Below are 135,572 nucleotides of genomic sequence, written 5' to 3' on the forward strand. Positions count from 1 at the left end.
TTCCTTGAGCCTTCCTCTGTCTCAAAGCACTGCAGTGGCAGTCAAACAACACTACTGTCCTCAAAGGTCAGAAGCACAAACAGTTTGCTACTTCTCATTGCACAAATATATTTCCTAAGGGAATTTTTAGAGGAGGAAAAAGGCAAATGAAGACACCCATGTACTCACAAAAATTTACAAAATTACAAAAATTTGTCCCATTGTTGTATTCAATGGAGGTTGACAAGACAGAAATTTGGGGAGCACCAAAAGAACCATAGCATTGAAGCTGTGAACAAAGGTAGCTCATACGTGTAGAGCATCAGACAGAAGTCAAGCCCTAGGATGAAAGCCTTCTGCCTGTAGCTAGTTCCATAAATAGGAAATTATACATTTATAATGCTGGTCTTAATACTGGGTAAAGAAGTATTACTAGAAGTAGTAATAGTAGTAATACATTTCTAGTAATGTAGAAGTATTCTACATTACTAGAAATGTAGAAAGTTAATTTCAAAAAGCAGACTTGTTTACAGAGTTATTTATGCTGAGGGAGAAGAGCAGCCTAAAGTCAAACCAAAGGAAGGAAAAAACTACACTCAAATATGAGGGAAGAATAAGCACCAGGATTTACTTTTAAGACTCTGAAATCTATGGGAAGAACTGCATTACATTAAGATATGCAGATCCACTTTCATGAAATTCAGTTTCTACAGAAACATCAGTGTGAAGAGATTTTCATCTATTTTAAAAACAGATTAAAAAAAAGGGGTGTGTGTAACCTTTTGTTAGATAAATCATACCATCACTAAACCAGCTTTGCAGAATGGTTGCTTCTGCTGAACACAGTAGGAGTCTGCTATGGACTGAGAGACAACAGCCTGTTCCTCAGTGCAAGCTAGAGAAAAGAATGTACATGTGCTGGAGCAGTGGTTGTAAAACATGGTGCTGATTTTAGTGATGGCTTTTTCCATGCACCAAGCATGAGATCATGTACAGGGCTGTATTTACATGGTGATGTAATTTTGCAGCAGAAGCTGGAAAAACAAGGAAGGTATATCTTGTCCAGGGTGATATATGTCAAGCTTTCCACAACTAGGTAGCCATGTCATATATATGTTGGCAGGATGAAAATAAGATGTGGGACAACCTGCCCCAAACTTCTAGACAAGCTTATGTTTTGGCTGCAAAATCAACTCATAACTCAAAAGGGAACTGTCATCAGGCAAAACAATTTTTGAGTCAAACAGCATATGTACTTAATTGAATGCTTACAAAATCACCTTTTATTTTATACAGATGTTCTGCCAACAAAAGGAAAAACAGAGATGCCTAATGGATTTAACAACATTGCTCTATTTAGGTTGTGATCACATAAGATCAGTTGCTCAAATACAATTATTTTCCAAGTAATATTGTATGACAATGTGGTTTACAAACTGTTACACCCATTCATCTTCTGTGGTAGAATCTCACATTTTTTTCCTTAAAAAGAATGCCATGGTGTGTCACTGAGATATAAAAACTTGAAAAATAAATTTGTTGACCTTATTTACATACGGAATAGTAATAAATAAATAAAACAGGATTGTTTGATTAACCAGCTAAATTATATACACACATTTTGGAAAATCTGATCAAGTTTAGTCTATGGCTGTTTTCTAACTATGCAGGCACAGATCTCTGTATGAATAACATTTAATATAAGATCATAATTGTTCTTTCAGTTCATCCACATCCATTTGGGAGCTGACCAAAATAAAACTGGTGCAGCTCTGAATCTCAGCTGCTTTCATCAGAATTGTTTTAGGTTGGGAAACCGGGTGAGTCACTAACTAGAAGCAAGAGCAAATCCAACTATAAACCATGTGTGCCTTTTATCTACAAATAATGTGAACTGACAATATAGCATTAACAGTATTTTCAGTGACGGTAAACTTGGATGTAACAATCAAAATAGTGGCTGAGGATGCTTTAAAGGAACAACATACAGCTGTGACCATTAGAAGAGTGTCCCAGGACACCTCTTTTTCCTTCTTCTTGCATGTCAGCTGTTAACTCATTGAATTCTTACATGAATGCATACAAATGCAGAACATGTCAAAGCCTGGGAATGGGCACAGGATGAAGCAGTGCCTCAGAGTGCTGCAGTACCTGTGTGCATCTTGCATGGAGAAGCCTTATGGATCTCCTCTGTGTGTCAGCAGTTAACGCCCCTACAGACAGCACTACATGAAACAGTGCGTGTTAGCTGGCATTTTCTCAGAGAAAAAGTAGGAACTTCACTTCACTTTGAGAGACTGCTAAACATTAGTATAAACAATTGGGAAAAAAAGAGGAATATTCGCTGTTCATAGCTTTTATTATAAACATATAGATTAAATATTAACATAGCAAAAAAACAAACAAACAAAAAAGAGACTAGTTAGGCCTTTAGAAGGGTAAGTGTCCTAAAACAGCCCCAGAAATCCATTTTATATAGCATCCACTGAGTTGGCAAACTCTCTAGAACCACTGCTGTGGTAATTGAAGTCTACAAAACACTGGGATATTCCCTGTCCTCTTTTAAACAGAACAACCTTCTGCATCAGGAAACAGTTAGTTTGCACTTTTGTTTATTGCCACAATGAATAAAATGTTCAGCCACAATGAATAAAAAAGATCCATGTATTCAAATAAAGATACTCCAAAAATATCAGTTCACCCCACTTCCTTTTTTCATTTTACCCAGCAGGCCAGGCTCCTCCCGACTCTTTTAACTGCCTGAAAATTATCAGTGTCAGTCAAGATCTTCTGGGCCTACTGGGAGCTTTGCAAAGAGTAAGAGCTAGAACCAATGTTTGCTCACCAAGTAACATGCAAAATCTTTTTTCAGTTTTTTTTATAATGACTGGTCAAAAATGACTGGACAGAAAATGTATGAGTCTGAAAATCTTTCTGTTTTCAAAATATTAAATTCCAGCAACAACAATCTGAATGGTTGAAGTTTTGAAAATTTCAGTTATCAACTGATGAAAAGAAACAATTCTCAGCGATTCCATTTTTTCCTGATACTCAAAGATAAAAAACTCGAAATAAAGGTGCTCCGAGCTGTACGCTTGAAGAGGATGTGCTTTCCTCTTTCACCGTTTTCTTTGCTCCCCATGTTCCTTTGCCTTCCAGCAGTGAGTGCTCTCAGTCCCACTCTAGTTCCTTCAAGTTATGAAGAAAGGTAGATTTATTCAGCATCTATACAAGCATACATATTTCTACAGTCCAGACAGCCAACAGTATTTATGTGGAGCTAATGAAATATGTATTTTTTAATCAGGTAGTTGAAGTAGTGCAAAGAGGTCTGTTCTTTTAGATTTATACATTATCAATTATATACTTGGTATTTTCCCCCCTTAAAAATAACTGTGAATGAACACCTGAAAATATGGGAACTAACAGAAAATACAGTCTTAGGATTTTGTTGGAAAAATACAATTTGCAATAAAAAATATGGTAATTTCTTCTTACTAGAAACAAGTAATAAAAATATACTTCCACACATAATTTTTTAGCATCCTAGACATGTAACAAATACTTCTGCAGTAGCAGCCCATCCTTTAAACAAAGTCCGAATCCCTTATAGTGCTGCACTTTAATTAATATCAAAAAGCACGTAAGTCAGTAAATCTTTGCATACTCCTTTATACATATTAGCCTGTGTTTTGGCAATGTAAGCGAATGCTAGGGCATGTTGACTATTTAGGAAGTAGTTTACATATAAGTATTCTCTACAAGAAAGCAATCTTAAAAATACTGGCTCTGATCCTAGGCAGGGTCATTGCCTCTTTGTACTATTCCATTGATTCCAGCCAGAATTTACCCAAACAGAGCAAGTCTGTAGGGCCCCCCTTGTAAAGATCACAAAGTCAGAGGAACCTTTATCTTTCCATCTCTCTGTTTTAAGGACAGGGTAGGGACAAGCTCAAACTACAACCTTCTGAACAACCCTTCATCCAGAATGGAGATTTGAAAATCCTGTGGGTACTGCCTTATTCTGTACTTCCCTTTATGCCTTCTCCTGTGATGCCACAGCTTCCCCACTTGCTCAGGCACATGTTATTCTGATCAAATGGTGTCAACAACCCCAAAGGCTCACAGGTACCCAGAATCAAGCCTCTGACACTACCCATACCCTGGACTTTGGAGTTGGCCAAAGACAGCACTGCAGATGAGCCTGATGTAGTGGCTAATGAAACAGAATTGATTCAAGCTGCTTCTCTCCAAAATTTAATTTCTATGCTTTTATGAAGTCCAAAAGGGACAAACATCTTTTTTTCAAGATGAATTTTGTGAAATCAAATGAGCAGTTTTTCCAGTTCCTAAGTCTTCTTTCTGATAGTATTTAGCCAGTATTTCTCTTGGTGAAACTGAATTTTCTGTTTCCACAGAGGCATGATGCAGTGGAGAACTTCTGAAGAACTTGCATAGACAATATCTTTCCTTTTATTTATACTATTTTAGACAGCATATGAATTTGTGTAGAAAAATCAGTTCTGAATTTCATCTCCAGTCTTCAAGATGGACCAATGCTGTACCATTTAACAACAACTTTTTCAGGGTTTGCAATGGTATCTTTCCACTGCTCTACTGCTTCACTGTTGCTGCTATCAGAACTTAACCAGATCTGCATTTGGGGGAAAAAAAAAAAAAAAAAGTTTACATGATATAACGAAACCCAGCATTTACTAGTTCCAAATAAATACCATGGAAGTGTAGAAGAAGATACAATGTCTAGATGTGACCAAAGCACAAATAAGAGTTCTGCTAGTCCTAACATTTTGGCTTTCAGTTGGGAACACAGAGAGTCTGTGTTTAAATTTAGCTTCTAAAATAGTTTAGAGAACCCACTGCATAATAATGTTTCAGTACTTAATAAGTTGTTTTAAGCGAAGCATTCCTTGCTGTATTCAAATGCACATGCTGGGGTCAGGGGCTCTGCAGGCCAGTGGCCGCTCTGTGTGTTCGGACGCGGTTGGCTCCGAGCCGTGCAGCATCCGGCACGAGCTGTCCAGCATTTTCATGAGCATTTAAAATTGCACACTCCCACAGCCAGGGCCAAACCTGCATTCCACAGAGGTTACTAGCATGCCCATACCACACATAGTCACGTAGTAAGAGTCCGTTTCTTCTCAGTATTCAGTTAGTGGATAGTGGCCATTAAATGAGGAAATGAAGTACAAGTAGGAAATTTTCCCCCTTAACATTATCACCAGCCTCCATTGCCAAAGGAATTCTGCTTATGTAAGTAGGTAGCGTTATTTACAGGACTCTATTTCCTCAAGTCTTCCAAGAATGAGTCCTTTTAAGACTTCTCAGAAACCTTGACCATGAAGTACATTTAGCCTATACTGCTGGGGCATGAGTCCTCACGAAGTGAGAATAATGTCTTCCAGAATACCACAGACAGCTGATGTTTCATTCACAGAGATTCAATGTACATCTTGCTCATGATTAAAGACATGCCTGTAAAAGCAGCCTAATCTAAGTATTGTCTGCTTAGAACAGCATCCAATTAAACACCATTCTCTGAAGAACAAAGTTAATAGATCCAGCTATATTCATTTTTTTCCAGATACCCAGCCAATTGCTCAAAGTACATTTTTTCCTGAGCTATATTTTATGTCTTCATGTGTTATGTGGCAATGTCTGCCTTCATGAGCTGAAACAACCTTTTCCAAACAACCTCTGAGGAGCACAAGTTTTCTTCCTCCTAAAAATAACATCCACAATCAAATGCAACTCATCAGATTGAGATTTCCTCATATATTGCTAGATGACTGCAAAATCATACTCAGTTGTTTCTCCCACCAAGGCAGTACAGCTAAGAAGAACTTTTTTTTTTTTGCTTTTCCTATTTCAAATCTAATTTCACCAACATGAAAATTGGAAGATGGGACATGTGCAGCATGAGGCTACAAAAAATGGAGGAATTTCACATAACTCTTGCTGGCACATTGTTTCTGTATCTTATACATGAGCATCTCCTGTAGCTGCATGTCTTCAGCAGGTACAAAAAGCATCACCAGAATAGGACAGTATAATCCTTTTGTACCTAAGGATAGCACAGTCCTCCATCTGACATGGGACATTACATTTGGGATCTCAAAATCAAATCTACATTATTAATTTATGCATTTATTAAAATTCTGTTACTGCATCTAACTGGGTCAGGAAAAGCACAGAGCATTAAGAGGAGCTATGGCTCACTATACCAAGAAGAAGAGAGACAGGACAGGATGATGGTGAATTAGAACAAGCAGGGGAAGAAGATGGAGAGAATAATGAGACCACACTACTAAGTTTTATGGTGGTTAAATAAATATGATCACACATGCACTTTCAAGGAGGTACTACTGAAGTTGTGTCTGTTAATTAAAAAACAAGCTAAAAATCTTTTGTGTTTGGACACTTACACTATTACTTGATCATACACAGACTATTGTACTGATTTCAGCATTGTTTTACCCAGGAAAGGAGTCTCATTGTAGCTGTTGATATGTCCTTTTACACAGCCCTGTTGTGAGTGCATTGTTATGGTAAGCCAACACCCCCTTGCTGAACAGGACATTGTAGGTTATGGAGCTCCTGTGGGTGCAATGTTTTTGTTTAGAAAGCTAAAGGCAACCAGGAGATCCTGTATCTCTTGGAAGCAATCTGTCACACAGTAATACTCCACACAAAACTGACCTTAGGATTTCTTTTTGAAAGAAAAATCAAGTGTCAACTCCCATTCTCATGCTGGTACACATTTAAGAGCCTAGTACCATTTTTGCTTGGATTACATACAGAAGAGTTTAGTAGAATTTACTATTTTGTGATGTGTCACCTCATTTAAAGTATTTTAAAGTTCATACCAAGAAATTGGATTTGAAGTAAAGGGTATCAGGCTATTTAGCAGAAACCAACCTGTCCTAGGAAGTGCTTTCTTCTCACTGAGCTTTTGCTGTAGAGCTTGATGAGAAAGCTAATTCCTTGTTCTGCTTGGCTGACTGGAAAAAACATCATTTCTCCCCACTTCACTTGGCCATTAGTGGACTTCAGAAGGCGTGTCTTCTTTTTATAAATGATCCCTTCTGTACTAAACATTCCAACTTTGACAAAGAAATCTAGCACAAAAGGGAAGGAAAAAGGCATTGCACATAAAGGGTTACTCACAACACACCCAAAAAGGAGACAACAAGATCCATATGTATGCTTTGAATTGCATCAATTTCTCAAAAGTCTGGCCAAAAGAACTCTACAATAGCTTTCCTGACTAGAATATTGAACAAAATATTTCAGTAATATCGGACTGATTAACACAGTATCCAAACAGCAAGTGCAAACTAATACTTTTGTATGTCAGGATTAATACTGGGATAAAAATCTTCCAAAATACATAAATACATATCTTCAAACCAAACAAAAAGTAATCAAATAGGATATCTGGGGAAACAAGACTTGGCAATGGAAATCTACCCCACAATATGTTAGTCTGAGGTTTGTAAAGAATGTTATGAATTGCCAACCCATTTGAGCAGCAATTTACCTGTTACAAATGCTTTCAGAGAGGAGGCATGAAACAGCTGATGTAACTTACTTGAAGACAATGGCATAGATGAAACAGGAAGGTTTTGTGCTTCAAGAATCTGTAACTGTATCCTCCTGTTTATTGCTTGAAAACAAGTTCCTATTTGAAGTTCTGCACGGCACACCTACAAGCAGAAGAATGTTGCCATAATATTTGGATTAAGTTGCTTATAAACTCAGGAACCACAGGAATTTTGTCATATGTTGGGCTCCCACATTTCTATCTGGGATTTCCTGGACAGAAATATAAGCATGTGTTGTATTCAGAACCTGCAGATGCACAGTAAGTGCATCTTGCACTTGTCATAGCTGCAGTAAATGCGCTCCACTGATGAGCTGCTTATGTGTGGTGTACATATGGCCCTTGTGGGCTGCAGACAGGGATACTGGCCAAATCACCTAGGCCTATCAGTTTTTACCTGGTAAAATTCTGCAGTGGTAAGAACATACAGGAGAAACCAGACTTGCCATTGTAACTTTACCAAATCTGGGTGTGGGAGTGAGAGAACACATAAGGGCACTCACACAAAAACCTTCAGAGTTCCCCTCCCACGCTTCTGCATTTTGCAATATGGAGATATAAGCAGTGTTTTCCATAGATGCAAGGCACTGTCACTTGATGTTATGAGTGCTTAGGGTGACTGCATACTGTGTAGTTTCCTGTGTTATGAAAGTACTTGTGTTTTACATGCCTACACACATACACCTCTGCCGCACACACCAGCTTATGTATCAAGATCTCCAGTCTGATTCTTGGGAGTTTTTTAGAATTTTTGCCAGTGGAAAAGTTGGACTGAGTCATTCTCTTTGCTCTCCTGTCACACTCTAACGTCCTCAGAACACTGTAAAAGCAGCAGGACAAGTGGAGACCCACCTTTCCTGATGGCCTTCATTTAAATGGACTCTGCTAGTCTTTTTTGCCTTCAAGTTCTAATGCACTTCAATGAACCAAAATGCACTAAGCAAGAGAGCATCAGGTTAGATAAAGAAAAGCCAGGCCCCAGTTCATCAAAGAGACCCAAATTATCTTTGTAGCTCAGGCACAAAATTTCTGTGTAACCCTGAGAGGAAACCACTTGACTCTGAGCTTTGGCTTTCTGCTGGCAGACAGGGCAGGGTTTGCTGCCTCACAGGGTACTATCTCAGAGTGTCTGGAGGGCTCTTGGATATAACGCTGACAAAAGCAAACACAGATTGAGAAACGATGAGATGATTCAGAAATTTACACTGAGATGAAAGCTTTCTAAACCAGCTTCCTCTGTGACTTTATCTTACTGCTTTTGAAGCAATATGATTATTCACATTAGAACTAAAAAATGTCAAGTGTAATTTATGTTAGAAATCAAGAGTATCATTCATATTATTCAGAAACACTTAAATAAAATTTGCTTTTGAATTGCTAATTCAAGTTTAATTTGTTGAAAATACAAATGTCTAGACAATCTATAAAAGAAACAAATAAAGTGCGGGTAGGGGGGAAAGGAAAGCCCACTGCAAAAACCACCTGCTTCTTATTACACTAATGGAAATGAACTGTCTGAATTATTACTTCACAGCATGCAATCTGAACATTAAATATATGTCTGTCTCTGCAGTTTCAGGCCACTGAAGATCTTAGCACTTTTCTTCCATAACAAAAGCAGATTCCATTTGCTCTGAGCTCTTGCTGTGAGTCCTAAGGATCTTCTGATGCTTTTTTGGTCAGAAAAGACAATTACCCGATGTCCTTTGCTGAACATTTCCCCAGAACGTCCCTCCCTCAAGCTGTGAGCCATGGTGTGGAAGAGCTTGCTCTAGCTCTTTTCCTGGAAACATCTGCAGTTTATGACCAGAACAGCTATGTGCAGAGTTCAAAAGTCTGCATTTTTTCCCCATCAAAACGCCTTACTCCAAGGAAGTAGGGTAAAAGGAAAAAGAAAAAAACAAACCCCTCTAGTTTTTACTACTGAATTATTTTACTTTCACTTCCAGCAACCCTTTCTAGGTGAGTTAAGAACATACTTTCATGGTATTGGCACTTACAGGTGCTTTGGAAGGAGGAGATATATCCAGCCAATGATTCGACTCCTGTGAGCTCAGCTCCCGCAGTGCCAAGGAACATTCTCCGATAGTTTTTTTCCTGGGAGTCTGTGTCTGGATTTTAAATACCAATCTGACAGCCTGCAGGCTTTGCAGTTTAATAGCAAAAACAAAAGTTTCCATAAATTCAATGTCCTAGAAAGAAAAACAGATGAGTATCATCATCATTTTAAGAGAACTCCACTGAGTCCAAAACCTAGAAACAAAGGCATCCTGGTTCTATAGCCACTGCTCCTGACTGTCCCTTTAGGTTGCCATGGAAAATGTGCTTTTATAGTGCAAAGTCCACACACACTCATCCCTGCATTGTCACACACACTGGCAGGGCCAAAGTTCTGGATTATTTTTCACTACCATAACAAGTTGTGGCCATCTCTTCTGGAGCTTTACAACAGTGCACACACACATCGTCACAACACATTCTCTAACCTTTTGCTACAGTCTCTCCAACTAATTTTATTTTCTTTCACCTTTGGTTCACATTATGGGAGATTTATGTTGCTTTACCTTCCATCCCCTTAATATTCCTTTACTGCCACTATCAGGAATCTTGTCCCATGTGACCAATTTTTACTATTTTCTGTAGAGACAAAGTGTGAATATTGTCTCCTGCCAGATGAGAGGCACTACCTCAGCTACCTTCCCTGGATGAGTGTGCACCTACAGGTATGCCCAGTGTTCCTCTGACCCCCCCGAGGTGCCATGGCCAGCAGCTCATGGTTCAGTCCCCTGTGAGCAAAACTGCCCTGCCAGCTTGAGAGAAAAAGGGCAAGAATACAATTCAAGACAGGATATAGGGGGAGGAAGTGGAATAAAGCTTTTAATAGGATTTTGAGAAGTTGGGGGAAGTAAAATACACCTGGTCACTTACCATAGCAAATATGGCATAGGAGTGGATGTTTGATCGATTTTAAAAATCTATTTACCCGTCACAATTATTTTTTGTGGAGAAAACTATTTCTCAGTATTTTGCATGCCTCTACTTACATTGCAGCCCTCCTTGGCAGAAGATTTGAAATGCACTGGCTTGGGCAGTGTGATAATTCCCTTGACACAGATACGAGGATTTTCCCCACAGCTAGAAGGCCAGCTCAGGTCTTTGCACTGCAACATTGAAAACAGTCATTTTAGACAATGCAAGATGTGCCATTTGATGTAGTTACAAGGTTTCTGTCTACTCAAAGTTCCATTGCCTGAAAATTACTCACAGTTACTGGAAGAATAGAAAACAACCAGCATAACTGTATCACATTTGCTGACAAAAAAGCCTCAAGAAACTACGTGTCCTCAGAGTTCTATTAGGGTTCTGCCCTGAAGGAACTATTTGATTTAAAGTCATAGAATCACAGAAATCACTTAAATGGTGCCTCCACAGCTGCTCCCATTTACCACCTTCAAATTTCCACAGGAAAATGTCCATAGCAGGACCAGCCTATGACCAGCTCAGCTTTCTAATCTGTGCTTAATAGTTCCTCATGTCTCAAGCAGAACATGTGTTAACATATGTTAACATATGTATAGTAACATATGGAGATATATATTATTTCTTCTTATTGACTGCAGCAGAACAGAGATTGCAACAGAAATAAAATTAAAGGAGAGGAAGGTGCTTTGAAGCCTAGTATTACATTTGACTGAACTTTGTTTATATTAACATTTAAAAATATTTTTTTCCTAAAAGTATTCATTGAAGTAACATATGTTACTTCATATGAACATAGTATTCACATGAAGTGAATAGTCATTATTTGAATAAATAATGAATATGAGTGAGTAAATAATGAATAACTTATTTATATTTGCTTACATGTAAAATTGTGATCCAAATCTGTTCTACTGAAGAAAGATAACACAACTTCACATTCAGTCTTCCAAAGTCTCGTTCATCACCTGATAATGTAATAGTATCTATGGAAGAAAGCCAGTTAATATTTTTAGTAGTAATGCAGTATCTTAAAAGTTCACTCCAGAAATAAGGAAATTCATCAGTAGGTGGACTGCTTATCTTCACAAACATCTCTCACAATAAGTGAAATATTTGCAGCTACATTTTAAGGACAAAATATCCACCCAGTCCAATAACCTGGCCTTCTGCATGGCTAAAAGCCTTCACATTTAATGGACTAGAATCATGTAATCATAGAATATCCTGAGTTGGAATGGACCTTTAAGGATCATAGAAGTCCAACTCCTGGCCCTGCACAGGAGACCACACCAAGAATCACATTATGTGCCTGGGTTATCTCTACTGAATTTAATAACTTGTGTTATACTCAAACAACTTTTATAAAGAAAAAATCATGTTTCTGAGAAACCCAGAACACATTTATATCCTATCACTTCCCTTAATCTCTTGCACTGTTAAGTTTATAAATTGGCCCCTTCTTTATCTTTCTCAAATTTCAATTCCAGTCTAGTAAACATAATTTATTATTTAACATTTACTATTATGCACTCTCCAAGTCAGAAAAGCCATGTAATATCCTTTTGAATATCCATATTATATTTTAGTATTTTTAATATCCATTTAATATAATTTAATATATAATTAGCATTTCTCTGTCATGACTGGAACCAGGTCACTGCCTCGGTCTTCTTTTAGAAGGAGACTGGGTCAAACTTTGACTTACAGCAGAGTGACTTTTGTGGGGACTTGATTAGTTTTTGAGGGTTTATTTTGCCGTATCTCCACTTCTTCAGCATTCTTTCATTAAGAAGGCTACTGGGTTTGCATACAATATTTTTGTCTAATGACTAGTGTAATATGGTATTGGATTTCATGCACTTCACATGAAAAATACTGATAGATGAAAAATGACCAGACCTGGGACCTAGTGCTGCATTCTGTCCTAACATGGTGTCTGCAATTTCTTAGTTCAGTTGGGTAGTAAATCCAAGTATGGATTTGTCAAATGCATGAGAACTTCTCAAGGTCTCATTTGCTCAATCTCCAGACAACAGGACAGTGCACATCCAAAACTTTTAATTTTAAATTGCCAAGTCATCTCTAGCTGACCTGCTAGTCAGATTCATCCCAAAAAAAACCCAAACCAAACAAAAACATCAACAGCAGAGTTGAAACAGTTTAATGTTTCATGTGCAAAGAGAATTATTTCATTACAAGGTAAACAAACAAAACATTACCCAGACTCCTGTTACTGCCTTGTGAATCCTTCCTGGAGGAGGTGCTGCTAGGTACACTGGAGACTGAATCATATCTCTGGGGACAGGAAGAAAGGAATCACGTAATTCAGAGCAACAGATGCAAAACCCAGAGATTATAGCATCAGACAAGATACGATGAAAACTAAATACCCATTTTCAAATAATTTACTCATTCCTTACTAGTTGCTTGATCCAGCAGCATACAATTACTATTGTGATGCAACGAGCTAACAGAGGACCTATTTGACCAGCAGAGATTTTTTTTTTGCTCATGAATATATACACAACTTCATTGCTGTGTAAGACATGATTATTATAGAAGAAATAAACAAACAGTGTTTTGTGTCAATGGAAACTTCCAGTGCTCCACTTTTTTACTGATGGGAGAAACCACAAGATGATGAGCCATAACATGCTGTCTATCCTGCCCAATAGCTTGCTCGGGTTTCTCAACAGCCCTGCTGGGCCAGAACAGTGAATGTCAGAGGAGACACCAGGAAAAAACCTCTTTAAGTTGGCTAAGATATTGAAATTTTCCCTCTAGGCCTCCCTGTGTACAGTGCAATGTCCTCCAGTGTTTACTTTGGAAACATAATGTAATGGGAACAGATACACTGAGTCAGCTGAGTTTTCAGTATAACCTTGGTTGCAAGGGGAACTCACCTTCATGAATCGGTGAGGTGGGCTCCTGAGATCAAACATCGAACGACTTACATCAAGGGATCCAGGCAAAGCACTGGGTCTTAAATCACTAACTAAGAAGGCAAAGAGAACAATAAAAATCACATTAGCATCATTTCTAGAAAAAAACCCAACTAAGAATAATTTCACAAACTGCTGGAAATTATCTCCCCAGTCCTATAGATTACAAATGACCAAAATGTTTTACAGACAGTATGATCTGCTGTTTCTAGTAACATTTTCCAGGAACATGGGGATGGGGCAGGGGTAAAGAAATGGTGCCTTTTAAAAAAAATTACATTTTTAATTAAAAAAATGTCTATTTTTATACAGAAAGCTCTCTGTAAAATATAAGAAAAGCAGAAAGATATTAATCATAAAAATATATTGTTTACTGATAATAATTAGAATTTCAGAAAAACATTAATGAATTTACTTTTCAGTTTGTTTGTGTGGAGGTTTTTTTTCTTAGATGAAGAAAGGGGTCTTCACATTAAAGTTCAAGAATTTAATTTTGTACCTTGCAAATAAACACACTCTCTAGTTCTAAACCCACACATATGAAAAATATCAAGCACTCGCTGTGACAAACTAGGCTTTGAGTTTTGTTTTAACAGTCTATAAATGCTCATGAAGTTCTAAGTTATTAAACAGCTGTCAAAAAACTCTGAAGGAAAAAGGCATTTTAGAACTGTACTCTAGACACACTAGAATAACCTTTCTTGTGTTTCAACTTGCTCAGACAAAACTAGTAGAGTGTTCACTTTGCATGAAGAAAAATGGAAAATGACATGGTGAACTGAAGGGAAGATGTTCAAGACAGTTTAATAAAACCCATTTGGCTCCCACCACAGGTGCTTACAAAGCTTGGTAAACCCACACATGTTAAAGGCTGCTAAAATTCTATGTGCACTTTTTCTCTTAAAAAGTACATGGAGCAGTGTTTTTATGTAGTCTCTAAGGTGACTCAGAATTATTTTAGAAGAGGACACAGACTGAGACATTTTCCCCCAGCTGAAAATAAAAATGCTATATCATTATAAATAAAACATCTTTAAAAACATGAACGGTTGCCAGCTTCCAATTTCATGGAGAGCGTGTACCTTTCCTTGAGTGTTTGAGTTTTCTGAATGCATTTGCCTTAGCAATCACAAGAAACAACTAGTCATTTACTCCAGTCTGAACAGCATTCATTATAGGATACATACACCAATGAACAGTGCAGAAGACAATTTTTACCTAGGTAGCCAAACACTTTCATTCTAAACTTTTTACTATCTTGCAGCCCTCCCTCATTCTTACACACACTGAGAAGTGGGGACATTCCTGTATCTTCAAAAGCAAACTACAAAATAAGTCTGCATATAGCATCATGCCCCATTTTGCACCTGTTCTTATCATCAGCTCCTGAATGGTTCTGTTCCTGTCCCCATATATGTACTCCTCAGGCATTCCTCCTACTCAATATACTGCCTGGCTTCCTTTTTCCATCTCCCTCACTCCTCTTACTGGTAGCTGAAATCTCCAGTACTGCATCCTTGTATGGATCAGAGGCAGCTAAGGTATCTCGCTTTGCCAATTTGTCTACCTTTGTGTGATCCATGAAAGCCTTGTTAAGCCCCTAAAAGACAAAAAGTAACAGTGCAGCTGAAAATTAAGCAGAGCTGGCTCTGCAGATTGATTCACCGACCAAAGAGTATCCTTAGCACACCGGCCGGCTTGAGAACTGCTCTAACCAAACAAGTCTTCTGTAGACTAATGACTTTTATTCCTCTTACCTATAAACCCTGAACAAGACAGAGAAGCAAGGGTGTGGTCCTTCTCACCTGATCCATATAATTTCCTACTATCTGATTTTGCTTGGAAGCGCCTGATGAGATCTGGTGAAACCCGATGCTCCAGATAGAAGGGGTTGTACACGTCGTAGCAGGGCCACTGGTACACGCTGTGCAGTTCTGCCTTCCGGCCACCAAACGAGGCTCTGGCTGACTCTGGAGCACAAGTAAACATCAAATGCAAGAGTTCCAGACATAACACATGCTGCCTGGCTTCATAAGGCAGGCAGAGTGCCTTCAGGGCAAAGGACAAAATATTTCAATATTATCTACTTTGGGTAAAGGGAAAAAAAAAAGAAAAAGAAAACACACATTCACATTATGTCAGATTTCCACAGTGTGTGAGCAAACACTGGAATTAAATTGGCCATAAAAAACTATGCATAGTCTCTCTTGGGGTTTTGCAGTAAATGCCTAAGTAGTTAAATACAGAAGGCCCAAAAGACACACAGCAAGACAGAAGTTAACAGCAAAAGTAGTACTCTGTGTACAGAAAACCTCCAAATTATTTAGTTACCTACCCCCAGAATATTCTTACTGACCTAATGGATGCCCAGACCTTCAGAAAGATCTTAAATGAAAAGATAATACAGCTTGTGACCGAAGTCTCCTTATCTACTTTTCATGACAAGTCTGTCCATGGTAAAAATCACTGATCCAAAATTACTTGAATTGTTGGCTGAGGTGTAAGTAGACATATCTGAGACTGCTTGAATCCCAGCCCTTTACTCAGCCCATAATAATTTCAGAAAAAAACATGTATGCCTTGGTCAGCAAAACAGTGAAAAACACTGCTGTAGTGTTCTTTACTGTCTGGACTGATAAGAAGCCATATGTAACAGCATATTAGGGAATGTGACCTGGCTTCTGCCAAACTCTGATATTTGCTACCTTCACTTCACCTCTCTGGACTTCAACCTATCTCTTAAATTTTACCTCACAATAAAGTGCCTTCAGTTCTGCAAGTGTCTTGTACCGTAAGAGGCAGACTACCACTGCCCAAGAGTCCTTTCCTGCATGTGTTGGTACAGTGAAAATCTAAAACACTGAGGTGGAACATGAGTGCTGATTAAGCAAGAGCTCAAGTGCAATGAGCTTGAGCATGACGTAAATCAGGATGAACACTGAAAGTGAGGCCACAAAGAATTGCTACACAGCAGATGATAGAAAATCCAGTGTTCCAGACCAGGAGCACACTTCTTCCTGCTAGCTTACTTCTGAGAGAGCATGAGACACACTGCAGTGAGCACTGAAGAGAAAGGCTGCCAGAACTTAATTGCTTTCAGAAGGTTTGCCAAGAGCTAATACTGAACATGTCCTGTTCTACTAAAGGAAATGGCCAGACATGCACAGAAAATGGTGAGGAACTGAGAGCAGGACTTGGACTTCTACAGATATTTAACAACTGTCTAAGAAAAAAGTACTCTGAATACATTTTTGACTATGCTGGTGCTTTGGCTAATGTGAAAAAAGAATGACAGCACACTTCACTCTATTTAGTAAATCTCCCTAAAACGTAAACACTGCATTTTCAAATACAACTTTTTGTGGCTTAAAGCTGTACTTTAAAAAATTAGCATTTATATTTGGAAAGAGAAATGAAAGCTGCCTACTTGACATAAGAGTCACTTTTCAAATATTTGTTAAAAAAATTAAAATATTTGCTCAAGACACTCAGTTATGAAGAGTCAGGTCATCCTGCCAGAAGATCTAACAGCTTGTTGCCTAAAGGGCCACTCTGTACACCAGGTCCCTCAGAAATTATCAGGAAGCAAAATGCTCAATGTAGACAAGTCACTGACTGTTAAGATTGTGTAAGAACAGCATGAACAAGGAAAACGTTCATCTAAAGGCTGTTAGACACATCTACCTTCTCTCTGGAGAACATCCATGCCTCAGAGTCCTTGATAAATTTCTCTGTACAGTATCTTGAAGATGAGATAAGAGTAAGGAAGGCAGAGCCTAAACCTCGACCCAGTAAGAAAAGAGATTATGAGGAGCATGACCTGCTTTTCCATAGCATTTCCAACTACAGACTTGCAAGAACTAGCCACTGAAATAGCAGGCAACTGGGGAAATCAGGCTCAGAGATGAGGGGGCTCACATGTTCTATCTGCAGCTCCTCAGTTGGCTGTTAATGGCTGCTGACATGCCAAATAAAGCCCACAAGAAGATGGGGCACAGAATGGCCAGTCTGTACTGAACAGCTCTGCTAGGCTGCTTAGCTTGGCTATGGTGCCAGTGGTACATGCAGCAGTGGGTGGGGAAGTCTGGTAATAGCCCTGCAGGAGCAGGAAAGAAACAACAGCAGGGGCCTAGAGAGAAGAAGAGAGAAAGGTGGGAATAAAACCCCACAAACACAAAAAAGTTAGGTAGTACTGCATTAGTTATTATACAACATTATGGTTGACTACTATCAGTTATTAGGCTTTTCACCTTCAGAAAGGAAATAAAGTCATGTGGGACTAAGAACGTACTACCAGCTTATCACCTCCTTGAGGCAAATAAATCCTAGAGAAAACAACTGTTCAGGTATGCCTCTGTGCCAGATTTTTCCCTTACCTAATCTATGCATCTCCTGGAAGGACTAAGAGCCTAACAGTAGCATATGCTCTGTAACTCATGTTAGTGGGACAGGATCCTATTCTAAGGATTATGTCTACTCAAAAAGAATGGGATCATATTATCTTAAAATGACACTATGTCTAAACTGCATGTACCTCATTTTGGCAGTTTGAGTATGGGAGTAACAGAGGATGAAGCACAAGACTGTTGTGAAGCAGAAAAAAAATAGTATCATATGAAACCTCGTACCAGGGGATCTGTGCCCCCTGGCCTCCCAAAAAACAGCAAAAAAAGCAGGAAATAATAGGGACAAAAAGTTCTGCCATATAGTAGCACATGACATCTCATCTACTGGCAAAATTTGAAAAGGAAGATGTGTTAGTATGTTAAAACATACTAGAATATTAACCATGGGAGCCGGAACACCCTCCTCCTTTTACTTGAGTGACATGGATACTGGGGATATATTAGGTCTTTCCTTGTCTCCAATAAATTCAAGAAATTATTTCTAAAGATTCCATTTCCTGTAAGTGTCTTCCATTACTTTTGAGTACGAGCACTGGCATACAATTATCCCATTTAATTTTATTCATACAGTGTCACAGAGATTCATAGTGGGATGACATACTTCCCAAAACCTCTCTGGGTGTCCAGAGAGAACAGAAACAAGCTTCCCAGGCTCCGCAGGGCACTGGTCACAGCAGCAGCCTGACAGAGTTCTAGTGTTTGGACAACACTCTCAGGCACATGCTGTGACTCTTGGGGTGTCCAGTGCAGGGCCAGGACTTGGATTCAATGATCCTTGAGCTTCCCTTCCAACTCAGCATAATCTATGATTCTTTGAAACAAGACCAGGCTCCTAGAAAAGTTCTGCAAACATATGTTTTCAGTAGGAATACTTGACAACGTTCAAGGCGCAGCAGAATTAAAGACAGCTATTTCAGCAATACTGTCTATATCTTACCTTTAGTCCCTCCAGCGTGTGAGATGCTGGGAAGGTTCTTTGGCTGTACATAAGCCAGTTTGAATGGAGGGACCACAAATGGTACCTCCTGACCATCCAGGGGCAGTTTAGAAAGCAAATAATCCTCAGAACAGCCAACTTGACGCTTCACCGACACAGAAGACAATGGAGGCTGCTCTACAATAGTTGGCTTGCTTGCAGCTACCGCTTCAGATTCCTGCACCATGGAAACTGCTAAAAATAAAGAGCAAGACAGACAGTACACATCTGCGTTAATTTTTGAACAATACTATGAACAGATCTCTTTTACTTAATAGTATCTCTGCTTGATACATTACTTAACAGCTGCTAGTATTCAATTTTTCAGCATTCAGGACTAGCACCAGGAAAAGATATTCATCCTCCTGACACCTGTACTGACCCAAACTCTTTGCTTCCCAAGCAATATATTTATACCTTCTTCTTAAGTGAATTTTCACAGGAGCTACACTTGTATCATAAAAGAGTTCTTCAAACAAATAAGACACCAAAGAAAATCCTAACAGAGTTAAAAATATCCACGAAGTTCAAAAAATTAATAAAAAAAGCATTCAGATTCTGAGAGTTTGAAAGATATAAGACCTTTACACAACCTTGGGTAAAAAAGCTGTCTTTTTTGGACAGTATTCTAGACTGCAAGGAGCAGATTTCAGACAAGTGTTATTTCTCAGTTCCAATTCATAATACTAACAAGCATGTGTTCAATCTCCAAGTGGAGGTATGGAAAGAATTTTGGATGTTGTAAGAGAAATCAAGTTTATCAGGGGTAACACAGTCATTTTATTAATGGGAAATCTCATCACTAACAAAACAGCAAAACTTTTATTAAACCTTCATTATATCAGATACTCACGATCAGCTTTTTCCTTGTCCATGCAGAAACACAGTTTACAGCAGGTTTTTATACATTCTGTTGCCATTGTTTTCAGTGTTATAATTTAGAAGGGGACCTCAGTCAGTGATCCAGTGCAGCTATCAAACCTGAAAAACACAATAAAACAAACCATAGTAGATGAGAGTAAGTGAAATCAGAATCCCATATCAGCTATTTAATATGTAATTGCTTTTTCTACACAGTCGCAGGATCAATCAGAAAGTTACTTCAGCCATAAAAGGATCAGAGTCATCAGATTTCTCTCACTGAGAAGAATCCCTTTTATATAAAAGCACAAGGAAGGAGAGAATTTTAACATATGGCATTCAAATACTTTCAGTGATCTACTCAGAGAGGTCCCTGTCTTTTGGGAACACTAGAATTCTCCTCGTATTTGTGTGTGCCACCGTGCTTTGGAGTTTACTCAGCTTTACAGCTGTTTTGACATGGTATTGTCAAATAATTTTCAAGATGTGTTTTTAATTGTTCCCCTTGTTCATGTTTCTCCTATCCTCTTTCACTTCCCTACTATTTTCACATACATCTATACATGTTTACATTTTTTACTTGACATATTCCATACTTTTAACTTGAAAACATGCTTTATAAATGATGCCAAAATTGCCTTCTTTGAGAAACTACTGCTTTCTCATAATTGTATACACATGAAACTGAAGACCTGGTTTATTATATAATTGTTTGCTGTGCACACAGAAATAAAACATACTGACTTACAGCAAAATAAGAGATATGTAATCTATGAAAGAATGAGAACAAGTCTCTAACAGCTGGTTAACATTATAAGAACTTTATGACAATGCTAACTGGCCTCATTTAAATGTCTTTATTCATATCCTTATGTTCTCTTTTCAGAGAGACATAGACAGCTGCACTGCCTCCTGTCCAAAACTTCAGCTGTCTAAGTCTAGTCCTTTTACATCCACCTAAAGTGCACATGGTTCTTAGGAGAACATACCCAAGAAACAATTCTAACATAAGGAAGATTAGAAGACACCAAATAGGACATGGACATAGGCTGAAGGGATGGGGAAGACAACAAGTAAGATAGAGGGGGAAAGCACAGAGAAAACATGCAGTTTTACCAAAAAATGCAAAATGGACATGTTTGCTTAGTTATTTCAATTGCAAGAAATTTCTGAAAGCATCTGTTTACCAACACGGAAACCATTCCCTCTGCAGCTTGAATGATACCCTAATTTTCTTTGTATAGTCAAAGACAGCTAGAGAATCACACAAAGTCTATGGAAATAACTGTAATAGTCCCCAGATTTTTTCTTGCATTAAACGCCCCTCAAATTCTGTAGATGTCAAGTAGAGATACTAAGCTAGGGACGCTTCCTCTAACTCAAACACCATTACTTTGCACAGAATTCCTCTCTCAGTACCTGCCTTCATCCTAAAATTGTCCATGATGTAAGTACAGCATAAGATCTGCATCAGAAATCTTCAGAGGCAATGCCACCAGCTCCAGAACCCGCTCTGCATCTTTACAGAAGCACAAAAGGAGGCATGAGATTTTCTCATTAAATTCTCCATGGTTCTAATGACCAGATTTTCACTGCTGCTCCTCCCTTGGAGGCATACTCATGATAGCTAAGGCTGCTAATTTACTTTGGGTGCCCTTGCAGTGATTTTCCTTCCCAGCTGTTATCAGTACACAGCTGGAGTTAATATGCTTCACTCTTGTTCACCATGTTTAAAATGGACTGAAACAGCTGCTCTGTTTGCTCTAAGCTTTGCAACAATGGTATCTAAGCCTCAGTGGCAGTTTGCACAGGCAAAACACACTTTTATCTCAAAATGTCCAGATTGAATTTATTTGCTACTGCTGGTGAAGAAACCAAAATGTTAGCACAGGCCTGCGTTCTAGCTACATAAAGTAGAATTTTATATTTTGCATGAGAGAATATTTGGTTCCTGGTAGGGAATTGTTTACTTGGAACAATTAATGTGAGCAAATAAACAAATGGAAATCATCTGTCACAAGCAGCTGCCTTTCCTTCACAGGGGTGAGTGCCTTACCTAGAAAGAAAGGGCTTCATATGGGTATTGAGAATTTAACAGTCATAAAGGAGTTCTACACCTCCTGTTCTTCTATCATTAAAAAAGACCATGTCTTTCACAGTAATGCCAAGTCAGCTGTGATAGTCTTTAATCATTATATTTTTTCCCCATTTATCAATATGCAAATGTTCAAACATTTTTCTTCTATCTAAAGACAAATATAAAGCAATTCATTACTGCCTACTGTAAAGAAGAGTTAGGATTAGAGATTGCTCTTTAGCAATAGGCAAGGCAAAATACCAACAATGGATGCCAAAGTATATAGACACACGTTAGAGCCTCCATTTCAGTTTTAGCTTAATTATAGGAGTTTGAGAAGAAAGTTCCATGACTAAGAGACTACACTTCTTTAAGCTTGAAAATGTAATGGTTTCAGTGACAAACCTTGCACTTGGATCCCTAGACTTACACCACAGCCACATTACAAAAAAAAGACTGCATTTGCTGAGGGACAGGGCATTTAGACACAGTGCTCCCTCATTCTACTTAGAGCACTTTGCCTTGTTCCTGGAATCACAACATGATGGTCTCAATTACTTTTAAAAGTTTTAATTCACTTAATTAAGCTACCGTGATAAATATTGTTGTTTTTTTGGTTTGAGCAATCCTGGCAGTAAATTAGATGGCTTGGCTCTCAGTTAATGTATTTTCTTGTATCTGTATTTTCCAAGCTGCCTACAGTTATTTATACAACTTTCACTGCATGCAAAAGTTTTCTCTTAACCATGTGGGAGAGAAAGAAATATAGCAGGTTCTGTTGTATATTTTATTAACTGAAAATAAACAAAAACATTGTAGAAGACTAAGCAAGTATTTTATGATCTTGACAGAAGTTGACATTTCTATCAAAGGTTAAACTTATCCCACATGCCAGATCCTTTTGCTGGTATTGGCTACCCAAAAATCCTCAGTATACAATTTAACAGTTGTTAAAAGGTTGTACTAAAATGAATTTATTTTGGAATGTATTTATGAAATAAACTAGAACCGTAGAGACATTCTTTAGGTGCACCACCAAATCCCAAAGAAGTACTGACTTCCCAGCAATGTTATCCATTTCAACAAGAAGTTAAGATGCCTTGGTGCTATCTCTACTTTTTGGGGTCAGTTTTTGTTAGGCAATGCACATAACAAGGACATCCTCCATTTCTGAGATTCTAGACTGACAAAACGATGGGGAAAAAGAGAATTTCCCCTCATTTTTATATAAATAAACAGAAAAATCAGGTTGCAGAAGAGGGTACTGAACCCAGGTCTTGTCACTCTTGTGTAAAATTCTCTCTTTCTTGGTATTTTTCACTAAATTCAGTAAGCCATTTCATTTCTCTCTTCCCAGTATCAAGCCAAAGTAAGATAAGCAAATGTAACTCAGCAAGAGTACTTCCACACCAAGGCAAAAAGAGAGCCAAACTTATTAGAACATCCTGGAAACAGCAGTTTAAAACCTAACCACACACATACACTGAGCCTAGAGGATTATAAGAACTATTATTTTAAATGAGTTTAGATGGAAAACATAAATTATCTTAATGATTTCCAGATTCCTCTGATAGAAATTTTGACTGAGCTAAAAACAGATAACCAGAGTATCAAAGACTTTAGTTCCAAATGCCTCCAGAACGATTACAAGACAGAGATGTTTGAAGAAGAAAGTAAATATTTCCAACAACTCATTAAATAAAAAGAACATGATAGAAAACGGATGATCGCAATATTAAATATTAAAAGCTGAAAGCAGTCTGAGAAGAAATGTCAGGTCTTTACTGCCTTACAAGGAAAGGGTGTTTTGCAACAAGCCTGCAGGTTGCCAATGAATTTTACTGCATATAGTCACAACTGTGCTCCATAGGAGTTGAACAGGTAACACATTCACAACCACACAATAGAAACAAAGGTGAAATAGCTGTCCTCAAACAGGGAAAGCTGGCTAAACCAGTGGTTTCAAACATTTTGAGATTTATGGCCAGTCATAAATGTATACAAGACATTCTCGGATCTGCATTTTAGAAACATACCACAGCAAAATTCTAGCAGCAATAAGTTCTCACACAGCAAGATGTGTAAAACAAAATATCCAGAAATAGGGATCATCAGTTTTTATAAAACATTTGGGACAGATCTTCGAATGACATAAGCGTCTACAACTCCACGAGCCCCAGTGGAGCCAGGACACTTTGCAATGTATGAGGATCTGGCCCCTGGAGAAAATGAGCTCAATCTTGCTAATTCACACCTCAGCCAAACACCCAGTTTATGATACCTCTTATGCTACCTGTTTATGCTACCCTGTGACTTTCTGCCTTTCGGATCCAGAAGATGCACTCAGTCCCAGTCATAGAAATTCTTCAGAGAGCGTAACGGCACCAGCTCAGGTCTCCAGATGTTTAACAGGAGCACAGCACAGCAAAAGCTGCTTCTGATGGAGGTCAGATGGATTATCTTTCAATGGTGCAGATGCTGCTTAAGGCTTAACTTCCACAGCCAGTTGTTTTGTGGTTTTGCTTCTGGGGGAGTGTCTGGGAGCTGTACACCCCTCTCAGCACAGCTCTTCATCTGAAGAGAGGTGACTGATGGCCACCACATCTCAAAACTGGCCAATACTAGTAAAACAGCCTCAGTGGTTTTGAGACATTTGCCTCCAGGTGCTTTGCTATTGCAGCAGCAAGAACAGCACATGTACCCACATACACTTACCAAAGACATAAAGCCCACAGTTTAAAAACAAAAAACAACAGTTTTTCTGGGGACTGTAGGCAGACCTGAATTGTACTGCCCACACAGAAGAGACCTGTCTTCATGTGCATCTGAGCATGGGGAAAGAGAGGACACAGCTTTCATTCCTATTCATTATAAACTTCCGCAGTAGCAGGATATCTGAGAGATTGAAAAAAAAAAAGGAAACAAAAATGTCATGCCAACACACACCTATCAGGTGCATGATAAGAAGCTCCTTTCTATACCTGTTTCCGGAAGAACTCCACAACAGTGATCTCTGCAATAACTATGGGGGGTGTGTATGCAAACATACACCCTCCTTCTCTGCTTGTAGCCACAACTCTTGGAAGAGCACGAAAGCCCTGGAAATTTGCATGCAGAGATTATTCTTCTTCTTCTGCCTTCCAAGGAAATTAAGATAACGTGACGCTTTCTCTTTTTTTGTGCGTGGAAAAAAAAGGGGATTTCACCCTGAAAGCAGTGGATCGCAAAGAAGATGATGAAATAACACAACAGAAAAAGAAGTTATGAGAAGGCTTTTGAAGGACACAACCAGAAAGACATTCTTGTGAGACATATCTTACAAACAATTCAACAGAAACATAATGAAGAGAGGCAAAACTCTCCCAGTCCAGCAAATGAAAAAAAGAGTGCAATTACATATTTAAAACTGAAGAGAAGACCATGTATCATTAACCTAGTTTAGCTGATGGAGATTTTATGACAGACCATTGCACAGCCTGCCTTGGGCAAAGCGCCTCCCAGAGTTGTTTAAGCAGTTGAATTAGGTAACAGAAATAGATGGTAAAGTCACACTCCATGATGCAAACAAACCACCAACTGCCTGGGCTCAGGAAGCACCATCCCATGCTGGTAAATGATGACACAGCAGCCCATCAGGGGAAGTTTTACACGTTCCTCTCACGGAACACAAAAACAGGAAACAGAATGGAACAGTTCATGGGTCTGACCTGTCACAGCCCTGTGCTGCAACCTCCTCTCATTCACTTAGAGTTTGCTAAAGCAGAATTTTTCTTTTGAAGATCAGAAAGCCCATTATGAGCCCTTGTCCCACTCCCATCATGCTGTAATGCAGTTAGGAAAAACGGTATGACCCAAAGAATGTACCCCCGAAAATGTAGACTTGTAAGTTCTTTCCCTTATCTTGTTCTCCCCAGTTCCACTTATTGGTTGTGTAAATTCCCCCCACCCATTTCCCCTGCCTTGAAAAAGGGGTGCTTATCAATACCTCTTCCTCTTTCCCCCCTGCAACTTCACCCTGAAAGATCCCAAGAAATAAAGCTGCAACTGCCATCTCAGCAAAGGGAAAGAGCCTCGTTTTTAGGGTCTCCTCTGGCAAGCTAAACTACCTCCCCAGCCTCCCTGGCTGCTGCGGGGTGGACAGTGGTAACAGAGAGGCTGGGGACAAAGTAATAATAGCACCCTCAGCCTCTGACACCACTGGTTTTCAACAAGTTACAGCTGCACTACACTCAGCAACTTCAGCAGAAACACGTTTTTATTTCAGAAAATATTGCAATAACTAATTTCCTTCACTACTAATATTTTAACTCTATCTCCAGGAACTATCCTTCTCAGACTCAACAATATCACAAGATAATCTAAAGTGAAAAAATATTTCATTTAATAACACTTGTAAGTACAAGATTGCTCTCACTCTCACAGTGCTGTATTGACATTCCAAACTGTTACCAGTCCACAATTGGCTCTGCATCCTTCTGACTGTATTTTGAGCAAGTGAAGAAGATGAGGAAGTTGGGAGCCTGCAGACAGCATCTCCACACTCCCTTGGGTGACTGCCATAGCAGCCAGGTAAGATACTGTTTGCTGGGCTCTCCTACAGGTAACAGTTGCAGGCAAAGTTTAAAACTCTTGTAATCAGCAGCAGTGCTTAATATGTTACTGCTATCAGTCAGGATGTGACAACTGTACAAAAATATTCTTTAACTACAGCAAGCTTCTTTTGAGAGAAAGAAAAGCACCTCAGAGATCAGTTCTTAGCTTAGGTGCTGTCATAGCAGTAAAAGCAGAGCTCACTGTGAGCCCAAGAGCTGCTTTGCATTTCTCCTGCCAATGAGGTCTAGCTCTAATTGTGCCAGGGCAGAAACAACTCCTGGAGCAGCCACATCTTCCCACATGCACTTTTGAGAGAACATGCTGTGTCCCACTCCAGCTTTTCCTTCTCCTTCCAGCTTCTCTGCCCAGACAAAGATGATCTAATGTATGTCTCTCTTTGTGCAGGCCCTGAGCTGAACCCTAAAGATCACTTGTGCAATCTAGCTGTGGTCTCATTCAGCTCAGCAGCTGCTTCTTCCCAGGGCTCCAGCCTGGAGGAGGCCAAGTGGCTTTCAGCACATCTGCACACAGAGCCCAGGCACAGAGCAGCAGAGTACATCACAGAGAAGAACTAATTGCTCCTGCCTACTTCCCCAAAGAAAAATAAAGCTGAGCAGGTGTGTGTGCTTGAGCTATTGTGCTACAGGAACAACTGCTTCTGCTTTTCAGGCACCCCTCGGAGAAGGGGAACAAACCCTGGCACAAGTACAGGATCCAAAGTTGTCCTTCTGACAGGAGCCCCAGGGACACAATGCCTCTGGTTTAGCACTGCAGCCTTGCACCTGCAGCCCTTAAATGCAGACTTAATCCAGTCCTACCCCAGCATGCAAAACATTAATAATATAATTTACAATGGCCAAAAGAAAAAAAATCCATAAATCTGAACCAGCTTTTCTTGTGTGAGATTTATATTTGAATTAAGAAGGAAACATTATAAATCTATCCCACGACAAAGCTTTAAACTTAGGATTTTAATATGCTGAATCCCCTATGTTCTGGGCTGTAAAAGTTGATATAGTGTTTCTTCCTAATGTTGCATTAGGCAAGTAACCAATTCCTCCAATTACTGATCTGACAACACTGTTCCTGTGAACTGAAGATAAATTCACTGACTTGGACAAGAATGTATAATATTGTATGTACTGGGGCAGTAAACACAAAAGAATAAATCCATTATGTTGAACTGCAGACCTTTCTGGATTCAGATGGAAAACGGCAAAGCAAGAGTTGAAGTCAGGACACCAGAAAAGAAAGCTGAAGAGGCTAAAATATCTGTAAAAAGAACTTGGCTTTTGATGAGAACATGGAAAGAATTCAACATAAGATAAGTCCTTTGCTCTAAGCAGATTAGGAACAAATCACAACAATCACCAACTGTTACTTTATAATCTAACTTAAGGCTTTATGTATTCTGTGTCAGGTTTTAATCCATATTTTTTCTCTTTTTGCCATTAATGCCAAGAAGCCACAAAAATAGAACTGTCAGCAGTCCTTCTATAGCTCTGATACCAAAGAAAACTGGAAACATCTGGATTCATTTTTCAACAGAACAGCCAAGGAGAAGGTATTTTAGGCAAGAGCATCTGCCTGTGGAGTTCCCTAACATGGCTAAACGTGTCTAGTTTTGAAAAGATGGCTCTTGGAAACCAACTCAATTCAACACTGAAAAAGAGCATTAAATGGCATTAGGACTCCTCAGCCTCTGCCATGACCACAGAGCCATACAGAAAACACATGTATACACATATAACATCCAGACAGCTAATGCAAATAGCTCTTCTGTATATTTGGGGAAAAAATAAAATAAAAAAAAAAAAAAAAAAGAAACTCGAGCAGTTTTGCATGGAAAAATAGTTTTATTACCATTAAAACAAGAGTGAAGATGGACAATTTCTTCACATACACACAGACACACATCTATTGTTTTGTTTTACGTGAAGCAGATTTTAAATAGCTATGTTACACATAATTATTATCCTGTTTCATGATGAAAACAAAAAGCCCATCAATTATGGAGTTTCCAATGGCTGAGGATTCCCTGTTCAGCAGTTCTGCTCCAAGGTGTCACTGTAGAACCAGTTACACGGTGGTGAGAGGAAGCAAACATGTAGGTTGTGTAGATGAAAGCTAAAAGACTATGTCTGAGATTAAGAAAGGAAAGGTGAGTTAAGTACATTTCATATATGCAAACAGGTTAAATGAATGAATCAAGAACAGGAAATGGAAACTGATTTTAAATAATTCAAATCCAAACCAGATTGGGAGTATGGCTCTGCAGGGCATGTGTACTGAGCTCAGGAAGCTGCCTAAACACACACTGAAATAAAAGTCCAGAAGGATACTGTCCTTATAAAGTACAACTATTTATTACTTTTTGCATTAAATCCACCCAGACCAGGAACCCAGAACCACTTTAACAGCCCCAGCAGTGCCTCTCAGAGAGCTTTACTGGCTGGAGTTGTTGGCAGCTGCCCAGCCAGATGAGTGGTAACCAGGCATTGTGTAACAGAGGCATTTTTCAAGGAGTTTGCATAGACACGGGGAGAAACAGCAGAAATCAAAACTGTTTCAATTTAATGGCAGTATCTAAACCCCAATCATTATTGGCCAAATGCTGCTACAGCTCTGGGACATGGTGGTGGGGCTTTGCTCCCTTCTGAGAAGACAGAGGTCCTGAGAGCAGAAGTTGGCAGCATGAAGCTACCATTCCCTGTTTTCCCTTAGGACAGAATTGTTTAACAGCACAGTGAACAACAGCTACACCATAAATGTATGGTTTTTTTCTTAAAATCTTATTGAGTTGAGAATCAACACTCTTCCTAAGAGATTTTGGACCCATGATTTCACACGCTGGTGAAACTAGATCTGGAAGTGCATATACCACTTACTAGAATGAAAGTCAGAGTAATTCAGGCAGATTATGTCATTTTATTAAGGCTTTATGGAAGAAACTTTTTTGCAGCTCTAATCACTGCTGAGAAGAGAACTTGTATGGGAAAGTCAAATAGAGTTCCCAGTCTAGATGCCGACAACTCCCTTTTGCAAAAGTAAATCATAGAGAAAAAAGACCCCAACAAAACCAACACAGAATTAAAATTTTAAGAATTTCCCCCTATTGAAAAATTAAACTGGTCTTGAGAATGTTTTGTGTCTCTTAGAAGTACTAAACAACAGAATTTCTTTCAGAAACAGGAGACAAAACTTGCTTTTGTATCAGTTCACCACTAACCACAAAGGCACTGCCCAAGTGACTTTTAAACCTTATCCTGACTAACCCCCCTCTCTGCATGGCAGGTGCTTTCCTTACTGGAAGACATACAAACACAGTAGACTGACTGCAAGCCTGAACTTTATAAAGGGAATTCTGCCACAGCCTCGCATTTCCCTGCCCTCTCCAGCCCCTGTCAAGTCCTGGTCAAGGGCTGGGCCATCTCTGGCCACATGAGCCACCTGACCCAGCTTCGACAAGCAGGGTGGGCAAGGCCACATCCAGCCCCCTCCGCCCAGAGAGCTCAGTGGAGAGGGGTTGCATTCCTGCAGGGAGAAGGGCCCCCCAGCTCTGATGATGAGGCTGTCCCACAGAAGCCAGGCAGCCTCGTGTGCATTGAGCAGCCCCCGCGCTCTGCAGACGGGGCCCAGCGCAGTGCCCGGAGCACGCGGCCCCTGCCCAGGCCGCAGCACCCGGCACCAGCTAAAGCCAGGTTCCAGGCTCCAAAGCATAGGTGCTAAATTAATGGAGTGTCAGGGAGGTTTCAAAGTCACTGGGACACACGGTCCTAATAGACTGTGTTTTTTGGATTTCAAAGCTGGTTTAATTGCCAAAAGAGCATCTCCAGAACTCACTCTTCAGGCCATTGCAGTGACCACAAGGACCCCCCAAAACATCAACACCCTTCATTTGGGACCTGATTATCTGTTCTCTCCAGTTTAAGTCTTGCTATTAGATCACTGGAAAACAAAGATTCAAAGCAAAATCACCAGGGTACAATTTACAGGAAAGATAAGCACCAGATTGACGACATGATTTTTTTTTTTTTGGCACTGAATTAGTGCAAACTTCAGCTGCAATGACAGGCAAACAAATACTCATACTAAACTTAAGACAAATATTCTCGACAATTCTGTGAGGTTTCATGTGTTAAGATCATTAAAAAATACAATGGAACACAGAGAAGCTCGAGCCACCCCAGGGCTTGAACCTCTTCCCACATGAGGCTTCTCTGTTTAGATGTGAAGATCCATCCTGGCTGCAAAAGGCTATCAGTCTAACTTCTCCCTGCATAATCAATCATTCTGATGGAGCTTGAGCAGCATTACTAACTAGAATGACAACATGGCTTAACTCAGAGGCTGTTTTACTTCAAGTCAGAGCTTGCTCTGCCTTTCACTTTAAAGAGTGAGCTTAAGTTCTCTGCTGACAGAGATTGGGTGTTGTCCTACTTAGATTAGAGAGAATATTTACCAGATTTAAGGTATCTGGGGAGATAGCAATTCAGAGTAAACAAAGCCATTATTTTATAAAATTAAACAAGAGTCCAAAGAGGGGAGCAATAAGTCAGGATATGCATCACATAAAATTCACTAAATGAAGTAAATAGCATCTTCATCAAGCAAAAAAAGTTCAATAAATGTTTCACCAGAGTTAATGTGTACTTCTGGTATAAGCCACGGCAGAGAGGAGAGACACGAAGACAGAAGGCCTAAGCTAGCCAAAGCTTGGCTTCCTAGTTGAGGCTGCTCTGCTAAGACGGGTCCTCTGGCTCTGCCCACCACACATGGGGGCTGCATCTGCCTGTCCCGATCTTGCTTAAAGGGCTGGCTGCTACTGGGGGGGCTGTTCATCCCTGCCTTGACAACAGCCATTCCTGCAGGACCCAGTAAACACACAGCTGCATGGTGAGTTGGCCCAGCTCACTGATTAGATACAAAATTAAATGACCAAAATAAACAAACTTTTTTTTTTTTTCCCCTTAAAAAAAGTAGTTTTCCAGCTCTTCCTGTGGTGGACTGCACAAGGTGGGGTCAGAATGCAGTGGGGAAAACAGGGGGCCAGAGCAGGACTGCCCATTTCACAGCCAAGCCACAGCCCTGGGGAGTGCATTTTGAGTCACTTAGACCTGAAACTAAACCACCCACGAGAGGATGAACAGAGGCTGAGAGAAAAGCAAACCAGCCGATACTAAACAAGTGACAGAACAAACGAGGCAAACAACTAAGCCTGAGGTTTAGGACAAAGAAAAAGAGACCAGTGCCTAAACTTTTCTTCCAACATTGTAAATTAATAGCCTACACACACATGACTGACTGAGCAATCCTGCCCACATTCATTCCTTCTACAGCATAAGAAAAAAGAGGAATTAATCACCTGATGATCCATCATCTAAATTAAATGCAGGGGAGGGCAGTGGAATTAATTTGACATCTGTGAAGTCCAATATACCCTCCGGGTGCAACGTTTTTAGTAGATGTCATTTTTATGAGTATTGGCAAGAATCAAGGGACACTTTAGTAATAAATGTATTCTCTTGAAATTAAGTATTGCTTAACCACATGTATTCTGCAAATATGTATTTTAATATTTAGCATACAGTTGGTAAAAGGACAAAAAAATTAAACTTCCCCACTCCTGAATTCATGCCCTAGCCACCGAGTTGTAAGATCACAGCTCATCTAATGAATATTTCTATACTGAAAGCAAGGTGAAACAGTTTCATAAGCAAGAAGCCAGAGAACCAGCCCAGAACAGCACAAAGGTTTCTGTGTCTAGTGCTCTCTTGAGAAATGAAAGATACAAAATCAGAACTTGATTCTTCACATGTGTCTAACAGCTATAGACAAAACCCAGAAATAACAGGAAGAGGGGAAAAAAAGGCAATGTATTCCCTTGCATGGTTTTTAAGTAGTCCTGATCTCCTGATATCTAAAGACACTTGGACTCTCCAAGAACTTATCAAGGTATACCTCATTTCTGGATGCCTGGACAGCTTGGACACTCAACTGTAAAAACTAAAGGCACATAAAGCAGCAAACCTCAGTGCATTCAGCAAGTATCACTGGGAAAAGCCTGAGCCTGCACAGATCAGAGACTGAGGGTTAGGACGGCAAGGGTCCAGCTCCAAGGGGCGGGTGCTCACAGGATCTTTTAGATGGGAAGGCACTTGTCAGCTGTGGCCCCATGGACATCCTGAGATCTTGTTATTTTCCTGCACAATTACAGCGGAGTGACTGGATGTGTGCATTGTAGGAGCAGTCACGATATCAACCTTTTCGTTCTTATCTAGAGAAATGCATCACATGAGACACCAGGCATGTTTCCACATCAAAGGAGAGTTACAAGACCAGCTTAATTAAAGATGGTATTTATTTCAGATTGCTGTTTAACAACCAGAGTGATCCAAAATACCCAGGAATCCAGCTTCATGGTACGCATTCAACAACTGTAAATAGGACAAGCTTGAAACAGCTTACAATTATACCTGCTGCTTTAGCAGTGCTCTTGGATACAGCAGGGCATAGTTCAGTAAATATGTGTTTTCTGACGCTAATTTCATCCCACGTGGAGGGAAACTGTCTAGCTATAGTCACAACTTCCATTGGAGTTTCGGCTAAACCACATCTAATTACTCGAAGTGTTCCTAGGGAAGATGACCTAATTAGCTATCGCCGGCCTGTGACAACACTTAGCTGTTAATTCATACGGAATATTTGAACTTCAGAAGGCATTTTCATACAGCAATACCACTTTGAAACTGTTCTAAGTACAATTGAACCTCGGACCTAATACTTACGGAGATTCAATTCCCCAGTACTTCAAAATAGTTACCGCTTTCCTACCTGCCTACATCTCCCAAAGTCTGCCACTCGATAGGAAGCACAGACACACGGCTGCCTCCGCCGGGGCAGCTCCTGCACTTCGCGGCCGCAGCCCGCACCTTCCTGCCCGCACGTCCCTGCCCTGGCCCCCGCTGCCCGGCCCGGTACCTGCTGGGAGGGCTCCGTGTGTCCTCCGGTTCGGAGCCGCCGGGGTTCGGATCCGTCGCCGCTCTCCCCTGGCCGCTGCCCCGGCCCGGCCAGGTGCGCTCCCAGCGCTTACTCACCGAGCGCTATCGCGGAAGGGGAGTTCCCCCGCAGCCTCGGGACTCTCCCGCCTCACCACAGCTACTCGCTGCGGCAAACTCACCTCCAAATGGCTGCCAGTAACTCTTCTTTGGCGCTTGCTGGACCGTGACACCTGCAAAGTCGGTGCCAGAGCTGCCCTTCGCTTTGCTAGAAGCACGACCAGGCTTCTGTTTTAGAGACAGCGATTTTTTCGTGTTTTACAATGTTCATAAAAACGGCGTGTCCAGTTGGAATATGGATCAAGTTAGGCTTCACACGGACACGAGAGAAAGCCCCTGCCACTAGAGTGCATAGTTGGTAGGGTAATTTAGCGATCACACACAGTTGACTGGTTCAGAATTTTCAGCAGGAAATTCTGGTTTGGAAATGTCCTTGCAGGAAGGAGAAGTTCTATAAGTCTCAAGGTGGTTTCTTCTTGATTCTAGTTTTTGGTAATGGAAGTGCTAAAGCACCTCGAAAGGCAAACATGAAGAAAAGGTGGGGCTGGATTAGTAGGAAAAAGTGTGTATTTCCCCAAAGAAATGCTGTTTACACTTTGAAAGCATTAAAATTTTCAGTCATTGAAGTTTTGCACAGTTGCCCTAATAGCTTTTGATTTGCAGTTTTTAGTGGATTCCCCATACACCAAGACTGTATTTTTTTCTGTTACAATATTTTTAATTTTAAATTTAATAGCACCATAGATCTGTTGCTAACGAAGAATTTCATGCCTGTCATCATGCAGTGTAACACAGCTGCTTCAAGCTCCAGAGCCACTGTAAGATGAGAGAGACCCTCTGCCAAAAGCACAGACTTATAAATTTTGAGCTAACAAAGCATCTCTGTTCATCTCTGTGCAGAGCCAGTTGCAAGTACTGGGTATCACATAGCAGAGGGGCTCTGATTCCTGTTAATGGAACTCGAGAGATTATGCATGGTCACTGTTTTAAAGAAATACCAGTAACCTGGTATGCTTCCAGAATTATCTGAGTCCTTCTGAGGTGCACATCAATCACACATTTCAAGGCATCTCACTGAATTAATTTACATGACAGAACAGCTTTATTTTCACTCTTCACACAAGTGTGTTGTTTAACTACTGATAAGGCCCCTGTATGCAGCTTGCTGCTATCAAGTTACCCCAGCATTGTCATGCTCAAGGGGTTTTTGGGTACTCAACGACCTCCAGTCCTGCCTGAAGGGCTCGCCAGCTGCTGGAGTTGCAGTGCAGTAGCAGCCATCCATTGGGACTGCAGGCTGCATCTCTGATGAAGGAAAAAAACATTAAAACCAGTATTTTTGACAAGGCAGTTAAAGGAAAAAAAACAGTTTGCAATATGACCTTCCTTCTTCATCGAGTCAAGACTGCACCCTGTAATTTGAGGGGGCCTATTAACACATCTCTATGGCTCTTCTGATGGTTTGGGACACATTTCAGTCTTCTTTTCAGCTGTTTGAAAATTGGGGAGTTTGTTTCAATAAGCACAAAATTCAGCTGGGCATGGTAAGGGATGTGGACTACCGGATCTTGTGTGGATGTTAAGAGCATGTTACTGTTCTGTGATGTTTTTAGCTGGGATGAGAGACAAACCTCCCCCCTTCCTTAAAAGATTTTTGTTCCAAACAAATCTAGTCTGAAGATCAGCAGTGAAACCAATTTACCTCTTTTCTTGTCAGCTGCAAATATGATCTTCCTTCCCTGCCAGCCTCCTGGCAGCACCCAGAGTGCTCCATGCTCTGCTGCATCTTTCTAAAAAAAAACCTCTCTTGAGAAAGATGGTGATGGTTCCCCTGCCTCACTGACTCCTGCTGTCAGCTCCCTCTCCTCTGGTGAACATTCCAGACTTTCATTGCAACCACTCATCCTCACTGATTCCTGGTTCTCTGCGGCTGCTCTTGCTCCTTATGCTGCTTCCCATCCCAGGCATCCCCAGTACTAAGACTGAGCTAATAAACTGGGCTGCTTTTGGCTGGTTCTGCCAAACCACAGCACTCTCAGCTCCAGAAATGCAGGGCTGAAATACTTGAGCAGACTCATGCAGGGCCAATAGAAGAGAATTTATTAGTCTGGGCTATGCTTCACCTCTCATATTCCCCAGTGAGGCCTGTCTCATCTGTTTTGAACCTCTGCACTGCAGGCTTTTTCACTTGTTGCTGAGCCTGTTTATGCTATTGGATTACAACTTCCCAGTGTTTTTCTTGTTGAAAGAGAAGTAGCCAGAAGACTATAGAAAGTAGCTGCAAGCAGGAGTCTATATTATCATCTCTATGCCTCAAACATTTAGGAACTGGACCTGAAATAATAAAAAGCCCATGTATAAATACTGACACAAATCATGAGTAATTATTTACATCTGCAAACACTTTCAAACAGATTAAGACCCTTTTTCTTCACTCTGTGCCAATGCACCAGTGAACATAGTTTTCAGCAGGAATGCTGATGGAGGCTGCAGCTTTTTGTAAATCCAGACAGAACTCTCCCTCATGATCCTTTGCATCAGAAAACTGATCCCACCACCCGTGCACACTTACTGACATGCCAACTTCCATGTTAAAAATCAAGAGGTTCAGAGGTTGAATCAATGTTTGCACAGAGCACACTGAAATCTTTTAAGCAGGAAAGTGGAAAATATAATTGCTTAGAAGTTCTTGCCTAGTTTATGAAGAATTACATGAAATTAAGCAATTGATGATTCCAAATAGCCTTCCCAGCTCTCTCCCAGCTGAGAATCCTTAAGAGCAAGCAAGCATTTAACACTACTACTTATGAAATATTCTAATTTCAGAAACTAACATCAAGTGATGTACTTCTGATCAGAGTTAAATTCCAGTATATATTGCAATAGCCAAGTGATGAGCTCAGCCATCAGGACCTAAAAGCAGGGCGTTATCAGGACAAGTCCAGCACACAGCCTACATCATCTCATAGCCAAACTCTGTGTGTAACCACTAAATTAAGTTCTCTGAGGCAGAGACATTTTAAGAGAAAAAAAGGATTTCGCAATTTAGATTTCAGTGAAATAGCAGAGTACTTTTCAGCTGAAGTCTCTAAGCAGTTAATACACCTTAGTTACAAACAACTTCTGCAGCCAGAGGATTTTACTACCATTAAAGTTTTTGCAGCAGTAATCTTTGTCCCCTGAGGTTTTTTTGGGAGAAACATGAAACTGTTTCCTCATCCTCCCTGTCCTGTGCTCTCAGCTGGAGCCTGTTTTTTTTTCCATTCCCTTCATAACCTTCAGGTTTAGCTGACACCTTCCCCCCTCTGCCACAGATGCTGGGTGGGGTCCACACACTTCATTATAGAAAGCTGCTATAATTCAGTCCATAACTATTATTTTTTATTTTCTCCTTTTATCAAATGCATGTTTAACATCACACTTTCTTGACATTACCTGTTGTAATTCAGTCCACCATCTGAGACTGCAGCCAGTTGCCTCCTCCCACAGAGCTGCAGAAGGACATCTTTACTGCACAATGTCCAGTACCATTTGAAAATGCTGCTACAATGCCTAGACAAGCAATTACATGGGGATACTCTGCTGTTCAAATTAGACTCTCTTTATCTCATTCAGATTTGATGTACTGTGAATTTGAAAACAGATTTTCTGGCTTGTTATGTTTTGCCTTATGCTGTAAAGCAGATTTTCTTTGCTCGCACACATCATTAATACATTATGATAATAAATCCAAGGAGGGCTCATCCTTCATTCACCAGAACACTTTGGTCCTGTCTTTCCACAGCCAGTCCCACATCTGTGTGAGCTGCAGCGGTTGCTTCTGCACTACACAGTGGCCTTTAACATTGTCAGTGGCTGCCAGCCCCAAACTGTCCAAAGGCAAGGAAAGGTTCCAAATTATCCAGTGGATAATCACTGAGGCACAAAGGTGCTGCTCTGGACAGGCCATCAGCTTCAGCCCAGAGTGATGAACAGGAGTAACTGCAGGTGCAGGAGCAAACGGTTCTATTTCCTCCTCAGGAGACATTTGTTGCTGCTGCTAGTGTCTAGGAATCCAAGATGATGAATCCAATAAACTCAGGAGGCTTTATAAACCTTTATGTGTAGTTGAGAAAAGGACATAACAGAGCCAAGGCATACCCCTTGCAGTGTTTTCTAATTGTATCCTTTTCTTGCCTGACTTCATTAAGAGCCAGATACTCTTAATCTGGCACAAGCTTGGGAGGACATTGTCATATCTACTGAAAAACATTAAGACTAAATGTTATCAACATATTGACACCTTCAGATATTTTCTAGGGGTCTTATACCTGTAAGATTGTGGGTAGGTGGTTCTAGCCCAGCTTTAAAATGAGCTTGCTACATCAAAAATCAGTTGGCATATCAAATATATCTTTAGATCCAAACAATTCCAGTAGTTTCCTCTTTGATTTGATGCTGTAAGACAAATTATTTATACAGCCTGCAGTTTAAAAATTGCATTGTTCAGGATAAATGAGAAATTTAGAACCTTCTCTGCTGCTGATTTCAGGAAAGATATGAAAGATGAGTTATCTTAAAAGTTCTTGTCTACCTTTCAGTGCAGTAGTTGGACTTGGTTCAATAACAGGGTTTCAAGTTGTTCCCAAACCTTCATTGTTAGTGGAAAAAAAAAGAACCAACAACAAAACAGGAAAGACCTGTTTCAGAAAAGGCTGTTGTATCACTGAAAATGGCCCATGGAACACCTGACTCTAAAATATGCTTATTTATTATAAATAATTTCCATGGCGTCACATTAACAAACATAAAAGGTCACGAACTCCTGTATTTGAAGAAAATGTGTTTGACATCTGGGATCTGGCAGAAGTTCCTCCTGTGGGATAGATTGTTTGCGCAGAGCTTTATTGAAGGATAATATTAAGAATGAATTACGAAATATTAGTGTAACCTAGTAAGAAATTATTGTATTTTACAAGCCAGAGACATAATAGATCTTACAGAACTTTTTCAGTTCATCTGATTATCAAGGAATGTTAGCTGTGACCACTTAGCAGTGAAAATCTGTGGGGCTTAAATGCTGCAGTTAGAGATGGACTGAAGGGTAAAGTCCAAATGCAGGCAATGGCTTAAATGTATGTCTGTATTTTTGTATGCCCCTGCTCTGTGAGGGAGTGAGGAGGGAATTGGCAGCAAGCCTCAGTAGTTGGGGAAGCTGAGGGCTGAGTCAAAGCCAGGCCACCCCTGTGCACCCCCAGGCAGTGAGCTGGGCAGCATCCCCAGCCCAGGCATCAGAACCTTCCTGGGGCTGGGCTGGGACTGACATCAGGGCTCTGGGGAGATGGAGACTGTCACTATTACACTTCATACTCTCCCCTCTCTTACCCATGCCAGTCAAAAACTCACAGGCACAGCCCTTTCCCTGGCTGGGGAGTGTTCCCTGGGCTGTTTGTGAAGCCCAGTGTCCCAAGGGTATGTTCTCCCACTAGGCTGGGATCATGCCACCTCATGGGGTACTTCTGGGCTGTCTCCCCAAACACTGTTACAGTCCCACTTGCTTGTGATACCACCCAGAAATGCCTCTTGCAATGTGGAATAGGGGATAGGAGGCAGCTTGCCCTGACCTCCAAGCCTGCTCAGGGCCTGGGTCTTGCCTGTCCAAGCAAAGGGCAAACACCTGCCTGGGCCCTTTCCTCCCCCTCTCTTTTTGGGACCTCAGGGCCAGGTGCTGCTGCCATGCCCTCTATTTTCACACCATCATCTCTCTAGAGTCTGCTCAGAGCCTCAGGGCTGGCCTGTCTCCCAAAAGCAGACACATGCCTGCCTGAGGATGAGCAGATGTTCCTATCCTTGGGAAGAAGAGGCCAGCCAGCTGCCACCCGCGCACAGAGCAAGGGCAGCACACAAAAAAACCTTTCTGAAAGGGAATGAGTCAAGAAAAAGGCCCAAAAGCACAGAAATAATTTACTGTTTCTAGTTGTAAAAAACTTTTTTGTTGGTCATCAATGTTCAGGTGAAAGCAAATCTCAATTACCTTGCTGAAAGGGGGTGATGACAAAAAGCCATTACGGAAATCACTGCGGGTTAAAGTCTCCCGGCCCCATTGAAGTGAGGGAGCTGGGAAGAAGATCCATGGAGGCCAGGGACTTGTTCCTCACAGAAGCTGGAATGCTGTTCCTCCATCAAAAATTGCTTGGTTCAAAAGGGGAATATATACCTCCAAATTGGAGCTTTGGGCACATCCCTCTGGGGAAGGCAAGGTACTTAAAGCCATTTAAGAAATGACATAACTAGAAACAGAAGTTACCAGCCTACTCTGCCCTAATGTTAACACTTTAACCCAGCTGCAGGTTGTTTTGCTCTGTTCCCATGCAAACACACCAGAATACAGCACTCTTAAGGTACAGGAAATAAGGAAATAAGGGAAAACCAACCTGCTGCCTACATTCCCAGCCTTGCCTGTGCAGGACCAGCAGCACCACCGGCTGCTTCTGAGCCTTGCACCCAGCATCACTGGGAGGTAAATGTGCTATAGCCACAACCCTTGCTGATGTCACTAGGGATTGTAGGGCAGGAGTGAGGATGCACTCTCACCACAAAGCCAAGGATCTGCACGTTTAACCTCTGTTACATACAAGAATATTCAGAGAGGAGAGCACATACAGCCCTTGAGAGACTGCTCTGCCAAACAGACTGAAATGGGTTGCATTTGGTACAAGTCAGTCATATGTTCTGAGTGGATGGATGCAGGTGTCACAAACCAGTGTTTTACCAGGAAGTTTAACAGCTGAAAACTGCAGGTTATTTATTCCTGGCAGTATTTTCCTGAGAGATTATTTTCAAGAATCCTGAGTCAGCACCAATAACTGTAGGTACAAATATTTGTTTGTGGGACACAGTATCTCTGCTACACTATTTAACTGTACTCACCAGACCGGGAAGTTTATATATGTATGATTAAGGCTGACTTTCCATGGTGAGCAAATACCCACTTGCCTTAAATATTTTCGGTTGTCACTATTGCTATTCAACTCTTAGCTCTATAAAAACTAGATTGTATGGTAGCAAGGAATTCATGGGTGAAGGGTTAATTATTTCGTTTCAGCTTCAGGATTTAACTTCACATTAAAACCATGTGCATTTGTATCCAAGTGATTTAATGAAAAGTGTGGTAGAGGACAGAAGGTGCAGTCATACAAGCAAGCAAGGATTTATTAAATTAGTTCTTCAAGATCTCAGAAAACCTAATCAAACACTTCTCAGCTAAAGCTGTGGCTGTTCCTTTGCTTAAAGTCACATCCCACGAGTGACAAGGATTTTCATTAGCAAGTAGATGGAGGATGTGTTTCATTACTGGATTTTAGTTGATTATAAATAATAGATAATTACTTGATTATGATTTTGGAATGGTATGGTGACTGAACTGTGCCAGAACCCAAGACAAGAAGAATAAAACAGGCTAGAAAGAGTCAAAAATGGGAGTGCAGAAGTGCAGTTAAAGGTCAGCAACCAGCTGCCACTCAGAACAGTCCTTACAAGCAGTGGCACAGACTACAAACATCGTTGTGAAAGAGCTGAGATCACACTTGCTGTCCTAATGAATTACGGGCGTGAGAAAGTGTTCACCTGTATGAGACAGGGAACTGCTGTCTGACTTCCTGGAAAAAACATGTAGGCTCATTTTTTCCATCACTCATTTGGTTATGTACAGGCTGACACAGAGGAGAGTTTAACAACATTCAGCAGTACCCACAGGTCTAAGGAGGAACTGGTGCCACCAAAAACAGAGAGGGAGGAGAAAGCAGGAGTTCTGGTACACAGAATACAGCCCATGGGACTTCTCAAGGAAATACAATTCATAGCTTATGCTTAAGGAAGTGCAGCAGGAGGTTAAATCCCTGCAGGGTGTCATTTTTATAGCCCAGCAAAACCCCATCTCTCCAGCAGTGCAGTGTCCTTTACCAGCTGGCTGGATAGCACTGACAAAAGATTAAGTAAAATCTACTTCAGGTTTGTCCACATTTGTGAGTCAGCTCTGGAGAGACCATTTCCTTATCCACAGAGCTCTGCTCCCTTGGCTGGGAGGACACTGTCAGAACAGATTGGTCTTGCATAGTGAAAAGAGCAGTAGAGGGGAGGGGATCAGACTATTCAGTCCCATGTGCAAGACAGACATGGCAGCATGTGTAACAACAACCTGAAAAGCAAATTCTAAACTAGAGAAAGACAGATAAAGTGACCCAGGTGTGGAAACCCTGTTTTGGGCTACTTCAGCTGTATGCCAACAGCAAAGTCAGAGCAGCTGTGTTTTGTGAAGTGTTTGTTCTCTACCACATTTGGTGGAAAACCATCCCCTTGTTACCTTCACTCATCAGGCCGCTTCAACCAGGGCACCCCAGAGTGGACTGTAGAACCATAAGTCTTTGATCAAGGGTCACACCTACTTTCTCATTTTCTTTGAGTAGTTCTAAAGAGTTGTTTTCTTCTCTTGAAGAGAAATTTTGCAGCTCAGCATTCCTGCACTTGGCCTCTCCTCTTTCAGTTTGCATGTGTGCTTATTTCAGTGTGATTTTTCTTGAGCATGTGATTCAGAATTAATGCGTTTGCAGTGTGGTGAAGGGAAATGACACCTTCTCGTGATACTGGAAATGAGTGGCGGCACTTCCTTTGAGTGCATATCAGCTTTCTGAGTGGCTTGTAAATCACCACAAGCCCAGTGAATGGTGTATTACCTACCTCACTTTGCAGTGAGTTATTTGAGTGATAAGAATTCGAGACAGCAACCGTGTGACATAAGTTCCTTCACTTTCCATAAAACAAACCAGAGCCAGTTTTGGCTGTCCTTGCAAATTGCTGAAATAAGAACATTCCACCTGCAAAACACAAACCCAACCAACAAACTCAAACCTCATTAGACATGGGTCACTGAATACCATGTGGGTAGAAAAGCCTTTGTTGTACTGAGGTCATAAGATTTGTAGTGCAGGTGGGAGTGAGAACTAGCCACTGGTTAATGATTTATATATGAGAAACCAGTTCAGTCTAAATTATCTTATATTAACACTATTTTTATGGAGACAAGTTTTTTCTGCCAGTTGGAAGCCAAATTCTGGCCATAGCTTCATGATCACTGTACAAACCCCTGCCTTCACTGTCTCCAAAGACCCAGGACAACTGGGAGAGGGGTATGGCACCATGTCAGGCTGGGAGGAGAGCTCATCTCCTGGAATTCTCTGGGAACACTTCCAAGGCATGCAGCCTGTACACCTTCCTGTACACCCTCCAAATCTGCTGTATAAAGCATGGCTGGTGCTTGAGGGGGAACTGGACTAGGGAGCCATCCCCACCCCCAGAAGCAGTGACCTGCTCCATCCTTCAGTGAAATTGCAGGGGAAAGAAATGCCTCAGATATGTTAAGCTCCTAGTACAGATGAAGTAGTGTTACACAAAATGTTGAGTCTTATCACACATAAACCCACCAGGAAATGAAGGTAAAATACACACATGTACCTCCAAGTGTGGGCAATTTTACAACATAAAAACTGTGAAAGAAAATTAGCCTCTGGAAAATTAATTGTGTTTTGCTTTGAAGCTTTCTCTACTACTACCTGTATATTACTAGTGTTTATGACCAGTAGGTGTACCAGTATCACTGATCCTCATTCACCTTGCTTTCCAAACAGGTTACATAATTCTGTCATGCATACTTGCAGTGATCTTGTATGAGCACCACTAAACCAGTTAATGATCAAAATAAGCTAGAATTCAATTATAATTTTTGTAAGTAACATATTTATTTAAAAAAAAAATCTTTAAAATAATCCTTATTGGTGTATTCAATGCAAATTGTTCATGAGCTGTAGAACAATGCAAGACTTAAAAGCTCATTTTCTGCTAGAAATGAAGCAGTGGTTATAGACTAAAGGGACAGGATGAGGGACATTGAAACTATCCTTTTAAAATTACAGTACAAAATTCTTAAAAAGAAAAGAAGACTTCAAAATATAACATGTTTATTAATCCAGACAGGCTGCTAGTAGAAGATGGGGAAAGGACATCAGCAGCAATACTAAGGAGCATCCTTTGAGCTGGGTAGTGAGTCCTCCTCCTTCCACCTGTACTGGCTGCAGGATAAACTTTTGGTATAAGGTGGTACTAAATGTGCTATAGCTAAAATTGTATTTAGAGGTTTCTGGTACCCAGTGCATCTCATCAGGTGACATATTAGCCAGGGCATAATTTTTTTTGACAATTGATTTTTCATTCACACACATGAATGCTGCTGTCCTCCCCTCCCACCCCTGCCCCCCTGCTTTTTTTTTATTGAAGTGACTGTTAGTATTTATTTATTTAGCAGAGCTAAAATGCTTCATACAGCAAGAGAGATCTGTCTCAGAGATCCTGCACACCGAGAGCATTCTTCAGGACTTTTACATTATCTTAGTGTGTCTCCCCCTTGCCTCTGGCCATGCCTGCCTCTTTCTTGGCTCGACCATCAAACAGCCATTGTGTTTGTATCCTGATAAGGATCAGCTGTTCTTAATCCTGCTGAGGGAGACAAGGATGCTAGAGGTCAAGGAGTGAATTCTTCCTTTTACAGATGTTGTCTGGGATGTCTTAATTTCAGAGCTATTTATAGGCTACATGGATACTTATCTTCCTATGGAGATAATCTCCTTTTTAATATTTTGTGTTTCTGGTTGAATATTTTTGTCCATGTCAATGACATCATAACCAAAGCACTAAAGGTTAACTAATCAGCAAGCTCTTTTTTATTAAATTTCTGGTTCAATTGTAGTTGCATCCCTCTGTAATTCTAGTGCCTCCATGGGTATGACTACACTGCTGTGAACCAAATGCTGTCACGCCATTGTTAACTTGAACAAAATCAGACTGGTAATTCCAAGTGAGCACAACCCTGAGGAAAGGCAGAGGGATATACTAAAGCTCCCTGCATGTGGTATGTGTGTGGTAGGTAACAGCTTGGTCCTTTTAAATTTGGTAATTTTAAAATTTCCGTTCATACAGATGTATAAATTTTATAGACATGATGTAAATCTCCACTTGATATCATTCAGAAGTCAGTGAAATTACCCCTCCTTCAGCTCTATGTCTCTATGAGCTTTGTTTCTTCCTCACTGATCTGGTGTGTAGACTTGGGCTAGCTTCTGGTCACTGTATGAGCCCAGGGATCTCTGTCGAGCAGCTGCTGTTGTTTTGGAAGCAGTCAGTTTTTCTCTCCCCCTGTCCTATTTGAATGGCATCAGATGTCAGGGTCCAAAGGAATATTTTTAAATTATTAATTATATTCCAGTATTCTTGGGGATACTGATTTTAATAACAAATCTGTGTAATCTTGGCAGTCCTTCCTTTTTGTTTGCATTTCACATAATCTACAAAGCAAGTTTACTGACTAAAATGTTTCTGAAAAACAGGATTTTTTCATGAAGTTTGGGGAACTCTAGTCTGGATTTTTGAACTGTGTTTGCATTATGTGTAGGCAGCCAAGAAACACCATGCTTTGAAGTTTTTTGTCAAAAACTAACCTTTGTAACCATAGTTTCACATGTTGGTTGGAGAACATGTGCAGAAAATTGCTGATGAACAATCTCCAGACTAAGGTCCCAGTCTGGACAAACACATGCATGGAACACTGTAGAATCTCAAGGAAGTCAACATAATTCCTCACAGGTTACAGAGGAACAATTCCTATGAATGATGTGACTATGCAGAGGCTTGGGTATAGTTTGATGTATTAACAGAACAGAGTATAGTGCCTAGACTGGCCTTTGAAGAGCAGGAGTGAGGAATCATTCATGGAAACACATCAATGAATGTCTTGAAATACCAGAAGAAATTTTGAAATGTTAAAGATTATCTCAGGAAATCTCAAAGAACCCAAAGATAGTGCCCACAAAGAGATAGTGCAATCATACTATTATTTATTTACAGGAAAGAAGCTTACAGCTCTGCTCTAAAAATAATACATATCTGCTTACATTTATACCACTGACACTGAGATCTGAGACTTAAAATAAAACTGGGCTAAATCCAGACCTGAGGTGAGTTGATCACTGACTTTAGCATAGTGATGATCACATTGAACTCTCTCTGACTTGGGCCACATACTCTGTTTGCAAATTGGAAAAACCTCATCCAAGGTTTATAAAGTCTAAGAATGTATTGCATAAGCTTGTCCTCATCAGACTTCTTAAAAAGCCTTGAGACTCTCAAGCATGATAAGAGATACCATTTCCAGAGACAATCGGGGACCTAGAAGAGCACCTTTCACCTTCAAAATGTAGGGTTTTTAAAATCCTATTCATGAGGCCAGGATCTGCCAGCAGGATGGGCAATCCCTTCAGCCATTCACAGCTAATACTTTGAAATAAGAGTGCTTAGAACATGGCAGTGTCTGCATCTCCAGAAAAACACATGGAAAACTTGCACAGGTGGTGGATGCAGAAGAGCATGATAGGAAAATAATGGAACTGCCCTGGATATGAGAAGAGCAATTGAGATCAGTCAGGCCCTAGAAAAGACTAATAGACTATAACTGATCTCCAAAAAGCAAGTGTTAAGTAGTGCCAGAGAAGAAGTGGAGTTCACTCAGCATGACCAGCTTGCAGTGCATGACCATAATGAGATCATTTGTCCAGGACAAACCACAAAGAGAAAATGAGGGACATCCAGAATATGGGAAAGGGAATTGAAAGAGATTGAATATTTCAGAAGTTCTTGATGGCTTTAGTGTTTCCTATAGATCCCTTTGCTACTCAGATGCATTCCTCAATTTTTACACTGAGGTTACTGCATCATTATTTACTTCCTGGTGTAAAAATTGTACCCAAACTCCCCCTCACGTGGCTTCACCAGTATTAGTTGAGCTACCCAGGGGGACCAGTTTACAAACCACTAGTGGGATCTCAGAAGTTTGAGCTAAGAATGGGAATAGGTGAGATTTCCACAGCTGATGTGCACAGTTGAAAACTTCAGTTACACTCTGCACTGAAACAGGTGAGGAAAGGGGCAGGTGCAGATAGCGGTCACTGAGAGCCCCACACAAACACCTCTGGACTGTTACACTCCCTGAGTCACCCACCCTTCAGCACATGTCACCTCTTTGAGGCAGGCCTTCTGCAGGATCTCCAAAAGTCTAGTTATGGCCATCATCCTCACTCTTCCTGCATGGCACCTGCTTTGGGGTTGAGCTATTCAAAACTGGTTCAAAGACTTAAACAACAAAATGTAACAGGTGTAAATCACTTGTCTGGACTTGTGTCAGATGAGGAAACAGAATTTGCTTGTGCCATGCTGTCTTAAAGCTCTTTGACTTCCAAATGCAGAGCCACACTACCACTTCTGTAGCTTCTGTAAATTCTCTTATCTACACATACATGTGCAGTGCTTTGCACATACACAGGGAAAATTTTAAGGGCACTTGATATCTTTTCACTGAAAAGCATCAGTCATGCAGATTAACACTGGCTGAGAGTTTTGTCCATCCAGGATAGAGATTTATTTTGACAATAATGCCTGTCAAGACTGAATAACATTAGGGCATACTTTTATTCTTTTTTTTTTTAAAAAACATCTTCATGTTATGAGATTTTCCTTGTGCTCTAATACAGCTACATGCCGTGGAAGATGTTTAGTAGCATATTCTGTGAATAAGCCAGATGGGAGAACTTGCATGACCCCAAACAGTACTGATTATATTGTTCTGCCAGCGCTAGACAGAGAAAAAGTAATATGAAAGTTCTGCTGATGCTGATACCGTGTTAATGAGATGATAAAAGTTGTCTCCTCTGAAGGCAAAGTTAAAAAAAAAGGTAAATATGAACACAGGCCCCCAGCTGAAGAGGAGAGAGCTTGTATGAATGGCTCTGGACAGTACACTCAGTGATGGTAGGTGACAAAGTTCTCAAAAGAGGCTGAGTTATTTTTTACAACGTTATTGTAGTCAGAGAAAATCACCAGTGGAAAAGCGATTCTGTGGGATCCAGGAAACTCTTGGGAGAAATAACATTTTGTTGTCTGTGTCAAAAAAGTCAATTCCCTAAAAATATCTCAAAGTCAAATAAGCCAGATGATAGAACCCTCTGGCACCTAACCCAACTAGCATGAATCAATTTGTTCATTTATCAGAATAGCTTTTCCTTCCCAATTATTGTGATCTGTATCAAAGATTACTGCCATATCTGCTTTCTTTTACCTTTATTCCAGTTATTGCACTGGCAATAGATGCTGTACAAACACATAGCGGAGTGCAGTTTTTCTGCTGAGGACCTATGTTCAAACAGACATGACAGCTGACAGGCAGGAGAGGCAAAGAGCTGTCACTTCCCTGCTTGGCAAGTGAACAGCTCTGCCAACCTGAGCCAGAGGGAAACCACACACACCCAGAGCAGGGTCTGTGCCCTCCGTTGGTGCTGGTCAGAATACTGGCCATTAACCATATGGCAAAACACTTCATGTTAGAAAATCGTTGGCAGTGGCTTAGAATAAAGAATCATTTTCTGAGCAGACCTGGAATTCTGTCTGCTTTTGAGGAGTCATGTCCTCAAAGAAGAACATCAATATATGCAGCAGTTGCATGTTTACATTTTTAACTTTCATGCTGTAAAAACCTGATATGCATAGTCTTCTTTTTTTATTTGGTGAGAATTGCTGTAATATTTGAGTCTGCAATGGTCTATTGAAAACAGACCCCTGACTAGGAAATACAGAGTTTAGATGTTATAAACTGCTAGTAATTTATTATTTTGAGATTGGCATATATTTTGGCAAAGTTTAAGTTGGCTGGAGTGATAGTGAGTGATGAAAGATGTTATGGCGGCTGAGAAGTGACTGAATTCCTTTGTTCCCAGACTTTTCACTTTTTTTTAAGGCGCAGAATGTTTATATAGAAAGTGCAATATTGTTTTATGAGTATATGCTGGACTCTGCTAAAACCAAGCACTCAAGCTTTACTCTTTTAACAAAGTGTTTGTTATGGAATTCCTCTGGGTTTTGATGTTTCTAATTTAGGGTTAAATCAGGTTGGCATGTGGGGGCCATGGGAGCACAGGCCAGAAGTGACAAGCTGTCTGATGTCTGACAGGGTGCACTTCCACTCCAGGAGGTGATGTGGCGGCAGGAAGAGAGGACTCCTCAACTGGGCATGAAGGAGCCATAACATAGGGGCACAAAAAGGGGGGAAGAGGGGATTTTAAGCATTGGGAAAGCTGTCAGCATTTTAAGAGTTGGACATCTTCAGTGAAAGACCCTGCCTGCCCCTCGGCTGCTTTCTGGTCCACCAGAGCCTGCATGTTTCCTATGTTTTATTTCCATCGTCTGGAACGTGAGCACTTTTAGTTCCATGGTTATAAATTATCATTCTTCCTTCCTGATCATCTGTATTTTTCCCTCCAAGACTGTGGTACTTGATGAGCCATGATACACTCAGAAAACAAATGATTATTTCTGATATTTCTCTGCCGCCCATTTCCTCTGCATTTATCTCCTCCAAGTCGGCTGCTCATAAAACTCATTGGCTTTCTGCCTTCAGCTTGGCTCACTAAACCCTGGAGTCTGTTTCCAGCCTTTTTGTTTTTACAGTAAAGGACAGAGCTCTGAGCCACAGCATCCCAGGATGTTGTAGCAGCAGAGAGAAAACCTTTAAACCATTAAGAAACGGAAGCTGCTAAACTCAGTGTTTTATTGCTGAAAGCATCGAGGCTTCCTTCAAGCTGAGTACAAGGAAAAAGAGCAGAGTCCCTACCAGTTCACAAAGCTTACTAGGAACAAGAGTCAGTTTTCTGATTCTATCATGCAGTCTGTGTTGTAATAACTTTCCAAGTCTGTATTCTCCCATTTAGTACTCCACTTTAATGAAGACCTCACATTGCTACTCTGCTCCTAGCTGCTCACACCACAATCTTTGTAAGCCCCTTCTCCCAAGTAGCACTGAGCACTTCCAGTTCTCAAAAGACAATGCAAAGGTTTTCCTTCCTGTCCTAGCAATGCTAGAGAGCCAATAAGCCAGTAAGGAAAAAACAAAGCAAAAGAGCATGTTCCAGACAAATTTAAGGAAAAGCCATATGAACCCTTATCCCTATTAAAATAAAAGACCAAAATGCCAGTGGCTTCAACACGCATTATACCTTTCAACTATACAATTTTTAAATTTTTTTCAAACTATTAAACATATATATAGATTTAGCTTAGCACTGAGAGGCCTCAGCTGGAATACTTTTCACAGTTTTGGGCACTGTGCTTTAAAAAAGATGTGAACTGGAGAGAATCCAGATGAGAGCAAAAAGAACGATCAAAGGTCCAGAAAATGTGATGTATGAGGAAAGACCAAAAGAATTAGGTTTGTTTAGACTAGAGAAGAACAGTCTGAGGGGAGACATGACAAAAGTCTTCAGACATGTTAGACTGCTGCAAAGAGGAAGATAAACTGTTCTCAATTTCTACTGGAAGTAGGCTAAAAATCAACAGATTACAATGGAGATTCAGATTAGATTTTAGAAGAAACTTTTTTTGGTTACAGCAGTTATACCTGAGAAGAAAATTACAACGGAAACTGTGGGATCCCATTGTTTGAGATTGGGGTACTGGTATAGTCCAGTCTGCTTTGTGGTAGAAGCATGAGTAAGACTTGTCCTAGTTCTTTTCACCTATTTCCCCCATGTTAGAAGTGCTGGTGAAGTGAAAAAACAATTCATATTTTCTGATGGAATTTGGACAGGTCTGACCTGAGTGGTTTTTGAACAGGAGATTATTGCATCCATAACTACAAGAGTTAGTATTACTACCTTGTGGCCATGTTTGCAACTATCACACTCAGGAAACAGGGAAAAATAAGATTCTGATTCTTATCTGCTCTAAAGTCCCTACTTATGCTGGACACTATTCTGGCAGTCGAGGACTGTGTCAAAGATCTTGTCAAAGATAAAATCCTAAATGTTGTAAAACACACCATCCAGTGATAGATTTCTATGAACTCTGTTATATAGAAAGATTTAATACAGAAAGGAACCCAAATATGTGACACTTTATCAGAAAGCAAAAGATTACATAGTACAACATGTTTTTTGGAATGAATTTACAATGAATTTTAACTATAAAATAGAATGAAAAAAAACAGGTGAAACTAAGAAAATGCAGGGTGAATTGAAACGAAGTGCCTGACTGATAATTCCAGAGACAACTGGGAAAGCAAATTAGGACTTCTGAGGTCTCTTGTTTCAATAGGTGGATTTTTTGTTTCTGCTTTTTTGTCTGCTTTTCCTTTATAATGAAAAAAAACATTTAAAAAGGCAGGATTGCAAAAGCCAGCTTTTTCCTCAGTTTTTTTGGTGCTTTCTGCTAAGCAGCTTTGGAGCTACAGAGGTTCACAGTCTTTCACATAGACTCATGCCCTAGAAATGTTTACAGTGAGAAGAAGAGTCCTTAAAATACATGATCACACAGAGAATCATATGGTATCTTCAGAAGTTTGCATCCTGGTTGGGACTGTGCATGAAGAGGCCTCTCCCTGCTCAAACAGGCGTAGGTCACCGGGTCTGTGGAAATAGCGATTTGATCTGGAGCTGCTATAGGTACTGGCTTTTGAGGAGAGAGTTCTGCAGAGGAGGAACTGTCTCTTTTGGCTGAATGTTTCCAGGGCACAAACTTGGAGTTTAGAAGGAGTACTGTGATACGAATATCCTGAGCCGGATGACAGAGCTTCCTCTGAAGTTGATGACGGTGTTAACAGTGATCATTTCCAAGTCCAACTCAATAGTACGGGGCCCCTTCACGGGACGGGTCATCACCAGAGTAGCACTGATTGGTCCAGTTTGCTGTGCACAAAACAAGAGAAAGCAAGTGAGATTGCCAAAAATAGTTCTTCAAAACTACTGTTTCACTACAGTCTTCAAGCAGCCAAAATAGGTGTTTTCTGTTTCATCACTGCAACTGATGGAACAGAGTCTCATTTCTGCATTTGGCTTCTTTGCAGTGTGAACTATTTATCACCTTCTACAGTTTGTAAAGCCTTTGGAAGCCCTGCACATTAAAGTAGCTATTGAACCTAGACACTTGCTATTGCCCAAAAAAGAAAAAAAGATGAAAACATGGATTTAGGGTATAAACAAGTAATGATACCTTTTTGTTTGTTTGTTTGAGGTACTCTTTAGTTTGATGTAAAGGACAGTGTTACTGTAAAGCACAGACACCCAGAAGGGGATTTGTTAACAGAATCTGGAAAACAGGTGTTCCCAGGTGAATGGGGTCTGGGTTTGTGGTACATTGTGCATGTTAATGGTAATTGTGCATGGTAAACTTTACCCTCCAAAGAGAGCTTTGAGTATGCAATGGCACTTCAGAAAACCAGTTCTTTATTAAATGGAAGCAGAACTTTGTAATATCTGACCAGAGCAGTGGATTATGTGCATTTAAAAATCAGAGCTGCTGATGTTGAAACCAACTGCAGTTTATTTTCCTTCGGGAATTTACATAGACACAAGGGGTCCTGTTTTACCTGTCCAGTTTTACCTCAAAACTGGGTGTTTGTTACCTTTGATCAGAGAAGGCTGACATAGCCATGAGGAGGTGCTGGGTATGTTGCCTGGTCCATGGCAGGCCAGGTCCTGGTGCCTCAGCAAGGGCACAGTGTCCCCCCCACCGCCCAGGGCATGGCTGCACAGTAAATCACTGCAACAGCAGGCTCGGGCAACGGGGGTGGGTGCTGGGCCCTCAGCACCTGCTGGATCAGCCCAGATGAGGGGAAAAGGTCAGTGGCATCAGTGATGACTTGGCAACAGGAAAGCTCTTGTGAGATGTAAATTATTGTAACTGGATTGTCAGTTCAGGATTTTGAAACATTTTTCCTTACAGTGGGAATCTGAGGTTCTTGTGAGAAATATGTCCTGGAATCCATCCCGCTACCCGTGCCCCTGAGGGATGGAAACCTTCAGTAGCCACAGAACAGGACTTAATGTGAATGTCAGAGCCAGGTCTTGCCTGGGGCTGAAAATCAACCTCCTGAGTGTCACCATCCCTTGTGGATGTGCCCTATTCTCTGCAGACACCCCTGTAATCTCTGCATATTGGTGGTGTGGCAAAGATGACTGAGGAACACAGAGATCTTCTAAAGAAAATAAATTTAAACCCCCCAGGTAATTACATTTACTCTATCAGTGTCTACATAAAATGTGTGTTCTCAGTGAAAAAAATTCATAATAAATGAAAGCAAAGAACCCAGAAAGTCGATTGTTGGCATAAAGGGGTGGGTTTTTTGCTTACTTTTTATTTGTTTTCATGTTTTTCAATTTCCAATGAAAAAGTTTAACAAAACAGACAAGAAACATTGAGTCGTTTGGTGACAGTTGTTGATTGTCCATCAAATAAAAAACAGTTTGGCACAATAGTTTCTCTTGAGTTTGGGAAACCTGAGCTATTCTTAGACATGGGTACAGCTCTGGGCTTTCCTAAACCTGTCTCTCATAGAAGAAGCATGTTTGCTTTGGATAGGTTACTCTCCTGAGAGATCCAGCAGTTCCTGCAGATCAGCACACTGCTCTGCACATCTGTGTGTAAAGAATGCCTCATATTGAAGGTTTAAATGATAGTCATGAAAAGTTCAGTTGTGCTATCAGGACATTCAGCTAAGGACAAGATACTCCAAGTTTTCCCCCAGTGAGCACCAGACTTACCCGCATGTAGAATTCCCTGCCCTCGTTCCCTGATTTGATTTGGAAGATGTAATAGGCTCCAGGGTAGCGAGTTGTTGCTTGCATCTGAAAAATGTCTGAAGGCACAGACCTCCCAGACACCATATCCATCACTCTGTACAGGATGGTGAAGGGCTGGTCTCTGCACCCAGGGTTTTCAGCTGGACACATGCAGCGGCTGATTGTCAGAGACAGAATTGTCATCATGGGTTACAAATTGCTGTAATATTTGATTCTTTATATACTAATATAGGTGCATAAATAAATAAACAAATAATGTTGCTGACCAGATAAAAGAATCAATGAAACTTGTAATGAGTTTTCTCACTTTTAGCATTCTCTGTATTGCTATTCTGGCCTATATCCTGCCTCCTTTTTCTTGTCTTCTCAGCCAAAATACCTTGGCATTCTCCTTAGATCACTCAAAAATGTGAACTGTCTTTCAAGCAGCCTGCAGATGTAGAATACTCTGTTTGTTCTGATAGTAATTTAAACTGAACTGTCTCCAAAATATTATTGGATCATTTCACTGATAGTACTACATAAACAGTAGTGATTTTTGTTTCATCGTATTTTGTATACTACATGAAAATGTACAGTAGACATCCTGGATCAAACCAAAGCTCTAACATCAAATGCAGAGCCTTAAGGAAGAAGAGGATAGCAAGCCAAGCATATGACACTTCCACCAATATTCTCCAATTGTTTGTGACTCAGGGAATCCTTGAAACAAAAATTCCTTCTTTGTATTCATCAGCTACTAAAGCATTTCTGATTTATCAGCTTTTCCAGCTTCCCACATGAATGTTTGCACAGGGGGCATCCACAGCCCCCTGTGGCCAGGAGCTCCATATCCCCCTTCATGTCTCTTTGCATGGCCTTTCTGACTTTATCTGATGCTCCCAGATGCTCTACTTGAAAGTAGAGCAGTCAGTCAATCCCTGCTCATCCTCCTCACCCATCTCAGGGCTTCATATTTGACCCTGTTCGTGGCTGACGTGCTCTAACTTGGCTGTTCTTTGCAAGGATGCTATTCCACACTTTTGATCATCCTACTGCTTCTTATGAACCTTTGTTCATTTATATTTCTTTTGACAAGAGGGGAAGGAACTGCACAGTCTTAAATATGTGGTACACAATAGCATGTGGTCCAAGGATATTCTCTACGTATTAACACTTGAAATTCAGATCGCTTTTCTGACCTCTAGTGAATACTGCAGATCACGGAACTAGAATCCTCAAATTTCAGTTTACATGGATTATGATCAAACCAGTGGTCCTTATTTAATTTGCGAATTTGGGATTTTCTTTTTACTTTAAATTTATCTACACTGAATTTTATCTGCCATTTTTATTGCACAGTCATTGATGCTTATTCTACAATATTTTTTACTCACTCTTTTATCTACTGTTGTCAGATACTGTTGCAGCTTTGCCCATCTCTCAGTTTATTCTTCTCCCCACATTGCTTATGATGGACCAAGTAGATCCAGCTCAGACCTCTGCAGCACTTCAGTGGGAAAGTTGACAATTTAATATTATCCTCTGTTTAAGTTTTATCTTTCAGCCTCTTATTCTTCAGCTCCAGGGACTTTTCTCTGTTACTTATGACTGCTTAATTTCCATAATAACTATGTGAGCGTCTTTTCAGAAGCCTTTGGAAATGCAAACAGACTACATCAGTCCATGTGCCCTAGCCATATGCTGCTGATTTCATCGGAGAGCTCTAAGAAAGTTGTAAGGCAGGATATCCCTTTATAAAAGCCATGTTGGGGGAATTGACTGGGCAAAGGTTTTTTGACTCTTTTTTCTATAATCTCTACTACTGACATCAATTTCAGACAGTGCATCTGGCATGTCCCCCCTAAAGAGGCTCCTGGCATTAGAAACACCCAATTCCTTCCACAGAAAATGCAGATGCAAGAAATTCACTTAGTTTTTATACTGACCACTCCTACACATATGTCACAAATTAAGTGCAGTCCCATCTAGACATGAGCCAAAGCCACCAAACACAAAGCTCAGACATCAAGAGTTCTGGTACAAGCTGCTCTGCAAGGACTCTGTAGTTGGGCTCTGGAGAATTTAGATACAGAAGATTCAATTATTTAAAATTCCTGTTTAAGACTCAATCACCAAGGCAGGAAAACACAGAACTAGACAAATCCTATGGGTCCACTCTTCAGCTGCCCTAGTTCAGAAAGCAATGTAAATACTTTACTAAATTCTAAAGGAAAGAGGCTAATTATTATTCTCTTATTTTTCTGTATAATATATTAGGTTACCAAGCAATTCCTGCTTATTTGGCTTAGTGCAAACACTGTGAATGAAATAATGTGGACTGCAGGATATTGAGATCTGTCTGCAACTGAAATATTTTGAGCCCCATATACATACAAATACATACAAAAATGTAAAGGAAATAGGCTATTTTTAGAAGTGTTTATTGTTTGTATGCTCAAATAATTCCCAGCTGAGACAGTAACAGTGCTAACAGCCCCATCCAGACATACGCAGTTTCTGGGCAAGGCAGATCAGCCTGTGAACTATTCAGAACTTTTAGCCTTTAAGCAATAAGAAGCTATTTGTATCCTGCTCTATCATCTGATAATTTAGAGTACTTCCCAGGCATAAACTTGTGGATCTGATTTTTCTGCGACTGAGAGCGCTACAGCCTGTCAGTGGCTGATCTGTTCCCAAGGGAAAGTTTCTTGAGAGCACCTCTCACTCAAGGACTATTATTGTAAATAATCTCATTTTCTCAAAACAGTTCTGTACAGCTGTGATGAGTGTGTTTTCTCTTGTCCCACCAATGAGACAGAGAGGTGGTGTTCCCTTTACCAATCATGTTAAATCTGTAGTGTAATATCCTATAAAAAGCTGAAAAGTTCAGATAATAAAGCTTTTCTTAGCATCCGTTTGGGTGCTGTGACTGAATCCACCATTCTGCTTCGTGTCCAACAGTGACATAAACTAATTAGCGTTTGTAGGAATTATTCCTACTAATAAACAGGCTCATTTGAGAATATATGAAGTCAGATAGTAATGTAAGTAAATGTCTCTTATTACATCACAAGCCTTGCTGTTTTCTCAGCTGATATCTGTCCTTCCAGTGTAACTTCACATACATCTGAGTATGATATGATATCATAACATATCAGATCATATAATATCACATCTGGTGACCTGCTAAGGAATTGCAACTTATTATTTTTATAAAGCTTACCAGTGGTAAATATAGCAATAGCATGTATGTATAGCTCTTTAGACAGGCTTCATGGCTGTGTTGTAAAATTGTAGCTTATTTGGTTTAGATGCAACTCTCACAGACAGAATTTGTTTTTCTGGCTGTGGGTACATTACTCACTTCTCATTAATCTGGAGATAAGGCTCCTCGCATCGTACTGGATCTAAACACTTATATTCTCCTGGGATATTGAAGCATGTTTGCTGTGAAGTGCAGGTGAAGTTTCTTATTTCACATTCATTGATATCTAAAACACAAGGAATGAGAGAATGGCTAAAGCAAGGAAATATGTACAAGACACCACTCCTACAAACTGTTTTCCATCTTAAAGAATTACCCCAAAATTCATAAACTCTTGTACTGTGAGAGGTGGCCATTTTATAACTGACCCCTCTTTTAAGATCAGTTTTTACTCCATTGATTTCTGCTTATTAGAGTGCTCCCACATGCTAAATGCTGCCAAAAAGAAAAAGGGAAAGGACCTGGCTGCTCAAACTCTTTGGCCTTAGAGAATGGGAAAAGTAGGCATGTGCAGCAGAGGGGAGAGCATTTGAGGTCTTTTCTGTGTAGCTGTTTCCTAGCCAAAAAGTCTTACTTAAAACAACACACCAATTCACCTCAGCAGGAATATTCACGTGATGACATTCTGACCAGATTTGCATATTTGGCCTCTACGAGTATTTCACTGTGCAATGCCAAGACCAAGCATCTCAATTCTTGAAAACTCATTCTTGAAATATTCTTTCTAGACACAGGATCTATTTTCTATTCCCCAGGAGTTTTAATCAGTGCAGGAATGTTACCTTGGCAGCTTCTATTGTCGTCAAGCAAATTATAGCCCGAAGGACAGGTACAGTAGTAAGAACCAGGCCCATTCACACATTCGTGCTGGCAGAGGAACTCTGAGAAGCTGCATTCGTCCATGTCTGCAGTGGTAAAACAAAGTTTAGTGTCTTTGGCTTTACTGTCAAAAGAGCAGTTCTGCAGACAGGTAGCCATCCAGACTACCTGCCCATCACCTCAGCTGGAGGCTGACAGTCTCCAGCTCCCTAGAGCTCTGCAGTAACCTGGCAAAATGCTATACAGCAAGTTCTTGGTTAAACACTTTTTTCCTACGGAAACCAAAGCTGCTGCTGAACACAATGTATGCCTTTTATTTATTTCTTTTTCTTTTCTAATACCTGTCACCACTTGGCCATGTTTTCATTCCTGTTTTACGTCAGAGATACACTCTGACAACAAAGCTGCAACTGTAATTCAAAAGGAAAAAGTTGGCAGTAGTTTGGTTTTTTGGGGTTTGTTTGTTTGTTTTTCTTTTTTTCTTTATTTTTTTTTTTTTTTATGGAGAGCAAGCTTCACCTTCCCAGGGCCACACGGGTTCCAGCAGAACTCCAGCAGAACTCCCTGTCTGTTTTATGTTTCTTAGCCCCTAGTTGGTTACTTCCAAGTCATTCCAGCAAGACTGTAAGAGCACATCCCAGCCTGGGTCAGACATGCTGAAAGGTCCAGCCCTCTCCCAGATATCCAGGAAGCTAGACAGTCTGTGAAATATCTGATTGAAAGCAGAAACTGTGCTCTTTCCCCCTTGCACTCATGAACTGACCAGCCATTGTGTCAGTTTGCAGAGCTGTGCTCAAGTGAGAAAGATGAAATTCAGGGCTGCACATGGAGGCATGGCTGACAGAGGGAAAAACACATGCAAAGGCACTAGGCCGAGGGAGGCTGCCACTAATCATTTCCTTATTTCCCTGTTCAGGGGAAGAAAGAAACAAAGGCCAGAGCCCCAGCCAGGAACTCCCAAGTTCTTATTCCCAGCTCTGGCATGTTGACTCTCCCAGGCAAATCACTTTTACTCTTCAGGCTGAATTTCCCTTTCTTCTAAATTGGGCTCAGTCCATTTATCCACTTCTGGTGTTTTGTGCAGATGGATTGGAAAGTATTTGGAGTCCAAATATATCCAAGTGGCTTTAGGGCTGAAATCAGATTATCAAAAGAGAGATGAAAGGAACTCTACACCTACATGGTCCTGTTATTGTGTGAGTTTCCCCAGTGAGTTCATTGAAATAAGCACCTTCCTGAAAATACATGAACTGAAGGCTGACTCCGTAAAGTGACCAAGATATCAGCCACCCTCTGCAATCCTAGCCCAGCCCTCCAAATTGGATTCATATAACTGGTGCTTGGCTGCTGTCAAGTGCTGAGGGACCTAGAGCCCCGAGGGTCCTACATTTCTGCTGTTGAGCCCACAGTGTTCCTAAACACTTCTGGCATTCTGCTGACTGTGTGCAGACAGCAGGATGGCTGTCATTTCAGAGCACATCTAATGCCCTTGGAAGACCTCTGTGATTAGAAAGTATTGATGATGTCGGGAAAGCTGGGTTGAAATCTCTGCCTCTCTCCTTGAATTTGGGCAAGAATGCCTCCCAACTTCAAGGTAAGTTGGCTGCTAGACCCTGTTGTTGAAAGCAATCTGAATCCTGGGTGTCTCATAAAGAGTGTCCTCCTAACCAGGCATTCTCTTTGCGAGCCCCAGATGTCTAGTGATTGCTGTGAAGTGGAAGAAGCTCATCCAGAGAAACTTGACCTGCTTTGTTAAACATTTTCTTGCACAAGACTGTCAGGAAAAGATTTTCTGCTCTTTATGTGGATGGTGGAAAGACCCTTTTGCTGTCTGAGCTCTCAGACATGGATGAGGCTCAAGCACCACTTTATTGGGCATTGCAATGGATTTATCTGGTTCAGACCCCCAGGTAGCTCAGGAGGCGAACACATAAATAACATTCAGGAGTCTAACTTAGAAGAAGAAAATCCATCAGAAAGCAGAACACTAAGTTAGGTGTTGCAGTCTAAATGTTTAATTCTTAAGACCCTTTAGATATTTAATATTTCTTCTTTCCCTTGTAACACAGAGATTTGCAGGAAAAATATCTTGGGAAACACTAATCATGTACACTGCATCTCACATGTCTTCTCTCAGAAATAGCATGTTACATCTGTTTACTGTAAATTAAAACTCAAGTATTTTCCAGTGCATTTTTTCTTCCAAAAAATATTGGCTGAATTCTCTAATTTTGTCAGGCTGATGGAATAATAAGCAAAGAAATAAGTTTTTCCTTCCATTAAAATAAAATAATAAAATAAAAACAAAAAAACAGAGAGGAAAAATTACAGTGACATAAGCACAATTTATTCTGTTGTGTGGTGAACAGGTCATCAATAACTGTACTAAGAAATCATATATTGTTCCTAAAGTGAAGCCAGACCTGTACAGGGGAAACTGAGGAAAGTTTCAGGCAGAAGAGAGCAGTCGTTAAGAGCAAGAGAAATACATGCATTCAACAGACAAATGGAAAAGTGCTTTATAGAAAGTATATCTTTAATAATAGAAGAATGTTCTAGGACTATCTCTACTTGCTCTAATAAGGATTCCTGTCCAGCATTACAAAGTGCTTTCTTATGGTTTGATGTCTTGAATCTTTTGAATATTTAGCTTATTTCTTTAAAACATTTTGTGGCCCTCCTCCACTGAGCTTTTCTGGGTATTTGCTGAGTGCTGTAGCTGCAAAGAAGTTCATATGAGTTGCAGCCATCCTGATGCTACCAGGGACCAAGGCAAAAAAACTTTTTAAAGAGTATGTACAAAACAATACCTTTGGAAAAGTAAATGTAATAGAATTAAAGGAACCAAAACATTAAATAAGACAGTTACCACTGCAGTTAACTCCATCAGCTTCCAGTTCATAGCCAGGTTCACAGCGGCAGAGGAAAGAGCCATAGGTGTTGACACAGGTCTGAGTGCAAGGGTTTTCACTTGTACATTCATTCACATCTATGGGAAACCAATGCCAAATTCATCAGTGACTTCTCCCCAAACCTCATTTTAATTTTTTTTTACTGCAGAGCATTTCAAAGAGTTTAGCTGCACAGTCAGAACGATTTGTTTTGAAAAAATATAACCAAGCCAGTGTTGTTTATTTGGATTCAGGTTGATGCATGGGAATAATATGTTGGAAACATAATATGTATGGTATTGAAACATTTGGGAATGTCTTCAATAAAAAAAATAACATGGAAGATGGAGATGAAATTTTTATTACATATGTTTCTGTCCTTATCCTGCAATTTGAAAACTATTGAACCAATATTGTCATAACAGACCTGAGAACAGCAGGACTTTCCTGAGAAAGATAATGCCATTATGAGGGGTCCTTATTGGAAACCTCAAGCAAAGGCAAAAGAAGTATTTTTTTGCCTTGTAGGCCATTAACAACTTCTGGGCATCATTAGCACAGCCCTTCTCCTGCAGCATGTGAGAAGATGCTCCCTGCTTTGTTAGGGAGACAGTGAAGAGCTTGTGCTGACTTTGAGGTAGCACATCACAGCAAAAGGTGGTCTAATGCTTAATACTCCAGTTTGGATCTTGGGAGACTCTGATTTACTGATCTGACAAAGGTTTCCTGCCTCAGTTGAGTCACACAACCTCAGATTTTAATGACAAATTCAGTGTCTGAACACTTGGTAATTCCACTGAATTGAGTGAATTAAGGTTTGGGCCTCTGTGCATATTTCTCCTGATACACTGGTCATGTTGCAGCCGAACCCCTTTGAGGTACTGTGAAACGACAGAAATATCTATCTGACAAACCTGTGAACATTTTCAAAAGCAATGCTGGGAAGGCTACTTGTGTTCCAAAAACCTAGCAAGTTTTAAGGGTGTGGCTGAGGGGGGACCAAAGATTTCAGCCATGGTTTACCATACACATACCTTGGCACGATCTCCCGTCGTCGTTAAGGGTAAAGCCGGGGTTGCACGTACAGGAGTAGGAACCGGGCACGTTGGCACACAGCTGCTGGCAGTAGCCATAGCGACATTCATCTATATCTGTGGGTGGGAAGGATGGAAAGTAGAGTGGTCTGCATTTTCACATGAGACACAAAGCAGCAAGCACATTGAGCCAAACGTATCGATAACAGAGAAATAACCCAGCACACTGGTCATGGATTTAACAGCCAAGCTTCCAGGCATTCAGACATGGTGTTATAGTTAAAATATACCTATCCCCAGTAGAATGTGGTAATGTGGTTTATCCACATCTGACATCCACCAGTGTGCCTGATGAATTGATAGTCATTGCTGTAATCTTCAATTTAAATCAGGGTTTGTTCCTTTAAGCAGCTCCCTCAAAGGATACCTGACAGCTGGCACAGGCTGCCAGCTCAAGCACAGCCAACATTGCAGCAAAATTTTGGCAGAATCAAAATAGAAACCTTCTCTTCCTCCACATATACCAAAGCTGCTCACTGGTACAGCAGTGTTTGTTACTACAGGCTTCTGTTTTTTAGTGAGGATATTTTTTATTTTTATTTTTTTTCCAAATAGTCACATTCTCTTTTTATATGAATTTTTAACTGACAAATTACAGACTGTATAAACAGTTAATTTTATGCCAAAATACAGTTTGGGCTGAATTGCAGCATTAGCAATGAATGCAGTTGAGTACTGTGAGCACAAGAAAATGCTCTAAGATATGTAAGATGGTAAGGGCTAGAAGATTTTTGCCTCAGAACCAAAAACTAAAATGAAACACCTGGAATAGTTGTCCTTTCAAAGCCTTAACATTTCCTTTGGTATCAACTGGCTTTTGTTTTATGGAGATTTCTTTTAATGGCTGCTTTAAAGCTTTGAAGCTAAGTTTATGCAATAGAAAACCCAGAATATTATATGCTGTCAGCAAGATAACCTAAGGGCCAGGTCAGTGGTGGTGAGTACACCAGCAGCAGGCTTCACCAAATCCTGCAAAAATAACATGGGTTTGAAGTAAACGAATACCTCATTGCACTGACACAATGCACTAAGTACACGCTTTGTCTTTTTGCAGGACTGTTATCTCAAGAGTGCTACATTTTGAAGATAAGGACTTCTACAGAGCTGCTTCTTGTGGGTGGGTCATGTGGATACTGCTGCACTGGCTCCACTGTGGAAGCTTTACAGGATAATTGCAACAGAAGTGTAGGTTTTTGCACCAGTGATTTACTAACAGTAATTGGTAATTGGTAATTCCACTGAGTGCCACTGCACTACTAACAGTGCACCAAAAAAATCTGTCTCTAAACTCCAACTTGGCCCTCTGATTACAGTAAATATTCCTCTACTGCTTTCTGGCAGCAAAAATCACTTCTCCAAAGCCAGTATAAAGTATGGAAACTGAGACTTCTTTGAAATTTAGGGGAAAATACAGCAACTTTAAACACAATTTGCTTTTCCTTTTTTGCATACCTTGCAAAAATCCACCCCATAATTACTTAAATAGGGCAATACTGGGATGTTATTCCCTATTTTAAATAGTATAAGGAGCTACTGAAATCAATTCATCAATGCAGGCATTTCAGTTCTCTGCTATAACCATCAAGCAGAAGAGTATTTTAGATCTGTGTTCAAATCCTGAATGCTGCACACAGCCCTTTCATTGGCCTGTAACTGGGAGAGGTAAATGAGCAACGGAACAGGTGATGCAGAGCAGAATCTGCCTTCCTTCCCTCCCTCATCCCCACCCTATCACAGATGACTGTACATTCCCCAGCACAAGCTTTTTTTTCCCAAGAGTTGATTTATCAAAGATTAAGGAGCAGGGGCCTTGGAGACTTCTTATCCCAGGGAACTACAAGCCAGTGACTCCCTGAAGTGGCTATGGCTGCACAGACCCCAGCTTGGACAGGGCTCAGCCTGGTGCCTGCCAGGTGAATTACACAGCAGCTGTTTGCAGTAGTTAGGAAAGCAGCCATGAATGAGCCTTTCACAGAATCGGTACTTGGGAGGAGAAAGCTGGAAAATAACTGGAGATGCTCCAGGGACGAATGGGCAGGGAAAGCCCATTCTCCTTCCAGAGGAGGCGTGATGGGATGGTCCAGCTCCGCAGAGCTGGCACCAAACAGCCTGCACTGCAGGGAAAAAACTAATAATGGGCAAATTTTATTAAATAAAGTTGTATGCTGATTCCTAGGTCCTACCTGTGTACCTAAAATTAACGCCTACATCATCATCCTATGAGCATGTGAAGTGAGGGGAGAGGGATGGAGGAGAGGAGAAACGAAAGGTTTGTTTTCCTGTGCTGTTTGTTGGACGATGTTTTTTCAACAGGACTGAGCTAAAAGGATAAACAGGACATTGCTGCAAGGAAAATAATAAACTTGAAATAGAACTGCACTGATGATGGAAGATCGTGAACTGGCACCTAGTTCAGAGGTATTTACTATCGGTCCCATCTCTTGGTATCAAATACAGATCCTTTGAGGTCCACACTGTCACAGTAAGAAGAGCACAGGTCTGTTTGGGCAAAAATCTTTATGCACACATGCTTGCAATTGATCTTACATGAAAGGGAATCCTTCAGACTAAGAATATGAAAAGCCCAGTTATTACACTCTTATGATGCTAGTCATATGGCATTTACATCTGCAGCTTTGTTCCATCAGGGACTCTCTCTGCCAAACCTCTCACTGGCACTTACAGAGACAAAGCAGTTCCCACATAGCTGAAGGTTTAACAGTGTGCTTGGCAAAAGTGCTTAGTGGCATTATTTCAGGGAGCAACAGGTACACATACACAGATAACTCAGATAACATATCACATGAGGATTTTACCTAAACACTGGCCTTCTAACAGCCAGTAGCCTTCAGTGCAGGAGCAGGTATAGCCCCCCTCAGTATTTATGCAGATCTGGGTGGGGTTACACTGGTGAGAATCTGAAGCACATTCATCCACATCTGCAACAGAGAAATAGAGGAGGAAAATGTTAGAAATAGCAGCAACAAAAGATTTTTCATATTGTACACTGTGTACACTGCCTCTGTGCAAGGAATCAGAGTTTGGAGGAGTAGAGACAAAGACCATAACCTGAAGGAAAATTCACAATAATAAATGTCTGAGGGCAGTGAGAACTGAGGATGCACATCAAATCTCTCAGTTTTGCAGGTGACCCAGTTTTTCTCCTCAAGGAAAGGCTCACATTATCTCAAACTTTTTGCTACTTCAACATTTGCTATGTCCCTGAGCTGGGATTTCCATGCTACAGAGCAGTGTTCAGTCCTAGGGAGAGGCTGCTGAAAGGGTTGTGCTACCCCACTGAAAAATAAGACATGAAGGGCAGTTTGAGAGATGAACAAACACAACTCAGACATAAAAAATAAAAATTACTTCTTACCCCCACCAATGCAGACCATCTCACTGTAATTTTTCAGACAGAAAGTTCAACCAAAAATCAACCTTTACCTGACCAAAAAATGTATACTTCCCTGGAATCAATTTCCTGACAATAATACTATTTTTTTCCAATCCCCCCCCCCGCTCCCTCCCATCTTTATTTGGTGTAATGTATTTGGGTTTTTATTACAACCCCTTAGGGTGTTTTTGTTGTGGGCTTTTTTTCCCTTTTTTAATTTTTTTTTTTTTAATTTTTTTTGCAAAGGAGGTGAATAGCATTCCTACATTTATATAAGCCAGGACCCTGGAACCTAACTGATTAAAAATGCCTTTCAGAGTCAGAAGTTCATTTTGAGTCACTTGCTCAATATCTTCCCTGATGTTTCAGGCATCAGGTTTGTGTCTAGATGTCAGAAATGGAAATGCCAAAAGATAAATTTTGTCATTTTTCCAGCCAACCTAAATTTCTATGTTTTATTTATTGATACCTAAACTATTTTTTATTCCAGCATACTGTGCACTGGCCTTTGCTGAAGCACTATGTCATCCTAGCAATGCTACTCCCTTGATCCTCCCCTGATTCTTATTAATCCAGATTTTGTTGGGTCACGACTGAAAGTATCTCACCAATGCCCTGGTCTGGAGCAGGCAGCAGAGGGCAGGAATTACATCTCTGTATCTGCCCCCAGGACAGCAAGCACAGCCAGTCAGCTGTACAGTCCTAGCAGTCATGAAATAACTGATGCAGTCCTCCACAGCAGCATAACTAACATGTTCAGATATATAAATAAATACATACTTATTATACATATGGAGAGAGACTAGAGTTCTTATCTTGCCAACATCTGCACCGGACCAATTTATGGTGAGTCAAAGCTGGTAAAGTAACAAGAGGGACATAATTAGAGGTAATTAACTCTGTCAGAAATCGGTTCCCATGTATTTATTGGCCAGATGAAGGTTGGCAAAATGGTGAGGGAAGTGGGAAAAGGCTAAGATAACAAGTCTAGACTATATAGGTCCATAAATATGTTCAGTTCAGCTATTGCTTCTGTGATTAAGCTAAAAAATCTGTATCCTCCCTTCATAGCATATCAAACATAATTGGTAGTATCTGAACAGAGATTTTATCTAACCATAAATTTAATAACAATGACATTAATGTTTCCTAAATGAAAAAGCTTTCTATTTGTCATGCTTGCTTATTGTTTTAGGAGTGGTACCTTGGGATTTGGCCAATTCTGCTTTTTCTAGTCTGCACTAAGCTTAAAAAGGAGATTTTCATTTTCCATGTTCCCTGCTTCCAGTAATATTAATAGATGAAGCAAAGTGAAAACAAAATGAGGGTCATGGTCTCACCACATATGGTAGCAAGACTGTTTGAAGACAACAGATCCTCCACTCTTCTGTGGTGCATTTTTCTTGCAGGGGTACGGCATCTTTCACTTAAAGCAATGGGTGGCTATGGGATTGGTTTTGTTCTCAAGTCATCCGTGTAGCAGTTGCTTGAGCTCCACTTCAGAGGAATAAAAGATGTTGATCCTCTTGCATTTGCTTTATAATAAGCAGATTTATTTGCTTACTCTCAGTCTTCACCTTTTGTGGTGGTATTGGAAGCCTATTTCCATTTGAATGCAACATTTTTTTACAGTGGAGGCCTCCTGTGGAGTTTCTGCCAGAAAGCCTGATGATCCTGAAGTTGTCTATGCAGAATACCTTTACTCCTCACATTTTGCACTGAATAGTACTTTGGTGACTTCACTAAAGAAGTTTTATGCAATCAAAAGGTATAAACAGCTTTACTGGTAGCAGCAAATCTTTTGGGTTGGGCCTGAGTGCGCACATCCAGTTCTGTATTTCCTGTGTGGCATTCTCTAAGATTGCCCCTTACCATGAGGTGCCATTAAACTCTGACTGACCCACACAATACAATCAAATAAAGTACTGCTGGTAAGCAGTCTTCACAGCTGAAACAGGTAGTCTAATCCCAGGCTGTCTGCCCCGGATTATCCACATTATATGGGCTCTCTAAGTGAGAGCAGATATTTGCGCGCTTTAAAAGCTATTGGTGCAAAAATTGGCGAGACATTAGGTATCTTCTTGAGGATTTTGTTTCAGCTCTTGATTATCCCACTGTATGCTATTAAATTAGTGGCCATCTATATTCTCACCCATCCTTCCAGCTGCTGCATTCACTTCTCTTATCCATCTTTCCAGTTGCTGTATTCACATTACTGCTCCCATAGCTAATTACAAAGGCAGAAGTTCAGGCAGGACTCCGGACAAATTAAAATCTGACTTGAAGTGCGAACAATTCACTTTGTTACCTCCCAGATGAACACTGAGAGCAACCACATGGCCCATCCAGACCACTGCTCTCTGCCTCCTAAGAAATACCACCTACAATGAACAGAGCCTCATGGCTCCGGCCATGAGTTTTAAAGATCTCTGGGTTACTGACAGAATGAGAGAATGGGTAGATGGCATCTCCAGATCCATTTGTAAGGAAATGTGCTGCAAGAGCTGAAGCCTGAACACTTCAAAATTAACTACAAAATTAACTACATAATAAAATTAACTACTCTCTCTTAGATCGGTGTGTTTGCCTTAAAAAAACATGGCTGTGGTGGTTTGGTTTAGCAGTTTTGGGGCGTGATGTTGTCTTTACTTGATATTTTGACAAGAGGTGAGGTGGCTGGGGCAATGGGATTTCATTTGGGGATTGCAAGGGTGGAGAAAGTTTTTTTTTGTATTTCTGGCTGGCTGGCTGGCTTTTGTAGGATGTGATGTGCTGATGCTTTGTTTTTATTGGTACAAATTGTATTTTTAAAGGATGGCAGGATGCCTGGTGACTGGATAGATATCATTTACAATGTCAAAATAAATACATGAACAAATTGTGTTTAGCATGCAAATTACTGGCTTTGTGTTTTATTATCTGTAAAAGCCAATATTAATGGATATCAGTGGATTCTTTAGAATTTAGCCACATCATAGAACAATGAATGAAATTTTTAATTCACAGCTCATAAATTAAAGAAAAAAGAAATAATTTAAAAATCATGCATACACAAAAAATGAGGTAACATATTAATATAGAAAGGAAACCTAGATGTGAAACTGCAGCATAACACTACATCTCACCAGGGAAGCTAATTCTTATCAGGAGATCTTTTTTTTGTTACTGACTCACATCCACCAAGAATGCAGGACTGAAACCACTCTTATTTGTATCAATAATGTTGCAAGAAATCCCAGCATAAAAGAAAACCAACAGTAATCCATTGAATTAAGACCAGACATATTCCGTGCTTCTCAAACCAAAGAGACTAAGACTAGGAGTTCAATAATCCCAAGAGAGAATCATAAATGTGGAATTCTGAGCATCTGGATTTGGCACACTGTTTTCCTCTTTTGTGATAAAATGTAGAGGATCACAAGCTGGTGGAGTTAAGAACTAAAATGTCAAATGAAGTCTTATATGAAAGTATTTTTCTAGGTATGGTGGGCACGTTTGAAAGTGCTTTTCAAGACAGACAAATGCAAGATATATCAAGAGTGAAAAATGTAGGTCAAAGAAATAACTCTGGGGTTGTTACAGATAATCACTTGAACATGAACTTTTCCTGACATCATGTTGCTGAAAAATCAAGCATAACCATGAGATCACTGAGTAGACACAGGAAATTGTTCTTACCACTGTACATTGCAATAATGACTGTAATACACTTCTGGTGTCAACACTTCAAAACCTGATATTGCAAAGAGATACCAAGAGATTCCAAAGAGTTATTCCAATCCACAAAAATTTATCTTAGAGCAAGATAATGCTCCATTTTGTAATCTATTTAAGAAAAGGTTCAGGGTATATTTGCCTGCGATCTATAAGCATCTTCATGGAAACTATATTCTTATCTGGAGATGGTCACTAAAGCTGAAGCAGAAGACAGTGAGATATAATTCTGTGTTTAGAAGACAAATTAAAAATAAGACATATGCTTTAGTGTTTCTGATTAAGCATCTGCAAAACACATGGTAGATGGTGCATGGAACCTCAAAGCTTCCAGTGGTTACTGAAGCAAGAAGAATTATTGACATGGTCAGTGGCAAATTAAAAGAATTATCTGGCTTTCACACCTCTTCTTACCCTTACAGATAGGACTGTGACTATTGCTGTGAAATTACATATGAAAAAAATTAGGATGTTAAAGATTGTTCCTGTATTTTAGGGCCTTATACCTCAACAATATTTATTCTTTCAAACAAGCTGTCGTGAAAAAATGTATCTTCAAAACACCACTTGATGGGTAAGGTTCAGCGTCTTGGGTCACAAAAAATACAAAATATGTGGTCAAGGTGGTGTTTTAAAGTATTCACTGAGTAATTGAACACCTTTCAATGTTTAGTTATTTTTATCTATATCCATAATGATCACACCTGAGATTTTCTGTTTGCCTTACCTCATTTTCCATTCCCTAGGCCATTAGGAAATCTAACTGGGGGCCAGCAAAAGAACTGAAAATGAGGTTAGGAATTTGCTAAGTTCTTCCAAATAATTTTTCCATTGCAAATATTTAAATGTATGCATATGCATTTGTACCTTAACCAATAAAAATGATTTTTAGTGAGAGAAATTGTACCTCTAATGCTTTTAGTAACTTCAGAAATATGTGAAAAACATGAAAATGTTAATAACATTTTTGTGCTAGAAGATGTTAAGTCATCAGCCTAAATATGTTGGGCATTCCAACCACTTTCCTTTCAGTACACACAGAGTGACTTCTTCTTTATGAAGGATGAACCAAGTAAAAGAGGAAGAATCCAAGCTATTACCACAGACAATCTGATGAATCAAACAGCCTCAAGAGAACTAAACTGCAGCTTAGAGGATGTGGTCATGCAGGAAATAGTAGATTTTTTAGCAATCTAAGTAACTTTACAAGATGGAAGAGGAAGCCAGGGGAAGAAGCCAGCAGACAACAGGAGAAGGAGCAGAGGTATTTAGGAACAGGGAGAATCTGCCCTCTGGAAGGTGTGGTTCAAAACTGTAAGCAAAGACACTGCCTTTTGTTTGCTCAGAAAAAAAACGGATTGTGCATAAAAACAGGACTTTATCCACTAAAGAATATAGAAGGAAACAAAGTCCTAAAGATCAACTCATCAATTCAGAGACTTTTCAGAGTCCTTCAGTTAGGAAAAGATAAGACAAGAAGACACTTTTAAAGGAAAAAAAATAATCTTGGTACTTATGAGCATGTGGTTAATTACCACATGACAGTAAATGCACAGAGTAGAAAGTTTGCCAAGGAAGTTCCATCCCAAGGAGATGATTTGCACCTGCCCCAACAGGAACAAGGGTGACTATTGTCCTTCAGTCCATCCACCGGTGTTGAAAGCGGTGGCATCTGTGACTGCGCTTACCCCTCCACAGGCGCGGTCTGTGCTCGGGGCACTGAGGCTGTTCCACTCCCTCCATGGCAGCTCCTGTCCCAGCTGCCTGACAAGGGAATAACAGCACTAGCAGAGAGCTGTCATGGAAGGATGTGGGCTTATCGTCTCTGAGCTAGAACCACGCTCTTGGAGACTATGACAATTAGAAGTGAAACTTTGCTTGGACTCTCTGATGAAGGGGGAAGCCAATGTGGACAGCAGATATCCAAGACAATACGCTTTTGGCAATGTGTGCTGTTTCGCAGATGGACTGTAACATTTTGTTCTCTTTGGAACATATTTAGCATGCATGATTTCCTTTCTTAAGTAATGAATTCTGATAATCATGCTACAAATTTCTGTGGGTCACCATAGTAGCTATGGCTGTGTTTCCTTCTTTTAATCAGCCATTGACAAAAGTGAGTATGTTTTTGTCATCATGTTTATTTGAGAGCCACTAGCACCATGGGGTTCAACACAGTAATACTGAAGATTAATTTGACAGTTGTGAGAGCGCAGGTCTTGCAGAATGGAAAACATTTGCTATGGAAAATCTTCTTCCCCCTTTTACAAGGAGGTGTGGGTGATTTTGGGGCCGTATGTCTTTATTTTATGCTGTCTGTGTTTTAGTCCCACTGTTTTACTGTCACAACCCCAGGAGCTAACCTGGCTCTTAAGATGTGATGCTTTGGAAGAGAGGCTTGAAGCTGACAGCTTGTTCCAGAACCTCTGTCTGCTCAAGCACTAAAGCTCATTCAGTCATTTATAACCCTCAGGGCTCCATTTTAAAATAATACAAAGATTGGATGTCTGTTTTTTATAGGCATAATTGCAGGCCAGGACTAAACATCCGAGCTTAGTAACGTGGGTATCAGTTCCAAGATTACTTGGAACAGAGCACTTTCCCCAAACTTCTCCCCCACTCCTTATTTGGACACTGAAAAATAATTTCCTCAGTAGTAGATTTTTACTCAGTGAAATCACATGTTTTCTCAAAACTTTTTTTTTCTCAAGATAATTACATTTGATAAGAAAAGGGAAGAAATAACAATGCCACATTCCTAAAGTGCAGACTGAAGCCAAATTCAAACTGCTGCTGTGTGGGGTCAGTGTTTTTTCCAAGGACAACTGACCCCGCTGAGCTTGGACACAATCCAAGATCAACTCCCTAAACACCTGTTTAATTGCATATTTCATTGTCTGAGGATTGGCCATTGATTGCCGAATTAATTTTCTATCTGTATCCCCTAAGCATTAGGTTATTGACTGATGGCTAAACAGGAATTAAAATGGGTTTTTTCACACAGAGGGTCAGTCTGGAAATGGATATTAAATAAGTGTGAAGCATGAATCTGTATTTCTGCTCCCTCTGCCTGGTATGAAAATTGCTCAACATGTGTCACAGGTTCTAGCTCTCCTGCCAGCTATCTGAGCCTTTCCTTAGTGAGCACACTACTCAAAGATGATAAACAACAGCTAAACTGTGAAGGACTTTGCTCTTTGAACACAGTTCTAGTTCTGCTTTTGCGGCTGAGATTTACAAGACAGTCATGCAAAGAGGTGCATAGCAAGGGGACTAAAGGGCCAGCAGCCTCTCCCCTCTCTGCTCAGAACAGACCTGTGTGTGGCTCATACACATGCATGACCACCAATCCTCACACCCACCAGGGCTCCCTTGGCACAAGATCACAGCCACTTGTGTGGACTATTCCTGGTGTCCCATAAGAGCTTTTGCACAAATGCATGGTCACTATGCTGACTCTGGGATCAAAAATTCAACCAAGAGCTTTGCTTCAAGATGGAAACTTCATGGACTGGAACATAACTGTATTCTCTTGATTCATGATTTTCTGCTGCAGATTCTGCACATCTTATGAGATGCAAGATCAGTGCATGTGATTTGGGAATCTCAGCTATTACCCTGCTGCACTTATTCTATGTCAAATAGCTACAGTAGAGCAAAAAAGAGTGACCCAAGTACCCTGCTGAAGTGAGGTAGACACATTATCATTCCACTGATGACACTGAACCTGCTGAATAAGGGGGTACAAAGTTTTTGCTCAAAATGGTTTTATCTTCATCATCAGTAAATATATTTTTCAGCTGAATAAATGAAGAGCTATTGTGGTTTCTCAAAATTACCTGTTTTGTATGACCATGTGCTACACTGTGATCTGCTGGTAGGGTGGTAAGGGGAGCCAGTGAGCTTTTATAGAGAATACTCCCAGTTGCTGGGAGGTTATCTAAGCAGCACCTTTCTATTGCAATGGAAACAAAAAATGTGCAGTCAGAGCCAGGAAATGCACACTCAGAAATAAGAAAAAAGATCTTTACTATCATCAGTTTGCTGCATGATATGAAATAGTCTCATGCAGGAATCTCTAGAGTAGGCTTATGAAATTTTACAGAAGAGGAGTAGAGCCATTAATAGTGAAGAAGTGAATTTTCTATGGCTGAATTGTATATTCTTTTCTGTAATAGTATGGGTTACTTTAAAAAGACCCTGAAAGAAAGAATATATCAAAAATATAGGCGTTTAAAGCATTATTTATAAAGCTTTTAAACATATCAGTCAAATGCTATTGGCTTCTCCTCCAACAAATTTTTTCAAATACTTTTCTGGTAGAGTACAGAACATGAGAGAACTAAAAGCAGAGAACTGCTATTCCCACTTTTTTCCCCTGGGGAGCTTTGAGAAATCTCAAGCACAAATAGTCCAGCCAGCTGGTTTAGCCAATTGGTGGTCAGTTTACATTTCCTCTAATAAGTGAACTTCTTGACCGTACATTTTAACTGAGTCATTAAGAGCTCCCTTTCCAAGTGTTTTGGCAGGCTAGAGAGGTCTGGGACAGTGAATAAACCACAATAACTAGTAAAGAAGAGAACAGTCCGACTTTCAATACGGCAGAAGAAATTGATCCAAATGGATCCAGAAATTAAAGCCACAGTGAAAACAAAGGGATACAAATATCCACCTGCAGGTTATAGCAGAAACTTTTATTGGAAAGGCTGCTTCTTCCATTAAAATGCAGCCACTTTGGATGTGCAACATCAAGCGTGTTGTGCAAACAACTAAAAATTCAAGTGAGATTCTCTATACCCATAGAGATAATTCAGTATGGATCCTGTAGTCACTCTCACAGGATAATTTGAAATCTTCAATATATATGAAAAAAACCCAAAAAGGGATCTCTGTCGTGGGATATCATGATAGAGATCGCTTGTATGGGATTTGTCACTAACTAATCTCTCACAAAAGCTTCAACAATAATCACCAGCATCTCATTCAGTAAAGGACTGGATTCAAAACCACTTGGCTTGAGCATGCAAGGAGGCACCAGCTGGAGGTGGCATGGCTGTAGATTGTCTCATGTCACTTGAAAGTGCGTGAGTCGAACATACATATATAATGGGCACTCTGACTTTCTCCAAGAGGCTAACACCTTACTCCCTCAACCTAGCCATTAAAACCAAGGGAAAGAGCCTGGCTTGCAGAACGTGTGTCTGAAAGTTCATATAGGGAAGTAGAAACAATTACCAGAAATGCAGGATTTTTTTTCTCAGTTTTTCAGTGGAATGACTCTTCAGTTTCATGGAGAGAAAATTCAGACAAGACCATCCAGATCAAGACTTCTGTTTTATGCCAGGATCAATAAAGAGGGATAAGATCTGCCCTTATGTCAATTGATTTATTGATTGACAGGTGGGGGAGAGGACTCCCGCAAATGTTAGGTAACTTTTATTAGAAATTTTCTTTAATGCAGTTTCAGCCTCACATCTTGTCCTGTTTGGGAGTTTTGCAGCCATCTAGAACTTGTCATGGTCCTGCTCAAAACTGGCAGTTCTTGGGGCTAAACAAAACATAACTTTCTGCCCCTAAAGGCTAAGCACATCTCCTTTGAGACCTTGCTATATCAGAATGTCACAAATCTAGAAATTTTCCGTCTTACCTTAGGCCCTACAGGTAACTTGAAGGGGTTACTGAGAGAACAAGAGAGAGACAGAGCGAGAGAAAAAGCCCTCTGAGATGGAACACCTCCTTTTCCTGGGAGGCATGAACTGAGAGTAAGGAGAGCAGGAAAACTGCCAGTAGACATCCACATCACACACTAATTGGAACAAAGTAAACCTCCCATGTCCACACAGTTTTCATTTATCCAGGACAGTTTGCAACTCAGTTGGCTGGCGGCAGTTTTTGGAACACTGTAAGAAAATGTAGTTCAAGCATTATAAAGCAGTGAATGCCAAATCTGAGTTAAAGCCAGTTATTTGAGCGGGGCTTATAGGCATTTTCCAATGATCACCACCACTGAAATAAATAAATAGATGGCTTGCTATGTATACAGTCAGAGGGGAATGTTGCCCAACATTCATAGCTCTTTGCTATTAAGAGTAATGAGGACACAGCTGTCTGAGTCTGGAAGCCAGTATTTGCAGAGATTTTTCTTCTCCACTGGCTTTCTTCCACTACCCATTCTTTGCTTATAAAAGAGCCCAAAAGGTCCTAACATTTATACAAGAATTACCTTGGCTTTGTGGTGCTTTTGAGATTGTTATAAAGCATGCTGACACATGGATGGATTTGAAACTCAGATGAAATCTGAAAAACAATTTTCTCCCCTGATAAGGTCCCCGATGCCCTTAGTGCCAAGCATAACACTCTCTTTAGTCAATCATGACAGCTCCTGGAGCAGTTGGCAGGAGCTGTTGCTATGGGCAGAGATCTGAAGGTCTCCCTTCGTAAAAATGACTTCTCATTCTCACTGCAGACCCTGTGGTTGTAATGTGAGTTTTGAGTCACACTTAACTGGTTGGCTCTACAGAGCCTCCAAAGTAAATATAAAAGCACCCCACTCCATTAAAGACCTTACAGCACTTCAAAATCAGTGCTAAAACTCATAGTCTATGTGACAAAGAGAATATCACTTTCATTTTATGGGTGCCTTCAATATATTAAAGGCTGGAACCAGTATCAGACACAGGCTACTGCGCTTCAGGCACTGCAGTTTCAGAACCATGGCACAAGGCATGTTGAAGTTGGCTTCTGTAAGTCATCTGGTCTCAGCCTCCACTCAAAGCAGGGACAATTCCGACAGGCTGCTCAGGGCCTTTTCCAGTTGAGGTTTGAATTTTTCCAAGGGTACAACTTCAGCTACAAAGTTTTTGAACCTTTGTTCCAGTGTTGGACCACTTTCACTGTGATAACTGCAACTTTCTGTATGCAAATGCTACAACTTTCACCTATTCCTGTCCACCTCTGAGATGGATCTGGCTTCATCTTCTCTGCATACTCACATTAGACAGTGGAAGGCAGCAAGCAGTACAATTCCCTCATAAGTCTCACGTTCTTAAGGCACATCTAAATCCAGCTCTCTTAACCTCTCCTTGTATGACATGTGCTGCCCTGCTGTAACCACCACAGTGCCCTTTGCTGCACATCCTTCAGTGTGCCCAGGTCTTTTTTATGTCAGGAATTCAGAATGACTGGGAGAATTGGGTGCCTGTGAAGGCAACAGAAATTGACTGCACTTTGAATTCTCCCCCGAAGGTAGTTAAGAGAAAACACTTGTAATGTGAATCTCTGCTTTTGTAGCAACTGTTGAGGTCAGCACACTACTTCATTTGATGTTGAACAAGCACAGAACCAGACTGCACTGTCACACATACAGACCTGCACACATTCATTCCCTGATCTTCAAGGTAAGGCTACCTTCCTTACCAGAACTCAGAAATTCCTGACTAGTGCTACAGGCTGACCGGACTGGCCACATGACTGGTGTCACAGGCAGTCCCGCCAGCTCTCACATTATCCATGAAATCTCAGAAAGACACATGCTCACACGGAGCATTCCCAAGCCAAATGGTTCATTTCCAAGTGGCCTGGCCTGAAAAAAACCCATGTTCTCTTTAGGTAATTAAAAAAAAGAAAAGTAAATAAATAAACAGAAGAGACAATGTTCCCAACCAGCAGGAACATTTAATCTCTGTGATTATTCCTGGAGCAAACTCCTGCTTTTACTTTTAGAAGGCACATCCCAGTGAATTTTCCATCATGTGGGCCTGCTTTAGTGGAAAGTTAATTTACTTTTTTTCTTTATCATAGTACTTTCTTTTACTAGCCCCTTATTGCCACAAGGTCTCAGGTCATACTGAGTCAAGGGAGGCAAGGGAGCATTCCATTTTAGAAGGCACAATCTCCAGGGCAGAAGCAGGCCTAGAAAATTCTTAGCATGATTAGCATTCTACAATTCATAGTCTTTCTCATCATCTCCAATCAGATACTGCAGACAGTGCTTAGTTTAACATTTCATGCCCCTCCCCAGGTCAAAGGGAATGAACCATGGATGGATCGCGTATTTCTGAAATAGTTTCATGTCCCAAGCTTCTAGATGTCAGCTTGCAGTTTTTGTGGAGCAGAATATGACAGTATTTTTTATGTTTAGATGATGTACATCACTTACCAGCTCCAGAATGCATGTGACCTGCTGGACCATAAATGGATATACTGGAAATTATCAGCTGCTCATTATCTTTAGAGGTGTTCTCTAGTCTGTGTAGGACACACCTATGCCATTGTTCTCTGGACTCTACTCTATAGTTGGGCTTATTGTCTAAGGAACAGAGAAATATATTTTACTTCTTTCTATTAAATTCATGGCTTTGAAGTCTTATGTGCAACCCTGTAAAGTTCTCTTGTACCACTTTTCATCTATGACTAGTTAAACCTCTTGAAAATGTTACCGAGAACAAATTTTGTCCCAAAATGCAATGTACCACCTGAAAAATGTAATACAGGTTTTACAGAACTGTATTTTCAAACAGCACTGATTTAGTGGGGAAGACCACCTCCTTTCTGAAGTTGGCATGCTACAGTCTTTTGGGATGAGTACATGAAATCAACTGATGGCTGTCAATGTACAGTTCTGGGCTATTCCATCACAAAGTCAGCCCTGCTTTTAATTAAAATAATTTCAATCTGCTTCTGAAATAAAGCTCCAGATGCAGTGCTTAGTGATTTGCTGGCAATGAGTGTTGCATATATTGCTGCAGTCTACCTCTGAAGAACAGGAGCACGATCCAAGGCTGCTCCAGCCTATGCTGGGCTTGGGATTCCCCACAGGGTTTGAAATAGCAGGAAATTAGCAGCATGCTATGGCTTTCAGATCACATCTCCTCTCCCTGGCCTGGCTCCTGCTCCAGGATTAAGGAGTGGCAGTCTGGCAAACAGACTCTGCACTGCTCCAAGATTCCTCCTTTGGAAAGGGAATGTCAGGCTACCCGTTCAAGCTATCGCAGCTTTGCATTGCTCAGCCACAGTGACAATAAATGTTATTTAATGGGTGGAGGCTCTTACCCATGCTATGTGCTTTTGTCTGCAGAGTTAGATAAAGCATACCATTTTCTTTTGTGCCTCTGTGCACACTGGAAGCTGGAAATATTTATCAAAGGACTCAAAAGTACAGCAACCTACACCTGACAATATCTATAGCACCCCCAACTTGTGTGAGACTCTTTCTTGCTAAAAATTGTTCCAGGCAGCATTTAAATTATTCTACTGTCACATTTTGTACTATTCCTCCACTACAAAATGTGTTCTTGTATAACTCGATACACTGCAGTGCCGTAAAGGGCTTTACTATGTTCAGTCTAAAAGTAATTTTCCTTCCTTTCCGCAAATTATACCCTGTTCAGCAATAATAATTTTTTTGTACCACCTGCCATACAAACTTCTGCTTCTCTGTCATTTGCAGTTCCAATTACTGTCATCTTACCTTAAGTTTTACAATACACTTTACTCTTTTAATCAAAGTCAACTTCAGTAATGCCCCCAACTCATTGCTGCTCAATGAGATTTCCATGAACTTGTCAACATTTATCTGGTAGTAAAGTACTTACACCTAATGTCAGTAGGCTGGAGTCATTCTCAACAGAACATACTGAAGTACCATTTGCTCTGTGTTCTAGAATGAGAAGTCTTAGTAGCACTGCCAAAAATTGCCTAATGCTACTCTGCTGTTGCTATCACTGCCTTCTCTAGATCATCTTCCACCAGATGACCATGTGTTAGGTTATCTTTTCACATACTGCTGGGTTCCAGTCCCTTAATTTCCTGATCACAGCTACAGCTTTCCTAGACTTCTGTGTATTACTGATTATACAATCTTCCCATTTGGTGTTACCTACAGATATGTTGGTTGTACCACAAAATCAATTAATGCCTTTGATCCAACCAGCAATTTACTTGCTCACAAGTTAATGCTTCATTTACTTAGAGGGCTGAATGGAAAACAAGAATTTTACTTCACAAAAAAAACCCCCAAAACCAAAAAAAACCCAAAAAAACCAGAAAAAAATAGAAAATAAAAGCAAGCTCAAAATACTATAAAAAAGCAGAGATTAAAATTATTTTGTGGAAAAAACAAAAGGAAACCCCAAACAATACAGTCTCAGACCAAGCAGTAGATTGTGGATTCTTTCAGACCCTGCAAGTTTATGGTGCATTCCTCTCCCTCTCCTCCTAGACTCTCTCTGTTTAGATGAAGCACTTATTTTATCTTCAGTATCTGAATGCTTCATGAATACCGATTTATTCTCACTGTAGTGGCATGTTACTGATGTAGAGCTAATACATAGAAAAAACAAGAACATTTTCCAGATGGACTTACGAGTTTGTATGTCCAAACTTGCAGATGCCCAAGAGAAGACACCATTCACACCTCAGACTCCTCAAGGGTTTCCAGGTGATTGCTTGGATATTCCTCAGAGAAGTAGCCAGTTCAGAAAGCAATATTGAGCAAAGAGGTCTGAGGTTGTACTGTCAGCCTGTGACAAAGGCTGCAGACCAGACCAATGGGCATTTCTGCACTAAACTCCCATGGAGGATGGAGATCAGTGAGAGCAGGGGACTTAACCAAACTTCAGGGACCTGGGCCTGCATTTCAGCTGTCCTGACACCTACACTTCTGCCTGTCCTCTGGACCATCCTTCTCCTCACACTGCAGTGTGGTCTTGCACCACAGAGCACCTGTAACCAAGAGTTACAATTGAATGAAGAGAAGGTTTTGCTGGTGTTAAAACTGAAGATGGATTTCAGCGCATCTTGTCATCCCCAATGGGCAGAGCATCCCAGCCAAGAGACAGAATGCTGAAACAACTGCCCTGAACTGTTGTAATTCACATTTATCTTCCAGCAGCTTTATTTTATTTGAAAAATTCTTTCATCTCATTGAAGTAGTAAAATGGGAAGGCAGAGAACTGGCAGATTAAGGGGTCAGAGCATGTTAAACTCCACACAACATCAGGCAGCTCTTCTATTTCTTTGTGGCAGCTCTGTCATGGGTCTGGTGTTTTAGGGACAAGACAAAGGAACACTGCCAGCACATTATCACTTCCTATAGAGTCTGGCAAAACATATGGTCCATTTGGCTGATTTATACTGGCAAAGAAGAGAATTCATATTTTCTATATATTTTGGCTTAACATCTATATTGTGACATATAACCATAGCAAATTTCAGGCTGGAACCAAATGAAAAGAAACAAGACTGACCCAAAAAATATAAGGGAAAGGCCAAGAAAAACAGTGACTTGTAAGTCAATGAGAACACTGCCATCTCTAGGCATCGTGGGTGATGCAAATATATACAAAAATTAACATAGGCTTGAGTAGAGTTCTGGTGCTATGAAAGGCACTGAAATAAATCAGCCTTCCAGGTAAGGAGAGACTATCACACACTGAACTCTGCACATTATCCCACAGGAAGGTAGAGAAAGTGTCACTCATAGGAAAATGAGAGAAAAACAAACCAAAGAGCTGAGAGACTGGGGAAGGGTGCTCATGATACCTGTCAGTTTTTCAGCACTGTTAAGTGACTTGATTTTCTTTTAAGCCCTGGAACAGTCTAGTTGGTGGGACTGTCTTGCAGGACAGCTATTCCATTAAGGAAAGCTCATGAAATCTACTCCAGAGCAGACAGAGCTAATCAGTACACAGTGGCTTTAACTGATTTGGCACTGCTGAAATCCCTGGAAGTAAGACATAATAAAGGCGAGGCAGTAACAAAGCCCCACATATCAAACCACTGTTAGCAGTGAGTCTAAGGAATCACTCAGAGATTAATGGCAGGGCTATGAGCCCTGCCCTGACCAGCACATGCCAGAGGATATGGCAGGCTGGGCACGATTACTGCTCCTCTGAATTGAGTCAGATATAACCTCCTGCCAGCTAACTCTGGGTGACAACTGAAGTCTGTGTATTGTTTGGTTCAGAGCCCAGTGATCAGTAACCCCCAATTCAGAGACCAAGCATAACTGAGGCCATTAAACCAGAATATCAGTTGAACTTCTTTTCTTTGCATACCCTTTTCCATCTGTAGTCTACAAATCTCAAGGGAGATGAGATTCCCTGGATTCTTGCCACTTTGTATACCAAAGCATCATACAGTTCCAAGAAAGAAGGAAAATTGAAACACATAATGTAATAGAGAGGTCACAGTCTAGAAAGATTTTAACCTTCCTGTGTCTGGACTGTAGCCTGCATGTCTAAGATATAGGCACTGTCCCCTCTGTGTTTATGTCCCTTCTCTGCACTCAAACTTGTTATGTTTTGTAACATGACCCATTCTCATTCAGCTGTCCCCCTCAGTATGCCACTGTGTTTCCCTCCTTGCTCACAGCTCAGTAAAAAAGAAACCAGAAAACTTTCAATCACTCCCAAACAGCAGATGCACACCTCCACAGACAGAATCAGTTTAGCTCAATGTAAAGTTGAAACCAAATTCAAACACTCCTGGTGGTCACAATTTTTAATCATGATGATCTGACCACCTGTCTATTTTGACCTCGAAATGTCAAGAAATGCCACAAAATCTAGGAAATCATTCTTGTGGTATCAGCAATTTAGCAGGAGAAAAATATGGCACCTGACTCCCTAACCATAAGATACTTATGGTTAGGTTCAAGACAGCTTAAGTGAAACCTAATACATTCACTACAAGAGCTTCTACTTTCAGATCTTTACCAAAGTCAATAGGGACCGTAATCATGGGTCTAAGTGTCTTTGTCTCCAGTTGCTGTCCAGCTACCTACTCAGTATGACTGTAGTTCATTCAATTTCAGTTGTGGCTATACTGTAGTTGTATTTATTCTGTTTTCTCTTTTCACATCATCACACATAAATACAGTCAGTGAGTGGTGCTTGAAAGGCACTGACATGCAGAATGATGGGCTTGCTCCTACTGTTACACTTTGGATTCTCAGGAGCCTGCTATTTTTCATTCCAGTGCACAGAGTACCCATTTGCTTAATAACATGCCAGCATTATTGGCTTGCATGTTATATTTCTTGGTTCAATTCTACTCATTTCTTTGTTAATAGTAGAAGTTTCACAAATAAATGAAGCACTTGCCTGTGCTTTAACCACCAGACTGTACTCCTCCCACACTGCATTTAGGGAGGAATGAAAGCAGGAACAAGCCAAGCCACAGAAGGCTCAGTTTACCTTGCTACAGATTGATAAATTCAGCAGCTTTTTCTATCAAGCTGACTTCTCTACCGCAAATGGATTAACTTCAGTGAAAAACATCATTTCGACCCTCATTCCCCATGGTAAGTGGGACAGGATAACATTACTGACGGTCAAATTTCTGTAGGAATGGCTCTACTAATAGACTCTACTGTAGTGGCTGGATGAGTCTTGCTCTTCCTCAGCCCCAGCTCATCCTCTGTACTGGTGCAATGATTTCCTGAGGGAGGAAGGAGCTCTGAGTATTTTCACATGTACCTTTAAACCCACGATTATTTTATAGTCAGCTCGTGATTACCTTTATGAAGACTGTTTGTTTGAAGACGGTATTGTGAATAGATCAGGCCATCAGATCAGAAGCACATAAGCTGGAACTGAAAGATTTATAGTTATGTTCATCTGGAGCTGTACAATATAGGTTTATCCAATGGGGCAGGATTATGTTAAACGTGTTGTACTCCAGGATGTTAATTATCCTTCTTTCATTACTCTCCTGACATATGGTCTTGTATCTTAAAGTATATAGTTGGTACTTTCCACATGTTTATTTTACCTGGCTTGTCTAGTCTCATTACATTAAATAATCAAGGGGAAACCATACTGAGTTGTGCTAAAACATGAAACAAATACAGCTTAAGTGTGGAGGCCCAAAGGCCAGTGACTAAGATCCTCATCCCTTGACCCTCCTTGAAAGGAGGTAGTAATACCTACCGAGGCTGGGGTGAGAGAAGCCTTTCTCCCACAGGTCTTTGCAGTTAGATGTTAATCCTTTTGGGTTCTGATGTTCTATTGATTTGCCAAGTTCATGTCACCCTGCTCAGCCCCTGTTCACCATTTATGTATTCTCTCCAGAATGTGCTCCCTTCCGTGGACCCCCATTGGCCCTATTTTGGTGCATTGCTCCACCCTGTCAATCCCCATTGGTTGCCCCTGTCCCTAACCCCTCCTATGTTCCCATTGGATCCTAGCCCCCCGGATCACCCTGTCTTATCTCATATATTATCCTGGACCCCCAGCCTACCCTTGTTCTTGTCCCTAGACCCCCTTCGAGGCAGTAAAGGTGTTGGATACCCAGACAAGAGCCTGTCCCAGTGACATCCCTCCTCGGCAGCCTTCTAGTGGAATTGTGCCCTAGACCCAAACACGCAGCCTTAGGGATCTGGTTGTAGCATGGTGCTACACTTAAATAGAAGATGATTGAAAAACTCCAGTCAAATAGCTGCTGAAAGCTTTTGTGGCACAGATATTCCTGAAGGAAATTGGAGATATGGGTAAAGGGCTTGGACTTCCCCTCTTCTCTTACGTATGCAGAAACATAGACAAAGGTGGCTATTGAATTCCAGCCAGGTTAGTGGTGGTGTTGTGGCTTAGGAATGGTACATTCCAATTTAGCACTCCCACTAAGAAACCTACAAGCTGCTCCCTCTCCCCCACTCCTACTGGAGGCACGAAAGGCATCACAGGTTGAGATAAGAACAATTCACTGGAAACAGCAATGAGATAAGAAAATGAACAATAATAGCAACAATAATAATGACAAAAGTGTGCAGAAGAGAGTGATTCACATGCAAAAATGGTCACTGCAGCCTGCTACAATAAACAACCCTGGATGAATTTTCTCAGCTGGAAGGCACCCCTTCTTCCTGGAAGACACAGCCCCTTTGCCCGCCCCCAGCAATGACATGGGGGGGTATAGAATAACCTGTGGGTCCTGGCCATGCCCCCTCCCAGCTACTGCAAAAAATGAACCCTGTCCTGGCTGGAACCAGAACAACTGGGGAAGTAACTTGAGTTCCACATCTCACCTTGAGCATCACTGCTGTGTGATTATTAAACTGGACCTTTTTCTCCTGTCTGTATATCTTTACATAATACTTGCCTGGAAATCACCTCCACACCTATCATCCCCTTGTGAAATTATCCTTGGTATAATCCTCAAAATTAATATTTCACTTTAGCCCCAAAATACCCAGCACAGAATCACAGAATCACAAAATCACAGAATCACAGAATCACAGAATCACAGAATCACAGAATCACAGAATCACTTGGGCTGGAAAAGACCTCTGAGACCACTGAGTCCAACCTTTGACTATGTTGTCCCCTAGACCATGGTACTGAGTGCCATGTCCAGGTGTTTCCTGAACACTTCCAGGGATGGTGACTCCAGGAATGGCACGCTTTATGGCAAAGCCAGGAACTGAACACAAACTCCTCCAACCCAAGCCTTAGCCACCAACTACAAACTCTTGAGATGCTTGAGAGGAAACTTTTCTGTTGCTATGGCAGCATGAGGTCTCAATTTACATTTCCTCATACAAAGCCCATGAGGAAAACCATACTATAGGTAAAAGCTTTGTATCATGGCCCTTAATCAGGAGCTGTCAGCAATTACCTTTACTTTCAGAAGTCTGAGATCAACCTCTTGGAGAATCTGTTCTCATGTAATCTTTCCTTCTTTTTCTGGTTAATTTGGATGTGATGCAGTCATTTCCTAACTGGAATCATGCATAGCCTTCATGAACTGGCCCTCTGGAGCAGCAAAAGAGATTGTCTCACAGAACAAGAGGAAAAGGGAAAGACACAGAGGTGAACCAAATAGGCAGTTAAAAAAGGCAAGGGCAGGAGTGGATTCCATTTGTCCTTACTTTATATAAACTCTTCTAAGACATAATCTCCTTTCTCCATTTCCCTACTTTTCTTCCTGTTTCTACATGCCTAGAGAGGTCACTAGGAAAGCTATCAGGAGGAGGCAGCCTCGCTTGGTCGCTGTTAAGCCATTGGATAAGGAACTCTGGGCTCTATCCCAGCACAGCCATGAGCCTGATGCAAGACTTGGGCACCTCCTTTCAGTTCTCTGTCCCTTAATTTCCCTCCCCTTTCCCCACACAGACACATCTGGTTCCTTCATTTTGCTTGAAAACTCATCTAGACATAGTCTGCTCTTAATGAGGTTGGGCACAAGGCAGGGCAGTACAAGTGTAGGCTTGGATGTGGGGTTTAGGTATGCTTGTAATATAAATGAAAATGATCTAAAACCCATCTGGGCAAAGGTAATCTTTTGAAGGAAGGGGTTTCACTCCACAAGTGTAGGACTGGGGACCCATAGATGGGGAATGTAGGAGGTTCTGCCAATCTTGGAAAAATGAGGAAAGCTGAAGCAATGACTACTGCACAAATGGGGCATGAAAAACAACTTTCTCTTACACTTGGAGACAGCATCCTTCCATTTCCTTCTTCCTTTTACCTTTTGCTTTGAAAACAACAATTATGGGTTTTTTTTAATTACCTCCTCTGCCCTCCTCCCTTCTCTCTGTCTCTAGGTCATACTCATCTTGCCTTATGCTTATACTTTTCCTAACATTTACCTTTCTGTTTTTGAGATCTGCTTTCTCTGAGCTCTCTATTCAACCCTCTCCAACCCCATCATCTCCTCACATTGTGAGTTTGCATTAACTGGAGAGAAAGCAATAATAAGAGCCCACCCAGTACAGTTCTTTCCACAATGCCCAGAAGGATCAGTGTTTGAGGCATGTTTTGAAGATCATTGTAAATCAGGAAACAGCAAGGTGGAGTGAAAGGAAACTGGAAAGAGCTCTCAGCTTACAAATGTATAATGCAAGAACACAGGCCCTCACTCCAGTAAAGTGGAGCCAACAGTTACTAGACCAAGTTCCTAGAGCAAAAAGTCATTATTATGACTAACCCATTCTGTATTTATAGAGAAGTAATGTTAGAAGACAAACAGTTCAAACAGTGCACTTGCACTGGATGTTCTTTGCTTTTTCTGTATGTGGCCTTTTATTCCAAAATTAATTGTGGTCATAATTCATTCCCAACCTGCTTTGGAATGATTTACAAAAACTCTGTGCTGTTGAAAACACAGACGACTTACACATACAAAATATAAAGCACTCAGCAACTCCAGGGATAAAAAATACCACGTATTAGGAATCAAACCCACAGAAGACTTAAGAAGTAATTATCATTAAAACATTTCTCTCTCTGCTACCACAAATGGCTACAGGTACTACTGCAGCACACAGAGGACTCTGGAGTGGGCAAAGCCATCACTATCAGGCACTTCAGCCAGGAAGAGTTTCGTTTTCACCAAGGACAAGATCTGGAGATGAAAGGATCTTGGCAAGACTGAGTGGACATTCAGCCACTGAGTGTCCACTGAGCAACCTGACCATCCAGGTCAGAAAGGACAAGGCCAAAAAGCTTGAAAGGGAGAAGAACGGATTATATTTCTTTTTTCTTTTTTTTTTTTTTTTCTGCATTGGAACCTATCAGCCCCAAGAAGGGGGATGTTATGTGAGCAACCATGGGTGCACATTCCCTTGAGAGCCAAGGAATGTGGGGCCTTGGCAGGCAGGCCAGGTGCCAGGCTGGGACAGAGCAACCTTCTTGCAGCCTCCCTACATTTTGTGGAGAGGGAGGAAAAAAGAAAAAGAGCTTGTTAAGACTCACACAACTTTCAGATCAAATTTTTTGTCCTGTTTCACTTTGGAAATCTATTGAACAACCTCAGTGCTTCAAAGCTGAGGCTGCAAATCTCCCAGTCTCCCAGAAAATGCTCCTGTATTTAATAAGCTGTTTTGACTGAAATTAAAAGTGAAAGTAAAGATTTCTGTTGTCCTAGCAATAGAAAATATGATCCCGATCTGTAACCCCATATCTGACCAGACAAAAATGTGTACTCTGTTAAAATCTGCAGGTAGCTCAGACACAGTGGCATGAGAATAGCTCTGGTTCCCTTGCAGTCAATAGCAGAAAATCTCATTATCTCTAATGGAAATACCTGTAGCAAATTGTATTTGGAAAGAAGGTGCTAGAGGGTGGTGTTTGAACACCAACTCAACAAACCTGTGAGTTACATAGTGCTTCAGCTACTGGGAAAAATTCTAGTTCACTGTTTTCAACCATTCCACCACAAAATTAGCCCTTGAAGTGCTTTGTATCTTAAGAACCTGCTGAATATTGACAAGGAGGTAAGCACAGAGCAACTGAAATACCAATAACATGAGTTATGCTTATAATTGGCTTATGGATGCCATGATTCCTGTGGTTCAAACTTTCTTAAATGACATGGGTAAAATTCTGGTTGCTCCTAAGGACCCTGTTTAGGTTCCCTGGTGTTTTGCCTCCAAGAACTTCAAGCACGGCCTTCACATAACCCTGTTAATTGCTCCAGGAATCCTGGAAACGGGATCAGGCCTTTCTACCATCACCACAGTGAGACATGGACCTAATCACCCCCTTTGGTGACAACACTTTCCATCCTAGGGCACACAGGTACAAAAGGCACACAGATACAACAATAAATACCGCATCAAGACAGTGAATGTCTCCAGAGAATTTCACTGAATAAAAAATGAAATCTAACCCAGCAGAGACCCCTGACAGGTCTTAATTTCTTTTAGTTTTGTTTTTCTTCCTTTAGCACATCATCTACCCAAATTCAAATCTGATGTAGACTCACAAAAACTGCTCCCAGCTTGCTGTGGTACTCAAATGGCAGCCTGTCCTTTCCCATGCGTTCTCATTACTGTCTCTCATCACCAAACTTTTTTTACAATTAAATCCCAAATACCTGAAAGCTAAAATGACAGAAATAAACAGCCCTGACTGAAAAAAATATTAGTTCTCCCATTTCTGTCACCATGGATAGGAATATATGTACCCTTTGGAGTCCGGAAAGTTCACTGCAAAATTTTCCTAAATCTACCTGTTTTGATTATTCTGGTTTGCATGGAGCAGACCAGGCAGTATAATTCAGAGGTTTCATTTCCACTTTCATTTCAGCACTTCTTTTCTGCTAACTACCCCAATTCCTGAATCATCTACAGCAAAGCAAGCAAAATGATAACACTCCTGGAAATCTATAAATCAGTAGATAAAATAATAGGTTGATCAGTTTGCTAAGATGAAAAGAACTAGAGGAAATTTTCAAAGGATAGTAAAAATGCTTCAGTTATCCCAGGATTAAAAAACTTCTCAAAAAACCCCCAGGTTTTATGATTTATTTATTTATTTATTTATTTTTTAATTTTCCAGTCAATATTACTGTGCGTGTTGATTAGAAAATGTTTTTCCCACCTCAGAAAGGACAATGATTCAAATACAGCAAATGTGTCCCAAGGCAGCTGAATTTAACTCCAGACTGTCAAAGCTCCTGTGAAGCTCTTGTGGTCTCCTCAGTAGGGAAACAAAGAAAGTGCATCATCTGCAACCAAGTCCCACCAGAAATTTCAGACAATAGAGCAGAATAAGCCCAAAAAACAAGTAAGTTTTAGCTCTTGTGGTTTTCTGCAGCAGTTTTGAAGTAAAAGTTGTTCCTTCTGCTTTCTGCTTCTCTGGTTTCAAAGACCAGTTCTCATACAGCCATGAGATGAACAAAGTTTCCCCAGGCCTCACCTAACACTTCAAATGAACCTTCTCTCTCATGTACAGAATCATAAGCATAAAAGGCATACTTTTGATGCACTGAGATCACCAGCCATCAGCTGGTTAACTTATTAAAACATTACTTCTTTCATGAAAGTGGCTCTTCTGCTTAGATAATAGGATTGAATTATATCTTAGTTTGCATTGAATAAGGATGATATGAAACATATAGCTCATATCCTTAAAAAAAATTTGACTTCAAAGTACTGGGCTTGACTGCTGCAATAACTGAAGGACAACTGCAGGACAATTGTTTCTGCAATGTCAGACAAGCTTTAATATGAATGAAGATACAGAAGAAAGGTTTCTGCTACTTACCAGCACACTGATTGTTTTCATCCAACTGGAAACCGAATCGGCAAATCAGAGGTCTTGTAACAGTAGGGTAGTTAGGAACAGGGCCTGGTGCTGGGGGCGGTGGATAAACATTGGAATAAGGACTCAGATACGGTGATCGATACACCGGGTTTGTTCGGGGGACACATAAATAGCCACCGTTCTGGTTGACACACACCATGTCTCCTCTGCAGGCCTCAGGAATAGTCCGACATTCATCAATATCTGGAATGAAATTGCCAAAGTTTAAAGAGTGATTACTCCTTAATGGGACCTATCAAAAAATAGTTAAAGTGTTTTTTACAAATCATTGCAAAAAAGTTTATATTCTCCATCAAAAAGGTTAATCCATTCTTGTGGAGCCTCACTTTGAAGTTAGATTGTACTAAAACAGGAAACATCCGTTATATTCAACTTATCCTGTGATCTACTCATTTTGCTTCACTATTAGAGAATAGAGGGAGAGGAGGACAAGGCCTGTTTTGCTATTCCATAGAAGTTTGGTTTGAGCACTGATTTACACATGGCTTCAGCATGCTGCTGCCTGTTCCTGCTAGAGGGTCTGTCCAAACCACAACATGAAGATCAGGATTTCAGAAACTGATGGTTTGGTCTGCCCAGCTGTGAAATCTGGATCCTGCTTTGGAAGTCTCGAGTTCCCTCCCACAGAAAATGTTAGGGATGCTTGGATCTGGGGACAGAATTCAGGCCTCTTTCTTGCTTTGATTGAGATTGGTGCTGAATTAAATTTAGCAAGATACAACTGGTTTAGTCAAACAGAGCATTCCCCTGGTTCTTGGGCCACAGAAGCAGTAGGTGATGACAGGGCAAACAATCTGCTGCAGGTTTTCCCCTTTCTGTTTGAGTGACTTTATTGAATGTAGAAGATGCTGCCCTGGAGACTGAATGCCACCGACAAAAAGATGCTCCTGGGCAAAGTGCAGATTTCCTTCCACTACCTCAACTCAGTTTACTTGGAGTTTCAGTGCTAAGAATGGAAGACTTTATCTGAGCCTGCAGGTGGAGAAAGGCAACAAAGACAATAAATCCTGAGTTTGAAGGAGAAAGAGGAGGGTGAACAGCCCTTGTCCTTTGGTAGCTAAACTGAGCTCCTATCAAAATGCATCATTGTTGTTTGAGTAGACCTGACAGCCTGTTAGTATCTCAAAAATGTCAAAGATTAGTGCTATGTAAAGACACATACACATATTTTTATATACACATATTTTTTGTATATACATGTATACAAATGCACATATTTGTCACACAGTAAGAATTTTTCAACTAAAACATAGTAAGAGCAGAACAATGTTAACTCAATAAATTCAGGATTTCTGAACCCAAATTTAAATGTATTGATTTAATTAAAGTCCTACCTAAGCATTGCCCAGAGGCACGGTCCAGGTCAAACCCATTAGTGCATTGCTGCTAAAATGAGAGAAAAAAGGACACTCAGTGACTGTGAAATGAGAGGTTTGCAGAGTCAAATGCTCATCTGGATTATTATGATTAGTACAATTGTTCAGCACGATACAGTACATCAAAATAAAGTCCCTTTCCTAGAGGACAGTCAGCAAGGCATGGACCTGAGGCCCCAGCATGTGTTTGGGAGTGGCAACCTCAGGTGGTGGCAGTGTCAGGCTGTTCCTCTGCCCAGGGGTCACCAGTGTGCAATGTGTTATGAGTTGTTAGCACAGAATTACAGTTTTCTAGCTTGGAGTCTTGTTTTTGCCAGAACAGGGGGGTTCATCTGGAAGGTACTTGCTGCATTTCTCACAGGCTCTAAAGCTCCCCAGACAGCGCATTCAGCACACACTGCACTAGACATGGACTGATACGGAGCTCCATTTGAAACATAACAAGCTTAATAAAAATAAGGCTCTTCCTTTCCACCAAACCTTGTAATTTTTAGAGGCTAAATCTTTAGACAACATGTTATAGGCATTCAAGGTTACTGGAAGCCTTCCTTGGTATTCTGTGGTGTTGGTCATTATCAGGGCCTTGAGTCTCCAACACCTCCTCAGTGACCTCAGCATTTCTAAATCGGTGAAAGTCCTGGTGATGATGGTTTCACAGCCTGTTAAAATGATTCCTCCTCTTCCTAGTTTTTGACTGGGCCTCCAGCTATTTAGGAAGGGGCCAAGCAATTGACACAAGCACAGGATCTTCCAGTAAATAGGTTGTACTAAGGAATGTCAGTGGGAGATATCCAGGAAACAGGAACCACTGAAGAAGCTGGAGGGCAGAGGGATGGAGTGTGTTCAAGATTCTTCCTTTTTTGTTGTTTCTTAATGATAAGGACACTTATTTTTTGACTTCATAGAAGAAATGAGTGGAAGAGTAAAGTACGTAATTGATGTTTGGAAAAGTAGCAAGTTGTAGATGGCAGACAAAGGGTTAGAGGGGTGAGTCAGTGGAATTGGGTCATTGCAGGAGCTAGGGACAGGACAAGAAGTGAAACACATGGCACTATTTGGACTGCACCTGCCACTTGCAGATATGAATACACAAAACCTCTGCTGGAACTGTCAGACAAGTATGGAGGAATGCTGCTTTCATTTATTTTGGCATTCTAAGATGTTTTGGTATCATGTTGTGGAAAGCCAAGATATTCTAATAGGAAAAGGTAAAATTGCCCTCATGTTTTAAAAATGTATGTACTCTACCTTTTGTTCTCCTTTTTCTGTACACACACTACACCTAGGTTAGCTGGAAAAGCTGAAATAGTTTTTAACAAAATTATTTTGTTTTGGTCAACAAATTATAATTCAGAAACACTGAAATTACTGTAGAACTGGTTTCAACAACTTTCTAGAACTTTATTGTGGAAAAGATTTCAATATTGTCAAAATTACCAGTTTCAGTATCTTCAGAAAGAACCCATTGCTGTTGTTTCAGCTTCAAGTTTCTTTTTCAAAGCAACTTCAAAAATCAATTTATGTTAGAAGATGTTTTTATAAAAATTATAATGTAAACAATATTTTTTAAATTATAAAAACAAACAAACCCTTAAAGACATCTCAAAAATTCTGCAGGGGCATGAAAACCATTTCCCATACAGATCCAATATTCACAAAAATATCAGTAAGCATGCCCTGTGCAGGAAATTTTCAATGTAATAGAAGAAAAAAACCACTATATTTCAGAGACTTTTGGCAAAAATATTTAGAAATACAGCTCTGGACACTGAATATATCTGGACTATCAACTAGAAATCCAAACAACATGCCTTTAGGAATAGTTTTTCCTGATTTAAAGTTACTTGGAGCCCAAGCACACAAAGAACTAATGATTCTGCTATTTCAAGAACTGGACTGCTTTACTTCCATCCACCCTCTTGAACAGAAATGGGTTTGGGCATAAATGAAAATGAAAACTGGGATACAGTCATTCAGGATCACAGTCCGAAATTAAACAATCTTAAGACATGATCCTGCTGTACACAGAAAATGTGTATTTATATGAATGAATTTTCCAAATACAGATGTTTCTCACAATAGAACTGAGCGGTCTCTGGTCTCATGGGATAGGTTTTCTTATTTCCTGTTCCAGAAGTGTTCAATTTAGAGGCAGAATCACATTTTCAGTGAGGTCCAGGTTTTTACAGGGATATTTTGCTGAGCTGGCAAGGATGAGTCAATAAGCTCAATCCATGTTCAACTCCAGAATCCTGCTGGCTGCAAGTTCTCCCCTCTAAACCCTTAGACCATTCAACTTCCTTTTCATGTAAACCCCAGACCACAGAGCTTCCTATCCACTTGCTAGCCAGTTAAGTTTCATGCCATATAGTGCTTCAGTATAAAGCAGTATATACATCTCTGCATGCACCTCTCACCTGTGCTTTTCCAGGGCTTGAAAGGCAGACAGCCAGTGTGAAAGCAGTCAGTATCCTGTAATGTGCATAGAAAATAGGCTGAAAACCTTCTGATATTCAGATTTATTACGTAGAACTAAATACACATGGACAAATTAATTTCTAGTGACACTTCAGTGTATTCCACAGTTTTGTTAACATGAATTTGGCCTCTGGAGGAGTAATATAAATGTGGGCCAGATTCAGGTCTCAGAGCCAGTGACTCTGATGGTATGATGGTTTTATGCAATTGGGATTGAAACCAGACTGTACATGTCTATGGTCTAATCTAATTTTTATGACACCCCATGCAGCAGCTGTAAAATGAACAAGTGTGCAATATTCAATAAAGTGGTTTTTCCCCTCTCAGACACCTTTCTTTTGCAAGAATGAAAGCTTTTCTTGCACACTGCAGGTTTTACAGATGGGTAAACCAGAGCAAGGCCCTGCCTAAGTTCACAATGCAAAGCACTGGCAGGGCTGCAGACATGTCACGCAGGAGGTCCTGAATCCAAGCCAGTTGCTCCAACCACTAAACCGCATTGCATCCCCAGGAGGCTCTATCTGACATCAATCCATTTTCTTGGGGCCAGATTCTGTCCCTTTACTCAGTCTTGAAGGAGACACACTGTGCCAGGTCACCAGCTACTAGAGGCTGCTATCTTCAATGGAGCCTTCCCCAGGTATATCACCTTCACATCTTGTGGTCCCTACATGCTCTCCACTGCAACTGAAAGAAGAGGATCCCTCGCTAAAAGAGCCCTACGCCTGGTTTTGGAGTTCCTTACCCAGAGCATAGAAACTATGCAACCTCCCACCTCCAAATATTTACTAATAGATAGAAAAGCATGAAAAAGCTCAGTCAGAAACTACTTTTTTTCTAGGTCCTGTGGATTTCAGTGTTTTGCTGATTTATAGAAAACTTCCCAGTACCATTAAACCCACACCTTGCTTATCTTGGATTGTAGTTCTAAATGGCAAATGGATACAATACATTCCCACAAAACCAGTAGAGGAAGCAGGGGATATTTTAGGTACCCATGTGAGCTGCCAACTTTCTCTCTTAGAGCTGTCCCTGATTTCCAGAGTGCAGACTGAGCTGCTGAGCAAGATCTACAAATGCATCAGACAAAACCACACAAAATGACCAACACATTACAAAAAAATTGTTTTAAATGAGGAGACAGGGACAAGCTCTGAAAAGTAAACATACACCCAAAAATGGTTGCTCATAGTGCTGTGGAGCACTATGTACTTGTTGGCAACTTTTGAGTGACAAGGAAATGCAAATTCTGCACAGACCTTTTTTTAATAGTCCAATGTAAAGCAGTCACACTACAATATCATCCATTTAGATTTGCACGTAATTTATTGATTCCCCAAATATTTTTGAAGATATTTTAAAGTGTGCACTTCTATAAAGACTGTATACTCACTTTGCATATAGCAAAACCAGCACTGGAAGGAATACAACAGGTTATAGCAGAAGACTGACAGACACAGCAACTGGGCTATGCTGCACATTGCTGCAGGACAGTGCACGATAACAAACTCCCCCATAAAACAGTCAGACAAAACTCAAACATTTTTAGACAGCCTTTCGTTTCCTTTGCCATGAGATTATATATTCTTTCCTTTTGGTGGTGGTGATGGTGGGGGTGAACTTAACTGCCTCATACGTGCTCTGTCTGCACCCATGATCTCAACTTGCTCGTTACTTTAGAACTAAAATCCCCTCAAGAATTATTAACAGACAAGCAGCACAACCTATCAACACTATGCAGCTGGTCACAGTAGCTTGCCCAGCAGGAAAAATAATTTAAACTAGTGATTAACTTCTGTAATAGTAACTAATTACTTCAATCAATCACTGTAGCCAGTGGGCTCGTTGCTGCTGCAGTTCAGCACTCCCGCAGATGCGCAGAGTATAAGCACAGATCAAGAAGGAACTCGTCAGAGACAGCACAGCTTTAATAACAGGCAGATCGTCTTTCCCCACCTCTGACCATTGAGATCCCGTCTCTTTGCAAATGGCTTTTGCAAGTGGATTGGCATAACATATCCCTGCCACAGCTATTTTCCACAAGTAGGTTTCCCGTCAGTAAGTAAAGAAGTTTCATGCATACCACTTACCTTCTTAATCCTTGCATGTCCAAAACTGTTGGGGAAAGGTGGAAAAAAACCAGAGTCTGTGCTGATGAATAACTAGAAAGTTTTCCAAGCATTACCCTCTGCTAGCACTTCAGTTCCTCTGTCATTTATAGTCCAAAGAATGAAATGGCAAGTAATGGAGAAGATCGGGAGCCGTCTGTACCTCCTCAGACACTGGAGAGAATACAGAGAAAGCACCTGGTTTTGCTTAGTTCTCTTCTGTAATTCAGCATTAAACCAATTGGAGGAGGAATGTTAAAAATGAACACTTCATTTTCTAAGTATGTTAAACAATGCAAATGGGGGCCTCAGCCTGGGACAGCTGGTTTAGATTACAAAGCTCACCAACTGGCTAGACTCCTCACAACAACCTCGAGGAGCCTGCCAGGATAAAACACTAACAGCTTGAAGGAAAGCCTCTCCCGCTGCAAACTTCACAGTTAAATGTGCCTCAGAGCAGAGAGCACCGTTATTGGACAGAAACCCTTATCAAGGGACTGGAGAAGGGAAGGGATTGTTTTCCTTGTTCTGAGAACAAAAAAAAAGTCAGTCTTTTTTGGAGGCCCTCTAGCTGGTGTCCTGGACAATGAATATGCAACACTCGCTGCTCTGTGCCAATGGCATACTGATGAAAGGTCTGACCCTCTGGGAGGTGAATAACTCAAATTCATGACGATCACAGCTACAGGAACTATATTGCTTGGGGATTATTTGAAAACAGGAATAAACAAATTAAACATTCAAAGTAAAACAAATGGCTTGTCTGCAAACACTGGCCCTTTTTTTAAACTGACCTCCATGCTTAAGGGAGCAGTTTATGATATTAAATATTTCTTCAGGAAAAGCATAACTTGCAGATCTCCAGTTATGACTGAAGAGGAAGGAAATAAAGTACTTTTTCAGGTGTTTTGCAACTTTGCCATGGGCAGAGCCTTAGTAGGTCAAGCAGAACATTTATGGGATGTGAAAGGTAAGCAATCAGATGCGGCAGAGATTATAGTAGATCCAAAGATGAACACTGAATTTAAACACAAACATGGACATTAAACAACTACTTTGAATTTCTGTTGAGTGTCCCCATTTAAGAAAACCCTTTATTTCTAAGGAACCTGAAATTATTATCATACATCTCTGTGTAACAGATTGAGAAACAGAAGTACAGTTGATATAATAGATAATAATAAAATCAGCCTCTAAGCATCAACATCCAGCTTGAGATACCAAGACTGAGATGCTTTAGGGGTGCTGAGCCCCCACAAGTTGCATTGGAGCCAATGGGAAGCTTAAGAGCTCTCTACCTCATTAACTGGCTGTAATTGTCCAAATTTCCTTTCAAAAATAACAGCACCAGAGGCTCCTGGCCATTTCTGACTGTTTGTCTCTCAGTGACATGCTTGTATCCCTTTCATTGCATGGAAAATTAAACAGTCTCCTGGAATTGTTCAAACAGTGTCTATACATTTGAAAATAATAAACAAGAACCAGTTTACTTACTTTAAATGAAGTTTCCAAAAGCCTAACAAAAACTTGCATGAGTGACTTCTGAAGAAGCTGCTGGGCATGTTGTGAAGGAGTTTTGTCATGGGTCAGAAAACAGGTAGGAAAGGATAGAAAGTGAAGACCAGGAAAATTTTCATTGTGGCAAATGTTTAAGAGTGAATATTCTCACTGCTCCATACCACCAGAGTTTCTCAATACACTCAATAAGCTGGAGGGCTAACAGATCTAAGAGTAACAGTGCTTACTGGATGTTAGAAGTGTGAAAATCTACCGAAAGAATGAGAAACAGCTTTATAGGAAAGCAAATGCTCTGTGTATCCAGCTGTGTGGAAGACAAACTTGCTTCATCTGATCATACTTCACTTGCTAATCCACTGAATTTTTCTACAATCACATGGTAAAATCATTGCATGCATGCCAGAATCACTGTATGAGTGCAGCACCAGTCTGCTCCCAAATAATTGCCTCAGAGTTCTGATCCATCAGCCAACTGGCAGAGATGCTCCAGCCCTGGAGACAGGAGGTGAATCCAGATCTCAACCACCTAAGGGGCTCCCTTAAGAAGAAATACTGTACAAATGTTTTGATTTTTCCTGTCTCCATCTGACAGCTGGAGTGGATAAAAACCAGAGTACAAAAAGTGTACCAAACCACAACCTGGGCTAGTTTACAGCATGGTGACTGTTTTTTTTCCAAAATAAAAGGATTTGATGTTGTGGGTAAGTGGAATTTCTGCAGTACCTTTCTGTTACTACCATCAGTCATAAAACAATGAGATGTGGCCACAGCCTTTTCACAACTCTGTTTGGTATGAAGGGTTGCATAAAGGAAGGATTTTGTGGTGCATAAGCCCCCTTTTGTTCACCCTATAAAAATGGATAATTCAATGCATCTTTCAACCTCCTGTGCTGACACCTTCAGCACTTATGCTTAAGATGGTGACTAAACTTCATGTGTAGTGGTGCTTTCACTTCAATGGTCTCAAATATCCATCTGTGTTATAAAATCCATTACTTTATTTAGAGTAGTTTGACATTGCCTTTGTCTTTATGAGGGGGTGCAGAACTGTCCCCAGTATAAAATGGGTCTCTGTTAAATAACTATGTTCTCAAAGTTTGCTTTGTTCATAGCCAGGGTTGAAACTGTGTCTCAAATTAAGACTTGGATTGTGAAAATTGTGTATAAGGGTATAAATATAATAAGGGGGACATAAACTGTGTTGTATAATTTTACTCTCTTTGGATGAGACAGCTGCACATATGAATTGAGCCATGCTCCTGCAGATAAAGCACAGCATTGGATGAACAGGATCCCTCAGCAGTGGAGAACATAATCTGACTAATTCTAAATGCTAAGACAAAAGCTATAAATAGGTCAGGGAACTTAAGAGTAGTTAATTACACTCAGCACCCCTGAACAGAAAATCTTCCTTGCAGAAACAAGTCCTCATCCTCTAAGTTTCACAATATTTAATCTCCTTTTTTAACTCTGATTTTGTTCTTACATTTCTCCAGAACCACATCTGTCAAACGCCCTTCTTAGATGTTCTTGTCATTTTTAAAAATTCCCCCACTCTGAACATTTTCAAGAAAATTTTCAAACTGTGAGAGGAGTCAAACAATACAAGTCTGTATGGTGGTAAGTCTGTGAGCCCAAAGTCCTTCTACATGCCAAGTCATAGACATCTTCTTTTACCCAGCCACACAGACCTAAATTCATTAAATGAATTTTCCAATAACCAACACTTTAGGACTTATATGTCCATGCTTTAGATGCTAAAAACATTCATTTTGCTCCTACCAAATCTTATGGAACCAAATGTTTTTACCAGCTGGGCACTTGCAGAAACCACTGTGTTTTGATAGCATCTAAACTCCATGATATACAAAAATTGAGCTTTTGCCTGACTGTGGAGATTGATCTAAGTGTTCTTGGAGACTGCCAAGTAAGCAAGCTTTTGATACTGTTGTTGATGTTTTATGACAGGCAGTGATTTGAAATACACACTCTCACTCTACTGCCACATGAATAGCACCAAGCACACAGGACACATGTTCTCAAACCCTAATTCCACCTGGGAGAGAGTAGGACTCATTTCTTCCACCTCCCAGGAAAGAATCTCAGTTGCAAACTCCTGGTGTTTGGGGAGGGTTCCCTATAATTTTTCAAAGACTACCTTAGATTATCAGCTGAGGTCTGCTTCGTTCACTGTCTGAATTATAATTGCCATCTCATAACATGAATGATGCAATAACTGGTTCCAGATGGCTCAGGCCAGAAGCTCAAAAGCACAGCCCTACATATATTTTCCTTTCCTAGCCAAATATAACACAAGCTAGAATTAACAGTGAAAATTAACATAGTATGTAATTGTAAAGACATCAGTAGTGCTAATTAAAATGTGCTGGGAAAGTAGGGTCCCTGAGATGTTGTGGTGTGTTGATCTGCAGCTCACAGTACAATTTTCAGGAAGGAGAAAATGTAACAGTTCCTGTTGTGCTGCTATTTCTTGGGGCTCAGCTGCCTCAGTGTGGTACAGTTCCCACCTGCATGAGCTATCCATGCAAAACAGAGCCAATAGAGCACCCCTTCCTTTCTCCTGTACAGGGATGTCAGCTGTCTGTCTGAGGCACGGGTTCCTTTGGCTGGAGCATGCTGCTGATATCATTGCTTCCAAAGAGCAGTGTGCTGAGGCCCACTGTGGTGTTGTACCAGGTGGTCTCACAGTGCCCAAGCACATGGAATAAACACTTCAAGTCCTTGGTTTACTCTAATTCTACATCTTTGTCCTAGTTTCATCTGGGGTTAAACCACACCACTCCACAGCTGTACTCTCTTTACAGGTCTGTGATCATTCTGATACCAGTTTCTAACAGACAGCTTCTTTTAGGATGGAAATTACCAGTGGAAAGCCCAGACATCACTGGATCCATTCTGAAACGCAGCAACTCTAAACATGGACTGACTCTAAACTCTAAACATCTGACTCCACTTTATTGCTTTGAACACCTGTTCCTTTAGATAAGGAGCATTAGGAGCTAGCAGGTACATACCAAAACTCAAACAGCTTAAAATAGCCCAGTGAACTGCATCTACTGTAAGACAGAACCATTTCAGGAATATTCCCTTTAGTGAGGTGAGGTTTGATGTCTAATGATCACCTGTAATACTTTCTAGGACAGTCTGTAGAACATGCCTGAGGCAAAAAAGAGTAATATTCTTGGAAGAATTCCTCAGTATTGTTCAGGGTTTTTTTTAACCCAGTAAAAGTAAGGTAAACAAACAAACTAAATTTTTACTGTAACTTTCTCAGGAAAAAAATCAGAGCCTTTCACAGCATTTTTCATGAATGTGACAACTCTCAGCAGAAAGTAATAATTATTATTAGTGGTAGTTTGTAACAGTCTTCTTGAGTTTTCAATCCTTAGATAGACATTGGTACTTTTAAAATACTTTCCTGTAAAAAGTGCATGTAACATCATCATGTTCCTAAAGACAGAAGATATACTTGAGAACTCCCATCTCCCCCTTGGTTGCTCTGAGTATCCAAGAACAATGTGCCCCAGCCCACTGTTCATACTTTATTTCTTTTTCTGTTGAATCTCAGCATAGCTCTCATAACTGCAGTTCACATTTTGCCTGAAACTAGACAGATACTTTCATTTGTTTTTGTTTATTTTTTAAGATTGACATGTACATAAACTGGGCTGTAGCCTTCTCTGCATTTTTGTCAAATGGTCTAGACAATGTGGTTGAAAACAATGCTCTTTAATCTTGTGACAAAATGTTTACCAGCCCCTTTTAATAGCAGGCATAAATTCTTTATGGCCCATTTCAGCTAATAATGACCTTCCATAAATAAAGACCTAAAACTCTTAATACTTTTGGACCAAGACTAAAGTCTGTTTCACTGTTGGAACAAGCCAACATTCAGTCTTCACGAGTGCCTGGGATACATAAACCATTGGGCTCCAATTACGACCAGACAGTTAGAAATATGTACTAAAACCTTCCTTAGAAATATTCAGGACTGATTTATTTTATGCAAAAATGCCTCAAGACTGCTGTGTCTCTTGCAGTTTCCCAAGCCCTTTGCTAACACAAGCACCACACTGGGCACATCTGGCACAGCAGGACTGGGTGGCACCTTAGAGCAGCTGACTGGAGACAGTGGTTCACTTTTGCTGGTTAACCTGGCAGCTTTCCCTGGCTGCTGGGCATCAGTGCCAGTAAAACATCAGCTTCACCTATGCTTCCTTGGCTCCCAAGTACTTTAATTCCACCACACAGAACTTATATTTTAGGTAGGCTTTGTGTTTGGGGTTGGTTTTATTTTGGTTGTTTTTTTTTTTTTTCCCCCAGACTTAGTTGTGCATCATTTCTCCTTTTTATTCTGCTTTGGCAACTGACTTTGTTTTTATCCAGAGCAAAAGATCAGCCACTGTAGCATTGAGCATATTCTGTGTTTTCCATTAAAACACTTCAGGTTCTGAATAAACCCAAACAAGTCTGTGGAAATGCCATCTCTCAACAGGGTTGTTTGAATGTTCACAAGTATGTGCACTATTTTTGTAAGGGCACCTGCCAGAACCCTGGTGATGAATCCAGAGTAGAAAATATTTGACATCAACCCTCTCTTCCAGAGCCTCTTCTTCCAAGTAGTGGAAAACATTCCCTTTTTAAACATGCTTCACTCTCATAGGTGAATAGATACAACATAAATAAAGACTTCTGGCTTCTTTTTCCAATAAGATGCTTGGCACATTTTTGGGTCTTTTCCTTATCTTAAGGTTTTGGGGTTATATGTTAGTCAAATATAGGAGTGGCAGAAAGTTTCCCTACAAGGAGAAAAATAATTCTTCTAGTTTTGCACTTTCTCAACTGCTTTCCTAATCCCAGAAGACATTTATAAACTTTTCTTTCATTTAAGAACAACTACACTTAATTTACTTATTCCCACAGCAGGGATTACACCATTTCACAAACTACCTGTTTACATTTGTGACCTAACCATGCCATTCATAAGAACTGCCTATGAAACTGGATGGTAAACATCCAGATGGTAAACATGATGTGTGTTGTCTGTTTGTTTTCAGACTCATTAGTCATTGCTCTGCAGCAACAAGTGTTGCTGTAAGGCACCAATTTAGCTTGCTGAATGTAGAAATTCCACTGAGCAGGGATGTACTCCCATTTCCTCATTGTGTTGTATGTGCTGCAGAGCTTACAAAATCTTGCAACAGGATGCAAATCCTAAACACAGAGTGTTTTGGTTTTTTTTAATCTCCTGGCCTTTGCCTTAGTTGCACTGGATGCCACAGCTGAGCAGTACCAGGAGTTCCGTGTTCAGAAGCAGCCTGGCCATGCCCAGAACTCCCATCCATTCAGGAATTGTGGGGTACCAGAACCTCAGGCAGCCATGTGAAAAGTGAGTGGAACTGGATCCATCTTCCAGCAGAGGCACTTGTACTGTGAGCAGAGTCCATAACCAGAGCCTGATAAATCAATCAGTCCCCATTTGGTCCACAGTTCTATAACAAAATTCAAGAAGTTGAAGTCGTGCCAGATAAAGAAAATAGAAAAGAACAAAAATTCTGACAGGTTAAATGTGAAAAACATAAAGTCAGGCCAAGAAGGTTTGAGAAACAAATCATAAGAAGCATAAAGCTAATAATAAATTCTTTTTCAGACACACCAAGAGCAGGAAAATTGCCAAAGAGTCTGCAAAGCCAACAGATGAACAAGGTATAAAAATAGTGCTTAGAAAAGATAAAATCACTGTAGAAGGTGAAGTTTTTCTTCTTCATCTGCATTTGGTAGAGAAACTTCAAGAGATTACCATAGTGGAATAAAAACAAAGGAAAAAGGAAAAAGAAGTAAAAACAAACTAATCCAGTTTGGGAGGATATGTCTAAATTGAAATGCCAGCAGGAGAGACTGTAGAACAAATCAAGGAAATGAAGAAAAACCATTCATCAGAACTCACTTGATGTTCAGAAATTAAGTGTTGTTAACTGAATTCTATATGACCATTTGTGACAGCCGAATTGTTTATCTGAAGTACAAATCTCACAAAATTGCCTTGGTGCTAGAAGAAGATAAAGTACCAAGTACAATCCTCTATTTCATAGGTTTATATATAATGGTTAATCAAATACAGAACAGTAAACCCAAACTATCTGGAAATCAGTACCAGAGCATAGGAGATCATGAAATTAAGGAAGAATTTCATCATGGAAAGGGTTGTTAAGCATTGGAATGGACTACTCAGGGAGATGGTGGAGTCACCATCTCCAGAGGTGTTCAATAAATGATTGATGTGTCACTTAGTGCCATGGCCTAGTTGATGTGGTAGTGATCCATCAAAGGTTTGACTTGATGGTCTTAAGGGTCTTTTCCAACCTTAATGATTCTGTCATCTTTTAGGCATAGATTTTCTTGGAGACTATCCTTAAGAACTACATATCTCAGAAAAATAGCTCTGCTCCATGGTGTAGAGGTTTTATTTTTGCATTTACTGTAGTTCTGTGCAATTGAAACCAGCTCTAGCCAACTCCATTTGAGTTTCTAGTGAAAATCTTTGCTTTCATGAACTAGATTACCTAGTGCCATTTGACCAGGGCAGTGAAGGCTTCAGGTTACCAGCAAAGCATCAGAGCATCAGGCTATTTAAGTACCTGTACAAGGCATTTGGAACCACTGATTCAGTTCAGAAGAACATTAGAGCCAGAGTGCAGCAGGCTCCCAGGACCTCCAGCCCTGCCTGCATGGCAGGTTCTGGGAAGCACACCATAGTTGCTGTTATGTTCAGAGTCCAGTTAGGACACAGGTACCACCTGCAACTCCTCGGCCTGCAGTGGTACTCTGCAGGTCCTTCATCCAGAGCACTCTGCAGACAATGTGCTATTCAGTCTGCACTTGGGGCCAGACAGATCTGGCAATCCTAGTTATGACTCATTCATTTTCTTTAGAATCCAGTACTTCTCAAATTTTTGTAGTTTCATAATAAGCCTTCTCTAAGTTAGCTGAAAACTGTTACATCTGTTACTGCTCCTTGTCAAAAACTGTCAAAAATAAGGCAGCGTTCTGTTTGCCTTCATTTTTATTGGCACCCACCACTTAAGAGTAGAGCGAAGTGCAGTCTAAATACTTTCCAAATCTACTTCCAGAAAAAGTTTCAGTTTTAATTACTATTTTTCAGTATTTCAGTCTACCATTCAAACTACTTTCTTTACTATAGTTTTACTCCTACTACAATTTAGTGTTGTATCCATGGTATGACATGTAAACCCAAATGCATAGGTGAACCAGAATCAACTTGGTAATTTGCTTGTAGTTCTGAAAATACCCTTTTATTACAAACAAAAGCATCACTCAAATACTTTAAGATCCTATAACAATAAAGAAAGTATTGCAGGAGATAAGGAAACAGTTTTACATAAAGGTTAATTTCACAATCAGTGGTTGGCTTTCTCCATGACTAGTTGAAACCTGAAGCCCTTATTTCCCTTTCTCTCTGCAGCTTTTTGGATACCTGCACCCAAACAGCATCTGGAGTCATTCTCATTGTCTCTGTTCTTCTGAGAAAGTGACCTTATCACTCTCTACAGCTACCTGCAAGGAGCTATAGCTAGGTGGGAGTCAATCTCTTCCAGGCAACCTGGACAGCAGCCTCAAGTTGCCCCTCAAGGTTCAGGCTGGACATCAGGAGGAAGTTCTTCACAGAAAAGGTTGTCAAGCACTGACACAGTGCCATGGTCTAGTTGACAAGGTATGTTTGGTTAAAGTTTGGACTCAGTGATCTCAGAAGTCTTTTCTAACCTAATGGATTCTGTGAAATAATGTTTGCAGCTTACATCTCTTGTACTCAATTTAGGAACTAATATTCTTACCCAACTTCTTATCCCCGATTTTCTTAAAACTGCTACTACCTCTTACTGTTGCTCTATTTACATCCAGTTGCCACTTCGCTGCTTAGGCTAAATGTATTTTTGTTGGTAACACTACACTAACTGCTCAAGAGACTCATGGACTCAGGCTACCTAAGTTGTACAAATGAGGGTAGCTTTATTTAGTTCTAAAAATCCAGCTGCCTCTGCCAAACAATGTGGGCTTCTGCCTTTCTCTGCAGCCTTGAAAAGGTCAAAATAATTTTCAAAACCTTAGAATAGCCTTAGCTCCCTACTCCCTAATTTACAAAAGGTTAGATTTGAAGCATTGTAACTCTTGGGCTTTCTGTTGGGCTTTCTGTTCTCAGAGGGTTGTGTTTAACATTGCTTCTCATTCTAGGGAGTCAGGAGATGCCACTGATCAGTTTTTACTAACTTAAAATCAACCATCTGACTTTATTAACCTTGTAGGAGAGCCTTGGCAGAAAGCTGCCAAACAACAAAATATGCACCACTTGGAGTATGTTACACATTTCTTTTTCCTAACCTCTTGTACTATTCCATCAACAAATATTAGCTACTAAGTGGCTGTACTATAGTGCTGGCTAATAGCTACTATTTCATAACTGACATGAAATTAATAGTTCCTAGCTGACTCAAACCTCCTTGGTCTGTACTGCCATATGTGATCATGCTGCAATTCAATCCACCTTGCATGACCAACTGGAAATTCACTGGGGGGAAATGCAGGCAGCATCTGATCTCAAAAATGAAAACCTTGGGGTTAACTAAACAGTACTGCCAAGATTCTCGTTACCTTTGTAACACGGGCTGATATTCAAACAGTATCCAGGCAGCACTCTGAAGAGTTAGATGTCCTTTACACTAAGGGAGATAGAACATTCCAGGTTGTTGGTACAAGGGTCAGCTCACTCATTTTGTTAACAAACACAAAAAATACATATAAGCAATTTGTTTCCCTGATACTGTAGGCCTGTAGTCTGTCAGTGCTTGTTGCAATGCCACATGCTTCACAGGGCTTCTAGACTCTCTTTTCCCAATAACTGGCAAAACCCCCTAATAATAGTTGACCAAAACTCAAATATTTTTTCACTTTTCCCATGGACTATAGATTGAAAGAGAGTAGGGTTTGATTAGATACTAAAAAGTAATTCTTCACTGTGAGGGTGGTGAGACATTGGAACAGGTTTCCCAGAGAAGCTGTGGATGCCCCCACTGAAGTATTCAAGGCCAGGCTGGATGGGGATTTGAACATCCTGGTCTAGTGAAAGGTGTCCCTGCCTGTTGCTCTATATTAGGAACTGGGAAGCAGTACAACACTGACTCCCTTGGCTGCATTGTCCAAGACAGCAAAGTTTATTATTCTTAATCTTCTTTTATACACATGTTCGAGGAGATCCAAGAGGTAAAACTCTCACTGGTCATTAGAGCAATACATCACTATCATTGGTTAAGTGGAACACCACCCCTTGACTGTTTTCCTAAACTCCACCTGCAAAGATTGTTGTCCTTTACCAAGGACTGTTAGGATTTTTCTCATGCTTTCTCAGGCCAGAATGAGAAGCCTGTGTGACTTACTTTCACACAGGCTCTGTTCCCTGCTTACTTTTTGCATTTAGCATCCACACCTGCCTATGACAGGGGAGGTGAAACTGGATGATCTTGAAGGTCTCTTCCAAATCAGGCCATTTCATGATTCTATGGAAAGACCAAAAACCCAGCAGTATATCAATACAAGCAATGAGAAGACATTAATTAACTGCACAGCTTTCATGACGTATGTGATAATGTGAAATACTTACAAGAGAAGCATCTTCCATTCTGTCTCTTCTGCTTTAGCCATCCGTCACTCCTATAGATAGTCCAGATCCCCTGCCTTATTGGTAACTACTTATGCAAAATGGTCAAGAATGGCAAAAAGAAACAATAATAAAATGCAGTTGTTAAAAAAACCGAGTTATTTTTACACTGGTCACTATGATTTGTGAAATTATATTCCTGTGACTAGCTGGTGTAATGCAGGAAAGTTTAAGTGAAAAAAAAACAAAACAAAGCTCCCCAACATTCCCCTCCCCCCGAAAAAAAATCCCAGTAAACTCCCAAACCCCACACTGTGCATTCCTTTACAATGTCAATTAGAAAGATCAACCAGTTACTTTCTTCTCTTTGCATGGAATGTAGGATAAGCAAAGAACAGCAAAAAAATGAGTAAGTCTAAAGACCTAACCTTCATCTCCCCCCCACACCCCTTATATCAAGCATGCAAAATGAATGTTACTATAATTGTTACCTTACCACTAAAGATAACTGACAGCTTGTTAAACCAAAACAATCCTTGCAAAAGCCACAGAAAATAATTACGTTAAATAAAAGAATGAAAAATGTCAGCTGCTGCACCTTGCATAAATTCCAGAGATTTTTTTTCCCCTCATGCTGCTGTGTGAAAGAACCACACAATTAACTGGACAGACTACATGAGTCACGTATGTACATGTGGGAAACTGGTAAGACAACTATATATGGAACAGTTATCAAGGACAAAGTAAACACAGAAGAAAAATTAGAGGAAAAAATATAACTACTAATCATTCAATGAAAACAAAGCTTGAATGTTTGTAATGGTCTGTGAAACATTCAAAGAAGGAAGAAAGAAACAAAGTAATGAAGTCGTTTTACACTTTTTTGCACAAAAGTACTGCCTGGAACACAGAAGCCCTGCTGATTTCTAACAAAGCATCAAACCTCACCAATGTACCTGTGGAATGAGCCTTAGAACAGAAATGTCTAAGCCATGAGGATTTTCTCCACAGTTCAACAGAGCTCACCTCCTAGGACTTAAGGATTGAAGCCTTTTGTATCTCTGCTGTAGATCTTTTTCTTCATCAAGGAGCTTAATGAGGAACTCTGAAGTTCTTCAGTACCTCTGCTTGGTATTAGGTTTCCCTGTTCAAACTCATACCTTACTGTATAAATGGAACTGACTTATAGCATGCAGAAATAAATGGTCTTACTTTATTTTCTTTATTGGCATTTAGAAAGCTTCCTGAAAGAGAAATGTGTACACATTAAGTTCTCTGCAGTCAAAGGAGAAAAAAAATGCATAAAAAAAAACCTGCTCAGTTAGTATCTTCAGAGAATAGTGAGCAGCATGACTCCACTGGTAATTTACAACATGTAAGTCACATAATTTTTAAAAACTAAACATTTCCTTCTGCTTTGGCTCACCAAAAGGCAATTTTATTGCGAAGCAGCTATATATCATTAAACAGACATAACTACAAGACCAAGGGAGATTGCACAGATGCCATCTGATTTCAGTTTTCTTTATAATTGCTATAGAGAAAAAAAAAGTAGCTGTTCCAGCCCAGTTTAAATGAAGATGTACATTCGAAGTACCTAACTAACATTCTCAGCTGAGGTAATTTGAGATTCTCATTACATTTATTATATAACACAGAATTTACATTGGTAAATATGTGGCTGTAATATTTTCAGAAATCCAACTGCCAAACTGTCCATTAATTTTTTGGGGTAAAAAATTTAAAATCAAAATCCAATATGGTAGATCAATCCAGTTACAAATTTGCTAAGTCTTCCATGAAACATTACTACACTGGAGAAAAGGGTTTCATACAGCTCTTCAGGTAAGTACAGCAATTAAAAAAATCTTTGCTAGGTTTCAAGGCAAAAAAAAAAATTCACTATTTGACCTCTATATAAATAAATGCAAAGATTTCTTGCATTATTTAGGTTGATTCTGTACAAGTTTAGTAATTAATTTTATTTAAATATAACTCTTACAACAATTTCATCCAGGACCTTAATGAAAATGAAGAAGGTTGACAGTTCTAATATAGAACCTGCACAACAGTTATTGTAACACTGACTTAACAAGGAGAGGCATATAAAAAGACTTAGAAATTACACATTTTAAACTGAGGATGTTTTATCTCAGATTCACTATGAGGGTAATTCCTATTCTTTAGTATGCAACTTCATTCTTTACCTGCTAAACAAAGTGTACAAGTTATCACACCAAAATTTACAGAATAATTGACTTTGGCCTTGATTGTGCAAAGACCTATTTACACATTTGAGATAAGCAAGCACCTTCTTCCCTTTAAATTCTATACATGTGTTCAAGCTTTAAGTCTATATTTGGATCTACAAAATCTTGCAAGATAAAAAGTCTCTCAAATATACACCTTGGACCATTAGAGCACAGTGTCTTTATATATGTGAACATATCATTTGCTAAATTACCCACTCTTCACAAGGATGTGAAGCCTCACTTCCATAGTTAACTCCTTGGTGCTGATGGCTTTGCTGAAAACAGCTGTTAGCCTGGAGGGGCTATATCAAATCATTGTGCAAAGAGATCAATGTGCCTCAAATTGCCCCCAAATGCAACTGAACTTTTAAATAAGAGAAACATGTCCAAAAGTACATTAAATAAACACCAATAATTGGGTATTCTATGTATTTCTTTTAGTTCTGGCTCTTGAAGGTAGATGGCAGATCATTTTAATGGAAAAACCGATCTCAGCGCCAAAGAGTTAATGCTGCCTATGCATATCTGAAACAACCCAATATACCTAAGGTTTAAAAATCCTTTAATTTGTCTTGTGACAATCTAGCAACGAGATAGATTTTTTTCTGAGTTAAATATTTAACCCACACCCAAAATGAATGCCTGCTATACAGAAGGCAATTATTCATTCCACCATTAGAATTTCTGAAGCACTGATAAGTTTTTAAGTACAAGAAAAGCAAGGGACAATTGCAATCAAATACTTGACTTTTTACAGAAGGCCTCATTGTGGTAAATTATATACAACATAGTGTTCTCATTTTCCTTAAAGTGCTATCATCATTATACTGATACAAGACCATCTATTGTTTTAGGAGGTCTTTTAATACAGCACCAGCACTGGCATCAGGGGACACTGGCAGTGGTGTAAAAGTAGGCAATGCATCAGAAATAGGTTTCATAAGCAGATGTCCAGAACTACTAGCTGGCGTTATGAGAGGCACTGCTGCAGATCGAGGTGCTAAAAATGGATTTGCATCTGGTCTTCTACCCATTCCTGACACTGGAGAATCTGGAATACAAAAAAACCCAAACCAACAATGAAAACACCTTGTTAAAAAACATTCCTAAATTTACCCAATTTTTCAGCATTTGTTCAGAAAGACATTCTAAAATTGACTATTACTCTGGCAACATGTAAGTCCTTGAAAATCTCCTTGCCATGGGCTGTAGACACCCTCAAAGACTTTTATAGGCTCTTGACTACTCTCATAGAACCAGAGAATCCTTTGGTTGGAAAAGACTCTTAAAATCAAGTCCAGCTGTTAACACAGCAATGCCAAGTCCACTACCAAAATTCCCTAACAACCCAAGCTACCCAAAAAAATGTGCACATCTGACAGGCAAGATGAACACCCTTTGCAGTTCGCTTCACCTTTGTAATGCCAGACACAAAATATCAGCAGAAGTGGGGCACATGCACTAAAATGCAGAGCACAGGAAGGTTTCCCAACACATGGCACAGCTTCCACAGGGTCAGCATGATGAAAACCCCCATAAATAAACAGCACTTTGTAACATCCAACTACTTTAGGTGAATTGAAAAAGGGTTTTTTGGCATCTCTCTCTATCTCTGTACATACATATAATATGTAGGGGTTTGGTGTTCAGGGTTTTTTCTTTTGAATTTACAGCTAAGTTTCAAACAAAACAAGCTTCTGCAAACCAGCAGGCCTATATTAAGGTGAAGTCTTAAACACATATTAAAAATTAATAATAAACCAGACCAGTTAAATTGAACATTTGAATCTTAAATGACTTAAAACAAAAGTACATTAATTTAACATGTTTAATGTAAGCATAACTGTTCTCTTTGATTTTTCTAGGTCAACACTCCTGTACTGCTTACAGAGATTTCATACCAGGCCATACACTTAACTGATATTACTTTGGTCCTCTCTGGGCAACCAGGTTCTACACACCAGAGAGACACTGCAAAGTCGTATTACTTGCATTTTTCACTCACTTCAACACAGGCTGATCAACAGGGATGCTGAAAATCAGGACTGGTTTCACTGCTACACCATATGAAGTTGTCTACATAGCAACTGTGTGGCTCTAACAGGTGCTGTTAAATCCTTCCCATATCAAAGGGAATTTGGTCCCTCTAATCTTCTGTATTGAGAGTTTAGAAAGTGAGGTATAGATGCAGTGGGAAGGAAAGATAGGAGAAGAATAAAAAAAAAAAAAAAAAAAAAAGACAAAGTAGGACATGGTTGGGGAGAAGAAATCAAGTTCATAATTTAAAAGTGAGGAAGCACAGAACCATTAAAATCCTCATTAAAATTCTACCTGTAGTTATTTATGTTCTGTGTAAAGATTTGGAATTTACCTTGCATTTGACTGGTGGGTGGAGTACTGCTATTTTTACCAGTTCCTGCTGCTCCCAAAGGTTTCATGTGATGAACAGAGAGCTTGGGTGGGGGAAGGCTTGGGCAAGATTCAGTTTCAAGGAATTTCACAAACAGTTCTGAAAAAGACTGTAAAAAGCTACTAGTTATTATATTTCATTGATGCTCTGGTGAAAAGTACTAAGTCAAAAATACATCTATATATATAAAACAAAAAGCTGTCGACAGACTGCAATCTATTTTGTACTTGTACTTGGTACTAAGCAGCTCTCAGTGAGTGACAATGAAACTTATTTTCAAAATACACTCTTTGTTGTTTTCTCACTAAGAGGCATTTATATAAAATTGATAAACTCTAGAGAAAACATACATACTTCTAATATAATTCCATTATTGATTTAAGCCAGTTATTTAAAGAATTACATGCTATTACTGACATCACAGTATTTCCTTAGTGTTTGCTCAACCAATCTCTCCTCCAGAAACACATAAAACCCTATCTTTTCTCTTAAAGCTCATGTATGCTTTATTTCATAAAGAATCTCAAATAAAGGAAGCATGGAATGATTAAGGTGTTGGTAGCATGACAAGATAAAATTTGTCTTAGTAAAGCCTGTATTATTCACACAAAAGCATTAATTTTTCTCTTTTTACTTCTATTGTTAATCAGACCACAGTCCTTTAGTGGCCTCTGTGCCTGCACCATTTTAGGGGGAAAAACCAATCCGTACACTTCAAGATGATTTACAGGAATCCATTCTCAATATTTCTAGCTCAATTGAGCAAAAAAACAAAGTCAATCCAAAAACTCCAATCCCTCAGTGCTTGGCCCTTGAGTACATTATTTATTGGCCTGCAAAATGGAAAGTTCCATAGATAAACTGCTCCCATGGATCATGCTATGAAATCTGCTGCTTTACAGTATTTGAAAACTTAAAATACCAGTTTTATTTGCTGTATAAGAGGCACTAGCTGCAGCAGCTGATAAAACTTTTCAATTTAAATTTGAAGGAGATATGGGAACACAGTAATCAAAATACGTGACAGTCTTCTATACTGTTCAGTATTGTGGAATTCCATACTCTCACATGAAGTCCATACTATAAGAACAAGGAATGCAGGAACCAGTGGAAGAGTAGTTGTCTTCTTTATTAGCCCAAGACTTATCACTGTATAATTTTCAATGTAAATATTTCCTTAGTGCAGGAAAAAACCTTTTGCCAAAGCAGCTGCACAAAACAATTTACGCAAGATACAGCAGCGTCAGTAAATGAAGCTCAATATACCAATGAACCAAACATGAGCATTAATAAGCAACTTCCCCATTTTTCCACTCAAATCCAGAGAATGAATGATTAATTCTTACACTATTAAAAATGTTCTGATGAGTTGGTCTCAAAGGTGTACTAGGAACACTCTTTGACCCTGCTCCTCCACCAAGCCAGCCAGTCACCCATCTTGTAACCCCTCTTTGCTCTTCAGATAACAACTAGAGAAATATTTAAAGAAAACAAAGTTAGGAAACAACAAAAATAAAACAGCGCATAAAAGAAAGTGAATAAATATGGGCTGCAATGTCACATAACAATGTGGCACTCTTAGAGATAAATAAAAATTTTTATATTTGTTAAAACCATATTCTCCACCTCCCAAAGACAGGCAGTCTAAAAACCTGGCCCTTTATTTAAAAGCATAAACCTCACATTTTTCACAATAACTACTGGTACATATATAACAGGCTTATGTTTCTGTAACTGATATGTTACAGCTACTCTACAACAGCACAAAGTTAAATCCTTTCCTTGCTAAATTAGCATTCCTCAGCAAAATGAAATTTACCCTATTAAAACAATGTTATCGAAAGATTAGGATCATCAGATAAAAAAACCAAAAAGTCCCACACAGAAAAAAGGTGAGACAAAAGAAGAAAAAACACACTTTTCCCACAAAATGTGCAGGGACAGTCACATTTAGTTCAGTAGCAAGTAATTCCATTTTCAGGTAAGGATACTGAAAAAAAAGGGAAGGAAAAGGTATGAAAAAAGAGAAAAGACAAAGGAAAAAGAAAATAAAAAAATTTAAAAAAGAAAAAAGAAAAAAATTAAGAAAAAAAGAGAATGCCTATTTTTCTGCAAAGTATTACCTGATCAAGTTCCTCCTTTTTCAGTCCCAAGATACTTCCCATTAACCTTAACACTTCAAGACGTTTATTTTTTGGAGTATGAAAATGTCCAATAAAGAGATTTCTCATCAACAGTCTGCAGAACAAAAGAAGGTACTTATACAAGCTGCTGTTGTGTAACAGCTGATACCGTAGTACTGATGCATTTATTCCTCATACTCTTGCCTAATTTACAGTACAGAAATTAACACATCATATACAAATAACTAAAAGATACCTCACCAATTTCCTCTTTCTGTAAGTTATTACATTTCTTACAGACTGTGGATTTGGACAGTATTAGCAATATTGTATGCAGTAAGAATGGCAACATAAGCAAATTTGGATGTACATACTACAGTCAGGTAAAATGATTGTTCTAAGATTTTGATTCAGGAGACCATTTAAAAAGAAAGCTCTGTGTACTTCCAAACCAAGACATAATGATCAGGACAGGGGAGCTCATCTGCCTATCCCTGTTTCAGTTCTGCTGGGTTGAGAAGAAAAAAAAGGACCAAGATAGAGATTTACATGACATCCAGGTGATGCAGACATATGAAAAGGCTTGCTGTTCACACCTTGAACATTATAAAATAATTTCATTAAGAACTCTTCTCTCCATTTGCAGAGCTCCTGCTACGGAAGTTCACTTCTATTTAAGGAACACATCAGTGAGCCAAAGTCATATCTATTGGTTTTACTAATCAAAATGACTATTTACAACCATCAAGCAATTGAAAAATGTCAAAATAATAAAAGTGTATTGCAAGACAACATTCAGAAGTACAGTCCTGTACTTCTCTTGTAACTGTGAGTGCCACATCTGCACACTGAGAGGAATAAACCAAAAAAACTTAGACCAAATTTTTTCTGAAAGACTTACTTGTCCACTTTTCCTTCTGTGCTGTTCATAAGGTTCATTAACTTATTTTGTACATCTTCTAACATTTCTCTTCTGATCTCACCTATAAATGTAACATCACAGGCAAAGAAACAAAAACATAAACTTTGAAACATTATTGCAAAATTTATCAGTAACACATACCTTCATAAATATTGCTATGAACCATAAAATCAATGTGATTTTTTTATAAAAAGGTGTCAGTAAGTCATTGCTATTTGAAAGCACAAGCTGAAATTTCAGGAACAATACTCAAAGCTGAAGTACAGGAACACATGTTAAATAAGCCCATTGCAGAAAGTCTGATGAACTGCTCTTTTCTATCTAAATAATACAGAACTGGAAAGAAATGCTTCAGCAAGGTCTGCAGTCCTGTGGTGGCAATCTTTTTTCATAATGATCAAACTCCATGCTGGCATCAGGTCTTTTTGATCTCTGCCCTTAACCTCCAATATTACCCAAGCCCAGGTATTCTGTATACCCTACTAGCAGGTTGCTTCAAAAAGCACCAGAGGAGTTCTCAAGTTTCCTAGATGAATTACTGGCTAGCAGAACAACATCAGGAGTTTGTTGAGGGCCTGTTCTGCTTGGACCTTTTCCACTCCTGTAATTGATACAAATTCTGGAAACAGCATGCTGGGACACACTGATGCATCACAGAAATAGTGTTGTGCTTCACTATTCAGTATACTGGCAAGAGAGACAGGCATATGCAAGATTACCCACACTTTTGGGAACAAAATCATGAATCGAAGAGATGAAATGCCACAACTTTCACATGCCAAAAACAAGACTGAGAGAAAAATAGCAAACACTGCAGTCAGGCAACATGGCCTGCAAGCTGAATAAATAGGCCAGAATTATAAATCAGTGAATGTGAGGTGGCCTAAGATCATAAAGACCACAAAAGCTTAATCTCTTACCAAACTGGGGTTCTGCAAGATACTACCTCTGAAGCCTAATAAAAGTAAAATTAAGCCTTATTCACACATAAAAACTTGACAAATATGCTATAACATGGACTGTCTGTGTAAGGGCCAACTCTGCCCTACAGATAAAAGTAGAGAGGATGAACTTTTTCTCCTCTCCCTCCATGAGGTTTAATGCTTACCTCCAAATCCTTTGGAAAACCTGCTGATAAACTTAGTTTTTAACAATTTTTGGGCTCATGCTAATTAAAAAGGCTTCATTAAAAAAACACAGAATATACACTTTTGTTTTATTTATCTCTGTTAATACCTAAAAAGTCTCAACATCTTTGTAAGACAAATGACTTTTATGAACTTTTACAACCTTCAAATAATCTGTGGTGCATGGAAAGGATTCCACTCATTTCCACACTGTCAATCTTTAATAAGTACATGCTACAACTATGTTGACAAAACATGGTTCCAAATTAACACCAATAACTCTGTGAGAACTCATAAAGAGATTTTGTAGGTACACACATCAAAGAGCCAGTCTGTGAAATGGATACAACCTAATATGCCCTATTCAAATACTCCACGTCTTTATACAAACATTTTACTTCATAAATATGAATTCCAAGGAGTACAGAACAAAATAACTAATATAATGCTGGGAAAGTTCTTATTAAAGGAACACACAGAGTAATCTCCTCATTCAAAGCAAGTTAAAAAACTAAAGCAAAACATGTATTACACAACAATATATCTTGTAACAACTACATCCATATGCATCAAAATCCACTCCAATAATGTGACAGCTCTTCAGCGCTCCTCTCTTAACATACCAGGGTGAGGCACAGGAGACTTAATCCATGGTTTTGAGGTTTACATTTACTTAAAATTATGCTACTTTGTAAATATAGTTAAATAGGACACCAATACTTGAAGGAAAACATAGCAAATATAATTATAAAATGATACATTTGCATGAGCATACATAGGTGAGTTGTTATTTGGATGTCCACAGAACAGAAGGGAATAAAGAATTATACTACCAATTCCACAAAAAAGATAAACAAGCAGCATCTGAAAACAAATTTCAATTAAATTTTACACTGTTGCTATTTCTCTACAAAGCAAGGCAATTGTGACTTGCTTTTTCAATTTTTATTCACTTCATTTATTCCTTTATGATGGATTTAAAGAAAATATTAATAATTTAAATGAAATGAAAAATATTAATAGTTTAAACGAAAAAAGATTTTATATCAAAGAGGATCAAGTTTTCAGAACCACTACACAGCTATATTCCATCCAGAGTGACTATGCAATTTATCATTAAACATATTTTTTAAATGGAACATTTCCCTCTAAAATAGAATCTTACAGCTGAAAAGGACTTAAAACATGTACTTTGGGTGTATGAAAAGACTAAGTAACAAAAAGGTCCTGAGCCAAAATTCAGCAGTAAACCAGACATTTACAGCCTCCAATAATTTGTTAACCATTTATGGCAATCCAGAAAACTGCATCTGGTACATCTTATACTTTTCCATTAAAATCACTTCTCCTGCCAAAAAAATCCATAAAGAAATCCTTCAAAAGATTTGGCTAAAAAACAGTGTCTGGGAATGTATTTGGCCAATTTGCAATAAGACATTTTATGTTTTCTTGTAAAAATAGAGAATACAAAGTTATTTTTTTCTATAAAAATCACAATTTACTCTACAGCAACATTAAAGTGCTGTTTCCTTTATGCAACAATTCCATTTCATTTTTTTTATTAAGTAAATTGCTTGTCAATACAACACTGCTTGATACTCAATGTTCTCTCCAAATTGAAACTCCTCCTTATGCAAGGGTTTAACATCCAAATTAAACAGTAATGAAGAACTTCCCATTTAAGAGTGCAATATTTTCCTAGGCCAAAGTTAATTTCAATCCAGTGTGTTAGTGAACTTTTGCTGACAATGTCTGTAGTGAGACATAAATATACAGATCAGTCAGTTCAAAAACAGATCACTAGTTGTACATTATGTAGCAATTTGAAATTTAATTTAGCTTGTAAAATTCATATGTGAACTCAGGGAACACTTCTATGATGCCCACCTGGATGCAAACTGCACTTAGAACTAAATTTAAATAAGTACCCATTTAAATATGTAGCAGAAAAGTAGTAACTTTTTTGTAGAGTTCTTGCTGGAATCTTGAAGACTTTCAAATGAGACCTCATACCATGTATCTGTCATAAGCAAGAATCCTTCAAGAAAATATCACTTATTACAAGGGTAAGACTGATTATCATTATAAAAGGAATAGTAATAATTAGTTGTGTATGTTCAAAGCATGAGTTACCACTGCATCCAGCAGAGATGGCAGTCACATCTGTGCAAGAGCTGCTGCCTCTACATCTCTTACCAACTGCACACCATTATCTCCACCTCACTGTACTCCTGTAACTATGTAAAATATGGTAGCTACTTTGGAAAATCTGACATTTGGTATTTCACCAACTTTTAAAAAAGACACTTACAAAGCTAAATCAACTGTCTCGGTATTTACAGGGAAAAACCCCCCAAAACCAAAAAACGTCTACTGGGCTTTCTTTTGAGAAAAATGACTAACAGAAGGTAAATAGACTTCTTCATATTTGCTTTATAAACAAAGAAGTCCTCAGAATGTGGCAAAGAATTAGTCTCTCATAGGATATCAGTTTTGGTGGTTTCTTGGAATACTACATTGTCTCCTCAGCTGATTGAAATATTTTAAGCAGAAATGAAAAAAATGTACTTACCTTCTTTCTTAAGCTCTTCAATCTGCTCCTCTTTGATGTCCAGCTGCTCAGTAAGCCTGGATGCTGCATCCAGGGCAGCATTTGCCTCTTCTAAACTCACCTAAATAAGAGGGTAGGAAAGGGATAAAAAAGCAGAGAGGTCACTACCACAATTATCCTAATACCACGCATATCAAACATAACAGGTGAAGAGACTGCAATCACTTGTTCATACAAATAACTGGATTGTAAACACCCTCAGAAAATAGAGGGTCAGCAGAAGAATGCTACTTTGCTTGCTCAGTGAAGAATTACAATTTAGTTTGACAAGGTTCAATTTCATTATTTAGCCCACCTGCAGTGATGCAACTTTTTCTTCTAGGTTTTCTGCTTTCTTCTTCCATTCTGCACTCTGTTTTTGGTGTCTCTCCAGTTCTGCTGAATACATAGCTTTTTCTTCTAAAGGATTAAAAATAAGAGACAAAACTCTTAATTTAAAACATGTAACTCTTCTTGAGATATGCAATTGCAAAACCTCAGCATTATCATATCTAGTCTTCATGAGGTAGACCAATTCATTCCAATTTCATAAATGTGATACTGATCAACAGTTTTCACAGAATTGTTTTTTTAAGTTTTTTAACAGACAACGAATTCTGAGGTTTGGGCTACCAAAAAGGAAACGAGGTAACGAATACTTCAAAAGCACCAAAATTTGGTAACTGTTCCAGCTGCAAAATACTTGTAATCTTCGCTATTTCTTGACAAATCTTACCCTGTTGGAACTGCTCTAGTACCATCTGCAGGTTGGCCAGAGACAGTGCATACTGCTTCACTTGGTCCTGGGAGATGGTCAGCTGCATCACGGTTTCATCTCTCTGCTTGGAAACTAGGTTTAGCTGCTCTTGCAAAGATTCAACTTGCAGACTAGCCTGATGGCTTAATGAAAACAAGATACATTACTTAAATAACAGATGTTATCACAGAGAAAATTAAATCCCAGCAAAAAACACTTTCCAAAAATTTTTCAGCTCAATTTTCAAAAATTCTGGCATTCTTTCCCCTCTTTAAAAGCACACAAAACCAACCTAAAAAGTTATTTTAAAGAAGTCTGGCAACAAAATTTTGACAATCAAAGAAAAAAAATCCCAATTAACTTATTTTGTTTGAAATGCATTAGAAAAAAATCTAGTTTTTGTTCATTATTATAATAGCATCTTTACAAAAAAGAAATAAAAATCCATGTCTTCCTAGTTGTCTGCTTCAATTACTATGAATCAATAGGTTTATTATTCCAGTCTTTACTTTTAAACTCAGCCTCCAAAAGCTCAGTATATCTTGCTACTTACTAGCAACTGAATGCTCCATTTAATTTCCAATTGTGTAAAAATATTTTAGCCTCCCAGATTCTGCTATCCATGAGAAATTCAATGCATCTTGCCCTATATGTTTACACTAAGAAGAAGGAAGTTCAGAGCAGTGTACACTTTCCATTGGTATCAGGCACAAAGTAAGAATGGGTATCTTGAAAGCAATTCACTAGGCATGACAATCACATGTGTGCATTGAAGAGTATAAAATAAGACTCTTCCGAACTGAATGAAGCCTTGACTTGAAAGTAAGTCACTTTTTAACACACAACTAAATTAATGGGTTAGGGATTTCTTTTTCTCATTCTAAGCACTGTTGACAATAGTTGCTACTAAAAGAAGAAATACTTTAAATTCTCAACAGTAGTCAAGTATATTTTAAATCATCCTCTTGATCCTCAGTAACAAAAGTTTATATATTTTTCTTTTCTCAAGTGCTTAGCATGTTACAGGATGGCAGCTCAGTATAACAGAGGCATTGGCACAGTTAACTGTGATATTTAAAAAACTACCTGGCATTCTCCACTGCAGTAGATGAGGATGCAAGTTTTTCTTCCAAAATCAAAACCTTTTTTCTTAGCTTGACCTCTCTGTCTTCCGCAGCTAAAGCTTCTCTGGTGTAGGAGTCTTCCATTTCTAAAAGGTGATTCCGCAGCCTCTCCAGTTCCTGATTTAGGCGCTGCTCTTTCTCATGCAAATGCTGTACCTGTGTAGAACATACCTTAAGTTGCTTGAACTATCACTTCTTATAAAAAAAAAAATTAAGCAAATGTAACACATACCTATGGAAGCACATTGCAAGTGTACTAATTTTAAGTGCTTTTAACAAGTGATTGCTACTAAAATAAGAAAAAAATATTATAGATGCTATTTTTTTTTTTTTCATCTATTTCTTGCAGCTATAAATTATTTGGTGGTACCTCACTCTGCAGGGCACTGCTCTCCATTTGCTTCTGTTTGAGTGCTACCATGACTTGATCTCTCTCTTGCTGAAAAGTAACAGCCTTTTCCTGCATTGATTTAACTTCATTTAACAGCTGATTCAATTCTCCTGTCTTGCCCTGTTGAAGACATATACAAATATTTCAAACATGGCCAACAGTTTTACCAGGAGCAAAGTCTTTGCTAGGAAGAGTGTAAAATACTACTGATCCAACAAGGAAAGGGCTGGACATTTATGGCCTTGCAGCACAGAAAAATACCCAGGAAGAATATTATTTTGAACTTCTCTAGCTTAAAGAGATAGTCATAAGTATGAACGTACATACCTGTTCTTTGTCTTTCAACAGCTTCTCAAAAGCAAGAGCTTTTTCCTTCATTGAATGAGACTCAAACTCTTTCTCTTTCAGCATCATTGAAAATTGCATGTTAGTCTCCTGAAGTGCACGGAATTCTGTTTCTTTTTCCCTGCACCTTGCAACTATTTTTTCATTTTCTTCTTTCAGTTTTCGAATATCCATTTCTAATATTAAATTTCTTTCTTTTAGATTAGTTACAGCTTGCTTTAAAAGCTCATTTTCATTTTCTTTGTTACTAAGATTTTCACTCACGGAAAGTAACTGATCACTTTTAGATTTAATTAATATATCTTTTTCCCTAAGTGACTTCTGTAACACATCATGTTTTTCTTTGATCTGCCTCATCTCTGATTCAGTCCCTTCTTGACTCCTTCTTTCAAGCTCTGATGCTGTAGCAACAGAATCAGATAATCGCTGATTGTTTTCCTGTAGAGTCCTAATAGTTGAATCTTTTTCTTGCAACTTTTTTTTCAGCTGTTCCAGCTCTTTTTGAAGGAGTTTACACTCCTCACTGAGCGCTTCAGGACTGTATTGAACACCTGCAAGCTGTGAAACAGTGGAAGCTGTTGCCACAGGTGGTGTTACCAAATCCAGTTTACTCAGGAGAAGATCCTTAGTGTTATAAAGCTGTCCTATGCTGTGTTGAACTTGTGCTAATTCCTGACTAAAACTTTTCAGCTTTTTCTCATTCTGCTCATAACTCTGAATCAAGCCATTATAATCTACCTGCAGCCTTGAAGTACTATCGCTTTCAACTGAAATTTGTGCCTGAAGCTTCTGTAATTCTTCTTGGAGGTGAGCTGACTCATGCTGCATGTTCTGGACCGTGGTTATTACTTGTTGTTTCCACTCTTCCATTTTCTTTACTTGCTGTTTTAGTTTATCACGTTCTTGAAGAAGTTCCTCAAACTGGTTACTGTTGACACCCCCTGCCCCATTATCAGCACCTGTGCTGGATGTCTGCAAGACAGTCAGTAAGGTTTGGCATTTTTGAGTTAGGGCATCTATTTCAATATCTTTTTCTCGAATGATACGGGATAAATTCTGAATAGTTTCTCTAGACATTTCTTGACTGCTGTTCTCAGATCTACTGGATAACCTTCGATTCTCCTCTTGCAACCTCACCAAAGCCGCCTCTTTCGCAGCTACCATGTCCATGATATTACGATACTCTGTTTTTAACTGACTGTTTTCCCTTGTCTTTTCACTCAGAACTGCTAGTACTTGTTCCCTTTCCAGAACATAAGCTTGCAGCTGCTGCTGAAGGGAAAGAACATCCTGCCTGTAGGAAGCTGAGGAAACTCTAGCATTAAGAGCTTGTATTTCTAAATCCTTCTCTTGAATGATTCGAGTAAGTTTACCAACTTCATCCTTAGACAACTGATCAATTTGCTGACTTAGAGAAACATTCTTTTCATTTAATAGCTTAATCTCCATCTCCCTTTCTTTGATACCTTTCACCAGTCTTTCAATTTCAGCTTTAGATAAGTCATGTTTTTCATTTCCATTTTCTCCATTAAGAGTCTGAACTTTGGTTTCCTGAAACAGATTGGAAGAATCAGTCTGAATAATCTGTCTCTCTTTGTGCAACTGGCTTTTAATTTGTTCAATTGTTTTCTGCAAAGTTCTGATTTCCTCATCTTTCTCTAAGAAGAGTCTTTCATGTGTGACATTCATTTGTTCACACTGAAATCTGGACTCATCTATTTCCTTTCGCTGCTCCTGCAGAGATTGCTGAAGTTTCACTGTTGCTTGATTCTGATCTTCTATTGTTTTTTTGTGAACTTTTATTTCTTCTTCAAGATTATTCTTTATCACTTTTAACTGTGTTACCTCACTTTCAAGTTCAATAATAATATCTAAAGTTTTAGGCTCCACCCCTGGTGTAGATCTACTTTGCTGATCCTTAAGGCGTTCAATTTCTTCTTTCAAATGATTATTTTCTTCCTTCATGACTGCAAGACTTCTGTCTTTTTCCTCCAAGTTCTGTTTTAAGACATCCTGCTTTTTTGAAACTTTAATATATTCCTCAAGTTCCTGCTTCACCTGTAAGGCTTGATTTTTGTATTTTTCAATGAATACCTCTTTCTCTTTTATTAGATCTGTCAACTGCTTTTGTCCTCCTAAGCTAGTAGTCAACATCTCTTTTGTTTCTTGATGGTCAGTTTCCATCTGCTCAATGGTCCTTTTAAGCTCAGCAATCTTAAAGTCTTTCTCTTGATGGAGCTTAACCAGGCGCTCATGTTCAAGCTGCAATGCAGTGGTATCCATACTACGTGCATTTGATAACTCTTCAATAGTTTGCTTATAATTATGTGCTTGTTCCAAAAGCCTCTTCTCTGTCTCGTTTAATTCACTCTGTAACTGTCTTTTTTCCATTTTCAAAGCCTCCACAGCAGTGTCTTTTTCCAAGTAAACTTTCTTCTTCTCAGAAATGGCATCATTTAACTCCTGTTTTAGTTCTTCAATGGCTGCTATCAGCTTTCCATTTTCTGTTCTGAGATTAGACAGAGATTTCTGTAGATCTTCGTTTATTTGTTTATTTTCTGAAACATCATTCTGTAGTTTTGCAATTTCTACTTCTCTTTCTTTTAGAATCAGATCTTGACAAGTATAGTTAGATTCCTCATTACTTTTTTCTGTTAACTTGCTCAAGGATACATGAAGTTCTTCCTCTCTTTCTTTTAGTCTCTGCTGCAACTCTCCAATTTCTTTTTTACTTTGCGAATTACAGTCCTGAGCTTTCCTTAATTGTTCCTGAAGATCTTTAATATTATCTTGTAGCTCCTGCTTAGTTACATGCAAATCATTAAGTGCATATGAACAGTGGCTTAGCTTTTCTTTCTGACTCTCTAACTCTTTCATAGTTTTCGTCTTCTCAGTTTCTAACTCTGATACTTTCTTTCTTTCATAATCGATGTCAACCTTCAGCTGTTTGATGATACTATCAGTTTCTGTGTGTTGCTTTGACAGCTGCTCCTTCAATGTAATCATATGCTGGAAATGAACACAAACCAGAATTCATTGGGGTAGCATAACCAGCTGAACTATGCATTCATTCACATTTATCCTCTAAACAATAAACAATTTAAAAAACTGAGAGGAAAAAAATATTTCTTAGTTACCAACATAAGTTGGTAAGTAGGATCAACTAGTAATGATAAATTAACTAAAACCAAATATCAAATAAGAACAGATTACATTTCACTACAACCAAAAAAGAACACCACCCTTAAAAGAACCTTAACTACCTAAATGAAGAAATAAAAGAACTACTTAAAGAACTGTCAGAATTTGTCAAAACATTTGGAATTCAGCAAACATCTACTGCTTAAAAATAGGGTGGCACTACATTTAAATTATCTGTATATTCTATTTTCAACTTTTTGTTTCAACATACTTGTGTGGATTCATTTCATAGGTGATTAATTGGTAAATCAATAATTGAAAACACATGGCCTGCAACTCAAATTTACAGGTCAAATATACTGAACTGTGACAAAAAGGTATAATTTAATTCTGATTATATATAATTGGTGATTTTTTTACTCCACAAAAGCTCATATAATAAAGAACTTGCAATAATATAACTTAAATATTCAACATAATTAAAAATTATAAAAGAAAAAGTTTCAAAAACCATTGTAATGCATAATGTCATAAGACAGATCAGAATATTGCCCGGATAAATTTCATCAGAAATGTTGCAATGAAAAATCAGGGACTATTTAACTGGGCTTGTAACATCTCTTACAGACAGCTGACATACTGTATTACTTCTTTGTCTAGAACAAGAGGGTTTTACTTGCACTTCTGAATTTCACATTGAGATGGTAGATATAGAGAAATACTAGCCCCAAGTATTTGTTTTTAGGCCTCAAAAGATAACTTGTATTTCCCTGCCATCTATGTTCAAAGATGAACTTAAAAGACAAACACAGGCACACACAGAATTCTAAACATTTATTCAGCTGTTCAATAATTAGTTGTAGTATGTATTACCTGAGTAGCTTCTTGATTCTGCTTGTCTAGTTCTTCCAACTCTGCTATTAATGTTTCTCTTTCAGCAACACTTTCATCTAATTCATGTTCTTTCCTTTCCAAATCTTGTCTTAACTGATTTATTTCTGAATTTTGATCCTCTGTATTCGAAGAAAGAATATTCTCAAGTTTATGTTGTGCACTTGTCAGTTCCTTCTCAAGTCCCTCAAAATAAAAATAAAATAAAAAAATTGGTAAATATCAGACTTTATCTTGCTGAAATTATATTAGACTCTCTAAGCCTATATGAATACTACCCCAGTTAAATAATCTTTGATGTGAAGTATTTCTCTCTACCATTCATACATACACATTTATTTCTTCATCACTTGGTTTAGGAATGCAGTTTATAAACTTCTGCACAAAAAGCTGTGGTATGGTAAGACATTACATCCACCTCTGAGGTTTGGATTGACAGCTGGGATAAACTATTATAACTGCAAGAGCCACCTTAAACATGACAGGCTGCATAGTGAGACAGGAAGTTTTAATCAAGGGCACCTAAATTACATCATTATGACAAATGCTATGGGAACTCCTGAATGCATGCAAAAAACAGAAAAACTCAGCTGAAAAATACTACTGGATACAAAATAAAATAAATCAAATCTCTCAAGTCTGAGAGTTTATAAAGGACCAAGACAACAACACCAAAAACTAAAGGTGTGTTATGTTCCACTGCTTCACTTCATCAGTAAGATGGAATGCAGTATTATTATGAGAACTACAAAGAAGAGAATTATTTCACAACTGTTAAGTGCCAAAACTAAAACATGCTACAGCAGAAGTGAAAAATAACATATTTTACAGAATGAACTATTAGTACTTTAAATATGTATGTTACAGCTTTCTAGGTAGCAATAAGATAGGTGGAATTCGAATGGTTTTCCTAGTAGAATGCACTGTGGAGTTTCACAAGTAAAAATGTATTGTTTCTATAAATTCTATGTATAATTACAGAATTAAACTACAATTATTTCCTTTTACATTACAATGATATTTAAGTAGAAATGCAAATATTAAAAAAAAACAAACAACAAGCTACCAAAATCTATTTTCCATCAGTTACTATTGTTATGAACTTTTTTGTTGGCTTAATTTAGAAATTGCTTTACCTGATTTAAACTGGAAAGTCTTGCTATTTCATTTTCTGCTTCTATAAAGGAAAATTAAATCAAATAGATAATTTACTACTTTTCAAACAACAATAAAATCCATTCTCCCACCTTGCCCAAATAGAATTCTGCTGCTCAGAAGGGAATAGGTTCACACCATTACGTGATGTGAAGCATCAGTGCCATAAAAGATTCAAACATACCATCAGTCACCACACAAAGCAGAGTATTACTTTCACAACTGATCCCACATTAGGGGGACTTTGGTACTAGAGTTTATTGGTTATGAAATATTAAAATATTTTCTAGCTAGAGATATGTTTCTTAAACAAGTAGGTTGGTGTCTCCTTAAGGAGAAGATATTAGCAACCGAGTATCTTTATATACATACACAAAAATACACTTTTTGAATTTAAACAAACAACATCTGTTGAGGCTTACTTACTTCTAAAGAGAAGACCCATCTTAAACAGATATGGTTGGCAGACATGATTACTTCCCTAATCAGAAACCCCTATGATAACCAGGCTAGTCCTAACAATTCTCTTTTCTGCTTCACCTTACTTCAATGGACAATGCTTTTCTAAATCAGCAATACTTTAAAGGCACATATTCTCATATTCAGTTTTAGATTCATAAAATAAGTCGAGTTTTAAAAGTGAAAACTTGTGAAAATATATAAAAATAAAAAATAATAATAAAAAATCATAGTTTTAGTACCTAACAATGCTTGCTGTAGGTTGACAACATCTTGTGGTAGTGATGTCTTTGACTGGAGCTGCTTCTGTTCCTTCAAGAGAGCATCTTGCTCTGCCACAGATCTTTGAAGCACATTAAAGTCAGATTTAAGCTTTTCATAATCTTGTGCTATTTGGGTTTTTTCTAGCTTTACAAATTCTTGCTCTTTCAGAAGATTTTTGTTTTCTGCTTTGGCAGAAGACAGTTCGTGATTTAATTTTTTTATTTCATCCTCTAGGTCCTTTACAACCTGCAACTCTTCTACCTGTCCTCCATCTAGACTCTGAGCTTTTTTTTTCTGTTCAGTAATTTTAGAGTCGTCCATGGCATCAGTGCTCACACCATCTAAAAGACAAAAGAGATTATTTGCAATATTAACCAAAACTACCACTCTAGATCTTTTACTTCTCTTCTTTCACCTCTTCTCCTGACAGAGGGAGATAGACTAAAACAAAGACCTGGTCACCATCAACAGAAAGCTTGGTAGAATAGATTTAACAATTGAAGCCATGCTATACTGGTATATATTACTGGTATAAGTAAGTAGCTTTTTGAATACTTTCACATGTCTGGCTCAATATAATTTTACATGGTAAATGTTGCAAGACATATTTTGCCTGCAATTTAATTAGAATATATTTGATCCTCACCTCTCTTGCTGAGGAGATGACAATCTAATTTATCAAGATTTGGAATCTCTCAAATTTCTAAGAAAAAATTTACCAAATCCCAGCTAATTCAGATTGATGCAAAATCCATTTATAATTTAATTAATTAAATTTCAAAGATTTGCCAAATGAGTTATAGGGAACAATTTGCTCCAAATAATTTGCTAAATGATGCACAAAGGTTTTCAATTGAAGAAAAACATTTTTCAGAATTAACCTTTTTACAGATCCATCATACTGCCATACTATACTGACGTTTGTATTTCTGTACAATCTTCTATAATTTCCAGGTAAGTTAGGGAGTACAAAAAGGCATTATCAGAAGAGTGCAGGGGAAAAAAAGTTAAATGAACGCACACTACTTGTGAATTCTCTTCAAATGTGTGTCAGCTCAAACACTTGACCTTGCCCTAGTCCCTATTATCTTGTCAGACAGAATGAACAAAATAAAAATATAAAATACTCTAGTTCCTCAAAAGACACTAGCAGTATTTATTCTGCAGGTAAGTGGAAATATAAAAGATAAGGGACTTGTGCCTTCAGCTTCCTTAAATTAGTCCTGCTGATAATATGCATGTGAAGCAAAAAAAGATGTTAAATCTTAACAGGCATGTGATTTTAAGAAATAAATTCCCTATCAGTACTACCTTTTAAGTTAGAGAAGCTGTGAAAACACTTTCCTTCTTTCCAAGAAGGGAGCAGATTTCCTGTTCCAAAAGGAGAGTATGTACTCTTTAGAAGTCCAAGTTTTACCAGGTAAATATAAAAGTTTACAGGCAAAGCTTATATATTTGTACAAAGAAGGTTCTTCAGGAAACCTAACTGACATGACTATTTTTAGAGTATGAAATACTGACATGACAACAAAAAGTTATTTGTGGGAACTACCGAGCTTCTACATTGTAGTTATGCCACACACTAAGTGTGGTTTATGGCGATCATAGAATCACAGCTTTGGATTGGAAGGGTGTTTAGAACATCTAGTTTCAACACCTGTATCATCATGGGCAAAGGTGCCACCCACTAGATCAGGTTGTTCAAGGTCCTATCCAATCTGGCCACAAACATTTCCAGAAATGGGCATCCACAACTTCTCTGGGCAACTTGTCTCAGTGTCTCACCACCCAACCTTTGAGTTTTTGTCAAGTAACCCAACTGGCACATAGTACTTCTCACAAAAGTTATTTTTTGTCCTGCTACTTTCTTATTATCAATTTGGTATATCTTATCCCTACCTATATCCAGTGTAAATTGAAGAAAAAACTACCCAGAAAGTGCAAAATTCAGAGCACAACAACTAGTATCTATAGAAAATGACTCTCCAGCATGAGATATGCCACAGATGAAATGCTATCATCCCAGTGTTCAAGCCAACCAGAGTGAATAAAAGATACAGGACACTTGTCTTAAACATGAAGCTGAACTGAAATTGAAATTTAAAATTCTAAACATGATGTATTTGATATCTATTGTACTGCTACATGCATATTCAACATTTTAACCAAAATTCACTCTACATAAAACAGAAAGCATGTGGTAACAGAGACCTTGCTGTAACCGAGTCTCAAGCTCTTCAATTCGCTCTTCATATTCGCGCAGCTCCTCTCGGTGTCGGCGACTTATCTCTACTAACTTCTGTCTCTGGGCATCCTGCAATACTGACAGCTCATGCTGATGTTCATCTATTTCTTGACTTAAATTCTGTCTGAGCTCCTAAAAAATATCATTAGAGAAACAAAATGACAAAATACAGTATGGTGTCTTCTTATGAAAGAAATAACACAATACAAAAGAAAGAAAAGAGGTTTTCCCCAGTCTAATTAAAGGATTTATTAAAGGATTTCTCACAGAAGTCAAGTTTCTTGATTTTTGTTGATTGGGATTTTTTAAACAGGTGGAAAAAAATTCCTTTAAAAAGTATGTTTACACAAATAGCATGCTTTACACAACAGCAAATATTAAATCAATGTAAAGCAATTACTAGTCTTACATACAAAATGGATGCACTAGGATGCATTTTTAGTAACTTTCTAGGATGACATATAAAATCCATATTTTGCACCTTCAACTAAAAAAACGCAAGCTGCTTCTGAGAAGGGAGAAATTATTCTGTGTATCTAAAATACAGTCTCATAACTCATCAACAGCTTCACAAAGTGATTTGCCCTTGTAAGTACTAATGTCACTGTTTCAAGCTAACACACTGTAATTATCAAATCATACAAACACCCTTCCTCAGAGTAACTGTTTTTAAATATTGTACTGCTGACTGAAGTGTTGCTATGCTACTACATGCCCCCGTGCATTTTTAATGCTGTCATAATAGTGCTAGTTAAAATATTTACAAGTCATGTGACTATATGCAAAACCATAAAGAGCAAAGCACAAGAAGACTAATTTGTCAGCTTACCTTAACTACATTTTGTAGTTTGCATATTTCACTTTGTTCAGCATCATTTGTGCCTTGAATTTTGGAAGACTGAAAAAATCCAAACCACATATCCATATGAAAATTGTGATAAATACATATATTTTTATCTAAGTGATTCCTCTATTGATACTCAAAAGTAGAAAACAACAAAGCCAACACAAAGCAAAATAAAAATCCACTGTAATTTTGATTTTTAAAAAAATATATTTTAATGGAAATATTCTTATTTTTCATGAATTTTTATTATTACACTACTACATATAATGGGTAAAAGTCTGGAGTGGGGGTCTTATTGCTCATAGTAAGACAATAGGGTTGCTTGAGTATTTTCACAGGGGAAAAGCATACCTCTGAAATCAGACTATACCTTGAAAAATGGTAACTCACCATCAGCAGCTGCTTTAAAGACCATGAATTATAACTGACATATCAAGGACTGGGAGAAGAGAAAGCATAAAAAGCATGCAAGTATACAACCATTACTTTGAACAGTACTGTGCTATCAATAAAAATCAGTATCGTAGCCAGGAGGATGGGAAGTATTTTTTTGAAAGGCTAAACAAAAATGAAACCCTGAAGTAGCATTCTAGGTGAATGTTCATGAAGTCCTTTACCTAACTTGACAAATCATGCATAAAAGCATCTGGAAGTTAGTCACTGAATGTGTCCTTAGTCATGTGACAACATGAGAAGTTTCAGCTTTTCCATCAAAACATGTTGTTTCCATAAATTTTTCAGCATGAACTTTCAAAAGATCCACCAAATGCAATGAAAACAATAATTTGGAGGGGAGAGGGAAGGGCAGGGTAGAAGAGAAACCACTCACCACTGCAATCTGCTTCCAGTGGTCAACCTCCGATTCAAGCCTGGAAACTTCATTGGACAATCTGTTTATCTCTTGTTGTGACCAGATTATATCTCCAAAATCCATGTCATCTCTTTCAAAACCTGAGGAATGTCTGACCTCTGGAACATAGGAGGCCGATGCAGTGGCTGCTGGCAAAACACCAGCTCCCAGCTGAGAATTCTGAGCAGCTGTCTGTACTTTCTGCAGTTGTTCCTGTAGTGCATTCTGTCTGGCTTTTAGATGGCTGATTTCCACCTGAATACACAAAATAAAATGCATTGTTTGAATAAGAAGAATATCAAAATACACTCCTCTTTACCTTTTGTAGCATTATGAAATGTGAACCAAACAACACCCCCTAGCACAAAAAACTGATCACTTTCACTAAAAAATAGAAAAAAGCTCCAAACATTCTCATAATGGAGAAAAAAAACACCCTTAGCTCAAATGTCATAAAGTACCTCACACAAAGACACAGGATTTTTTTAGCAGCCAAGGTACACAAGCAGTACAACAATATCCAGGCTAACTGGTTATACAAAATATTTAAATATATAAAGAGGGTATTAAATATATAAAGAGGGATATGAAAGTTAAGCAATATATGATGCTTTTCCAGTTATTTTTATTACACTTAACATCTTTTATGCTTAACATCTCAATGTAGTGAAAATTTACTTATTCACAATAAAGTGAAATTGGCTGCATGTAATTATCTTGTAACAACTCTGTTATTGTATTTAATAAGCAGAATTTTATACATCTCATAGTTCTGCTTCCACTAGTTCCCATATGAATTTGTGAATAAATCAGAAATAAAACTCCCTTTTGTGTAACTCTCAGCATGCTGGCAACTTTCTCCATTTAGGTCTATGAAATCTCATATTATACAATAGATTATGAAGCTGATGCTTCCATCACAAAGGGACATTTCACAAATTTTGAAAGCTAGCTCTGTTCTCTGTAATTGCATACATTAAGATAAAGTAATTGCTTCAAATGTGAATTTGTTCCTGTTGCCTTCTTTAAAAGTAACTGAATCAGAAATGCAAAGCAATAGAGTGTCTCTCAGTGTTCTCACACTGATCCCAGAAACAACAGAAATTCTGACAGCTGCACAACACTCCCAGAGCATTTTCTCTTGTTTCAACTATCTCCTGGCAGCTTGGCTTACATTACATGATTCAATGAAATATGTCTTAGTCTACTTTAACAAACCAGGAGACCATAGCTGTGACCAGCATTTCCACTGAAGAGAACAGACACCATAACAAAGGCATTAAACAGCACAACAGATAAGTTTATTGGATATACTCACTGAGAAATTTTACTCTGTGTCCTACCTCTTTCTGTTGAAGCTGATTCCGGTACTCAATAGACAACTGCTTTATTTGCAGCTCTGCAGCTTCATGCTTTTCTTCTAAGTCACTACAGACTTTTTTCAGTCTGTCATTCTAGCAAAAATGAGAAATTAATGTTGATAAACTCAGAACAGTCCTTAAAGAATTAGAAAAACCCAAAGCTACTGGACCGAAAAGCAGTTAAACTGTACAAATTTCTCATGTTCTTTCATTCAAAACACAGTAACAGCAACAGCAACGTGTGGGCCCAAAATCATGGTCATGTCCAAGCTTTCCATTTTTATATGGCATGGACTTCAGCTCACTTTCATAAAACAGTTTTCGATGACCAAGAATTAAATGCCAAGAATTAAAAAACTCAGGGCTGAATTACAGCTTAGCATGATCCACAGGAAGAATTTAAGAACAGCCACAAAGCACAAATTGCAGCTAATATCCAGTGTTTTCTCTCTGACCTCAGCCAAAAGCAGATGGCAAGAAACTAGAAAGAGGACAAGCAGGAACAGTTATTCCCCAAAATAGTATCTTAACTTCACAATGCTCTTGAGGCCAGAAGGCACACATGAACGTTGCTCATTTAGAGACATAAATAAAGTCACAAGACCAACAAGTCCTTTATTAGAGTGCAGAAAGTCACTTTCCATGAGGGGCCATGAGATTTTTAAGTGGTTTTGGAGGAGCATGAGCAGCCTATGTCAGGATAACCAAACACAGGACAACAGAAAGAGAACAGAAGCAGGGAAAATGCCCACTCTTTTTAGACCCAAGCTTACTGCTGCAGTCCAAGTCCACATGACAGGGCAGGAACAGTCACAGTTAGCAAAAGAGGAAAACTTGCAGCACATGCAGACACCAATGAACACGTGTGTCCCTAACTCTGATGGCAGTTTGGCACAAAACCAAAGTCACACTCTAACACCACTGTAACCCTTGTTTCTGGATTTACCCAGGGACAAACAACTTCAGTGCAGTATTTCAACTTTATACCAAAAAAAAAAAAAATTCTATGCATTGCTTTAAATTGCAATAGTAATCTGAAATTTCTTACTTCAAACTTTTGTGCTGCATTAATACTTTCTATTTCTCTGAGTCTAGAATTGGACACATGCAGTTCTGTCGCTGCATCTGAAAGAAAGTGATAATTTTCATTTTAATTACAATCCATTCAATCTGTTGAAAAAACAGTTATTAATACATATCTTACTTCAGACTGCTTTAATGTTCATTCCCAGGTAAATATCAAAAGCTGTTTTTATCAGAACACTGTAAGAATTATTTTTCAGGCAGTCTTTCTGCATCTAATTTAGTTCACTCATATTTAGACTTTAAAACAAATCAAAACCCTAACAGATTAGGATGAATTTAAGCTTTAAAGTAAGGGAGATAAAATGTTTTACTTGACTATTTTGTGGCCCTGAATCTGTTTCTCATTTCAGACTTGCTCCTGACCTGAGCTGTGTGTTTCTCTGTAATGCCACGCGAAGTTTCAAAACAAGTATTAATTCCATTGAATGTGCATAACAATGACTGAATTTTCAGAATAAAAAAAACAAACCACCCACACTCAACAAAATCCACATAGCAAAACATCAACCCCATAAGACTCATTGTCTCCAAAAAAGTGATATATCTACCATCACAGTTTATCCAATAGAAAATGTAATTCCAGATACATTTTGATGATCAACTGTCCTCAAATTGACTATGACTTTACTTCTCCTGTGTCCCACCTTTAAAAGACAGAAACACCACATTTCCTTTTAGCAATGAGAAATCATCCAGAATTGACTAAAAGGAAAACTTGACAATACTTCAAAATTTGAATTAAGTACAATTTTCAAGTAAATACTGTATTTCTTAATTTCCCACATGCTGTTTAAAACTGAGACAGCTCAAGCACTGTAGAGGCAACAATCTACGCATGAAAACTGTGAAATGGAAGATGTGCAAGTCCATAACCCAGGAACAACTGATGGGAGTCAAAACACTGAATTTAAGGGATAATATGAAAACCTAGGAAACTTTTACCAATTAGAAAATTTAAAAAAACCGCAAACTGTAAGGAAGTACTTGAAAAGCGTTGTTTAGGCCACACAGTATATTAAGGTCTTTACAGAAGAATACTTGGAAGCCACTAGAATTTTTACACCCTGGAGTCTAGTCACCCATGCAAATGTACTGCTGTGAAATTTTTAGGAAACTGAGGCTGTTCTTAGCAGTACCCAGCAGTGAAGTACACCTGGAAGTAACTACTAAACATCAGTACATCTCTCTTGCACAAACTCATGCCCAAATGTGTGAGTTCACAATTTATCTTTCAAAAAAGCAAAACAAACACCCTAGAAGACTGCACAGCTCAGGCACATAAAATAACTTCCCAAACAAAACTACTATGGATTTTGAAATTTAAAACATTTCCAAGTAAGTCTTTCAGAAAAGTGGAAAAAAAAAAAAAAAAATCACAAATGTCAGAATTTCTCTCTTCTGAGCATTTTACCTGTGCACCCAGAAGTCCATCCATATGAGACCCATTATATCAGCTTGCCAACAAGGTCTATACAACTTATGTTTCTATAATATTCTTTCACAATGCTTCATACATGAGGGATTATAAACAAAGTAGCATTGCTTAATTTCACATTTAAGATGACTATTCAGAAGTCTTAGCTGTTCTTTGTGGTTTCTATTCTTAATACTTTTTAAGAAATCTAACTTTTAAAATAATTCATAGTTACAAGATGGTAAACAATACAAGGGACATTAATCTACTGATACTTATTACCACGTTATACAACTACTTTAAGAAAGTTTTTTTCAACAATTTGTAAGCAAAAGTCATTATTAAAAATATTATATACTATATATTATATATATATTATCTATAAAATAGATTTGCTATTGGTTTATAGAATATCTTACTCTGATGTCTCTGGTTTTTTTATGTTCTAGCTTTCTGTTTTAAAGATAAATCGTTCTAGCCTCTAATCCTTATAAAGCAAGGGCCATGTTCTCCTACTTGGCTGTAGGGGAATGGTAGAACTCGACAGGTTTCTCTGAGCACAACTGAAATATAAACAAAACAGTGACAAACACTGAACCTTTGCCTGTGTGACACGTCAGACTTAGATCACACCAGTGGCAAAACAACCTCTGTACGACAACTCTACAGTTTTATGGAACCGGTGTAAAAGCAGCTAATTAACTGAGGGTTTAGATAAACTAAGCAAACAGAAAGGAAAAAGAGTGTTAAGTGCTGTCATTCCGGAACAACATAACACTTCGCGGAATTCTGAAACCTCTGAATAATAAGCCTAAAACAGGTTCACACCTGCTATTAGAACCTGGGAATATATTTGCGTATTCCCCAGATCCTGAGATCACAAGAGCGGAATAAACACAAAAACAAAGGCAGCAAAGCCAGCAGCATTTGCGAAAGGCACCAAGCCGCCAGCAGCAGGCCCCGCCGCCGTCGGTCCGGAGGGGACCGGCGGCCGGAGGAAGAGCTCCCTCGCGGAACCAGGCCCGTCCCGAGCCCCCCTTACCGCCCACTTCCTCCGCGCCTTCCAGAAGGATGTCCTTGGTGAAACTAGAGATCTGCCCGGTGAGCGACGACAGGCTGTCGCCCACCTGCCCCAGGGACTGGCCCAGCCCCGAGCCCAGCCCGCCCAGCCACGACGCCATCGCGGTTCGGAGGGCTCCGGGCCTCGCTCGGCCCTGCCGGGAGGCCGCTGCAGCCTGTTCCCGCGGGCCAAGGGGCCGCCTCCGCCTCCCTTCTCGCTACGGTGGGTCGCGGCTCCTGCTGCGGGCTCAGCACACCGGGCTCGGCGGCTCCTGCTGCGGGCTCAGCACACCGGGCTCGGCGACTTCTCCACCAAAGCCTCGCGCATCCTCCCGGCTCCTCCGGCTCAGCCGCTCCTCCCGGCTTGTCTTGTCCCGTCCTGGCTCAGCGACTCCTCCCGGCGGCTCCGGCCGCTGCCACCTCAACGGCCGCCATGACACCCCTCCCAAACACCATAGAGCGCGGCCGCTCGGGCTAGAGCGCCGCCTGGGAGGCGGATATGGCGTGTGGCGGAAGCAGAGGATGCCGGGATGGTGGCGGAGCAGCAGGCGAGGGGCGGCGGAGGGCGGCGTGGAGCCCCGCGTGATTGTGGGGAGCTCGCCCGCCGGGATGGACCTGGGCCACTCGCAAAACAGTGTGCTGTGCACGAGATTAGACACGATTAGTGTTTGAAAACGTGTTCTCAAAACCCACACAAGATCCTGAAGCTGCGGCTGCTGTGGAGTAGATAGAGGATTTACGTTTGGATAGGGAAGAGGTGACTTAGGGGACCTAATGGAGTGTATCAGAATCTCAAGGAGAGGTGCCAAGAGGCTGGGTCCGGGCTCTTCCCGCTGGTGCCCAGCAGTAGGACAAGGTTTCTGCAACGGTCAGAAACTGATACACAGCAAGATCCATCTGAATATCAGGAAAAAACTTCACTGTGCAGTGACTGCACGCTGGAACGGATTGCCTAGGGAGGCTGTGGAGTGTCCATCCCTGGAGATACTCAGGAATCATCTGAATTCTGGGGTCACCCTACTTGAGCACGGAGGTTGGACCAGATGATCCACTGTGGTCCCTTCCAGCCTGACCCATTCTGTGATTCTCGGTTGTATTTCCAGCCAGAACCCCAAAACTGCTCCAATTCAAAGTTCCCTTTGTTTTCTGATCAAGTGAGGTATTTAAACTTCGGACTACAAGG

At 39.5% G+C, this 135,572-nt stretch overlaps 3 protein-coding genes across 7 annotated transcripts; all 3 read right to left on the reverse strand.

Moving 5' to 3' along the window:
- Positions 1 to 1,239: 1,239 nt before the first annotated feature.
- On the reverse strand, positions 1,240 to 33,635 carry TC2N (tandem C2 domains, nuclear). 3 transcript variants are annotated; one of them, XM_058862609.1, is made up of 12 exons: positions 33,618 to 33,635; positions 19,760 to 19,887; positions 18,868 to 19,101; positions 15,330 to 15,494; positions 13,486 to 13,577; positions 12,802 to 12,877; positions 11,465 to 11,565; positions 10,645 to 10,761; positions 9,601 to 9,792; positions 7,589 to 7,703; positions 6,916 to 7,115; positions 1,240 to 4,633 (listed from the first exon to the last, which is right to left on the reverse strand). In XM_058862609.1, exons 2-12 carry the CDS (start codon positions 19,824 to 19,826, stop codon positions 4,523 to 4,525), a joined length of 1,470 nt encoding a protein of 489 aa, XP_058718592.1. In that variant the 5' UTR covers positions 19,827 to 19,887; positions 33,618 to 33,635; the 3' UTR covers positions 1,240 to 4,522. The 3 variants fall into 3 exon arrangements, with proteins under 3 accessions (XP_058718592.1, XP_058718597.1, XP_058718584.1); XM_058862614.1 differs by lacking the exon at positions 33,618 to 33,635 and adding an exon at positions 33,419 to 33,574 and having other exon boundaries at positions 18,868 to 19,098; XM_058862601.1 differs by lacking the exon at positions 33,618 to 33,635 and adding an exon at positions 33,419 to 33,574.
- Positions 33,636 to 50,496: 16,861 nt separating this feature from the next.
- Positions 50,497 to 94,836, reverse strand: FBLN5 (fibulin 5). 3 transcript variants are annotated; one of them, XM_058848315.1, is made up of 12 exons: positions 94,713 to 94,804; positions 94,350 to 94,541; positions 92,199 to 92,253; positions 89,740 to 89,791; positions 88,346 to 88,588; positions 64,066 to 64,188; positions 61,190 to 61,306; positions 60,134 to 60,253; positions 57,228 to 57,350; positions 56,545 to 56,671; positions 53,160 to 53,355; positions 50,497 to 51,305 (listed from the first exon to the last, which is right to left on the reverse strand). In XM_058848315.1, the coding sequence occupies exons 2-12, from the start codon at positions 94,439 to 94,441 to the stop codon at positions 51,144 to 51,146; spliced, it is 1,410 nt and encodes a 469-aa protein (XP_058704298.1). In that variant the 5' UTR covers positions 94,442 to 94,541; positions 94,713 to 94,804; the 3' UTR covers positions 50,497 to 51,143. The 3 variants fall into 3 exon arrangements, with proteins under 3 accessions (XP_058704298.1, XP_058704309.1, XP_058704289.1); XM_058848326.1 differs by having other exon boundaries at positions 89,740 to 89,788; positions 94,350 to 94,836; XM_058848306.1 differs by having other exon boundaries at positions 94,350 to 94,836.
- Positions 94,837 to 106,779: 11,943 nt separating this feature from the next.
- Positions 106,780 to 134,652, reverse strand: TRIP11 (thyroid hormone receptor interactor 11). The gene is made up of 20 exons (XM_058841454.1): positions 134,373 to 134,652; positions 131,879 to 131,955; positions 130,813 to 130,923; positions 129,449 to 129,724; positions 128,602 to 128,670; positions 127,739 to 127,904; positions 125,506 to 125,868; positions 124,786 to 124,826; positions 123,632 to 123,835; positions 119,600 to 122,626; positions 119,252 to 119,392; positions 118,844 to 119,037; positions 117,737 to 117,900; positions 117,317 to 117,420; positions 116,983 to 117,082; positions 113,263 to 113,344; positions 112,362 to 112,476; positions 111,585 to 111,707; positions 110,200 to 110,347; positions 106,780 to 108,879 (listed from the first exon to the last, which is right to left on the reverse strand). Exons 1-20 carry the CDS (start codon positions 134,509 to 134,511, stop codon positions 108,671 to 108,673), a joined length of 5,853 nt encoding a protein of 1,950 aa, XP_058697437.1. The 5' UTR covers positions 134,512 to 134,652; the 3' UTR covers positions 106,780 to 108,670.
- Between the last annotated feature and the right edge of the window lie 920 nt (positions 134,653 to 135,572).

The sequence above is a fragment of the Poecile atricapillus genome, chromosome 1 (genome assembly GCF_030490865.1).
Source record: "Poecile atricapillus isolate bPoeAtr1 chromosome 1, bPoeAtr1.hap1, whole genome shotgun sequence".
NCBI classification, from domain to species: domain Eukaryota; kingdom Metazoa; phylum Chordata; class Aves; order Passeriformes; family Paridae; genus Poecile; species Poecile atricapillus.

Bases quoted from the DNA above. Each gene is read 5' to 3' on its own strand.
- TC2N (XM_058862609.1), bottom strand. From the start codon at position 19,826: ATGGCAACAGAATGTATAAAAACCTGCTGTAAACTGTGTTTCTGCATG. The intron at 7,704-9,600 runs GTAAGTGCCAAT...TTCTGCTTGTAG, and splicing joins CTCCTCCTTCCAAAGCACCT to GTGTGCCGTGCAGAACTTCA. The intron at 7,116-7,588 runs GTAAGTTACATC...CTTTTGTGCTAG, and splicing joins ATCTATGCCATTGTCTTCAA to ATTTCTTTGTCAAAGTTGGA.
- FBLN5 (XM_058848306.1), bottom strand. From the start codon at position 94,441: ATGCTTGGAAAACTTTCTAGTTATTCATCAGCACAGACTCTGGTTTTT. The intron at 88,589-89,739 runs GTAGGACTTTAA...ATTTCATTCCAG, and splicing joins TGCCTCTGGGCAATGCTTAG to ATATTGATGAATGTCGGACT. The intron at 61,307-64,065 runs GTAAAATCCTCA...TCCCACCCACAG, and splicing joins GTTAGAAGGCCAGTGTTTAG to ATATAGATGAATGTCGCTAT.
- TRIP11 (XM_058841454.1), bottom strand. From the start codon at position 134,511: ATGGCGTCGTGGCTGGGCGGGCTGGGCTCGGGGCTGGGCCAGTCCCTG. The intron at 131,956-134,372 runs GTAAGGGGGGCT...ACTTTCTTTCAG, and splicing joins AGGCGCGGAGGAAGTGGGCG to ATGCAGCGACAGAACTGCAT. The intron at 108,880-110,199 runs GTAAATTCCAAA...TTTGTATTCCAG, and splicing joins ACCCACCAGTCAAATGCAAG to ATTCTCCAGTGTCAGGAATG.